The 142,690-nt window shown below is 45.7% G+C and overlaps 6 protein-coding genes across 9 annotated transcripts; 2 read left to right on the top strand and 4 right to left on the bottom strand.

Annotated features, from left to right (window-relative positions):
• Positions 1–49,970: 49,970 nt before the first annotated feature.
• On the top strand, positions 49,971–55,662 carry rxfp3.3b (relaxin family peptide receptor 3.3b). Its single transcript, XM_063477528.1, has one exon. It carries the CDS (start codon positions 50,058–50,060, stop codon positions 51,213–51,215), a length of 1,158 nt encoding a protein of 385 aa, XP_063333598.1. The 5' UTR covers positions 49,971–50,057; the 3' UTR covers positions 51,216–55,662.
• An 11,717-nt stretch (positions 55,663–67,379) lies between these two features.
• On the bottom strand, positions 67,380–75,348 carry calml4b (calmodulin-like 4b). 2 transcript variants are annotated; one of them, XM_063477527.1, is made up of 5 exons: positions 75,237–75,344; positions 75,118–75,148; positions 73,318–73,458; positions 71,953–72,141; positions 67,381–67,985 (listed from the first exon to the last, which is right to left on the bottom strand). In XM_063477527.1, exons 1-5 carry the CDS (start codon positions 75,237–75,239, stop codon positions 67,888–67,890), a joined length of 462 nt encoding a protein of 153 aa, XP_063333597.1. In that variant the 5' UTR covers positions 75,240–75,344; the 3' UTR covers positions 67,381–67,887. The 2 variants fall into 2 exon arrangements, with proteins under 2 accessions (XP_063333596.1, XP_063333597.1); XM_063477526.1 differs by having other exon boundaries at positions 67,380–67,985; positions 75,118–75,348.
• A 305-nt stretch (positions 75,349–75,653) lies between these two features.
• Positions 75,654–85,165, bottom strand: cln6b (CLN6 transmembrane ER protein b). Of its 3 annotated transcripts, none has more exons than XM_063477524.1 (9): positions 84,896–85,165; positions 83,808–83,965; positions 82,463–82,583; positions 82,121–82,219; positions 81,844–82,032; positions 81,208–81,263; positions 80,836–80,958; positions 78,131–78,259; positions 75,654–77,128 (listed from the first exon to the last, which is right to left on the bottom strand). In XM_063477524.1, the coding sequence occupies exons 1-9, from the start codon at positions 85,163–85,165 to the stop codon at positions 76,981–76,983; spliced, it is 1,293 nt and encodes a 430-aa protein (XP_063333594.1). In that variant the 3' UTR covers positions 75,654–76,980. The 3 variants fall into 3 exon arrangements, with proteins under 3 accessions (XP_063333594.1, XP_063333593.1, XP_063333595.1); XM_063477523.1 differs by having other exon boundaries at positions 75,654–77,117; XM_063477525.1 differs by lacking the exons at positions 75,654–77,128; positions 78,131–78,259 and adding an exon at positions 78,286–78,430.
• A 301-nt stretch (positions 85,166–85,466) lies between these two features.
• On the top strand, positions 85,467–91,422 carry fem1b (fem-1 homolog b). Its single transcript, XM_063477522.1, has 2 exons — positions 85,467–85,715; positions 87,318–91,422. Exons 1-2 carry the CDS (start codon positions 85,468–85,470, stop codon positions 88,951–88,953), a joined length of 1,884 nt encoding a protein of 627 aa, XP_063333592.1. The 5' UTR covers position 85,467; the 3' UTR covers positions 88,954–91,422.
• A 1,867-nt stretch (positions 91,423–93,289) lies between these two features.
• On the bottom strand, positions 93,290–114,000 carry itga11b (integrin, alpha 11b). Its single transcript, XM_063477428.2, has 28 exons — positions 113,907–114,000; positions 113,468–113,559; positions 112,841–112,955; positions 112,639–112,766; positions 112,118–112,266; positions 111,378–111,522; positions 111,099–111,264; positions 110,844–110,914; positions 108,689–108,833; positions 108,064–108,212; positions 107,792–107,935; positions 106,942–107,145; positions 106,714–106,844; positions 105,904–106,076; positions 100,853–100,992; positions 100,656–100,766; positions 100,135–100,220; positions 99,838–100,042; positions 99,662–99,760; positions 98,931–99,007; positions 96,341–96,424; positions 96,124–96,220; positions 95,928–96,041; positions 95,470–95,556; positions 95,271–95,381; positions 95,012–95,107; positions 94,075–94,188; positions 93,290–93,932 (listed from the first exon to the last, which is right to left on the bottom strand). Exons 2-28 carry the CDS (start codon positions 113,516–113,518, stop codon positions 93,852–93,854), a joined length of 3,273 nt encoding a protein of 1,090 aa, XP_063333498.2. The 5' UTR covers positions 113,519–113,559; positions 113,907–114,000; the 3' UTR covers positions 93,290–93,851.
• A 20,839-nt stretch (positions 114,001–134,839) lies between these two features.
• On the bottom strand, positions 134,840–141,370 carry si:ch211-284k5.2 (uncharacterized protein CFAP97D2). Its single transcript, XM_063477427.1, has 5 exons — positions 141,278–141,370; positions 135,639–135,719; positions 135,393–135,511; positions 135,108–135,291; positions 134,840–134,929 (listed from the first exon to the last, which is right to left on the bottom strand). The coding sequence occupies exons 1-5, from the start codon at positions 141,368–141,370 to the stop codon at positions 134,840–134,842; spliced, it is 567 nt and encodes a 188-aa protein (XP_063333497.1).
• Between the last annotated feature and the right edge of the window lie 1,320 nt (positions 141,371–142,690).

Raw genomic sequence — 142,690 nt, 5'->3', positions numbered from 1 at the left:
TTTGTACACGCATACATAACACAATTACCAGTAACCTGTAAATGTGCAATTTTTGTCTGTCTACATGTACACCTTGACATTGCACTCTCTGCATATATTATCACTGTGACAGTGTTGAAACTACTTGCACACATAAGCTTCAAGATCTACAAAGCACTGTTTTACTCAGGATTACTTTTTTAGTCGTGTGAAGGGAATATGCAAAGGAAGGAATTTCGTTTCTCTGCGTAACCATTTGAATATGACAAACTTCTTGAAACACGAAAATAGATGAATCAATATCCCTTCCGTTTAAGTGGGAAGCAGATTTATCGATCAGCATAGACCAAAGCTTCTAGTCTCAGGTATGCTTTGTCCCGCCTTTGCTATTGTGGTTGATGTGGGGGTAGAGACGGGCTTAGGGCGTGTGGGAATTCCCTAGGGATGTTTTCCCTTGAGGACTCAACCCAGGTGTCGTGGTCATGACCTGGTTGGGGCTCTCGGGTGGTGTTTTCCTGGTGGCTGCGTACAGCAGGGCTGGGCTGCCTCGGGTATCTGTGGGGCTTGGCAATGCTGCTGCCGTGGGCCCCGGTCCAGATGGGCCTCGGCCCCCTGGCCTTGGTGGATTCCAGAGAACAGAGATGCCTACTGGGGTCAGCGGGGGAGCTGTACAGCGTCCAGAGGACGTTCTGTGCATTCAACCCCACCTCTGGTGCCGGTGCCCACCTCTCAGTTTTAAATGCATGTAGACATTGAGGGTTCTTGGCAGGGGCCGTGCTGACAGGTGTGAGTGGCTGTGAGTTACATTCAGAAGTCTGAAGGTTGAACCTCCTCAGTATAATCCTGTGTGAATTAAAAACGCTTTCTCTTGAATTACTCTTTCCAGAAGAGGTTTAGGGTTGTGTATGATAAGAGGCTGTGGGTCCGAGTGGCAGTGGGAAGACTTTTGTAAAAACGTGACAGAGCCAGAAACATAGCTGCGGATAAAGTCAAATACTCGTGTAACTAACTTCTCTTTATTTGTGCCAATAAACAAAAGCAGCTTGTACAACAAATGCAGTACTTTTCACAAACACTTCTTCTGCTGTGCCAAGAGAAGTAGTCCTTCAAGTAAAAAGCATCAAGATCAAAACTCCTAAAAGACCAAAAGACTAATACTGTCACGGCGAGTGAGAGGAGCCGTGTGAAAATTAGAGGATCCAAACGCAGGCACTTGTACAGGTGAGAGGGTGGTTTAATAAACACAAAAGAAATGGACAAAACAGCAAACGGAGAACTGAACTATACTGGGTTAACTAAACTACGGAGCCTGAACAAGAGCACAAACCTGAACACGAATAACAGCGAGCAGAAGACGGAATGATGGTTGGCGGCAGGGAAACACACAGAATGAAACAGGGTGGATACGCAGACGGACCAGCAACAACAATGACTAAAGACGTGACTTAAATACGCACAGAGAAACACAGGGAGATTACACACAGGTGGTGGACACAGCTGGGAGTAATTAACAAGACGAGACAGAGGTAAAACTGAACACACTCACAAGAGACGCAGACCTTCACAATAAAACAGGAAACAAGAACACTACACCAAGACGCAGACCTGACACTGAGGGACAGACAGAGAATAGCACATGGAACCTGAACTAAACATGAGATGCAACCGAGAACTATTCCTTAACACAAATAAACAGAAACATGAAACTCTAATAATAGACATCATCATAATAAGAGAACAAGAAAACAATCCCAGATGCAAAAGTAAACAAAAACATAATAAACTCAAAATACTGGGTCCACCAGACCCAGAACCGTGACAAATACTGATATTTCAGTTACATCCTGGTGCTGATATTTTGAGTATTTTGGTCCTTGGTTACTTCATTTCTGGAAATGTTCAAAAAGATGATGTTGTAAATGATGCCACGGCAGATCTGTTACTTTATATAATTGACCAGGTAATGGATTAAATGACAATGATAGCGATTGGGAATCATGCTACAGACTTAACAACACTCCACTGCATGGATGAAGTCAGAGTCCCAGTGTAAAAGGAAAAGCTGGCTGAAGACCGTCTTTGTTATTGTTAATAAAAACTGCAAGACTCAAACACATTTGAATTATTGCTCACCAGTGATAAAAGCATCAGAACGGAAAGTTACCAGTGGAGTTTATACTAGTTTCCTTTCATAATCATGGGAAAACCATGACATTTAAACGAAGTGTTTTATCGGTCGTCTCAGATAAAAAAAAAAAAAAACTTTTAAAGACTTTTAGTCGAACGACTAAAGAATGAGCGATTCATCTTTGCGGAGCTTTGCAGTATAAACAGCTGAGACACAACTAACTCCTGTAACAGTGTGAGACGTTTCTGCTTCTTCACTCATGTCAGTTTATGACTGAACTAGTCAAAAAGAAATAAAAGCAGAAGCATATACTTGGACTCTTACGTTCCATAGGAATGTTTCTGTGTAATGCTTCTATGGACAGTTCCCATTTTTAATATTCACTAATCTGGTGGACACTTTCTGGCTCTTTGTGCCAAACATCAGTTCCAGGACCTTTCTGACCAGCAGACCTGCTTTCAGGCTGGGTTTAGTCACAGCCCATCACAGCTGATAAGGCTGAAACCATTCTGTACAGAGTCACCAGTTACAGGGGTTTTATAGTCTGTTTCTGGTCATTTCAGTTCAATTAAAGTATTTTCTAGTTGATTTTTCAACTCCAAGGTTGTGCAAAGTGTCCCCTGCCAGCTGATGATCACTAAGAATGAGGAATATTGGGATCAATTTGAAGTCTCTCCAGCTGTGACCCTCAGCTGATTCAAATCAAATCTGTAACCTCAAACCATCCATGTAACATCCCTGATGCTTTGTGCTGTGTTACAGCTGGAGGGAAAACCTGCAAACAGATTCCATTAACAAAAACTAAACAATTCAACTCGAATTAGAGCCAGGTTGGGGTTTGATGGCTCAGTTTATCGTCCTTCCTGAAATCGACTCATTCCTAAAATTAAGACGAGCTGAAAAGCAGCAGCTCTGTGGACACGTAGCAGTCTGTCAGGAGTCTCCATAAATATAATCTTGACTGACACAACAGGGGCAAGGATTTCTCATTTGGCTGATTCGGTTGTTCTGTCCTTACATCAGGAGACGAGACAAGAATTACACCAGTGAAGGAAACAAGCAGACATGTAAGTTTCGCCCTGCCTTGCTTAAATTGCTTCTCCAGGTATTAGACCAACGTTTATCATCTAATTCCTGATTTTGGACTTGTTTCTCTCTCCCCCCCATTTGTGCTTTGACTTCAGAGCAGGTTTGCATGATTGATAGTTTAAAATAAATGTTTGAGCTCCTCTTCCGTCAAGATTTTGACCAACTCAAACTGAAGGTTAGAGCAGCAGATCTATTATTAGTTTTTATGAATGTTCTGACATCAGAGCAAAGGCGGGTGGGGAACCTAATGAAATGCGTTTAGAGCCGTGTGCAGCCTGAGCTTCAGGGTCACACTCCGATTCTGACATGACCATCTGCCACTGGAAGATGCCATGTGACAAAATGTGTTCTCCTCCCCCCCTTTTGCACAAGTCAAGGAGCGTGTCAGGTTACACTTCACTGTGTGTTATACTTGTATAACTATGCATGTGACGAATAAAGAACCTTGAAAATAAGGCCCCTTTCAGTTTATGGGAGCAAATTGCAAAGTTTGTGCATAATTTTCTTTAGCTCGGAGGAACATGATCTGCTTTCTCAGCATTAAGATTTCATTTTCACATTTCCTGTAAACCTGCAACAGGAAGCATTAACCGTCCAGCATGTCGGATCATGAATTTGATCTGAGGTTCTAGCCAAACTGAATGTAAGCTAGTGTGAAGTGGGGTTCCCCCCCATCTGCATGCACAAATTGTCTTTCGCTTAGTTATCAGTTTATTTTGTTAGAAAGAAACAAATTGCCTAGAATTGCAAACTAAACCAACTGAGTTGCAAACTGATTGCAGTGTTTTATCTTTAGAGCAACCATTCAACAAGATCAAGAGCTCATTGCATGGTTTTGCTGCAGTCTTGATGGTTTTCCTGTAATGTTTGAAGTTCTAGTAAACCCATCTTGACGGATCTTGAAAAGCAGGTGACCATGCAAAACACTGCAGCATGCATAGCTCCAAGATTATTCACCCCTAGCTAGGCCTGTGATGGGAGACAAAGCCTGAGTATTGAAATGAGGCACTGACAAGGCCCTAGAGCAGAGTCAGACATAACCGTGAGAAGGACCAACTGAAGCACTCCCAAAGGACAGACTTATAAACCATCAGTGAACCAGCCGGGAACAGGTGAAGGCAATCACACATGTGATGCTAATGAGGGCGGGGCAAGCACTAACCTTCAAAATAAGATGTGAAGTAGCTACAATAGAAAAAACTCAGTCGAAACAAAAGGAAAAATAAATAAATACAGAAATATTAAAAGGACATTTTATTGTCCAGCAGAACATTAAGAATATTCAACAGAAACTAAAGTATTGAAGCTCCAGACCTGAAAATCTGCCCACTGATCACTTCAGGCTCTCAGATTTTGACCCACTAATAAAAGATGTGAAGAGAAACAAACTCCAACACTCAGTTTTCATGTACACACAATGAAAAAGCAGCAGAAATCATTTATTAATACATTTTTTATGAATTGATTCTGAACCCTGCATGTTTTCCCTCTTTTTTCTTTTTTATCTTGAAGTGGCTTTTTGGACTTTCCCTCCTCTGTTCCTTTTCCCTCCTCGTTACTGTCTTGTCAGAGCCACCTGAGCCTTGTTAATCCTCAGTGTGAGTCAAAAACATAAGATTATGATAGCAAGGATAAAGACTTGTGGATGTTTTGCATCTATGTTGTAACTTGCTGTGATGTATCTACACCAGGTAGCCAGCGTTTCCCCTCGCAGCATCTTCCTCTTCTTTGTTCGTTTCTTTCAGATTTCCTTTCTGTTTAGTTTTGTTGGGTTTTTTCCAAGGTGAGTTTCTCGTGTGGCTTTCTGTGATTTTTACTGTCCTGTTTTGCAGGGAGGCCCTCGTTATTGCTTTGGTTGGGTTCACCTGTGCGTTGTTATCCTGCCTCCTGGAGCCAGTGTATTTAGTGTGGCTTCTCTCTCTCTTAGTCTTCAGTAGGTTGTTGTGCCTGCTGGGTCTTGCTGTTGCTTTGGGTCTTTTAGTCAGTATATAAGTTGGTGTTTTCAGTGTCTATATAGAGATTTTAATTTCTAAAGGCTTACTCCCTTCCCATCTGCAAGCTGACAGCTGTCTTTCTCCCAAACAAAATAAATCCGCCCGTCCATAATTAGCAGAGACATAACTACTCGCACGGCTTCCAGCATCAGAGTGAATCAAGACTACTTTACAATACACTATGCAGTAAAAGACAAAACACACATGTGATGTACTGAGATATTAGCCTTAAAGATAAAAATAATCCCAACACTAACTCTGCCACTATACAACATTAAAACAAGCTGCATGTTTTACTAGTGACTCCCATTTTTGATAAAATTTAAAGCTGATGGCATCTACTCCAGATCTTCCATCAAACACTGCTAACTTGGCGTCTGCGCTCCATGCAGGGCCACAAACTCTGGTGCTTTCCTCTCAAATACAAGCATTTCAAAGCCAGTGCAATGGTAGACCCTTCCCTCTACTTCGAGGGCCAGTGTCCTGAAACTTTTACATGTGTCGCTGCTGCAACGCCTGAATTTAAACTTTAGTAGCTCATCAGCCAGACTCTAGACTTTGACTGCATGTTGAGGCGGCAGTTCAGCATGTGGCAAATCTAAGGCGTGCCAGAAGGCCTCATCTCGTTGGTGTCACTGGTTCCTAATCGCCCCACGTGCGACATGGATCACAGATGACGTACACCTGCCAGTGACACTGCGTCATCACTCCAGGGTTCTGGTGGTCATGGCTGCAGCAGAACCACAAGAAACTTGTTTAAAGCGGTTCTTGTTCATTAACTAGTTTAAAAACTACCATCTGCATAACTGACAAAGGCTAACAAAGCCAGGGGAAGGACTATATACACAGACTAAAAATGTATCTAAAGTCAGTTATTTTATTTCATTATTTGTGCTCTTGCCTCTACCAATGAGGACACTTTTTGCCCAGTAAAGGGAAGAGCTACCTCGATTTTAAACTAAGTTTTGTCATTTTGCTCAAAGATCGTGACACTCGCTCTGAACAATCAGCTCATGTGGAGTTGGCACATATCTGTCTCACTTTGAGATTTTCCTTTTTCAGATTAAACACATTTTAACGTGGTATGCAGTGTAATAGACTACACTATTAACAATACGATATGTTAAGATATAAGGAATGACACAATATATGTGATTTACCAAATAATAAATATCCAGGGTTGGCAGACGTGATTATAAATGTCACGACAATAGACAGCAACATTACAGAGTTTGTGCAAAAGGGTGCAACTATTGCAGTGTTTACAGTGTATTGATGAGTTGTATACGATAATGGCCACGGGCAGGAATGATTTCTTGTGTCATTCAGTGGTGCATTATGGGTAATCTCAGTCTCTCACTGAACGTGCTCCTGTGGCGAGCCTGCATGTCATGGAGTGGGTCGGAGGAATTATCTTTATCCTGGACAACATTCGCCTCTGACACCACCTTAAGAGTCCAGCTTCATCCCCACAACATTGCTGGACTTGTGGATCAGTTTGAGTCTGTTGGCATTAGCAACACTCAACCTGCTGCATTTCTAGGAGTCTGGCCACAACAATACAATACAATACAATTTTATTTATATAGCACATTTAAAAACCTGAAGGCACACCAAAGTGCTTCACAGTAACATGGAGAGTCAACATAAGTCAATAACAGGGTACAAATCGGGCACCAGCACAGACAGGATAGAGGCACTAACAGACCAGGAGAATTGGATAAATACAAAATCTGCTGAGAAGACAAAAACAGCAGTAAAATTAATAAAAAATAATAAATTTAATAAAATCTAATAAAAGATTTAAAAGTTTAAAAGATTTAAAGGGTATTAACTGGTCGGGAAAGCCAAGTCAAATAGATATGCTTTTAATCTTGATTTAAAGGATTGGATAGAGTCCAAGGCACTAATAGAAGCAGGGAGGCTGTTCCAAAGGTTGGGTGCAGCTGAAGCAAAGACACGATCGCCTCTGGTCTTCAGTCTAAACTTAGGTTGGGCCAGGAGTAATTGACCTGATGATCTTAATGCACGACAAGGAGTGTACAGATTGAGGAGGTCAGTGAGGTAGCTGGGTGCAATGTTATTCAGGATTTTAAAAGTGAGTAGCAAGATTTTAAACTCAATGCGATATTTGATTGGTAACCAGTGTAGATCAACAAGAGCCGGAGTAATAGGGTCAAATTTTCTAGTTCCAGTAAGAAGGCGAGCCGCAGCATTCTGAACGAGTTGCAGCCTTCGAAGAGAGAAGGCTTGGAGACCACAGTAGAGAGAATTACAATAGTCTAACCTGGAGGTCACAAAGGCGTGGATGAGTTTTTCCAGGTCCCTGTGTGGTATATAATGCTTAGCTTTAGAAATCTGGCGCAGTTGAGGGAAAAAAAACCAGATTTAAGTACAGATGATACTTGCTTATCGAGCTTAAAGGAGCTATCCAAATAGACACCCAGGTTACACATAGAATCAGAGAGAGAGTTAGCTAGGGGCCCCAGCAAGGCAACAAGCTGGTCTCGAGGAATATGGCTGTCGAACACCATAACTTCAGTTTTTTTTTTTTGTTTTTTTTTTTTTCTCATTTAAAACGAGAGAATTTTCTGACAGCCAATCTTTATATCGTAATCTCATATAGTAGTCAAAGATGGCGCCAGTGTGTATGGCAGGCTGTCCTCGTCTCTGCTGTCGATCTCTTTTCCTTGATATTTGTTTATTATTTGTTATCTTTCTGGCACTATGCCCCTCACATGGTTATGCATTAATCACCTATGACCGGGATACTCTGTTAAATCTTCGTTTCCCCCTCCTATGCTGGGTTGGATCAAGGCTGGAATTTGGGAGACGCTACCTTTCCACGTATCATCTCTTCCACTGGTTCATACGGTTCCCCTCTCTGCTCCCCGCCTAAGCGCTATAGGAAGCGGGGCAAACGGAGTGGGTTTCAGGTTCACTTAAAGGCTTACCTTAAAGCCTTTGGGCCTTGCATCTTATTCTTAATGAATTTATCATTGTTAGTGGGCTGTGTCCCGACTGCCTTTAAACATGCGGTAGTGCACCCCGTTCTTAAAAGTAATTTCAATCAGAAAGATCCTGCCAATTATAGGCCAATCTCGAAGCTTCCGTTTTTATCAAATTTTAGAGAAAGCAGTCTTTCTCCAAATACAAGCTTACTTAGTTGCAAATAATATCGCTAACAAATACCAGTCTGGCTTTAAGCCACACCATAGCACTGAAACGGCCCTGCTAAGAGTCTATAATGATCTTCTTGTATTTGCGGACTCTGGTCGCCCTGCCGTTTTTAGTTTTATTGGATCTGTCTTCAGCCTTTGACATGGTTGATCATAATATACTCTTGAGGAGGCTAGAGCATGTTGTAGGCATCAAGGGTTCTGCCCTTAACTGGCTTAATTCTTACCTCACTGATAGATCCTTCTCTGTTGTGATGGGAGGATACTCTTCCTGTTGCCCCTCTCTGCTGTGGTGTGCCCCAGAGGGTCTGTATTGGGCCCTTTATTATTCTCTTTGTATATGCTACCCTTGGGCTCCATATTTGAAAAATACAATATTTCTTATCACTTTTACGCTGATGACATTCAAATCTATTTGAATGTCAGACCCATAGACCATCCTGAACATTGTCTGACAGATGTTGAAGGACTGCAGGGACGACTCTGGCCCTTCCTGTAAAGTGCCATGGTGTTTTTAACCCAGTCCTGTTTGTCTGTGTACTCAAAGGTCTACATTGACCCTGTGGCTTGAAACGGGGGTCAAGGGTTTCCTGGTCTTCCTTAAATCCAGTCAGTTCATTGGTCTTTGTCACGTGGTGTGAGCAGAATCATCTGCAGCTCAACGTGGCAAAGGAGTCGACTCATCACCCCTGCTGATGCATCCAACCACCGCAGAGTCGTCAGAAAACTTCTGCAGATGGAGGTCTGTGCAGTGGCTGAAGTCTGGTGTGGGGGGGGGGACAATCCCCTGTGGTGCTCCTGTGTTGCTGATTAACATTGTTTCTGACAAGGTGAAGACATACATTGTGGTCCTCCTGTCAGGTAATCAACAATCCAGGACACCAGAGAAGCATCCACCTGCATCGCTGTTAGCGTATCACCCAGGAGAGTCGGCCTGATGGTGTTGAAAGCACTGGAAAAGTCAAAGAGCATGACCCTCACAGTGCTCGCCGGCTGGTCCAGATGGGCGTAGACACGATTGAGCAGATAGATGATGGCGTCCTCAGCTCCAAGACGGGGCTGATAGGCAAATTGAAGGGGATCCTGATGTGGTCTGACTATGGGTTGGAGCTGGTCCAGGATGGGTCTCTCCAGGGTCTTCATGATGTGGGAGGTTAGTGCCACGGGCACAATCCTGGGGGCCACTGGGACGTGGCATCTTTGGTACAGGGACGAGGCATGATGTCTTCCACAGCACTGGGACCCTCTGCAGACTCAGCATGAACAGTTTATGGAAGACTCCACACAGCTGGGGGGCACAGGACTTGAGGACACAGGGACTCACTCCGTCTGGTCCAGCAGACTTGCCTGAGTGGAGTCTCCTCATTTGCATCTGAACCTGGTCTTAAGTAAAAGTGATGGGTGGGGGAGGGGTGTCAGGACTCTCACCGGCGGCAACAGCGCCATGTGGAGAGAGAGGCTGGCACAGTGGTGTGGCTCTGGATTCCAGGCTCACTACAGGTGGGGGTGTGAGCAGACACTGCAGTGTCGAATTTATTGCAAATGGTGGTTGGTACCCCCATGATGAACTGCCAACTTATCTTGGGTGTATCTTGAGTCTTACCGGTAGTCAGCTAGGATAGGCTACCTGATAAAGGATGGACAAAGATATCTCCTCAGCAGGTGTTCATAAAGTTTCCTCATATTCATGAGGATCTCATGCGCAGCATCTTCCACTGGCTTGATGTGGGTGATCAGGTCTCCTACAATATGACCCTTACAGTTATTCTGGCCAAGAAAGAGAATAGGCTGGTAGCCCAGAGAATGTAGTTTTGAAACCAGCAAGAACAACAAGGAAATCTATGCAGCCAGTCTGGTTTGAGGAAAAAGGAATCTGATTCAAGACTAATATGTACGGTGCTTATCTTGGTTGTAATGATGCCATGGTTTGCCATTTTGTTAACAAAATAAGGCCTTGTGGTGTGATAAAGACACGGTGGGTCCAGAGATCGTTGTTTTGAGACATTTTATTTACCGCGGCTGCAGCTCACAAGCTGCCAGCCGTACATGCATCACACCACAATACAACTACTCGCAACTCCAATTCCCCGTGTTTTCACACGGCGGGCATGATTGCAGATGTTATCCAGGTGCCTCCGCACAGCACCGCAGTCCACGCCCCACCACAGGCCTGTTTCTGTATGTTTTGAAAATAACTTGGTGTACACCTGATACTGATTTTATGTAAACAATGATGACAAAAGAACATAACTTCATTTAATATTTCATCCCTTAGTAAAAACATTATGCAACAACACAAAGTAGTTATCTCAAACATCCACAGTAACAAACTTTTAAACATTAGTGTGAAACTGTCATGTTTAACAAAACCAATATTCACATAAATTCAACTAGTGAGGACTAGAACTAGTCAGTTCAGACTAAAATGGGTATTTATCTTTAGACTATTTTTAAAGGCTTATCAAACATTTATCCAACTGTCTGCACTGTTTTTGTTTTGTTTTGGGTTTTTTGTGTGTGGTAAATGTGATCACTCAGAACATTTCCTGTCTGTCTTCTGCAGATCACTGTGTCCCATAAAACCTGTTTCAACACTCGAGTCACGACTGTCTTTATACTGACCAATAGTCCAACACCTGAATGTTAGGAAAGACGAACACACGACTTTATTAAAAAGGTTGTCCATCCTGCGGGCAATGAAACATCAGTTGTTTTGTGTCTCTGTTGTGCTTTTGACCAAATCATAGACATGCAAACCTCTGATTCGTTGCCAATAATAACCTCGCCCCTATCATTCCATGAAACAGCCGATGCACAGGTGAGGGTTGTTAAAATAAGCTCTGCATATTATTTATTTATATTTTATTTATTTATTTCTGCTCCTTTAAGGCATATATGACACACTCTTCCACAAGCGTGTCCTTGTCTGTCATCACCATCCCCGACATCAGATTGATAGTGAGATGTATCCCGAATAGTGTCAGCGGGTAAAGAGTCGCTACACTGCTTCCTCACATCTGCTTCATGAATATGAAGGGTTGTAGTGGGAGAAGGTGGTCTGGGGTGAGGAGGGGGGTGCAGGGTGAAGTTGATGGCGGTGATGGCTCTGTGGTGGGGGAGGTGGGGGGGATGAGTGTCCAAAGTGTCTTTTGTGTGAAGGCTGCTTGATGGCTCATCAAAACAGCAGTTAAAGTCGCTGAGGGCGTTGGCGAAGAGCAAGACATCAGTGGAGGGTTGAAGGCTGGTAGTTGATCTTCCTAAAACGTTTCCACACATAGGCTGAGATCTGCTGTTGCATCTTAGAGTGCTGGTGTTTAGCAATGTCCACTTCTTTCCTGGACCTGTACTTGGTCTCTCTGTAGCAGTCCCTGTCTCCGCTTCTGAACACATTTCTCTTTTCCAGCCACAGCTGTTTGAGTTTAGGAGTAAACCAGGGTTTGTCATTATAACTCACCCTGGTGCTTGATGGCACAATGCTGTCCTCGCAGAAGTGGCTATAGGAGGTGACAGTGTCTGTAAACTCATCCAAGCTGTTAGAAGCAGCCCTCATTGTGTCCCAGTCTGTAGAATCCATACACGTGCGAAGCTCCTCCACAGCCTTGTTGCTCCAGTTTCTTTAGTCTTCACAACAGTCTTCAGCCTCTGTCTGTATGCAGGGATCCGGTGGATCATGATGTGGTCAGAAAGTCTGAGTACAGTGCGGGGCACCGCATGATATGCCCCGCTAATCGTGCTGGAACAGTGGTCCAATGTCCTCTCCTCTCTGGTCGGGCATTTAATGTACTGTTTATATTTGGGAAGTTCCTGGCTCAGATTGGCTTTGTTAAAGTCCCCACAAGCAATGAGTGTTTCCGGGATGTCCTCACATAGCCACGACTGTAAAACATCAGACACAGGAAGAGGCAAGGTCTCTGTTCATGCTTCTCATCAGGGCCAGCTCATCCATTTTGTTCCGGAGTGAGCGTACACTGGAAAGGAAGAGCAGTTCATAGTGTTCATCTCATGAGCTCAGCTCACTTTCCTGATCAAAGTTTATAATAAATCCGCCGCAGACGCGACAAATACTGGAAATCCACCAGTGTTGTAGTCCTGTAGTTAAGAATCTCTTCTCTGGTGCAAAAAGGTCCAGACACAAATTACTCACAAAAACAAGACACAAATGGCGCACTGAAGTACCAGAGCATCCATTCGAGGCACCGTCTTTGAATGTGTCCACCTGCTGCTGTGGAACCAAAAACATTCTGCGTGTGCTGCATTTCACCTATTTGCTATAAGACTGATGAAGAGTATGGCAACACAAGTCCTCCAGATTGGTTGATGGATCTTCTTTTTCAGAACTTGCAGACAAAGGTCAGATTACGTCTTTTTTTTAGTTTGTCTGTACTGTTGATCAGACAGTAGGATGTTTCCTTTCAAAACATTGAGAGCTATCTCACACAGCGCACTAATAAAATCTGTTCACATTACTAATAATATTCAAATTCAACTCTCACACACAATCATACACAGTCCGACATGCAGTGAGATGCTTGTTGCTGTGCAATGCCCGACCATAAAACTACAGTAAAAGAAAATTTACAGAAAAACGGAAATAAAAGTTACTCAGTAGTTTGTTAAATCTATGTATAGAATGAATTAAGAATTTAACCTAAATAGTAAAGTCTGAACTAAGAATTAGAGTTGAATGAATTTTAAAATAAAATATGCAACAAGTTTAAGAAATTTGTAAAAAGTGTGCAAATAGTCAGTGTGCTAAGTAACAGTTTAAAATGGAATAATGAGTTACTGAGGTATAGTAATGAGGTACATTGTTATTAGAGTGCATGTGCAGTGATGTATGAGATTCCAGTCCTGCACCTGGTTCAGGGCCTGAATAGCCTGGGGGAAGAAGCTCCTCATTCTCTCTGTTTTGGCCTTAAGGGAGCGGAAGTGCTTCCCAAACTTCAACAGTGAGAAGAGTCCATTGTTGGGATAGGAGAGGTCCATGATCTTCCTGGCTTTGGTCTTGCACGGCTTGGTGTAGACGGACAGCAGGTCAGGAAGCTCTGGATGATGCGTTCCGCTGAGCGCGCCACTCTTTGCAGATCTCGTCTGTCCTGCTTGGTGCTGTCCCCAAACCAGGTGCAGATGTTTCCCGTCAGGATGCTCTCGATGGTGCAGGAGTAGAAGTTAAGCACCTTCAGTGGAAGATAGAAGTGTAAGTCTTCTAAGGAAGAAGAGACACTGGCGGGCTTTCTTAACCAGGGTGTTAATGTGACAGGACCATAACAGGTCCTGAGTGATGTGGACACCTGGGTACCAGCAGTGTTGGGTAAGTTACTTTAAATTAGTAACTTAGTTACATTACTAGTTACTTCTATCAAAAGTAACTCAGTTACTTCAAGTTACCCGTTACTTTCAAAGTAACTAGTTACTAGGGAAAGTAACTTTGGTTTTACTCAGAATTCTCTTGTTAATGTGTTGCTTCCCTAACTGGATACCCAGCAAGATTGCCAGTCTTCTAGCTCCCTTACATGTTAGCACTGTCCTGCCACAGTGCACTGTGCCACCTACCAACAGAAAGGAAAAGATAATGTGCATATTTCCACGAGAAATCCCACGCCTGGACCGCCGTTGATCGCCGCCATGATTCTAGCCTACGTCACAGCATCATGTGTGCTTTTTACATCCAACACAAAAACTGCAGTCGTGGTGCTTTTGATTGTACTCAGAACTTGGAAATTCTGCCTTCTGAATAGGAAGATGTAGGTAACACCAGACTGCAGATGAGCTGCATACAGGGCTGGACTGGGACAAAAAATCGTCCCGGGCATTTTGACTAGAGACCGGCCCACCATTATAGGAAAAATCATAAAGCCTTTGAATGAAAACAAACGCTGTTGTGACAGTGATGTACACTGTTCTGATGGTATATATGTATCAATCTATCAATCGTTTGTTGTAAGACTCAGATAATTATTTTTTTAAAAGCTAGATATTTTAAATGAGAATAAGAAAGTATTTCTTTGTCCCCCCCCTTTCCCTGTTAATTCCCTACCTGGCCCCCTGGCAAAACTTTGCTAGACCCGCCCCTGCACAGTTACCAGCTGTCAGCTACTTAGAAAAGGATCCTGGTGTTATTTGTCTCTCAGAAACAGTTCATAACTTCAACTCATTCATGTCACCTAAAAGGTAAACCTGTTTCTCCATCACCTGTTCAGCTCTGACGATTCAGTAAGGACATCTCCTGGTTTCATCTTCATGTTTCCCTCTCACCACATATCCAAACCGACATCATGACCAGCAGCTTTACAGCTGTGGCTCCAGCAAACATCAGCTGATACTAGAAATTAATATTAAATAAATTCTAACAACAGCTGATCAAGCTTAAACGTGCTGCTGTTGTTTAGCGCGACATCTGCTGGTTTCCTCTTTGAGGCACAAAGTGGGCGATAAACAAACAAGAGAGAAAAGCCGATCAGCTGATCATTGATCAGTTTCATGATTGAAGTAGAAACAGGAGAGGGAGGGGGAGAGGATGAGAGAAGAAGAGGCAGCTGTGCAGCGTAACGACAGAATAACTCCAGCTTTGTGTCTTTTTCATTCTAGCTGAAGTCCGGGACAAACTGTGTTCCTTCTCAGCTCAATACGAAACACGCGTAATATTTTCTCTGAATACGAGACGATTCCGTTTTTTAGGGGACGGTTGGCAACTCTATTTTATTCATAAGGTTAATTATTAAAGTTCAACATCCGTAACATCATAGCACCCACCCAGCTGTATAGAAACTTGGTTTATATCTGACCCAGATAGACTGCAGGTCTATCTGGGTCAGAGGCGGCCGCCTCGGGTCTCTGCTCCTCCTGCTTCCCCTTTCTCTCATCCACCTGCTGGCCTCCACCACTTGCTAATGTTACTGAATCTGTGGAAGCTCCGCGATATCCACCACACGAAGTAACGAATAACGACCCTATCTAAATCCCAGTAACGAGTAACGCGTTCCTGATTTTGGCATAATAACTAGTTACCGTGCTCGTTATCACAATAATAACAGTTACTGTAACACGTTACTTAATAACGCGTTAGTCCCAACACTGGGTACCAGAAGCTGTCCACTCTCTCTCCACTGGCGTGCCATTGATGAGCAGGGGCTCGAAATTCCTCGCCTGCTTTGTAGTGAAGTCCACGATCAGCTCCTTAGGCTTGTTGATGTTTAGGAGGAGGACACAACAGTGTCGTCAGAAAACTTGACAATGAAGGTGGTGTCCGATGTGGCTGCAGTCGTAAGTGTAGAGTGAGTACAGCAGGGGGCTTAAAACACAGCCCTGAGGCACTCTAGTGCTGAGTGAGATGGAGGGGGAGACTTGTTTCCCACTCTCACTGAATGGAGTCTGTCTGTGAGGAAGTTGAGGATCCACTGACACAGTGATGAGCTGAGTCCTAGATCCTTCAACTTGGTAAAAAGCTGAAGTCTACTCTCCACTGCTGTGTAATCAATCATTGTAAATGTAAATGTTATCAGGAAATGATCAGACAGCAGAGGGTTTTCAGGAAACACTGTTAAATGTTCAGTTTCTATGTCATATGTTAAAACAAGATCTAGAGTGTGATTAAAGTGGTGGGTGGGTTCTTTTACATTTTGAGAGAAGCCAATTGAGTCTAATAACAGATTAAATGCCGTGTTGAGGCTGTCATTGTTAGCATCTACATGGATGTTAAAATCACCCACAATAATTATTTTATCTGAGCTGAGCACTAAATCAGATAAAAAGTCTGAGAAATCAGAGAGAAACTCTGTGTAAGGCCCAGGTGGACGATAGATGATAACAAGTAAGACTGGTTTCTGAGTTTTACAGCTGGGGTGGACAAGGCTAAAAAATTGCTGCCACACCGCCCCCTCGGCCTGTGCTTCGAGGTTTCTGGTAGTTAGAATGACTCGGGGGTGTTGATTCATTTAAACTAACATAATCATCCTGCTTCAACCAGGTTTCTGTAAGGCAGAGTAAATCGATTTGTTGATCAATTATTAAGTCATGTACTAACAGAGACTTGGAGGAGAGAGACCTAATATTTAATAATCCACATTTCACTGTTTTACTCTTTGGTTCAGATGTGGATTCTGTATTGTTCTTTCTTTGATATATTTTTTTTTTTTTTTTTTTTTTTTTTTTGGGGGGGGGCGGGGTTAAATGTTTAAGTTGTTTTTTGCTGGTTTGGATGTATGCTGTCTCTCCTAACAAGACCAGGTTTCCTCCAGAAGGTTTACCAATTATCTATGAAGCCCACATCGTTTCTGGGACACCACTCAGACAGCCAGCAATTTAAGGAGAACATGCGGCTAAACATGTCACTCCTGGTCTGATTGGGGAGGGGACCAGAGCAAACTACAGAGTCCCACATTGTTTTGGCAAAGTTACACACCGATTCAATATTGATTTTAGTGACCTCCGATTGGCGTAACCGGGTGTCATTACTGCCGACGTGAATTATGATCTTACTGTATTTACGTTTACCCTTAGCCAGCAGTTTTAAATTTCCTTCAATGTCGCCTGCTCTGGCCCCTGGAAGACAATTGACTATGGCTGCTGGTGTCTCTAGCTTCACGTGTCTGGGAACAGAATCACCAATTACCAGAGTTTGACCCCCGGCGGGTGTGTCGCCGAGTGGGGAAAAACGGTTAGACACATGAACAGGTTGGTGGTGTACCTGGGGCTTCTGTTTAAGACTATGCTTCCTCCTCACCGTCACCCAGCCGCCCTCTTTCCCCAGCTGCTTGGGGTCTGCCGGGGAACAGCTAGCGGGGCCTACGCTATCTTCGGCTGCACCAGCTACAGGGGCCTGGCTAGCTACGGGTGAATGAAGGGTGCGAAGCAGAGTCTCCAATTCAGTAATCCTGGCTGTAATGGCAACCTCGGTCCTTCTTGGCCGCTTCTGCGGGATGTAAAGTTTCTGACTCGTGCTCTTTTCGAATTGCTTGTATGGCTTTTGGTAGCAAAAATGAGGCGAATGTTTAAAAAAAAAAAAAAAAACATTTATTTGTTCCATACAAACCGAAAAATACAAAACAAAGGCCTCTGGTGGGAGCTCTGTTTACATTCCTTTTATGTTACAACGAAACCACAATAAACCGGTCAGAAAACTGTTGCTCCAGGTCCTGCTTACTTCCCCCCCACATGTGGGCAAATACACACCCCCTTTACGACATCTACCAACACTTTACAACAACACAAAAGACTAACAAATCAGGATCAATTTATGGAGCACAGCATATTACATTATAACATAAAATAATGAAGATTATAACTAGAAACTCAAATTAAAGATCACAGCAAAATGTTGGTCTAAACTGTCTAAGTTCCACCACTGGCCTCCAGAGCTGCAAATATGCTACATTTGTTACAGGTATCATTACTGCTAAAGGAGGCCAAGGAGTAACTAAACATCTGACACAATGAGCAGGAAAGTGCAGGAGGGACAGGTGAAGAGGCCATGCTGCTAGCGAGTTGGCTATGAGCTAAGCTAAGCTAGCGAAACAGTAAAGATACAGTGAGTGAATACTTTGGCTATAAGCTAGGTAGTGAGTACACAGAAAGTGTGCTTCGGATGAAGCATGTGACGATTATACTATGAAAACAAAAGTTATGTAAAAGTTTTTTTAATTAGGCTTTGGAGCGTGATGTCACGGGGGTGGGCGTGGAAAGGATTTTGGCCTGATCCGCCATTTTCGGGGTCAAAACAAAGCGCAAGCGAAAAAGGAGCGAAAGCACAGCCATGGTTCGTACTTGCTGTGTGGTCGGCTGCAATGTTCGATCGTACGACCGGCACGGGAATAAGCTTGGGTTGTCTTTTTATGCTTTCCCAACCCGGAAGCAACATGAAGGAGCTCATGTATCGGATGTTACCAAACGAAGGCGTCTAGCCTGGATAGCAGCCGTGAGACGAGCTGATATCAAGTTCTGTTCCATCTCCAGATATCAGTTGGTGTGCTCCAGACATTTTCATTCCGGTAAGTGCTAAATATGTTCATATCACACTTTATAGCTGAATAATATTGTCGTTGGTGGTCTCGGAAGTTATAGAAATTGCCATCAAACATCGAATGGAGTGACTTTGCAGACATGTGCTATGTAAAGATTCGCTAATTCTTTCGCACAACTGTAGGGAAGCCTGCCTATGAAATGGATCAAACAAATCCAGACTGGGTACCGACGCTACACATGGGGCACTCCGAAATCCGAACATCACATTCAGACCGTCACAGGAGGCGAACACAACGGCAACAAAAAAAGCACTAGTAGGAAGTAAACAACAACCGCACCCCCAACCACAATCTCTTATTTTAAAATTTGATCTTAGTGTCCGTCAACACATACATTTTTGAGTATTCATACGGCCTTTATGTATAAACCACTTAAAAATTCCCTTGTGTATTTGCAGTCTTTGTATTGGACAGGCTTTCACAATGGAGCAGCAGAGTGTGAAGGTGAAGCCTCAGCAGAAGTTACCACAGAAGAGCAGCCAGAGATGGACACGACAGAAGAGCAACACCATAACAACCTTGTTATTTTTGCTGAGGGCCAGATTTGTGTTGGACAAGTAGAAGCAGCGGTAACAGGTGCAGATGCAGAAAACGGTGATCTCAGAGAGAGACAGACGGAAGAGCAAAGACCGACAAATGATTGTGTGCGCTGTGTGCAGAGCAGAGCAGAAATAAACCGGCTGCTGGAGGAGAACAGAAAGCTTAAATCACAGTTGGACAAGACAGAGCTGAATGAAAACTTTTTACAGGGTGACTCGGAAAAAGTGAAATATTACACAGGTCTTACTTGTTTTGCTATTTTTATGTCTGTGCTAGACAATGTAAAAGCTTTCCTACCAACATCAAAGAAACTGTCGCATTTCCAAATGCTTTTACTCACACTTATGCGACTTAGACTTGATCTTCCTGTTCAGCATCTTAGTTATCTATTCAATGTCTCCCACAAAACTCTGTCTTCTGTCTTTGCTGATACAATGCCTCCACAATTTACGGAAACTTTTGGAAATCGGGTAGCCATCATTGTTGACTGTTTTGAAATTCGTACAGAACGACCATCTAATTTAAAGGCTCGTGCTCAAACGTACTCGCACTACAAGGGTACACACACCATGAAATACCTGATCGGGATTATTCCACAAGGTGCAATTTCATTCATTTCTAAGGGGTGGGGGGGCCGTGCATCAGATAAACACATCCAGAGCAATGTGGCATACTTAACAGCTGTTACCAGGGGATGTAGTTTTGGCTGACAGAGGCTTTGACATCAGAGATGCAGTGGGAATGATGTGTGCGGAGGTTAAGATCCCAGCATTTACAAGGGGCTTCTGTCAACTAGATGCCAAGGACATTGAAAATACATGAGCCATTGCACACCTAAGAATCCATATCGAGCGCGTAATTGGTTGTTTGCGCAACAAGTTCAAAATGCTACATACCACCATGCCGATCCGTTCTCTTCTTCCATGTGAGGGTGAAGACGTTCCCTTTCTTGATAAAATTGTGCGGGTGTGTTGTGTTTTGGTTAACATGTGCCCCAGTGTGGTAGTGAAACCAGACACACATGAGACTTGTTCTTGTTAATTAATGATTGTGAAAACTTTGAGTATGTCTCTGAAGACATAGTACTAGGAAAACCTTTTTTTATGTGTAATTGTATGAACACACTGACATTATGTAACCATTTCTGTATCTGTATACTATAACCGACAGTTTATCATCGCTTTGAACTCTTTGTTTCACTAAAATGACGATATAATAAAAGTCAGATAATGACAAATAACTGCATTTGACTCTTTATTTTACACTTTGACAATTGTTACATGGTAAGTGCTGCAGTGTTAAAATCAAGTTATACATATTTCAATGCACTTCTGACAAAAAACTAGACACCAGAAAAAAAACGTTGTGACCACTCGGGGCTGCATTTCGCATAGAGAAATGTTTTCCTACTAGTTCAGGAAGGCACACCTTCTGAAAGAACTCCTGAGCTTTCTTTAAACGCGATTCCCAGAAGTGCACATCAGGGAAGATGCGTGCAACTGCCATGTCTTTTTGTGTCCATACCACGAGGTCGCAGTGCTTTGCGTTGGCCACAAAGACCTGTGTTTGCACTTGTGAGTAAAACTGGTGTGTCTTCTTCAAGTTAAGTCCATTTGCTGTCAACTCGAGGCAGAAGTCTTTGTCATGCGCATCCAATGCTTGCTGAATGCTGTCAGATCTGTATTTAAATGGACATTTAATTTCCAGGCACCCCGTCCCACAACATGCACACGTGGTTAGACCGTCAGGAGATGCACCTACTTCAGGAAAAGCCGTGTTAACAAGAAAACCACACATACGGACCTGTAGGCTTTTGTGACATGCTGACATCTTTTGGGTGTAGGCGTGTCGAGCGTCCGGTTCATGCTCCAGTCCCCAAGTTGTTTGCACATTATAGACAGAGTTAACAGGGTAGCAAACACGATTAACCACAGTAATGATGGGTTTTTCTACAGTGGTGGCAAACACAGCGTGCATCATTGAAGCTGTGATTCTCCCAGCACGCCAAACATACCATTCTGAGCTCTTGTGTTGTAGTCTTGTGCGTACCTCAATAGCTTCTGCCTGTTCTTCAGTAACTTTTGCTGCGTTTACGTACTTTACACAGTGCAGTTGTAGCTCGGTAAGGCCAAGGGACTGTGCACCTGTGTTGTGCAAACACGCCAGAGACAGTGGTAATGTGGATGACTGTACAGTGTGTGATGTGTAGTATTTCTCCAATCCAGACAAACACACTGCTTTACTGTGTTTTTGAAGTGTATCTAACAATGGTGACAACTCCTCAAACGTAGAAGAAGGAATCTTTCTTTTTGAAGGACGGCTTCTTCTGCCTTTCACCACAGACCAACCTCTGGCTGTATCTTGGTTGTGTTCCCCGGCAAAACCCAGTAGGCTGGTTCATCTGTGACAGTCTTTGTGCCACGGATCCGCACTGTTGCCTCCACTTTAAACAGAAGTGCAGCGACATGGGTGCAGGTCTCCGCAGCGCCGGCCATACAGGTGCAGTGTGCGGCTTCGACCTTCCCCGTGGTGCTTACAATTACCCATGGCCGTAATGCAGGTTCATTCAATCTTTGGGAGTGCAGTACCTGGAACATACAAGGACAAGGTTGATGTAAAGACAATAAATGAAATGAGACAGGGAGGACACAAATTGGCATTAAGTAATAATTTGCCCGATTATCAATGTGTTAGTTTGCATCTACTTTACAATTATGGGCACATAATATGATAACGATATTTTAGCAGTTCAATGATAAATGTATAATATTAATAATGGTGGGGGGTGGACAATGGCTATTTCACTCGATGCACTCCAGCCGACTTACCTTGGTATGAATGACTACGTACTCGCAGTTTGGCGGCTTGAAAATAGCCAAATCTTGCACCCAGCCGTTTGTAAATTGCATGTGCGCCTCCAGCGACTTGTAATTACGAAACTGGTTCGCAGTGTAAGCGCTTACTCCACAAACAAGATATGTGAAGATATCAGGGTAGGACAGTGGCGGTAAGTCGTCTGGGTCTTTACTCCACTGTCGTATTTCATACGGGTCCACATTTGCGATCCACTCTATTTTTTTCCAAGTACCGCTGCTTCGCCTCTGGATGCAATCGGTCTCTATACCGTCCGTTTTCTTTTGAGCTGCTTTTAAGCATGTTTCTTGTTGTCGTCGTTCCAACACAGTGTGTTTGTTTTGATTCGTAGACCCCGAAAATGGCGCAGCGCTCCCACAATGCATTGCAGTGTGACATCAACTCCAAAGCCCTATTAAATTGCTATGCAGATAAGCTACTCAAAAACAGCACTGTGTATTGGAACAGGAAGTAATACTCTACTGCAGAGAGATGTGTTTGTGGTTGAAAGTGAAAGGGGGGGGACAAGGAGAAGGGTGAGCTGAAAGAGAAAACTGAGATGGGGGGGGGGGGGGAATAAAAATGTAAAAAAATAAACTGGAAATATTGTAGTTAACGTTTTAGTGGAGAGCGATGGTGTTTTAGCTGTTATGGCATCACATTGCATTGCAAGTTGACATAATCTGTTGTTAATCAATTGCAAATGTTAATGCGAGAGAAAGTAGAGCCGATGGTGATGACAGCGCGGGAGCCCTTCTGGATGAAGCTACGTCGGATTGGGAACAGGACCTTGTGTCGTTCCGGGATATCTTGGGGGAACTGGTCGTTCACGCTGAAGTGCTTTTAGCTCCCTGCCGTGACTCCTTACCTGTTCCTTCAGTTTGAAGTGGCTGAATTTGGCCACAATTGGACGTGGTCTCCCGGTCGCTGACCTTACAGCCCCTGACCTCACAGCCCCCATACGATGTGTGGCAGCACGAGGTGGAAATAAAGTAATTACTCTTCACAGTTTTAAAAAGACAACGCCACCCTGGGAATTTCACCCAGAGAATACTGGAGGTAACACTAATCACTACGAAGGCAGTTAGGTTTGTTATACTCAATACAGAGACGAGGTTCAATGATAAAATAAATTGACAATTTATTAATTAAAACAACATTTAAAAGCACAGTGATAAATATCAGTGTAAAAGTATGCAAAAAAAGGTATTCAGAGCTGAGGCTTACCAGTGGAGGGCAGGGATGCCACACACAAACTCAAAAAAAGAAAATACCCCAAGACACCAGTGCAGCACACTATCACACACTCACACTAATAAATTAAACAAGGCAGGTGTATACACTCAGAGGATCCCACCACCAAGGCACCCTGGTCTCCTCCACGTCGGCACTCCGCATCTGAATAAAAGAAACAAAAGAAAATTTTAATATATTACAACAAACTAATGTGTAGCGCTGGGGGATAACCCAACTGCAGGACCACACTGGTGATCTACAGCTAGAAAAAGGGCCTCCCACCAGTGGCGTAACAAAAATCCAAACTACAAATCAAACAGTGAAACAACATACAGTCTGGGTAAAACTCTAAAATATGGAGCAAACGGAATCGCCGTAGTGCTCCGACTTGCCGTCTGCACGGCTATAAGTTAATTATCCAGTCAGTTAATCAATATGCGCGCCGGCCGACCCGCGTGGCATGCATATGGCCGTTGTCCACGCCGACGTCCACTTTAAAGGCTGGCAGCAGCAAAGAAACTTCGCAGCCGGAACAGACAGTAAAAGTAAAGTAAAACAAAGCAAAGGATCACAGCAAAGCAAAGCAGCAGCACAGCAAAGCAGCAGCCCTTCAGTTTGCGTAGCTTGGCGCAAAACTAAGGCCCACACTTCCAAGTAAGCCGTGTCATAAAACGTAAGCAGAATGGCTCAGAGGAGGCTTCCACAGCTACGACCAGCTGCGATGGAGGCTTCAGAAGAGCAACCCGCAACTAATCTCAGCAACACCAACAGGAAGTCAGGTGACCAAAAAGGAGATCACAGGTAAGCGATCCAGGGACACTCAAATGGCCACTATTTATACTAGCGCCCCCTAATGCGCCAGGCTGAAAGTGGGTTGGACCGAGGGATAACATTCATCCTGCCACAATCTACCCCTCCTTTTTGCATCGTCGCCCCGACGATGGATTACAAAGACACCCAGGTTAATCCCAAGGCCTAAAAAATGCAGAGACAGCATGTATTCTAAGCTCAGAAATAGAGTTTGCAGCCCCTTGTGCCACCTCCCCTGTTGGTCTTGGGAGATGATGGATGTTTGAATGCTGGCCGGCCGTGGACCGTGTGGTTCTTCGCACAACAATATTTCTTGTATCAGAGCTCGTAGTGGGAACAGGAAGAGAGCTAGATGGAACTGGTGCTGCACTCGGAGTAACTGTACAAGTGGCTGGAACATCGGAAGTTCGGTCTTCTGGCGGGAGCAACAGCTCAGAGCTACTTGGAATCACTGCCACTGGGCTGTAAGATGGTGAAACATTTACTTGAGGAGCTCCTATGCTCAGGAATAACAGGTCACTGTTGCTGACACTTGATGAGTCATGTTCTGGCTCTGCGGATGATATTTCTGGTCCATGTGGGCTACCGCACGGAGCAGGCCCTTCTGATGGTGTAGGTGCCATTACCACAGCCTTCAGCAAGGTACGATGAACATGCTTCACACTGCTAGGATCATCTGCAGGTGCAATGGTATATACTGCCCCACCTCCTTTAGGTGCCTTCAGGATTCTATATACCGCTGGTTTCCATCGATCTTGGATTTTACATCTCCCTCTTCCACTCAAATTGCGCAGGAACACCAACTGCCCGTCGTTCAATGGCGCCTCTTTCACATTTTTATCATGGTGCCTCTTTCTGCGGTCGGCAGCCAATTGCAGTCGTTCCTTGGCTCCTTCATGTACAACCTGTAGCCGGGCTTGATGCTCCTGAATCCACTCGTGCACATCTCCACTGATGGGGTCCGGTACTCTGCCCAACAGAAAGTCCACTGGCAACCTGGGTTCTTGCCCAAACATCAATAAGAATGGAGTTTCCCCAGTAGCCTGATGGGGAGTGGTATTATAACAGTAGAGTAACTGGGGCAAACATACATTCCAGTCTCTTTTTCTGGATACTGGCAGGGTCCGCAACAAATTGTGCAAAGTCCTATTAAAACGTTCGCACTGACCATTTCCAGCCGGATGATAAGGAGTAGTATGAGACTTCTCAATACCATAAAACTTGCAGAGCTGCTGGATCAGGGAGCTTTCAAAGTTACGACCCTGATCGGAATGAATACGGGCAGGTACACCAAACTTCGAAAACCACTCAGTTACAAGAACCTGGGCCACTGTAGCAGCACATTGGTCACGAGTGGGGACAGCCAATGTATACTTGCTGAAAACATCAGTCATTACCAAGACGTTCTCCAGCCCATTCCGGGAGGGTTCAAGCAGGATGTAATCAATGGCCAAGATTTCATTTGGTCGAGAGGCCAACAAATGTCCCATGAAACTTTGAGCTGCTGGTTGGGTGTCTTTTGCAACTTGGCAACGTTCACATCTCTGACACCAGCGAGCTACCTCAGCGGACATACCTGGCCAGTAGCACCGCGAGCGGAGAAGCGCTAGAGTCCTTTCCACACCTTGATGGCCGTGCTCCTGATGAACATGAGTCAGCACCTGCTCAATTAGTGCACTAGGCAGCAAAAGCTGAAGTACCACCTCGGCACCATCAGGGCGATGAACCTGACGATGCAGAACTCCATCCCTTTCAATCAGACGATCCCATTGTCGTAGCAGCACCAGAGCAGGTGGGGAAAGCTGCTGTCGCTCCTCAAAGCTGGGTCGCTGCTTCCGTCTCCAGAACACCAGGATCTCCTTTATCACTGGGTCGACCTGTTGGAGGGTATGAAGATCAGGAGTAGTGAGATGGGGCAAAACTGTAATGGCAGCTTGGGATACCTCAGCTGGTCCCAGCCGCAAGGCTTGTTGAAGAGGTTCAGGCAAGGCTGTACCAGGAACCATGGCTTTAATTTCCTGAAGATCGGGTGGATGCTGGCGAGATAAAGCGTCTGCATTCGTATTACTCCTTCCTGACCTGTACTTTAAGTCGAAGTCAAACGAAGCGAGCTGAGCTGCCCAGCGCTGTTCAGTAGCCCCAAGTTTAGCAGAAGACAAGTGACTAAGAGGATTGTTGTCGGTGTAAACAATACACTTGTGGCCCAACAAGTACTCTCTAAACTTCTCAGTCATGGCCCACTTAAGTGCCAAAAACTCCAGCTTCATTGAGCTATAATTTAGCATATTGCGCTCAGTAGGCCTCAAACCCCGACTGGCATAGGCTATTGGCCTCACCTTACCTCCCTGCTCCTGGGAGAGCACTGCCCCTAGGCCGCCATGGCTGGCATCCACTTCTAAAATAAAAGGCAAAGAGAAATCTGCATAAGCAAGCACTGGTGCTGTTGTCAGTTTAGTCTTTAATGCCTCAAAACTTTGAGCACACGCTGCAGTCCAGTTCTCTGCTACACCATGCTCTGACCTCTTCTTTGATTTTCTGCCTCCCCACTCTGCCACCAGTCTGTGCAGAGGTGCTGCCAACTTGGCAAAACCCTCTACAAAACGGCGATAATAGCTGGCAAACCCAAGAAAGGAGCGTAGTTCCGAAACAGTTTTAGGAGGCTGCCAGTTAGCCACAACTTCCACCTTACTAGGGTCCGTGGAGACGCCCTGATCGGAGATGACGTGGCCCAAGTAGCGAACCTCCCGCTGGAAAAAGGCACATTTGGCAAGCTTTGCTTTCAAACCCTCCTGCTGAAGCCGACCTAGCACCACATCCAGCCGCTCAAGATGTTGCTGTACTGTTGATGAGAAGATTACAATGTCATCAAGATAGAGAAGCAGAGACTGGCACTGTTGATCACCGAAAAGGCGTTGCATTAGTCTCTGGAAGGTGCTAGGGGCATTACAGAGCCCAAATGGCATTCGGTTCCACTCAAATAGGCCGAAAGGAGTACAGAAGGCAGTCTTGGGCCTATCCTCTTCCGTAACTGGGACCTGATTATAGCCACTTGCTAAATCCATGGTGGAAAACCAACGGGCACCAGTCAGCGCATCTAGGGACTCTTCAATGCGCGGCAGGGGGAATGCATCTTTCCTTGTCTTGTTGTTCAATTGCCGATAATCAACACACATGCGTGGGCTGCCATCCTTTTTCTTAACGAGCACGATGGGAGAAGCATAGGGGCTGCTACTCTCTCTAATCACCTTGGCCCCTAGTAACTGATTAATATGCTCTTTCACAACCTCATACTCTGAAGGGGGGATGCGCCTATAACGCTGCCGCACGGGGATATCATCTAAGAGCGGAATGTCATGGGAGATCAAGTTAGTGCAACCCAAATCAGTGTCATGAGCCGAAAAGACCGAGCTGTATTTCTTAAGGAGAGACCTCACCTGTCCCTGTTCCTCTGCTGACAGTTTAGACAAATCAATTCCTGCCATCTGATCCTGCACAGTAGGAGTTGCGGTGTGAGAGGCCATTGTTGCTACGTTCGGGGGTATTTCTGTCACACCAGCAGGCAAACTGACCACGTAAACATCCTCCAGGGTCCCTATAACAGTCCTGGGATGAAGCAAGACCGCTGTGGTCCCTACATTAACAACTGGTATGTATGCAGTACCTCTAACCACTCGGACCAATGCAGGGGACGCTAAAAGTCCAGCAGGCAAGTTAACATCATTGGGTTCAAATAACACGGTGGCACCTGAATATTGCTCAGAACAGGTGGCAGCCACTATTTTCATTACACCACCTGGAATGCAACATGCTCGCTTACCTCTCACTCTCACATGGCCAGACAAATCCAGTGGGGCTCTTATACTAACATCATGGCACTTTTGCAGCGCATGCACAAGGGGTTTAGGGGCCTCTGTGACAGAGCCCAAACTAAACAATGCTTCACCATGTTGCCCAAAAAGCTCGTGGTAACACTTCCGAATTACATTCATCCCCAATACACCCGGAACCGTGGAAGGTCCTGCACCTGGAGGATCTTTAACGATCAGCACGCCACACTGTGGAAGAAACTTACCACAGAGCTCTACACTTAGCTCGATATAGCCAAGGTAGGGAATGGACAAACCATTAGCCGCTTTAAGCTGCAACCAATGACAAGCTTGGAGACGCTCTTGACCCCAGGACTCAAAATGCTGGCGGAAAAAGCTTTCAGTAATGGTGGAGACCATGGACCCTGTATCAACCAAACAAGGTACCTTTATACCGCCCATGTCCACATCTATATGCGGACAGGATGAAATTAATTTGGAGACTGCCTCTGGACCATTAGAAACAACCCTTGAGCCAATAGACACCCCACCCGAACTGTGGCTCGGCAATACGGAGGGTGCTAGTTTTCCGAAGCAGTATTTAAAGGAGAGTGCCTGCGATTATGCAGAGGGGCCTGCGAAGGAGGCCGGGAACGAGGAACGCGTTCCCCATCACACTCCCGAGCAAAATGTCCAGGTTGCTGACAACGTCGGCATATAATGGAATCGCTCTGTCCTGAGCGAGACATTCGATGGGGGCCCTGCAATCGAGCAATGCTCTGAGTGAGCTGATTAAGTTGCTCCTGCTGGTGCTTTAACAATTCCTTCATCTCACTCATCTCAGACAGATGGGTGGACTGGGCTATTCCTGAAGGACCGCTATGGACCCCATACTGAATGCCATAGACAGAAGGAACAGAACTGCTTCTATGTCTAACACCACTAGGCAACCCTTCGCGTTCCCACCTAATAGCTTCCCCTCTAATCTCCAGCAATGTCAGGGTTGGCCGCCTCCGTACTAGCTGCTTTAACTCACGCCGCAACGTACTGTCTAAGACCTGTTCAACAAATTGATCTCTTAATAAAACATCAGCATTGGGCATGCCATTAGGGGCACTCGATTTAACTTTTTCCATAAGACCCAAGAGGGCGAGGGAAAACTCTTGCAGTGTCTCACCTTCCTGCTGTTTTCTAGAGAAGAAAGCTTCCTGCAATGCTACATAGGAGTCTGAACAGCCATAAAGTTCTTGCAATATAGTGATGATCTTAGCGGGATCAGTCCTCTCTGCACTAGAGCGATATTTAATCTCCTCACGTGCTTCCCCTTCCAGGTGGTCAAACAGGAAAAATGCTTTATCAGCCAAAGACAAATGACGTGCTCTAGCACAACCTTCTATTTCCTCCAACCATTCATTCAACCCTATACCTGATTTTCCTCTAAACATAGGGCATTTTCTGTCACGGGGCACAAAAACTAGTCTCTCTGCTACAGAGACACTAGCAGTTGGGGGGTTAACAGATGATGCAGTTGAAGTAGAAGGTGTAGCACTAGTACCTGACCCAACAGACCTCTCCTGACACAGCCTCTCATTGTCTGCTTTCAGCTGCGCGATCAAGTCCCTGAGTTCCTGTAACTCTTCCTCCATCTCTGTAACACAGCTGTGGAATCCCACACCAAAGTAGCTGCTGCTTTGCTTTTATCCTGTACAAAATAAATTTTAAAAAAACAGTTTACGTTACACCAGAAAATAAAAAAGAACACACGTCTCTGTTTTTAAAGAGTATATCCTGTCGACCAACGCCAAGTTTGTGGCAGCACGAGGTGGAAATAAAGTAATTACTCTTCACAGTTTTAAAAAGACAACGCCACCCTGGGAATTTCACCCAGAGAATACTGGAGGTAACACTAATCACTACGAAGGCAGTTAGGTTTGTTATACTCAATACAGAGACGAGGTTCAATGATAAAATAAATTGACAATTTATTAATTAAAACAACATTTAAAAGCACAGTGATAAATATCAGTGTAAAAGTATGCAAAAAAAGGTATTCAGAGCTGAGGCTTACCAGTGGAGGGCAGGGATGCCACACACAAACTCAAAAAAAGAAAATACCCCAAGACACCAGTGCAGCACACTATCACACACTCACACTAATAAATTAAACAAGGCAGGTGTATACACTCAGAGGATCCCACCACCAAGGCACCCTGGTCTCCTCCACGTCGGCACTCCGCATCTGAATAAAAGAAACAAAAGAAAATTTTAATATATTACAACAAACTAATGTGTAGCGCTGGGGGATAACCCAACTGCAGGACCACACTGGTGATCTACAGCTAGAAAAAGGGCCTCCCACCAGTGGCGTAACAAAAATCCAAACTACAAATCAAACAGTGAAACAACATACAGTCTGGGTAAAACTCTAAAATATGGAGCAAACGGAATCGCCGTAGTGCTCCGACTTGCCGTCTGCACGGCTATAAGTTAATTATCCAGTCAGTTAATCAATATGCGCGCCGGCCGACCCGCGTGGCATGCATATGGCCGTTGTCCACGCCGACGTCCACTTTAAAGGCTGGCAGCAGCAAAGAAACTTCGCAGCCGGAACAGACAGTAAAAGTAAAGTAAAACAAAGCAAAGGATCACAGCAAAGCAAAGCAGCAGCACAGCAAAGCAGCAGCCCTTCAGTTTGCGTAGCTTGGCGCAAAACTAAGGCCCACACTTCCAAGTAAGCCGTGTCATAAAACGTAAGCAGAATGGCTCAGAGGAGGCTTCCACAGCTACGACCAGCTGCGATGGAGGCTTCAGAAGAGCAACCCGCAACTAATCTCAGCAACACCAACAGGAAGTCAGGTGACCAAAAAGGAGATCACAGGTAAGCGATCCAGGGACACTCAAATGGCCACTATTTATACTAGCGCCCCCTAATGCGCCAGGCTGAAAGTGGGTTGGACCGAGGGATAACATTCATCCTGCCACAGATGCACTCTTTCAAAGACGATGTTCTTCACGGTGTCCTCCAGCAGCTTCAGATGTGTTTTAATAAAGCCTATCACCGTTGTTTCCGCATCCTCTCCAAAGCACAAGGTTATCTCGCATGCTACGGGCTTGTAGATCGACAACAGTCTCCTGACATAATGATCATCGTGTAAATACAGGTATATTGTTTGAGTGTGGGGGGTGTCACATGTTCTGAAACACTGTAGACGTTTATGCCCTGCATTGTGCTGAAATTTGACAATTTTAACATTTAGTAGTGTGGTGTGGATGAGGCACTGCAAGTCCACATATCGGATTTCAGAGCTATTTTATTTGACGAGGCAGCAGCTCACAAGCTACCAGCCACACATACTTCACACCACAAACCCTGATTCCCCTTATTTAAGTCGGCGGGCGTAAGTTGCGTCCGCCTTCCCTGCACGGCACCGCAAACCACGCCTCACCACAAGTAGTTTTTCAGAACTGGTGCCATTAACCAATGACACCTGCTGTGTGGGGTCGAGCCCTATGTTGCTGTGTAGCTGTTTTGCATAAAGTAATTGTTCTTCCTCAGATACGCTACCATTGACAGAGTGCACAAGACAAAAGCACAAGTTATTGTTATTTTGGGAATTATATAAATGTCTCTTTTCTGGGCAATGTGGTGTATACTGACCCTTTGTCAAATCTCAAATGAATGCCTCTACTCCTGTGATGAGCGACTGACAATAAAACTAATCTGATCCATCATTACTTTAAAGCACTTGCATGATTTCCTCAAGGAATAAATCTGTATTATAATCATTGTCATCTTGTAACACGCACTGTATATGGCTGGCTAGGGATGTGTCCTTTTAGCATAACATTCAACATGCTACCGGTTGGAGCTGTCACGGTTCTGGGTCCGTCGGACCCAGTATTTTGAGTTTATGATGTTTTGGTTTACTTTTGCATCATGGATTATTCTTTATGTTTCTCTGGTACTGTGTTTCAGTTATCTTGGTGTTTTGGTGATGATGATTATTGTTATTAGAGTTCCATGTTTCTGTTTATTTATATTTAGGATTTGTGTTCTCATGTTTGTGTGAGTTCAGGTTCCATGTGTCATTCTGTCTGTCTCTCAGTGTCAAGTCTGCGTGCTTGTTTGGTAATTCATGTTTCCTGTTTTATTGTGAAAGTCTTTGTCTTATGTTAGTGTGTGAAGCTTGGTTCCCCAGTCTCGTCAGCCCTGATCTCTCCCAGCTGTGTCTCCCTTCTGTTGCCCATTCCCTCATTACTACCCTGTGTATTTAAGCCCTGTGTTTTCCTCAACCCAGCGTCGCGTCGTACCATCAGATCATGCCTGTGTGTTCCCGGTTCTCCATGTTCAGTGTTCACTTCATGTTTTGTTTTTGTACCAGCAATAAAGCTGAGGTTTTTGAGTTTAAAGTTAGTGTCTGAGTCCTGCGCTTGGATCCTCCTCTCCGCCTGCCCGCACACAGAGCCCTGACAGAACGACGCGACCAGTATGGATCCAGCGGACTCACATTTTGCCTCCAAGGGAGAGAATCTCGCACACCTATGGGATTACTGTTGGAGGATAGCCCACGCAGCGAGCCCCGAGAAGAGGCTGTTGGAGGTAGTATTTTTTGATAATTTTTTGTCGTCCACTGCCTCGACTATCAGTTTTCTGAATATAAATGGACTCAAACACATAATAACAGCTCTAAGAGCGAGGCTAAATTTCAAACTGTTTGGCATGGGCGGCCCAGGGAAAGAGGATTCAGTTGTTCTCCTGGAGGCCCTCGCAACTTGGTGCTCTCAACAACAGCAGCATTTTTTGCCAAGGTTTATCGCCAAATCGTTTGATCCGTCCTTAAAGAAGAAATGCAACCCTCACCATCATCACCCAACCACACTTACATTCTCTCCTGTAGTACGGACTGGTGTAGCTTTCATTTCCACACCTTCAGCTCAGCTAGCTGATCAGCAGTCACCTGTAGCTCAGTGTCCAGTGCTCCCTGCTCAGCAGTCACCTGTAGCTCAGTGTCCAGTGCTCCCTGCTCAGCAGTCACCTGTAGCTCAGTGTCCAGTGCTCCCTGCTCAGCAGTCACCTGTAGCTCAGTGTCCAGTGCTCCCTGCTCAGCAGTCACCTGTAGCCCAGTGTCCAGTGTTCCCTGCTCAGCAGTCACCTGTAGCTCAGTGTCCAGTGTTCCCTGCTCAGCAGTCACCTGTAGCTCAGTGTCCAGTGTTCCCTGCTCAGCAGTCACCTGTAGCTCAGTGTCCAGTGTCCCCTGCTCAGCAGCCACCTGTAGCTCAGTGTCCAGTGTCCCCTGCTCAGCAGCCACCTGTAGCTCAGTGTCCAGTGTCCCCTGCTCAGCAGCCACCTGTAGCTCAGTGTCCAGTGTCCCCTGCTCAGCAGTCACCTGTAGCTCAGTGTCCAGTGTCCCCTGCTCAGCAGTCACCTGTAGCTCAGTGTCCAGTGTCCCCTGCTCAGCAGTCACCTGTAGCTCAGTGTCCAGTGTCCCCTGCTCAGCAGTCACCTGTAGCTCAGTGTCCAGTGTCCCCTGCTCAGCAGTCACCTGTAGCTCAGTGTCTAGTGTCCCCTGCTCAGCAGTCACCTGTAGCTCAGTGTCCAGTGTCCCCTGCTCAGCAGTCACCTGTAGCTCAGTGTCCAGTGTTCCCTGCTCAGCAGTCACCCGTAGCTCGGTCTCCACCTCCACCACATTCAGCTCCGCTACCCATAGCTCAGTCATTTCCACAATCAGACTTACTACAAACTTTGTTACAGTCCATAACCCAGTCAGTAGCGCAGTTAGTAAAGGAATCATTAGCTTTGTCAACTGCTCGGTCAGCCACTCATCTTCACCCTCAGCCAGGGGTCCCAATTGCCTCTGGCCCTGCATCTGCTCCAGCTGGAGGGCCCGAGGAGCCCGTCCAGCCTCAAGTGTCGTCAGCTGGGGGTTCGGGAGAACCCGGCCAGCCTCAAGTGTCGTCAGCTGGGGGTTCGGGAGAACCCGGCCAGCCTCAAGTGTCGTCAGCTGGGGGTTCAGGTGAACCCAGACAGCATCCTGCCTCGTCGGCTGGAGGGCCTGAGGAGCCCAGCCGGCCTCAAGTGTTGTCAGCTGGGGGTTCGGGAGAACCCAGCCAGCCTCAAATGTCGTCAGCTGGAGGGCCGGAGTCGCCCGTCCAGCCTTATGCCACGTCTGCTGGTGGGTCCGAGGAGCCCACCCAGCACCACACCTCTTTAGCTGAGGGTCCTGGAGGACCCAGACAGCACATCCTCCCGTCTGCTGGCGGTCCGGGGAGGGCTGTTCAGCCGTCACCCTCATCATCATCATCGCCGCCTGCAGCATCATCATCATCGCCGCCTGCAGCATCATCATCATCATCATCATCATCATCGCCGCCTGCAGCATCATCATCATCATCGCCGCCTGCAGCAGCATCATCATCGCCGCCTGCAGCATCATCATCGCCGCCTGCAGCCGCAGCTTCATCGCCGCCTGCAGCATCATCATCGCCGCCTGCAGCCGCAGCTTCATCCACGCCTGCAGCAGCCGCAGCTTCATCCACGCCTGCAGCAGCCGCAGCTTCATCCACGCCTGCAGCAGCCGCAGCTTCATCCACGCCTGCAGCAGCCGCAGCTTCATCCACGCCTGCAGCAGCCGCAGCTTCATCCACGCCTGCAGCAGCCGCAGCTTCATCCACGCCTGCAGCAGCCGCAGCTTCATCCACGCCTGCAGCAGCCGCAGCTTCATCCACGCCTGCAGCAGCCTCGCTGCCGTCAGGTTCCGCAGCCGCTCCGCCTTCGTCCACGCCTGGCCCGGCCTCTGCTCTGCCATCGTCTGGCCCTGCGGTTGCCGCACCGTCATGGGACCCGGTCCGTCCTGTTCCGCCACCGCTCTGCCGGCCGTTTTCCAGGCCTCTAAGTTGGCATCATGGCCGTCGAGGACGGCCTCCAGAAAGAGTTCGTCGCCGCCGCTGGCATCGCGGCCGACCTCCGGATCTGCTCAGTGGCCGCCACTGCCTTCCACGTGGCCGGCCACCAGAACTGTCTGCCCGTCGCCGCCGTTGCCGTGTGCACGGTCGGCCACCAGAACTGTCTGCCCGTCGCCGCCGTTGCCGTGTGCACGGTCGGCCACCAGAACTGTCTGCCCGTCGCCGCCGTTGCCGTGTGCACGGTCGGCCCCCTGAACTGTTTGCCCGTTGCCGTGTGCGTGGCCGGCCCCCTGACCTGTTTTTGTTCCTGTATGGCCGACCTCCGGGTCGACCCCCTGAACTGTCTTGGCCCTTGTGTTGTCGACCTCCGGGTCGCCCCCCTGACTTTACTGTGGACTCATGAATAGCCTTGTTTTGTGTTGACCTGTGTTCTTGTGTTTTTTGGTCTGTTCGTGGACTCTTGTTGAGCTTTAGTTTGGTTTCCTTTCTTGATGTGTTTTCCTGTGTTCTGGACTCTTCTGCTCCTTGGTTTTTTGTTTCGGACCCTCCGTCCTTGGCCCCCTCCACCCGCCCTGGTCTGGTGCTCTGTTGTGCTTTTTGTTTGGGGCTGTCGGGAGCCAGCCCTTGGAGGGGGGGTACTGTCACGGTTCTGGGTCCGTCGGACCCAGTATTTTGAGTTTATGATGTTTTGGTTTACTTTTGCATCATGGATTATTCTTTATGTTTCTCTGGTACTGTGTTTCAGTTATCTTGGTGTTTTGGTGATGATGATTATTGTTATTAGAGTTCCATGTTTCTGTTTATTTATATTTAGGATTTGTGTTCTCATGTTTGTGTGAGTTCAGGTTCCATGTGTCATTCTGTCTGTCTCTCAGTGTCAAGTCTGCGTGCTTGTTTGGTAATTCATGTTTCCTGTTTTATTGTGAAAGTCTTTGTCTTATGTTAGTGTGTGAAGCTTGGTTCCCCAGTCTCGTCAGCCCTGATCTCTCCCAGCTGTGTCTCCCTTCTGTTGCCCATTCCCTCATTACTACCCTGTGTATTTAAGCCCTGTGTTTTCCTCAACCCAGCGTCGCGTCGTACCATCAGATCATGCCTGTGTGTTCCCGGTTCTCCATGTTCAGTGTTCACTTCATGTTTTGTTTTTGTACCAGCAATAAAGCTGAGGTTTTTGAGTTTAAAGTTAGTGTCTGAGTCCTGCGCTTGGATCCTCCTCTCCGCCTGCCCGCACACAGAGCCCTGACAGGAGCATCAAATCAACTATTGTCATATTGCATTAATGGTACGCTAGTACAGCACATGTGAGTGAAATTGTGTGCAAGCTTCACAAGCAACAGTGGTGTACAAAATATGAGAAATGAAAAAAATTAAATTTAAGAAAATATGCATGCACATTACTAAATATACATGTGTCATAAACAGGCACCGCTTCCTGTAGATGTCCTGAAGGGAGGGAAGCTCACCTCCAAGTACCCTTTTGGCTCATGCTGAATCTTTTCAGTCTCCTGAGAAAGAAGAGGCGCTGCTGCACCTTCTTCTTTGTTTGTGTGTACTGACCATGTGAGATCCTCCAGATGTACACCTAGGAAACGGAAGCTGCTCACTCTCTCCACAGCAGCTCCGTTGATGGTGATGGGGGTGTGTACTTCTCTGCACCTCTGGAAGTCCACTGTCAACTTCTTTGTCTTTGCGATGTTGAGGGTGAGATGGTTGTCTTGACACCAGTGGGTCAGGGCGCTGACCTCCTCCCTGTAAGCCGTCTCATCACCTTTGGTGAGAAGACCCACCACTGTAGTGTCGTCTGCATGCTTCACAATGATGTTGGAGTTGTTAGTGGCCGTGCAGTCGTAGGTGTAGAGTGAGTACAGGAGAGGGCTCAGTACACACCCCTGTGGAGCACCAATGTTCAGTGTGATGGGGGATGAGGTGATGCTCAGTCCTAGATCCTGCAGTTTCCTGTCCAGCTTCGAGGGAACGATGGTGTTGAATGCTGAGCTGTAATCTACAAACAGCATTCTCACATACGTGTCTCTCTTCTCCAGGTGTGACAGGGCAGTATGATAGTGTGAGGGCTATGCCATCATCAGTGGACCTGTTGTGGCCGTATGCGAATTGTAGAGGGTCCAGTGAGTCGGGTAGTGCAGAGCAGATGAAGTCCCTGAGCAGCCTCTCGAAACATTTGCTCACGATGGGGGTCAGGGCTACCGGTCGCCAGTCGTTCAGTAATGAGATGGTGGCGGATTTGGGTACAGGGACGATGGTTGCCATTTTGACTTTTTGTTTTTTGAATTTTTGTTATCCGTGCATGTGTGAGTTCAGGGTGGTTATGGCCTTTGGGAAGAAACTGTTCTTGAGTCTGTGGGGTTTTGTGCTGATGCACCTGTAGCGCTTCCTTGTGGGAAGCGGGCTGAACAGGTTAAAACCAGGGTGGGAACTGTCTTTGATGTTTGGCGTGCCGCTGAGGCAGCGGGAGGAATAAATGTCCATCAGGGAGGGGAGAGGGCAGCCAATGATCTTCTGTGCTGCCTTGATTACACTCTGAAGTCTCGCTCTGTCCAACAGTATGGTATGGCAGCTGCACTATGTTAGCAGGCTCTCGATGGAGGAGCGGTAGGTCAGCAGCAGGTTGGAGTTCAGCTTGTACTTCCTGAGGACCCTCAGGAAGTGCAGCCGCTGTTGGGCCTTCTTGACGACCGTGGAGATGTTGTCTGTCCAGGAGATGTCAGCAGAGATGAGGACACCAAGGAACCAGAAGGTGTGGACCCTCTCCACACGCTCCCCGTTGATGTAAAGGGGGGCTAAGTCAGTGCTGTGCCTCCTGAAGTCCACAATGACCTCTTTGGTTTTCTTAGTGTTCAGTGTCAGGTTGTTCTCTGAACGCCATGTTGCCAGCTTCAGGACTTCCTCTCTGTAGGCTGCCTCTTCTCACTTTGAGATGAGTCCGACTACCGTGGTAGCAAACTTGATGATGAGATTGTTGTTGTGGGTCAAACTGCAGTCGTGGGTGTAGAGAGAATACAGGAGGGGGCTCAGCACACAGCCCTGTGGGGAGCCGGTGCTCAGTGTGCAAGTGGAGGAGAGATGAGGCGGAGTCTTACAGTCTGGGGCCAGTTTGTGAGAAAGTCCATTATCCAGGCACATGTGAGTGGGGGGAGGCCAAGAGTGACCAGTTTGGTGATGAGGATGTCCGGGATGATTGTATTGAAGGCTGAGCTGTAGTCTACGAAGAGCATTCGGACGTAGCTCTGCCGCTGCTCTAGGTGACTCAGGAGAGTGGAGGGCCATGGCGATGGCGTCATCTGTGGATCTGTTCGTGCAGTATGCAAACTGGTGGGGGTCGAATTCTGGGGGGAGGTAATCCTTGATGTGCTGAAGGATCAGTCTCTCCAAGCATTTCATGATTACCAGCGTGAGGGCCACAGGGCGGTAATTGTTTAGGCTGGTGATGGGAGACGTCTTCGGCACTGGGATGATTGTGGCTGATTTTAGACAGGATGGGATGGCTGCCTGATCCAGTGAGAGGTTGAAGAGTCTGGTGAAGATGAGGGTGAGCTGGTGGGCACATGCTCTTAGCACCTTGCCAGGTACTCTGTCTGGACTGGCCGCCTTCCTGGGGTTCACTGCTAGGAGCACACGTCTGACATCGTGCTCTGTTACAGTGAATGGAGCGGTGCAGGAACCAGATGAGGATGGGAGCAGGGCTGAAGCAGATGAGTGCTGCTGTGGTGTTTCAAAGTGGGTGAAGAAGCTGTTTATTTCCTCTGCCAGCTGCACACTCAGGTTTCCTGTTTTCACAGTGCTGCCTCTGTGGTTGATGATGTGACAGAGCTCTGTCACCTGACCTGAAGGCGGCATCGCGGGCGTTGAGGAGTGATCGGACCTCGCTGGTCATCCAGGGTTTTTGGTTTGGGAAAACCTGAATGCTTTTGTCCACAGTCACATTTCCAATACAGAACTTGATGTAGTCCAGTACTGATCCTGTGAAAGTTTCTGGTCCTGGTGTTCAAATATGTCCCAGTCTGTCTGTGTGAAGCAGTCCTGTAGTTTGGAGAGAGCATTTTCAGGCCAGGCTGTAACAGTCTTTGTGGTGGGCCTGGCACTGCGTCTGAGGGGGTGTAGGCTGGGGAGAGCAGGAGGGAGAGGTGGTTGGACTGGCCGAGGTGGGGGAAGGGGTATGGCTCTATGCATGCTTAATGTTGGAGTAAACATGGTCTAGAGTTTTCTCTCCCCTGGTGGGACATTTCACATGGTGATAGAACTTTGGGAGCACAGTCTTTGTGTCGGCCTTATTAAAGTCACCTGCAATTATGTGAACACCGTCGGGGTGGGCCCGCTGCTGCTGGTTAATGGTGTTCAGCAGGATAGAGAGCGCCGTGTTTACATTGGCGTCAGGTGGAATGTACACAGCCGTGATGATCACTGCTGTTAGCTCTTTCGGGGAACAATCCACGGGGAGCCTGGTGGATGCTACCACAGTAGAATGTCCATAAGAGTCCTGATATATACACATAGAAAATGTAAAAACAAACAAAGCGCAGGAACCAGGCAGGATGTCTTCCAGAGTGATGGGACCCTCTGCAGTTTCAGACTCATGTTAAGGATCTGATGTAGAGCTCCAGACAGCTGGAGCAGACACCATCAGGGCCAGCAGCTTTACTGGAGTGGAGTCTGCACAGATTCCTTTTGATGTCATCTGCTGATAGGGACAAAGAGAGACAGATCTTCCCATATTCTCCATTTTGTTCCCCCTTTCCTGCTCCCTCAGCCTGAGTGTGGGGACAGGAGACGCAGGGCAGTCAAACCTATTGAACTCCAGATTTAGGTTGTTTGCAGATTCAACATCCATCCCAACGCCTCTTTTGTCTCAGGCCAGTAAAAGCCCACACTCCCTTCCACACCTCCCTGGTATTGTTTTCTTGAAGTTTGCTTTCCAGCTTCCTTCTGTACGACTCTTTCCCCTCTGCAATCTAGGCTTTAAGCTCCTCCTGCGCCCATTTCAACTTCTCTTGAAATGGGCGCAGTTTCTGAAAGCTCTTTTTGTTGTTCAGTGTAGCTTTGATGGCTTTGGTTACCCAGGGTTTATTGTTGGGGGAGAAGTCAATGGTTTTTTGGGGGAACCAGTGTCCACACACAAAATCACTAATCTGTAATGCATCCAGTCAGTCTATTTTCTCCCCTTGAGAATAAGACAACATCCCACTCCGTTGCCTCAAAGCATCCCTGCAGAGTATTTTCCGACTCGCTTGTCCATCTTGTAACAGTTTTTGTGACTGCAGGTTGTCTCTGGACAGCAGGTTTGTGAAAGGGCTGGAGGTGGACAAGGTTGTGATCAGCCCTGCCTAGAGGAGGAAGAGGGATGGAGGTGTATGCCTCAGTAGCATTGGCATAGAACAGGTCCAGTGTTTGAATATCTCTCGTTTTATTGCTTGAACATAGGTAAAACAGTAGATTTGTGTGGTTACAATCGCACATTACACCCACAAACATAGACGGGCTTTGATTCAGGTCTGCTGTCACAGAGCTGATGATGTCATTCACCTTGGGCAATTTAAACAATGATAATTATGACAAGGGAAACCTCTCGCAGTAAATAATACAGTTCAAGACTCACTGCTAACAGTTCAATGTGTGTATTGCACACATCCGGGGTCCCAGTCTGCTCTCGCACACCTGGTCCGGGAACTTTTTTTATGCAGTGTTTCATGTCTCCATGACACTGCATTCTCGGAAAACTTTGTCCTTGTTGGCGTCGCAAGCTCGTCCATCTTATTCACCAGCAATCTGACGTTACCAGTCACTACTGACAGGAGAGCAGGACGAAATCTTTTCCTCTCCAGTCATCGTGCTTTCCCGGCTCTGCAGCTGAGGTAGTTCCTCTTGATCACCGTGGGGATGTCGTGCTGAACGCCAGCGCGGCTATGCCATCTGAGTCCCAGCAGCTGTAGCCAAAGGAGCAGAATGGCGTCGCGGTCATCGCAAAGCAGTTGTAGTTTTAGGAGAACTGCGTTTCCAAGTGAATAAAAGATTACTTGACTGTGCAAGAAGTATGAACTAAGTAGTGGAAAACAAAGAATAAATAAAAGGAACAAAAAGAGAGTGAAGTAGCTTTAAAAAGCAGAGAGCATGCCAGACAGGCTGCCGTCCGAGACGAGTGAAATTCTGTTCAGTGCTCTGTTTCATGTGGAGCTGCAAAATGCAGTCGAAGCCTAGCCTGTCATCTGTCATCATGGAAAATGGTAAATGGCTATATAGCGCTTTTCTACTCTCCCGGAGTACTCAAAGCGCTGTATACAACATGTCACATTCACACCCATTCTCGCAAGCACTTTCTCTATACTTAGTGCTTTCTAAGTACATTCACACTCCGATGGATGCATCGGAGAGCAACTTGGGGTTAGTATCTTGCCCAAGGATACTTGGCATGCAGACTGGAGGAGCCAAGGATCGAGCTACAAAACTTCCGATCAGTAGGTGACCTGCTCTACCTCCTGAGCTACAGCCACCCCAGTGGGGTAGACACAGTGAACAGTGTGCTGTGGAGCGGGCCACACACTCGGACATATTATTAGATCTGGCTGTGTAAGCTGTCCAATCCAGCCAAGTATTCTTGTCTGTGTCTTCTGGTGAGGTAATACTCAGGTGCTTTACTAAAGGGTCATTAGGTAATTTGAGCGGTTGTTCAGGTGTAATGGAAGTGGGAGTGGCCTCGGTTGTGTTAACATGGGTCATGTTGTGGTTTGAAGTTGACACATGGTGCAGTTTGACCTTTATTGTACCCACTGTGTCTGTTCCTGTCTGATCGACTCCTATGATGAAATAAAAGGAGTCTTCTGTAGAGTTGCAGCATTGCTTGGTCTGCTGAAGAATGGGTTTTGAATTTTAATAGTCAGTAGTAATGAGTTCAGACTGGTACCAGTCCCCAACTGGGCCCTAATAAAAGAAACTATTATTAATCTTTACCTTACCAGCTGTTGGTTTTGTTTGTGGGTCCCACTACCCCAGTTCGAAATGACCAAAAGTGATGAGTTGCTGCCCTACGTTGAGGAGGGTCTTGTTCACAAGTGAGCAAGAGGGGAACGAGAGATCGTGGGATGGATTGGGACTGCAGCTGCAGTGATGAGCCACTGTACCAGTCCGTCATGGTGAAGTCATTCAAGAGGGGCTCAGAGTAGAATTGCTACTCGTCCACGTCAAAAGGAGCCAGAGGAGCTGGTTCGGGCATCTCAGAAGGATGCCTCCTGGGTGAGGTGTTGCGGGCATGTCCCAGGACCAGGACACACTGGAATTCCCCTGGATAAGCTGGAAGAGTGAGGTCTGGGGTTCTCTGTTCAGGCTGGCAGCCTCCACGACCCAGCTGCAGATAAGTGGGAGAAAATGGATGGTATAATTGTTTATATCAAATTTACAGTATTGTTTTGGTAATAGTGCAATAATGCAGCTCGATTGTCTAACTTGAGGTCTGTTCTGTAGCAAATCCAGAAAAAATATGCTGTGGAAAGGAAATTGTTTGCTTGGAGGACAACAGGAGTTCAGTGAAGATGGTCACCTGCAGGTTCAAGCTCATTGCATCTCCAACCCACATCCACTGCCCCTGTACTGAAGGGAAGTTAAAGACTTTCTTCTGCACTTACATTTGGATCACAAAAATCGCTTTGCTGACCGCCAGACCATCCTGGGTGGGCTGTGTGCTTCACAATTGGAAAGTTAAGGGGGTGCACAGTCCGGTCTCCCAAAGGCAAAACAAGGCGTCCCCACTACTAAAATTGATACTGCAACCGATGGAAAACTGTATAGATTTATAATTTTAAAGAGGAGACTGAGATCAAATCAGGTGGGGAGACGGGAATCTCAAGCCCCCCCCCCCCCCCCCCCCCCCCCCACACACACACACACACACACACACACACACACACACACACACACCAGCTCCTGGTGCTGATGTAATTTTAATCCCAGCCTGCATCTAACTGCAGGCTGTCGCACCATGATGTAAATATTGTCTTTGCCGTCTCCTCCGTCCAGTGAATTCCATCGGCTGCAGTATGGAAATGTTGCGGATGAATACAGGAAAAGTGATTATAGTGACTGTCTATGAAATTACTAATTATTGTCAAATTCTGTTTCTGGAGTACAGTGAGTGAGTCCGCAAGATGTATTTTTGCCACAAAAATGTCTGCATTTGGGAACACGGACTGCGCACCCCGAACCACCATGCGTAGTTGCTTGATTGACGTTTTATATGGATCCTGGTCCCTGTTGTTCAAACCTAATGCGAGCACGACCAGTCCTGTTTCCCCAAAAGTCGGCGTCATCTCAAAAAGCTTAAAGAAATGATAAAAAAAAATTAGCTCCCGGGTAGCTGTCTATCTGTACGTGTGGGTTTTTGAATGACGGTATCCTGCTTAAATTGGAGTCGCCCAGAAAGAGCGCCGGTTTAACAGCCCGGATTTTCCAATTCTGTAGCTTCCTGCTCCTCCGAGCCCGGTGGGTCTGTGGTGTGTTCCACGCATCTAAACCGCCACCCACCCTGGCACGACCCTCCTTCGGTCGCACGCCCGACCCTGCGGCCTGCGATCCTTCATTTGCGACTGCACGGATGTCATCATCACTGTTGCTGTCGCTCAGATCAAAGTTACAACTGAAATTAAGTCATTATGTCAATGAAGGTCCTCACTAAGATAGCTGAACGTGTGTGTGTGTGTGTGTGTGTGTGTGTGTGTGTGTGTGTGTGTGTGTAAAAATATATAAATTAAAAAAAAAAATAACAGTATAAGTAGATCGTGATCTGTGAGTAACTGAACAAACTGTAAGCGGCCTGAGAGATAAGAGGTAAACCAGGCGAGTGCTGTACCACTGATGCCAATAGATCCTAATCTGTGAAGAAGGATGCGGTGGGAGCTGCTGTGAGGTAGAGGAGAATGAGGATGGAGATGAGTCCAGAGTCAGCTGCAAGCAGAAGATCATTGGTGATTTTTACTAGAGTTGTTTCTGTACTGTGACATGAACGGAAGCCGAACTGAAACTGTCCGTACAAGTTATTTCCAGTGAGATGACGATGAACCTGTGCAGCCACTATCTTTTCCAGAACTTTGGCTAAGAAAGGCACATTTGAAATTGTCCTGAAATTGTTTAGATTGGAAGGGTGTGAACCATTCTTTTTCAGTATTGGGGTTATTATAGCAGTTTTAAGAGAAGATGGAACAGAACCAGATATAAGAGAGGAGTGTATGATGTTAGCAATCAGTGGGCCAAGAGAGGAGAGTGAGAGTTTAACAAGATTAGTCGGCAGTGGATCAAGTTTTCACGATGACTTTAACTTAGCTGAATTATTGTAGGAAGTTCAAATTTGTATAGAGAGGATGACAGTTGAGTAGGACAAAAAATACAGAACAATTGTTCATATCACAGGACGACGGCAATTGTTGGTGAAGAATCTCAGAAGTTGCAGTGGCAATATTTGTTTGTTGTTCAGCAGAACAGTGTCCAGTATGTTGGCTGATAGACTTTTTGTATTTGCAAATAAAAGTTGGGCTGTTTTTAACTCAGTTACAGGATTTGTTGTTAATTTTTCTGTTTGAATCATACCTACATAGTGTTTCTATGAAGGGTTGTACCAGAAATATAAGAAAAATCATAATGTGATTTTAGTTGCATTTATTTTGTGTGTAAGCAAAATTAAAAACTGTAATTTACCGCAAATTGGTAGTAAAATATGAAATGTTTATCAGTGGGTAAACAATTAGTATTGCACCCCAGAAAAATCAAGTTATTCTTAGTAGTTTGTACTTGCAGTGAATAAGTTGTCCGAACTTGAACATAAGTTAACTTTACTTCGTTTTTCTTTTTGTTTTGTTTTGTTGGGGGGTTTTGGAGGGGGGGTGGGGTGTGAGGCACCGAGTTTGCATAATCACCTTCAATAGCCCGATCATCAGGAGAGTTCACTCGTCACATAAACAAGTCTAACACAGAGCAGGCTTAATGGCTCCGCTGTCACTGAAATGAAGTTCATGACTCCAAATTTGAACAACTGGAACTATTTAAAGTGGCCCTCAAAGTCCAAGCTGTGCATTTCTGAACTAAGGCTGTGGAAGATGAAGCAGAGACTTTGGGCCCTGCTGTCAGTAACTTCCCATTTTGACAAATGCTTGTTGGATCCAGGAAAAACAATTCCGATGGATCAAACTTTCACACAAGCTTTAAGAAATAAAACTTGCTTTAAGGGTCTCTGTCTGCAGAAGTTCTTGCTTTGATAGAAAAAAAACTCAAGCTTTTGCATACAATTGATTTCACTTCACTTTGGTTGTATTACCTCTAACGTACCCTGTATTAGTCTTTTATGAGACTTTGTGCACGGAATGGTTTCTTTATTCGGCTGCTCTTGCAGAGCCACACTGACCAGCAGTTTGAGATGATGGGAATATAAACTAAAGTCAAAGGCTGTTGAAATGAGCCTGACATGTGTTCATGGTAAAGGCTTGTTTTTGCTCACATGTTCAGAAACCCACTTTCTCTGTAGTGTTTGCAGCATTCTTGCCCTCTGAATGTTCACGCCTAACACCCCAGAAAGTGTTAGTGGCTGGTGTCTAATCTCACTGCATGTTCCCTTGCTCCGCGCCACCAAACAACCACGCAGCCAAGTAACTGAGAGTGTGCTCTGTAAATTGCATTGTTCTGAGGGGGAGTGCCCTTTCTATCAGCACAGGAGCTCCATAGCAGACTAAATAAAAGTCAACAGCCATAAGAAGACACTTTAAAACTCCAACACAGGCTGCAGGCTTTGAAAACACTCCCTTCCTCATTTGTAATTCAGCAGCAGACTAATGAGCCGAAATACATCCAGTTAGATTCCCTCCTGGAGCAGCAGACCGCCTTTTAAAACCTCTGCTTTAGTGGCCTGATCTCCCCACAGCGATCATTAAAGTTGCACTTATCCCGGATCAGAGTCTTCGACGACGCCTCGGGCGTCTTTCGGGATAAGACGTGTTTTATTAACCTGCGCCTCATTTAAAGGAGCCAGCGCTGAGTGCCTGCAGGCAGAGCAGAACCCAGGTTTAGAGATGTCCCTCACCTGCACTACATGCAGGTAGCTGTACTGGGTGTTTGAAGAAGGCTAAGCATGCTAAAAATGTGGTTGTGCTGAACAGACTGTAGAAAAGCTGCTGGGTCAGGACTTAAGCCCCGCCCCCAAGGTGATTTACTCATCACATGCGACCTCACCTTTGGGAAGGCTCTCTGTAAACCTCGTTCTAGTTCATCCCAAAGCTGTTGTGAGGTCATGTACAGATTTATACTGTAAGGAAAACATCCAAAAGTGGAACTTCCACCATAAATGTGGAAATTAGGTTTTTTTTTTTTATAAAAGGGCTCAAGACAAAGTAACCAGATTGTTCTCCACATAAGGACTGAGAGGAAATCTCCTCGTGTCCTACTGCAAAATCAGCCTGAGTCAGTATTTATTCCAGAGGTTTAAGAGCGGGACAGGAGGCGTCTGACACTCACTGAACACGTTTTGCGTGTCGGTGTTAAACTCTTCCTGTTCAGCAGACGAGTGGGCAGCAAAGGAAGTGGAAACTACATCACAGACTTTTAGAATTATGTGAAATTTTGATCTAATATTTATTCACTTTAAGGAGATGATATAAAAAAAATAGTTAATTACATTCTAACAAATATCAAGTGAGCTTGATGAGCCTGATATTTAAGTGTAAATCAAAGTTAGAGTCAGGGTACGAATCACAGTTTGGACATGTTGTTAAATGCACATATTTCCCATTACATATGAATATCTAAAGATTAATATTTGTTAAAATTTCTAAATGTTACTTGAGGCCAGTTTATGTTTTTCTACCTGCAACTGTTTCCTGCGATCGGAATATCTTCGTTTTGAGTAAACTGAATTGAACTTCCATGACTGACCAACAGGTGGCAGTCAGCTTTTGAATAACTGCATGAAAGAGCTGGAGTCACATGAGGCCGTCTAGCTAAAACGTCTGCACAGTGAGGTGAGAAACCCAACGTCACACAGAAACATCACTGTGGTCTGTGAAGGTTCTCAGTCATCCACGTCATTGTAGGAAGGAGCTTGGAAAGGAAAGCGTCTGGACTTCTTTAAGTTTCCTTGAAAACGTTTCATCCGAGAAGCTTCTTCAGTTCTCAGAGGTGTGCAGCCGGTGGTGGAGGGTCCCAGATTTAAACACTGTGGGAGTATCCCCCCCAAGTGGGTCACAATCAGGTTTCAGGTGAACCCACTCTGAAGCCTAGCCCCACCCTATCATGTGATTTCCTGAGGTCAAATGACCCAGGATGTGAGTGACCTTTAGCTGCAGATGGACAGCCGAGTTTTGTCCCATTGTGACAAAGGACCCTCTTTGAGGATGCCAGTGTTCACATTGTGGACAGAGATGGTTTGAAAGTGGAGCCATCTGTGTCCACTGTGAACGACCATCTTTGAACAGAGGGCGGGGCTTACGACACCAGCCGTCTGCCATCTATAATCCAGTTTTGAGATCCTTCCCAGATGCCTTAACGCCCACTCACATCCTGGACCAAAGGAAGTCGAGACGCTTTTCTTTCCAAGCTCCTCAGATCACCGCAGCTTATTGCTGCTGAAGAAGGTTCTAGAAGCTTCTGAATGGACTCTGTTATTCACGAACTTTCTCGTGAAAAACTCGAAGCTCCGCCCCTTCTATAAAAGCTCTACAGAGCTCATATTTCACAGTAAACGGAAACAGGTCCAGGTTCTCACGGCTGCACACCTCAGTTGATTACTTGCATATTTACAGGCTCTGCGGTCGGGATAAACGTCATCCTCGGCTGCGTCAGACCCTCCCCGAGGAGACGATCCTCCTGAACTGGTGCCTGGATGCTTCCACACAGAAACATGAAATGTGCATGTTGAGTCAAATTGTTGAATGTGTCATTGTGTTTCTTAAATTTGTGAAGTCTTAGTTCAAACTATAGGATCAAAGCCATTCCTTTCCTGACCACCTCTCCAGCCACTCTGTGCTGGGGGAGGTTTCATTGCAGATACATCCTATCTGACAGATCTGATTCTTGTGTTGTAAGCTTCCTGCTTTTATGACCCTTTTGGTGAGCAGGAGGACACACAAACACAGTGCCTTGTCTGTTAGAACCATTGGGGGGTTTTACGGTGGGAGGTGTTGTGTTGTATTGTGTAAACTATAACTATCATGGGAATAAATAGCTGCGAGGAGAGCTGCTCTTTGAAGGAGTTGGGATAGAGACAGGTGAAGAGCATTAAGCTCCACCGCCTGGTTCTGACCAAGGCTTCCCTCGTTAGCGAGTAAAAGAACGGTTGAAGATGTTCTGTCTTGTTTTTCGTTCTTCATGAGGAATAAGTCTCTAAACTAGCGGGGCCTGTGGAAACAGACTCAACAGTGCATAAACTACGTACGGTAGGACGTTTGGCCAAAAGTAGGATTGTTTGTCAGAACACCGGGCTTTCTGCATGATATGAATAACGAAACGATCACATGTACATGTAACGGTGAACGTTCAATGAACAGGCTCACTGTGGGGCGAGGGTGTAAACACGGGATTCAACTCTGGAGTCAGAAGTTAGTCTCAAGTCTTAACTTATTACAGCTGCTTTTCTTTTAACATGAGGTATATTATGGAATAATGGAGAATCAGATCAATGCCATCTTTGTTGTGGCTGTCTGTTGCATTATCATTTCTCTTGATTTTTCACTGGAATAAAGCTGCAGCAGAGCTGGTGCCGTTCCTCTGAGTGTTTGTGCCTTGCTGTTAAATCCTCCTGTGTGGGGGGAAAAAGCAAAGCTCCCACATTCTGGGGTGAAATCGATGAAGCCTGCTGGCACCGAGCAGCTGCATCACAGGAGCATGATGGGAAAATGTTGCTGTGTGCCAGCTGGCTCGCTGGACCTTCATCTTATCTATGCGTGGATTCATTAACTGATGAACATGTGTCAGGTAAGTAAGCCACTTAACCGCATGTAAGCCAGGAAGTGGTTTATTTATGGCAGCTTTTATTGGCTGCTGAGCACGTCCTGCATCATCCCGTTACAATAACCATCGGACCCGGAACGGGCAGGTTTGGAAGGACTTGGAGCGCAGAGCACATGGACAGACAGGATGACATCGAGTCATTCAGTAACACAAATTTACACAAAGATTTACACATCGAACACGCCGTCTCCTTCATCTTACACAACAACGTTTCAAATAATTATTCCAATCAATTCAGGCTGAATAATGAATGAATTTCGAGTTTGTACAACTCTGCCGACAAAGTTTGGAAGCTGAGAAATTTAAATTAGAACAGAATGCAGTGATTTGTAAATTATCTGAAATTATCTGACTTTAATTAAAAACCATAAACATGAAATGCTGAAAGGCAGAAAATGTGATATTTATGAAGATGTTACTGGGATGAGTGTCTGGAAAACTTTCTCATAAATCATCAGGACTGACTTCTAAAGAACCAGCGGAGGAACCACGTCTGTCCGTTGAAAGGTTACAGAGACATATTTGAGAGCTGTTATCCACACATGGAGAAAACACGTGCTCAACCTTCCCAGGACCGACCAGCCAACAGCAAAGACCTGCAGGCCGTTTGAGTCTCGTTACATCTGCATCAGACGAACAGCGTTTCATAAAGAGAGCGTCCCAGCAGCAGCCACGGCGGTGGTGCTGTGATGGTCTGGGCTGCTCTGCTGCTTTTAATGAATTAAATCTGATTCATAAGAAGTGTCGGCTGAGAGACGGCGACAGCTGCGCATTTCATGTTCGTCCTAGAAGACGCGCTGGAGAGGAAGTCAGTGTCTCTGCTCGGAGACTGGATGGACTTTTTTCCTCTCACTGAGCTTTTTAACCTTTTCTCTTTTCTTTCTTTCTTTAACCTCAGTGAAACTTCGCCTCATCTTAGCTTAAAACAAGAATAACTCAGGATGTTTCATTGCATTGCTGCTTAAAACATTGGCTGCTGTAGCAGGAGTTTAAAGTAATTTTCATCTCGAGGTTTTACTGTCATAATGCATTCAGAATAAGAACTAATAACTCAGGACAATGAAAATAATATACTGCCAATAGAGAGAGAGAGTGTGTGTGTGTGTGTGTGTGTGTGTGTGTGTGTGCGTGCGCGTGTGTGTGCGTGTGTGCGTGTCACCCCGCCGTGAGCCTCGTGCACCTGCTGACAGCTAACAGCGCATCAGTTTTTGGTTTTTTTTAGTTGTTTTTGTTGCTCGGGAGGAAACTAAAAAAAACTAAAAAAAAAAAACTTTAAAAAAACTAAAAAAAATAAAAAATAAAAAAAACACTGAGCGCCTCTCTCTCTCTCTCTCTCTCTCTCTCTCCCTGTCTAATCCCCTCTCTCCCCCATCAGGAACGCGCCTCCGCGGGCACCAGCAGCATTTAAAGCGCGTTGCGCGCACACGGCCCGCCAGTCTACCCTCGGCGGCGGTCGGGACCATGCGCACGAGGAGCTCCGGGCAGCTCGGCGCGCCGGCACCCCGTCTTGTGCCCTCGCGCGGGACGTGACACTCATGGCGGAGCCGTGGAACCAGAGCGCGGCGTGGAACCGCTCCTCGGCGGGTACGACCCGTTTCAGCAGCCTGGACGACATCGACGTGCCCGCGGACGGCTCCCCGGCGCTGCGCATCCTCATCTCGGCCGTGTACTCGCTGGTGTGCGCCGCGGGGCTGTTGGGAAACTTGCTCGTCTTCTTCCTGATGAAGGCGCGCGGCGGCCGGAAGAAGCGCTCCAGCATCAACCTGTTCATCCTCAACCTGGCTGTCACGGACTTCCAGTTCGTGCTCACGCTGCCGTTCTGGGCCGTGGACACTGCGCTGGACTTCAGCTGGCCGTTCGGCAGCGCCATGTGTAAGATAGTGCTGACCGTCACCGTCATGAACATGTACGCGAGCGTCTTTTTCCTCACGGCTATGAGCGTCACGCGCTACTGGTCGGTGGCCTCGGCGCTGAAGGACCGGACTCGGCGGCGTGTGTGCCCGGTGCGGTGGGTTATCGCCGCGCTATGGCTGTCCGCGGTGCTCGCGTCCCTGCCCACGGCGATCTTCTCCACGGTGAAGAGCGTTGCCGGCGAGCGCCTGTGCCTGCTCGCCTTCCCGGATGGCCAGGCGTGGCTCGCGTTGCACCACCTGCAGAAGATCCTCGTGGCCTTTGTGTTCCCTATGCTCATCGTCAGCGCGTGCTACCTGCTGCTGTTGCGCTTCGTGCGTCTGCGCAGCATGAACAACAACCAGGTGAAGCGCAGGTCCAGGGTCACGCGGTCCGTCACCATCGTGGTCCTGTCGTTCTTCGTGTGCTGGATGCCGAACCACGCCATCACCTTCTGGGGCGTGCTGGTAAAGTTCAACGTGGTCAACTGGGACAAGACCTTCTACATGGTGCATACCTACGTGCACCCGGTGACCGTGTGCCTCGCGCACACCAACAGCTGCCTGAACCCGGTGCTGTACTGCCTCATGCGCCGGGAGTTCCGGAAGAAAATGAAGGACCTCTTCTGGAGGATCTCCTCTCCCTCGGGGCCGAGCACGTGCCACCTGCGGCCGTTCTCGGGGACGGTAAGGGCGGAGCCGGATGACACGCAGGTGGCCATCCCGCTGAACAACGTGGAGACGGAGAACTGCCGCCTGTCGGTGCTCACGGACCAGTGCGCCACGGACGCGATGCGCAGGTGAAGAGATGGACGGACCGCGCCGAGTTGCAGAGCCGTGGACATGACGTGTTTTGCTCGACGGGCGGCTCGGGACTTTTGTGACTTTGCATCAAAGGGATTTATAAACGCTCACAGTCTGAAGCTGTGGCGTGGACAGAGAGCGGGACCGTGCGTAAATACGCTGCGGTGCGTAAAAGCGCACAGAACCATCTCTGTCCTGTGACGTGTTCAGAATCAGTTCTCTGTGCAGACTTGATGCTGGGGGGTGTCGGGTGAGGGTCATGCTGCTTCTGCTGCTTCACGCGTTCTTCTGTGGAGTGTTTTTGGCGCTCGTGGCTGCTGAGTGTTCTGTAACTACATGAATGTAAAAAATCTAAAGAAACCTTAAAAACATGTTTCAGAATAAAAGCATTAGTGTTGGCATCAGTGTCGCTGCTGTTTGGTGACCGCGGACAGGCAGGGGAGGGGTCCGGTCCACTGACTGCTTGCTCGCTCACATGACTCACAGGCGCGCGCTTGCGGTTCCTCTCTCTCCATCTCAGCAGTGTGCATGGAGAGGAACCGGGGAAACGTCAGAAACGCTGATAAATGACCGCGCTGTGGTCACTGATTCCCGCTGAATGTCCGCAGGTGGACTTTCTGTGACCCCGCATATGTTTTAGAGTGTGGATAGTTTCCTTTGCCGGTGACGGCAGCAGTAATTAAAACCTGTGACAAGCAGAAGAATTTTCCGCGTTCGTGTCTGAATCCATCAGCGCGCACAGCCTCTGCTCTCCACACGGAAAAGTACTCAGGATGTTTTCCTCTCAGAACCCACGGGAGCTGGGAGGTACTGGATCCTGAGTTTAGAAGTGTGAAATTTTCTGCTGAACCGGGGATCATGCTCTCTGTCCGTGTTTCCGCTCCGTCCGGTCCTAGAAGTCCTCGTTCGCTGTGAATGCGCGGAAGGTTTTGGACCTGAGCAGAAAATACTGAAGCGCATCTGTGAGACATTAAAATCTGGATCTTGATTTCAGGTAACAGACACACAAAAGGCACAGACGTGACATGAATTTAACTGTGTAGATCACAGCCAGCAGGGACGGCGCTAGAAAGAGAAGATCTGGTCGTAAATATGGAAAATCATATTCACATGTACACATGAGTCTCAAATAAATGATTTTCATCATAATTGACCATAAAAATGAAGCGTGTGACGTTCAATATTTCATGCAGATCAAACCTAAAAAGTCCAAATGTGCTTGTTTACAGGCTCTAATGTAACATTTACTCCTGTTGGGCTCTTTGCTCTGTCTCGGCCCCTCTGCTCACTGAGATGATGCTCAGTGTTACTGACAACCTCTGCTGCCTCATTTAACCTGTTGTTAGTGAACTCTTCTCTTTCTGGTGAAGCAGTAAGCATGTGAAAGCTTCAGAATCAAACGCAAGGTGTCTGCTTGGGATCATTGATGTTGCCGATCAAAACATGAGCATTTCTAAAGCCGGGCTGAGTCTCACACTTTGTTTCAGGCATTTAACCCCCGATGTCTGAACTCTAATGCAGTGAAGCTCTCAGACTTTACTACAGACAAAAACACACCGCCTGGTTTCAGATGCGAGTCAAACCTGATATGGGCCTGACTGTGGATCTTTAGTTTAAACGTGTGTTTGAATGATCACTCCTGAACTTTACCCACTCAGATGTGTTTCGGGTAGATTTCTGCTCGTGTCCACACACACCTGTTCTTCAAAGATGCTTTCTGTCACTTCCTTTAAAAGACGTTTAAAGCTGTGAACAGAACCTGAAAAACGACTGCTGTGACTTTTGAGCTCATATCTCAGATTTGAACAGAGTTTCTCTTCAGAGCAGCGAGGTGAGCGGATCGATCCAAATATCTATAGTACTAATACCAACGCTGGTACTGGTATCAGATCAGTATTTGTTATTTAAACACTGCCCACTTGATGTTCATTTGATTTTAAATGCAAAACTATCACCAAGCCTGCGGTATGAAACACATCTGAAGCTTTCTAAAGGCCTGTTTTATTGTGTGAACTCATACTGTGTTACGAATTTTCAGACTCATGACAATCCAGCTCATAAATCATGACTCTGCCTTATGAAGGCAGCTGTAGGGAGAGCACTGAGTTACTGGGATCTGTCATACTGGCCCTGTGTGTCGCATCAAAGCCAGAATTTGCAGTAGCACACAGCCTGCAGGTTCCAACAGAGGAAATGTGTGAAATGTGGACAGGGACGTGAAAATTGGATTTCTGACGATGTAAGTTTCTGATCGTTCATTGTTTTGTGCTCTGAGAGCGATCTTGAGAGAAAGCTACTCTCATACTTTCTCTTTTAGTCAAGCAAACTTTGTTCTTTTTCTCTCTTTCTTTTTTGTTCGTGTTCAAAGTACAGCTGATATCTCTTCATAAGACGGCACACGTGTTTGGAGGTAAAGTCACAGCCGTTAGTTCTTCACGTTCTGCCGACACATTAAAACCTTCCAAAAGTAACTGAAGCTCTTCTCAAACAGGAACCATGACGAGTATGTCTGGGGTTTTATACTTCCTCAGCTATAAACTGAGATCAGAACACTCTGAGAGAGATTCAGTAGTGGGATGAAATTCATGTATTGGGACGAACAAAGAAGACCCGATGAAGCAAGCGGTCCACCACAAAGATCCAAAGCATGGAGGAGGTTTTAAAAAAGGAACGCATGCAGTAAATGTATTCCTACAGATAGAAACTGGGGTCGTGTCATAATTTAAAAAGAAGAAAAACTCGTGCTTAAACTTCTCAGCATATTGAAACATTGCCGTCTGAGCCGCCTCCACCTGCTCTGTGCTCTGATTTCAGGCCAGTCTCCCAGGAGGCCGGCACGTAGTGTAGTGCTGATCTGTGTTAAATATTCTTCATTTTAACACCCAAAAATGTGGATTTCTATCCAAACTGTTGGCATTACTGAAGGTGCTGCTCTGCTAATCATTAACAGTGGTGGTTAAACAGTGAGTAGTTTGGGTGCTGAGATCAGAAGTCGTGACTGAAGGTGTTAAACTTTGCCTTTACTTGAACTTCTCCTCTCACACGGACAGTTTATTTTGCCAGCAACATTTGAATCTCAAGAACAAGAATTTCTTTTGCAAGTGTCCTGATGACAACTGGCAGAGCTCCATTAGGTTAGTGATTACATAAGCTAACCAGTGAGATAAATAATCTGGATGCTTTCTCATTCTGAGTCTGGTCTCGGTGGTCTCAGGCTTCACCTGCGGACAAGTCACTTAAAATCACCTTAAACTGGTTTGGCCTGAGAGTTCTCTGATTCCAGCCAGAAGGAGCTTTGAACTTTGAACGACCGTTTCAAAGATGATCACGAGCTTTAGTGACAGCTAGAAGAAATAAGTCTCAGAGCTGAAGAAGGTAACTTCCCACAGTTTTCTGACGGATGGAGATCAGCGTGGAGTGAGAATAGCTTTGTAAATAAGAACACAGCAGTCTTTGCAGCCTTCAGGGCGTTAAGGTTTACGATGATCCAACGTAATGAAGACGCACATGCACACAAATAACATTGCCTCAGAAGAAAGGCAGGACCTGATTCTACAATAGCTTCGGTTCGTTCATTACTTTCTGAATGTGAGTTGTAAGATCGACGGGCTCATTGATGTAGGCGTGCTGAGATGTCATAGGTTAGTAGTTTTCAAATGTTTTGTATCCAAGGTCAAAAGTTTAGTTATATCTGCAGAAAACTGACTTTTTTCCTCTGAACCGTTGTAAATTCTGATTATCTCATCAAATGAAGGCACGTTTGGTGCAACTTTAGCTGATTGTATTTTAACGATTAGTTTGAACCTCACGATTGTCAGTCGCCATCGTCCATGCTATCAATCAGACCCTTTCATGTGTACTAACACAGTGCTTCTGTAGCACTTTTGCATAGTCCAGCTGATATAAAGCAAAAAGTGAAACAATGTGGAAGTGCCTTAAACCTGCATTCTTTCTAACGGCCAGCAGGGGGCGACTCCTTTGGTTTGCAAAATTACTTCCAGTTGTAAAAAAAAAAAAAAAGTCTACCATTTTTTAAAAAGGCTGTCAGCTCACTTTATCTTTGACGTCAGTAAACACGTCTCTGAGTCGTTTGAAGTCTTGCTGAATGCAATATTTAGTTCATTGTGTAAGTTTTGGTGATTATTAAAGATCAGGACGACCCGGGTATCCTCATTGGCTAATGACTTGTCAATCACAAGGAGCTGGTGGCTACACCCATCTTTGAACGGATTTAAAATGACCACATGCGTCTATAATTCGTAGCGGTCCTAGGATGGATCCCTGGGGTACGCCCAGCTGAAAGTTCTTTCTTCTGCCTGATAAATCATTTTGAAACCATTCAACAGCTTTTTTTCTAAAAACCCTGTAAACAGCTGTTTGCTTTAATATTGTATGATGTACTGTGTTGAAAGCCTTGGACAGATCAATAAAAGGGCTGCACAATGTTTGTTGTTGTCTCTGGCGTCTATAAAAAATCGCAGACTGCTCCGGTCCTTCTGTTTCTCCCTGAATCCTGAGTGGAAATGAGTTAAAATGTCATAAAAGTGATGGAAACTTCTGCAGTTCTTCATTAACGTGGGTAAGCCACATAAACAAACAAACAAAGAATTAAATAAATAAACAGACGGGAAAAAAGCTGTTCAGGTGGGGGCAACGATCAGCACAGCAGCGGTTAAGCCATCGAGCTGGACTTTGCTCGTCGGTTTGAGCTGCGAAGGCGACTTCGTCAGTGTTTCATCACATGAAGCAAAGCAAGGGAGCGAGTGGTGTGTGAAAGCACAGCTGCACATTATCAGAGGCGATGAAAACACACACAGAGTGCAGCGCTGTGAGTTTAATGAGGTCAGCCTGTGGAGGTTTCTGTGTGTTTGGATTGAACGCAGAGGCGAGCAGGACGTGTCAGCGCGAGTTACGCTCAGTTTACTACTTTCATTTTTCCGCCTGGTGTCATGAAACGTTTGAAGGAAAACACAGCGAGTTATTTTAGGTCATTGCAAAACATTACTGGTGATGTTAGGTAACAGCCTCACCTACCTGTGACCTTCCTATGCATACTTCATCCCATAATAGCAAACAGCAGACAAACACTGATCTCTCTCTCTCGCAAAGAGGTTTTTGATGCAGCTTTCATACTTCTTTGTGACAGAGGTCATCAGGGGTCACAGACCCCCCTGTGAGGCCTTAAATTTCAGCAGCAGTTATGGAAACGGCACATTAATCAGCATTTCTCTGACAATCTGTCCCTCACTGAGTCAATTCAGATATACTGCTCTCCATCCAGTCACTGATTTGACTGTAACCCTCAGACGAAGGTGGGTTTGTCCCATCATCATCAGCATTAATGAGGTGCAGAAATCAAACACCTGCTGACGCCGTGAGCTGACATCATTCAGCTCAATACTGGGAAAAAAAAGAGCACGTGAACAGCTGATGATAACGCACGCAGCCAAGCGCTCGCTTCACAGGATGGATGCTAACACGGAAAAAGTAAACAGGATGCCATCAAAGCAGAAAGGTGGAGGAACAGGTGGAGTCCCTCTGAGGTGTCCGTGACTAAAGAGCTGAGAAGATTACAGGACATGAAAGGAGAGACATGAGAAAAGCACTTTAATTGTGAGTAACGAGCTCACTTATTCCAGATGACTGAACATTCGTCTCTTTCATGTGTTTGTGATGCCCGTGTGTAGTCGTCTCCACTTATTACCTCAAACAAAAGGCTCTTCATCTGTTGTTTGTGTGAAATGCAGGGAATCCAGACAGTTTTCACAGACTTTCCTTTGGTGCATCCTGTTTCCACTGATCATCTGTCGGATGTTTCTAAATCTGGCTGATTGGACAGATTTAGGAAGCCACAGGCTTGTCTGTATAAGGTCCCATAGCTGCATGTTGGAGCACAAACCAAGCCATGAAGTCCAAGGAGCTGTCTGTAGACCTCTGACACAGGATTGTATCGAGCACAGATTTGGGGACGAGTACAGAAAACATCCCAGTGAGCACAGCGGCCTCCGTCATCCAGAATGGAAGAAGTTTGGAATTACCAGGACTCTTCCTAGATCTGACCGCCGGGGATAAGGGCTTTAATCAGGGAGGTGAGCAAGAACCCAATGGCCACTCTGACCGAGCTCCAGCATTGCTCCTTAGAAAGAGGAGAACCTTCTTGAAGAACAAACATTTCTGCAGTACTCCACCAATCAGGCCTGTCTGGTAGGGTGGTCAGATGGAAGTCACTCCTCAGTAAAAAAAACACATGACAGCTCACCTGGAGCTTACCAAGAGACACCTGAAGGACTCTCGGAGCACGAGAAACAAAATTCTGGTGTGACGAGACTGAGATTGAATGCCGAGCATCATGTCTGAAGGAAACCAGGCAGAGCTCATCACGGGGCCAACAGGGAAGCATGGTGGTGGCAGCATCATGCTGCGGGGATGTTTTTCTGCAGTAAGAACAAAGAGACTCGTCAGGGTCGAGGGAAAGATGAACACAGTAATCTGCAGAGATGTGCTTTCACCGTTCACCTGACTTTACCTGAGTAAACTAAAGAAACTCTTAAATACCCTGGAGACAATTTCCTGCATTATCAGGTGACGCATTTTCACAGGCGAGCAGCCTAAAGTAGTGTGATAACTGTCACGGCTGAGCAGCCGGTGTGGACCCGAGGGTGATGAGGGAAGTGGAAACACCTGGGAAACACAGCTGACACAAATGCACCTGAACGCCGCAGGGGAAGTACAACTAAACACACTGAACATGGACACACAAGACTTTCAAAATAAAACAGGAAATATAGTGGGACGTAGACATGACGACACATGACAGACTGCACAGAGGACAGGGAAAGACTCATAAATGAGGAGACAAAGAAGAAACAGAAACTAGACTAAAGCTCAACTAAACTCTTTAACCTTAAATGAGTAAGCTTCAGTACTTTTCACTTTACCCTGTGACTGCTGCTGCTGCTCGTCTCTGTCGTAATCCCTCCTACAGACTTTCTAAATAACTTGTTTGTTCTTAATGTAAAACCTCATAAATGATGGATTGGTATTTCTAAATAAAGTCTAAAAATGTCGTAAAATCTCTGTGTCAGTAATAAAGTGCAGATGATGAAACAGATATTTGAATATTTGTTTTATGGTTGAGACGTGCAGCGTTAGGATGTCAGCTGATTGGCTCACTGTGCTGTTACATAATGATGGTGATGACGTTTGTGCAGCGAGCTCCAGAACGTTACTGTTTCTATGTTTCTATGTGAGCTCCGCCCACCCCGCCCAAAGTCGTTTGCTAACTTCACCCCAACACATGTCACGTTACCCTCGAGCCTTTGTGCAAACTGAACCCCGCCCCCTCTCGGTGACCTTGGCGATCCGAACCCTCCACGGGGCGTCTCAATGCTTTTATATTCACAACACGGCGCGAGGAGAAGCTCTTTCATCAGAGTGATGCACAAACACCAGCGCTTCGTTAACGCCGCACTGATGCATGAAGCTCGCACTCTCATCCATCTCCATCTGCTGTGCTTCAGCTCATCCCTCACTGCAAAGTGCTTTCAGCTGCTGGATCCTAATCACTTCTGAAGCACCAAATGATTATTAAAACACCATGTTTCATTTCTTTGTAGCCCAGAGGAACGTCTCAGCCTTCACCAGTTATTGATGCTGCTCATCAGGTTGATGTGGTGGCTATCCAGCTAAAGCACTTCAAGAGAGACATAAGAAGTTTTTTTAAGGAAAATGATGAAGGCGTGCGCGTGGGTGAAGAGGAGGCGGAGAAGGAGCCGCTTCCTGTTTCTGCGTGAGATGACTTCACAAAGTCAGGACGCTGAATCAGAGACTGTGAGAGCTTCTAACATGTTCATCGTGACAGATTCACTCCCGCTCGCCACGTTCTCATGAAACTGAAAAATAAACTCATTGTTTTAACGATGTTATAAAAACAGGGGGAAATATCCACAAATCTGTCACGCTGTGGCATAAAACCAGGCTTAAACAGCAGCACGCCGATTGGCTCTCCCTCTCATTGATGTGTATGCTGAGTAATATCCTCATTTACATTTTGTTGTGCTTCCCAGAGACGCGTCTGTCAGCTGGCCATAAAGAAGATGTTTAGAGGCTCGTGCACTTTGTTATGTTCATATTTTACTGCACAGACGGGTTTGTGTGGAAGAAATCCAACGTGGTCAGACACAGAGCAAGGACAACCGCTGTGTGAGCAGAGGGGGATTATTAAAAGACTCAAAGAAAATAATAAGTGAATAACGAAGGAGGTGATGCTGCGAAGGCAGGTGGGAGCAGCTCTGCATCCAGCAGCGACACAGCACAACACCTGTGTCTGCAGGGTGCCAACAGTGACCCATGATGACTGTGTCACGGGCGTCTGTGTGGCGACAGGATGTAGATCCAAACACAAGTAACTCAACACGGAAACAAAATTACAAACAGGAACGGGACCAGGAAAAGCAAATACTGGAAAACATGGAAGAAGGGAACATTTAAACTTTATTAGTTTAAATCAGGGGTAGGCAACTCCAGGCCTCGAGTGCCGGTGTCCTGCAGGTTTTAGATGTCCGTGATCCAACACAGCTGATTCAAATGGCTAAATTACCTCCTCAACATGTCGGGCGTTTCTCAATATGCGTACTTGTGCGTACTTGCGTTCTCGTGTACTCGTGATACGTCATCAGTCGGAGACCAAGTACTGTTCCAATTCGAAGTACGCATCACGCCGAGAACGCGAAAAAGTCCCGGATGTGTTCTCGATCCGCCCGTTTTATCGAGCATGCATCGGTGTGGACTTGGGACAGCTAAATATCCCAGAATGCATTTCGTCCAAAACTCAACAGCGGACTCCCGGCACATCGTTTCCAACCCCCCCCCCCCCAAACCGCTCGCGGACTTCTCACTACTCAGGTTAAAGAAACCCCAGCAGCTGTCTATAGTATTTGAGTGTCCACTAGAATAGAAATAAAAGCGTTCTAACATCTCACCTGCTTGTTTTTATTAAGGTATGTACACGTATGTACATGTACACTATTTTTATTAATAGAGGTTTCACTACTGAGGTTAAAAATGATATATAAGTCACTTAGATCACTTCTAAATGTTAATGTTTGGTTTATTTCAGTGTTTTATTTGTCCCTGAGTAAACCGGTTTGGCTGTGATTAAAGTTAAGCTTCATAACATGTTACTCACAGTTAAATTAAGAGGGGACGGCAGTAAAAACTCCGGACCTGTGACATCATCACGTACGCTGGTGTTCCGACTGTACAAATCACGAGTCCGTGCTCTCGTACTTGAGAATTGAGAAACGGCCCACGAGTCCGTGCTCGCGTTCTCGGCGGGTACGTACTCACCGAGAACGCGAGTACGTACTCGCGTACTTGGGCATTGATAAACGGCCGTCTTGAAGTTCTCCAGAGGCCTGGTAATGAATTTGATTCAGGTGTGTTGACCCAGGGTGAGATCTAAAACCTGCAGGATACCGGCACTCGAGGCCTGGAGTTGCCTACCCCTGGTTTAAATGAACAGAAAACTGAGGTGATTGTGTTTGGTCCCTGTAACCACTGCAACTTTGGCCCTTTAGAAATGTATTTTCTTTATAAAGTTATTTGTTATTTGTGAGGAACATAGGAGTGATCTCTGACTCTAATCTAACATTTGGCTACTTGCAAAGTGAAACCATTTCTCTGTTTCAGAGACTCTGAGCTGTTCACCCCTCGACTGCTGTAATAGTCTTTACTCTGGTGTCAGTCTGCCATCAGTTAGCCATCTGCAGCTGGTCCAAAACGCTGCAGCACAGTTACTAACTGGTACACGCAAGCAAGAACACATATCTCCCACACTGGCATCATTACACTGGCTGCCAGCTAGTTTTCGATTTGACTTTAAGATTTTATTATTTGTTTTTAAGGCGTTGCACGGGTTAGCACCCTCATACCTTTCTGATGTTTTGAATTGGTGCACTCCTGCAAGATCGCTGAGGTCTGCGGGTCAAAGCTGTCCTGAGGTCCAGATTAAAGCACAGAGTTCGGCTCTTTGCTGGGACTGATCCTAAACTGTGGAACAAACTGCTCCTTCACATCAGGACCTCCCAACATCAGACACTTTCAAAACCCGTCTGAAAACCCACTTTTACTCCTTGGGTTTAAAACAAAATGAGTTTGTACGACTTTTATTTGTCTTACTTCTCACTGACATCTTCTCATTTTATGCTCCTTTTCCTACTTTGATCAACAGAGAATAATTCATCATAATCCAGACCCGTGACATTACCTCTCACAACACGAGACAGCGCATTAATATTTTGTTTTTCTGATCGCTGATATGTATTGATAAAGTATTATTAAATAAATGGATGAATAACTTAATAATCACATGAAAAATGAGAGATCTGGAGGTAATTTGATTGACACACGTAGATTATATTATGTTAACAAGACAGGAGGGAGGAGAGGAGGAGAGGTGAAGCAGAGGTGAGCATTTCACAGAAGGAGAGTTTCCATCCATCCATCGTCTTCAGCCCGTGCAGGTGGCCAGTCCCACAGAAGCTGAAGCTCTGAGAGCAGAAAAGGTCAAACACGCAACTGAATATTGGAAACATGCAGTCTCACATATGACTAATGCAAAAACACGAAGGTCTGAATTTTCCTCAGATTGATCATTCTGGTCAAAAACAGCCGAAAGACGGACTGATTTCACATGCAAACGATGAAAACATCAGCTCAGCGGCTGATCCATAAATCAGTGGGAGAAGATTTATTATTATTATGCATCGTACTGCTTTCAGGCCGAAGAGCAAACTGTGCACGACACTGTGAGAGTCCAGCGCTGATGTAAAGCCCGGCGCAGACGCCACAGTTTTAATGCCCTTAGAGCGCATTAACCCTCAGCTTCATCAGCACGCCAGCAGCACTGAGTCCTGCTGCTGAGGCCGCAAAGCTGCTGCAGGCCGATGATGGATGAACAGTCTGAGGTCGGGAACGCATCACGGCACCGGCACACTCAGACCAATCAGAATCACCGAGCCGGAGAGTCTTCCTTCAGCCGCGTCGTCAGCCTCCTGCGTCTGTAGTGAAACACACTCTGCGTGTCGTTCAGATAAACCACATGTGCGCTGGTCAGATCTCGGTGTTGTGACCAGCACACATGGATGATCTGTCTCTACGAATACTCCTGTGGTCAAAAACGCGTCGGCTGCTGAGGCTCATAAAAACATCTGAATGTATTTCCTACAACAGGCTTGTGTCAGAGAAGAGGGAACGCTATCATCGGTGTGACGGTGGCTGGGTGACCTCAGCGAACACAGAACAAGTGTCAACCTCAGTTTGAAGTCGTGGTGACGATCACAGATCTAAGCTCATCGGGTGGAGAAATCTGGACATTTATGAAACAAGTAAAGATAAAGAAACCCTTCAGGGCAGAGATCTGCATGGATTTCATATCTCCAGATGTGATTTATGTGAAGGGACGATGTAGAGACGGAGCTGTCAGCGTTCTGCATGTTTGGGGAAACATTTCAGGTTTAGGAGGACGACTCAAAGCTAAGGACGAGGCAGGAGGAGAAGGGGGGCAATAAGTGAAACACACAAACCTCAGAGGAATCTGACTGTGAGGCTCCACCTTTACCTCCACCACACAACAGAGATGGACAGCCCGCAGCACGCCGACCACCAACCATAGGAGGTTGCCTGATTGTTGGGGTTTCTCAGTATCACTGTAGGGTCTTTACCTTACACATAAAGCACGTGGAGGCAACTGCTGCTGTGACTTGGTGCTATATGAATAAAGTTAAATTGAAATGAACCTGACAGCCAATCAGAGGAGACAGGAGGAAGTAAAGTTCTCCACGCCGCTGAACAATGAGGAGGTGAGGGAGCTGAGGGAGGTGAGGAGGTGAGGGAGGTGAGGGAGGTGAGGGATAGCTCCAAGGGGCGCTGCTCTTGTGGCGACCTGCAGCAGGTGTTTACTGACATTTTCTTTTTCTTTTTAACTCTGTTCTTAACCGTGGTTTTAACTTTTAGTGCAGATCCTTTAACTGGCCTCTGTCAGTGCGCCCCAGGGCAGCTGTGGCTACAATGTAGCTTGCCATTGCCAGTGTGTGAATGTGTGTGTGAATGGGTGGATGACTGAATGTAGTGTAAAGCGCTTTGGGGTCCTTAGGGACTGAGTAAAGCGCTATACAAATGCAGGCCATTTACCATTTTATCATTTTTTAGTGAACGAATTGTTTCCTTGACTCGTTTCTTCTTCTTTGCCGAGATGGAGATCTTTTACAGCTTATTTTTATTGTTGTTGGCGATATTCACCGGGAGTCATTCACTCTCACTGACAATTACTTACACATGCGAGGAACTACTTACAGTGGTCCTGTTTGTCTATGTACGACTTATGTAATGCTCGGACAGATGTAATTCTTGGTGAGGATTTGTTTACTCGGTCAAAGACTAATTTTGGAAAGCCCCGCGGCCCTATGTTTGTATATCAACCAGGGCTGGTGTAATAACTTTACTGTGCGGGAGCAGTTGTGTCTTCCTGACATCGAGCTCCTCTCAGTATCTGTCAGGCCGTTTTACTTACCGAGGGAATTCCCTCAAATTTTTGTCACTGTTGTTTACATTCATCCTAAAGCTGACGTTAAAGTTGCTGCTGACGCCATTTTTAAAGTGGTACACAATCTGCAGACTCTTTCTCCGGATGCTCCTAATTTTTATTCTTGGTGATTTTAACAATTGTAATCTTAAGAAATCACTGAACAAGTTCTTTCAATATGTCACTTGTCCTACAAGGCATAATAAAACGCTGGATTTGTGTTATGGACCAATTAAGGGGGCATATGAGTCTGTGGCCGGACCTGCACTAGGTTCTTCGGATCACAGTGTTGTTCATCTCCTCCCTGCTTACAGATCTGTGATTAGGAGGGAGAAGGCCTGTGTGAAGCAGACTAATGTCTGGACAAAAGACAGTTGTGTTGCCCTTCAGGGGTGTTTTGATTGCACTGACTGGTCCTTGTTTCAAGAGAGCACATCACCGATGTGTACATCTCCTTTTGCAAACCTGATGACCAGCTGCTCCTCTGGGCCTGGCTCCAGTGTGGGACCCTGATCCACAGACTAGTATCACCTTTCATGCGAGCTATGCTTAGGCTAGCCCCTCACCCAGGACTGATTTGGCTTTGTAGACCCAACCAGGGGCAAACGGCCCCGACAGCAAAGCTCCTGGGAAGACTCAGGCACAAACACCTGGAGCAGGTGGATGGAAGACGGACATCTGGGCAGATCTGCTGGGAAAAAGTCCGTCTAATTAACTACAGTAATTTACTTAGGGACCACAAGCAAGAGAAGCCATACTGTCCCTCCCCTCACCTCCATAAATAAACTGAATTGAATCCATTCACACAAATGAAACATGTTCTCACAGCTTTGGCTTTTCAACTCGACTCTAGCTGCTCTGTGATTGATCCACTATTTTAAAATCCTCTCGATTCTACAAACCTGCGTCCTCCGGTGACTGCAGCATGAGCCGAGGTTCGTCACACGATGGGGAGAAATGCAGCGCAGAGAGCGGCTGAGCGTCACGCCTGCACCGACTCTGTGTGGGTGAACTGTCTGATAATCAGTATTAATGAGGGCAGAGACAGCAGGCCGGTGAGGCCTCGAGGTGACCATTAGTGCTGAAAGTTATTCAGACAATTTGTGGGTCAGAGTGAATAATAGCAGGCGTGCAGCACGATGCAGATCCAGCACTTCTGGAGACAGAAGAGTGGAAAGGAAAGTCGAGTGCCGTCATCCAAACATCCGTCACAAACCGGCTCCAAAGGACTCTGACAGAGCAATGCTTTTAAATCTGTGTCCTCCAGCGATTATATAACGCTGTAAGAAATGTCACTGTGAATTACTAGAGGACGGTTACGCAGGTTTGTCTCGACTGCAGCCAAACCTGGCTGATGGGTTTTCCGTACATAAAACTCTGCTAACAGGAAATGACAGGACGGTTTAGTGTGGAATATTCTTATCCTGAGGAAGATGATTGAAGCAGTGTTTGTGGTGCAGATGTGGCGCTCATGTAGAAAGGAGGGATCCTTGCAAAGAGCACCGTGTCTGGGACACAGCTGAATTAGCCTTTGATTACCGAGCACCACAGAAGTAAAGCAGCAAAAGCTGCACTTCCTCCAGTGTTTGAGTTTCACTGCTTTTTTCACAGAAATCTTTCTTTGTCAGGATTTAAATCCCAAAGGACTTCCTGTTCACATGCACACTGTGATGAGGGAAAAAACAAGCAACAATGTCCGGGGTTTAAACCATCAGGACGAAGTACCGAAACCTGCCGTCTGTCTGAGGTCACCGTACGACACTCGGTTTAAATACTGTTTGGTTTATGTTCGAATACTTTGTTATCACGTCTTTATCTTTATGCTGTGTTCTTCTCCTTTAATCATCTCTTCTTATTACCATCTTGCTCAGTCCCTCACTCAGCACCTGACGTCCAATCAGCCTGCAGCCAGTCATACCTGCCCCGGCTTCTCCTCCACTTCGACCAAATAACCAATTAAAGGATCTGTTTGTCTGATTGTAACCCAGACCTGCACCCCTCGACCTCCTTAACACCGATCCTCAGTAATCTGCCTCGCTCATCCATCTTCATCAGCCTGCTGGCATCTGGCAGCCAGACGAGCGGAGCTCAGCTACACCCTGCTCTCTGATCCAAATCGGTTTCTTCTGCCTGTCTCTGATATTCCCTGATTTCTCCCTCTGAGTTTTTTGTCCTTTTCGGCTCGTTGTGCCTGTAAAAGCACTTTATAGTGTCAAAAATATGAGTCGAGACCAATAAGCAGTTATAACATCAGGCAAGTTCACTTTGTGTGCTGGTGTTACAGAAATACTCAAACAGGCAGCCCGAGTAACACCAGCCACTACAAACAGAGGCCCACCTCTGTGACCCCTGCAGAGACGTCCTCCCTGTCAGGCGCTTCCAGGACCTCACATTCTCACATTCAGAGCCGACTTCTGTTCACGTCCCTGTTAGAGATGTTCCTCTGACTATTAAACTCTGGCTGAATCGATGCTGATTAACTGATAAAGTCTTTACAATAAAACAAAATCAGGGGCAGTCCAGGATAGAGACATCAAATGGAATAACTTCCCCTCCTCTGAGCGGAATAATCCTCAAATAATCTCCCAGCTTGACTCCATTTAGTTTTTCTTTTTAAAAATAAATACATGAAAAGATGGAAAGGTTTTCTGTTTCGTGCCTCATCATCCTCTTCATTTGATGCTGACATGAGAAATGATCACACAGCTGACGTTTATCTTCTCTCTTTGATGTAGGCCTATTAAACGTCTCGATATCATTACAAAATATTAATCACAGTCACTCTGCTCAGCAGTACTTCTCCTGACAGCACGAGTGTCACCTGATCACTCACTTTTACATAATCCAGCAGCAGCCATGCTGCTCTCGTTCAGGTCTGGAGCTCTTCCTGAGTTATTCTCAGACTGAAATTTGGGGTTTGGTGCCGTCTCTGCATCAGCCAGCCTCTCCTGACAGATGAAGGCTGTTGACATCAGTGGGTTTTTTAATTTCATTTATATTTATTTTTAGAGTGGATACACTGACAGGTGAAGTGAATCGCACTGATTATCTCTCCATCGTGGCTCCTGTTTGCAGGTGTCAGGGAGCAAGAACCTCAAAGTTGATGTTAGAAGAAGGCGTCCAGATTCCCGGGTCTCAGTCCAATCGTGTATGTGTGAGACGTGCTGGACAAAAACCTCACAGCTTACAGGAGGTAAAGCATCTGTCGGTGCAGATACCAGAGCACGCCCTCAGCGTCCACGCCTCGACAGATCGGTGTATCACCAAAGTGTCATCGTTTATTTTCCAGTTGTCTTGGTTTTTTCTCCCAGGTCCTCTTGGAAAATGTGGAACACACCATCTGTAAGTTTGACGGCATCAGTCTGGCAGCTGACTCGCTCTCTTTTTGTCCCAAACGAATCAACTCTTTGTTTGTTCCAATTATAATCTATTTTGATGTTGTTGTTTTTTCAACTTGTTGTTGATGGGGGTTTTTAAACAAACAAAAAAAATCATAATGAATTGGGAAAACTGATACAAGTGAAATGAATGTCATACAGCTCAGGCAGGTCTGTAGTTAATGGGGCCAGTCAGAGGTGTCAGTTTTACCATCCCATCCCAGTTCCTGCTCCGTTCCTGTGTAAGAGCAGGAACACCCCGAGTGAGGGAACACAGACGGACTCTCCTCTGACTGATGTCAGTTTGTGCAAACACAGTGACCTGAGATGATGATGATGATGATGATGATGGTCTCTACGATGAGACACTTGGCTGCCAGTTCATGTAAAGTTAAAGTAAAGCTTGAAGTATATCAACAATAATCAAAAGAGGCAGTATGTTCTGAACAAAAGGTTTTATTTTTACTGTGTGTTGTACGTCAGATGGTCCCTTTGTTTTGTTTCTCTTGTAATAAAAATAAGGAAAGGCTCCTTCCAGCTGCAAATATTCCTTCTCACCAGTCAAGCCTTTTATTTGTCACATGCAATGTTTGCACCTGCAGTGAAAGACGGACCTGCCTCCAAACGTCTGAGTTTATCTACATTAACTACGTGGAGACGCTTGAGCACAGTGTCGTTGTTTTCGACAGCAGCGATGATGTCAGTTGTGATGTCAGTGCTTTGTGTGGCAGCGCGTCGCCGCTTTAGCGAACTGCTCGCAGTGGACCCGCCCATCTGCTCCAACACCCGCCTCCTGCAGCAGCTCGTCCACTGAAAACACAGACACAGCTGTCAATCACAGTTAACTCATTTGTTCCAGATGTAATAGAAACCTGTAGAAAGTGTGTATCCATTCTTCTTCCTGTCAGCAGCTCCAGTTTTATAAAAGCAAACCAATCATCAGCTTTTCTCTGTAATTAGAAGGAAATTCTGATATTTAGTTTTATATTGTTTCAGGGTCATATGAGCGTGTGTGCATTCATGTCACATGAATGAAGCATATTTATTCTGATCATTTAGGTTGTCCTGAATAAAATGATGTAAATTAGATGCCAATTTCTTTAAATAAAGTTCTCATTAAAACCATTTACAGAGAATTTCACAGGTCCCGCATGATGGCAGGTGACAGGGTATCAGTATAAACTCAGCCTCCTACAACATTTCCAAGAACCTCGCCACCATGCTAGCTCCCCACCAACTCTACCAACAAGTGCCAGAAACTTGCACTGGATCCAGATGAATCCATTGTGTCCCCTGATGTGGTCTCAGTCTTGTATCCCTACAACCGAGGCAGCAGAGACCGTCAGGAAACAACTGCAGACAGACCCCTGCTTAGAAAACAGAACCAGCTTCACCCTGATCCACCCTGCACACTGCTACACCTCTGCCTTACCTCCACAGATTCAATACAACGAGTGTTTAACAGACACAAACATGGATGTGCCATGGGCTCCCTGGTGTGTCCAACCTTTACATGCAGGAAGGGACAGCACCTAGCCGATGATACAGATACATGGATGACACCTGGGTCAAAATCAAAACCCAAGAAGTGGAATCAACTCATTGGATAGAAACATGAAGTACACCAGGGAAGACACAAAGATAACAGTTTGCTGTCTCCGGACTGTGCCATGAACACTGAGGAGAATGGAAACCTCAACACTGACGTTTACGGAAGCCCACACACACGGACCAGTACCTCCTCTCTGACTCCCATCACCCTCTGGAACACAGACTGAGTAACAGGACCCTACATCACCGGGCAGAACATGTTCCCTCTAAGCCTGAAGGGAAAAAGAAGGAGTACACACATGTAAAGGAAGCATGTGTAACATGTGGTTCTCATCAAATCAGCAAAGATGCAGAAAAAAGAAGATCAGACACCAGCTATGGAGGATGAGAAGAACAAACAGAACAACACTTCATCCCTGATGTAGCAGGTTTGTCAGAGAAACTCAGGAGAGTCTCGACATCCCCGTGTACTCCAGACCACGCTACACACTCAGACACAAACTAAACAACGTAGTGTAGCAGTGCAGTCAGGAGTGCTCAGACACTGGAGACACCAAACAGCCTCTCGATAAAGCCGTGGCATTTATGAAGAAGTCTTCACAAACTAAAGGACGTCCCGTTTCCTTCTTTTTTCCAGCTCCAGGACCTGAATGACTGTGAACCTACATGGATGTAAAGACATGAAGAGTGGCTCGAGATTTTTGCACAGTGCTACACAACATATGTTTGACATTGAGTAATAGATCCTGTCATTGAGTTTTCATAGAAAGTCATATCTGTTCATAAATGTTGCCTTACAGCCTGTGTTGGGTTTTTTGGTATCGCAGATGAAACTGATAACAGCCGAGTGCTTGAACACCACCACAGGAGAAACTGTAGCTGCTACTTTATTCAGCAAAAATATGGATTAATGTGATATTCTTGGGTTAAAAAAGTAACAGCACAGCCAGGCATCAGAAATGTTGAAGTTCTCCAAATTCATCAGTTACAAAAAGTATTTGAAGGCTTGCTATGATGTCTTTTTCTTCCCTCGGTGGGACTTTGGGGCTCTTGGCGTTTCATAACCTCCATCTCTTCTTTCTGAGCCATTCCTTGGTGTATTTGTTAGCGTGCTGAGCATCATTATTACTTTCAAACTTGGACTTTTGTTTTAACTTTCGGACAGATAGCCTCACGCTAGCTTCAAGCACTCTTTGATATGAAAGAGCATTTCTTCCATCGGGCTCCACAGTTGTTTCTGGATTTCAGCGCCTTTAGTCTGCACTAAAAACATCTATGGTCTGTTTCAGCCAAACAAGTCTCTTTAATTAGTCGTGCAGAGCGCTTTCTTCCAAAAAGGCGGCTCTTTGAAAGCACAGTGTGCTCAGTGCAAACTAGTTTTGCAGTAATATTCTTCTAAATGAGGACAGGCTTCATTTACTTCTTTTTTATTTGAAGTATCACAAAACATGCTCTCCTCAGTCGGGTCAATGGCCAGTTCTGGACGACTCTGCAGTCATTTCCACATGACTGTTCTTACAGTGGACTCATCAATTTCTAATAATTCGAGCATTTTTAAATCTCTTTCCAGCTTCTCAACCTTCTCTTTAGAGAGCCACTTAGATCAAGACATGATGACATAAAATACTTTAATTACCAATAAGACCGACATGTTTCATGAGCTTTTTGACTGAACTTAAACTAAACCAGACATTTCTGTAGTTTTTATATTAAACATTTCAATAACTATTAGCATTGTTTTTTTAAATTAAATTGCATTTTAGCGTTGCACTTTGACTCTATGGGCCGTCAGTGACTTGGTGGATGTTTTGAAAGTTTAAGGCCTGATCAAACATGGCAGTTCTACTAACAGGCCAATCATTTAAACAGAGACGCAGCCAGTTTGTTTCAGTAATGATGAAAGCAACAGAAACAAAGAAGGATCGATTAGTGTAAGGTGTTCCCTCTCTCTGGAAACGACACAATCATTCGGATGAATTAGACGCGTCCTCGGGGGAATGACATGTTCTGATATGAGCTCCTTAAACGACCTTTTATCAACAGTTAAAGTTTCGAATGGGAACCAGTCAGACGAGTGCAAACCAGAACCCTGCAGGATGTGGAGAAGAACACAAAATATTATGAACCTCCTTATTGCGGCTCCTCCAACCAACGGCCGCGGCAGGCTAAACATGAGGACACGGATGACGCGCAACAGTAAACACATGAGATACACTTCTGTACTATTTGCTCCTTTTATTCCACATGGTACTGTCCACTATACGAATCAGCACATGGGATCAAACTATTAAACAAATGCACAGACTGAACAAAATAACTGCAACTCACAAAGAACTGCACCATTTACTATGCCAAACTACAACATTGGCCTGTGGCATAAATTAGTGCATAAACCGTACTTCAAGTTACAGTCAAAGTGCATCAAAATGACTCAAGCTGCAGTCAACAGAAGGTTTTCCCTCATGCTCACCCTACCTTTCTGCTCATCAACATCAGGTGCGGTGAACAGGTGAGTGCAACCACATTTATCACCTAACACACCCATGAGTCACGCCCCACACCCGTGCACCAGTACAGTGAGTGCATTTAAACCAACCCACTTAATCAAAAAAGGAACAACTCATATGGCTCCTACACTCCTCGTGTTCATGAAGCTATCATTCCACATGCATAACAGCACGCATTGTTCTTGCTATGTGAGGCTTCAGGTATTAAAGTCTACAGAAACAATCTCACTCAGCCATCTGTGAGCAACAAAGAAGCAAAATGCTGAGTTGTTGGTTTGTGATGTTGCAGAGCTCTGTGACACACAGACTTTTACTGTTTTCACTGTGACCAACTTCTGTGTAGAAATGGATTAAAAGTCTGAAATGCTGAAAACTGCAGAGCTCAATGAGCAGTAACTTTGCTGCCTGTAACAACATCGTGCACCAGGATTCGCTTCCACTTTTGATCTCTGCTCATTAGGTTGTCAAAAGCATGTCTTTGTCCTGTCTTCCTTCTCTCACAGCAGATGGCCCCGCCCCTCCCTGAGCCTGGTTCTGCTGGAGGTTTCTTCCTGTTAAAAGGGAGTTTTTCCTTCCCACTGTCACCAAAGTGCTCGATCATAGGGGGTCGTTGTTGGGTTTTTCTCTCTATGTATTATTGTAGGGTCTACCTTACAATATAAAGCACCTTGAGGTGACTGGATTAAATGTGAGTGTGAGTGGTTTTAGGAGACGCTCACCCTCTCTGTCTGTCAGTTTCTCTCCCAGCCCAGTGAGTTTGGCTCGCAGCTCAGAGGCCAGGATGAAGCCTTTCTGCTCCTTGTCAGCCATCCTCATGGCCTCCAAAATCTCCTGCTCTGGCGCCTCCTGCTGGAGCTGCCGGTGCATGATGCTCAGGAAGGTGGAGAAGTCCAGCTCTCCTTCCCGGTCTGTGAGCAGAAAGAAAACAGAGATCTGCTTTTACTGGCACAAAGAAATGAGGCCACTGCAGGAGAAGGGAAGGGTGGGGGAGAGAGTACCACACAGTGTATATGAAATGAGCAAACACTAAAGCAATAAAAGCAAATGTAAAGAGTGTGGCTGTGAGGTAGCTGCTGACAGTATGCAGTTAATTAACCAGAACACACACAGCTTCCTCCAGGCTGATCTCAGTGTGTATGAGAGAAACAAAGAAAAACAAATATCACCTCCTTTATGGAAACAGACACAAATATCAAAACTACAGCAAATTTAAAATTACTCATCAAACTTTTGCAGCTTTCCAGGAAATCTAAGCTGTCTGTTCAGGGGCGCTGACATGGAAACAGGAGCTTCGTTCAGGTTTGCTGTCTTCTTACAACAATGACTGAATAACTTTTTCTTGATCTCAGGATATTAAAATCTTTATCTTCAGGTAAATCCATTAATCTGTCCGCATTGGATCATTTATCTCAGCCCCTTCTGTCAAACATGATGGAAATATCAGCCCAATCTTGCACATCAGGGTCTCATTCCTCTGCCACGTCCTCCACCCAACCCAGCTGAGAGACCTGATCTCAGGGATCTGCCCCGGGGTCTCCAGTCTTTGGAAAATAAGGTGAACATTATCCAAACAGTAACACTCTCCTCCAGGACCTCCACAGCCTCTCGTGAGCATACAGGGGAAAGTGGAGGCCGAGAGAATCGATCATCTGCGTCTCCGACAACTTTTCACATGTTTTTGACTCCGTTGGTGCGGTGAGGAAGATGAAGACAACACAGAGGACAAAGCAAGCAGGTCAGGTTTGATAAACACACATGGATCCATTAAGAACATAATAATAATAATAATAATAATAATAATGGATTGGATTTATATAGCGCTTTTCAAGGCACCCAAAGCGCTTTACAATGCCACTATTCATTCACTCTCACATTCACACACTGGTGGAGGCAGCTACAGTTGTAGCCACAGCTGCCCTGGGGCATATGAGGTGATAAATGCTTGGTTTGCTCACTAAAATAGCTGCGCTGCTCGTGGGCTACATGAGCTGAACTGTTTCATTTTAGCACTTTCCCTGATTTGAGTTATTACTGCGTCACCTCAGAAATAAGAAGTCAGAAGGATGATTTCAGGAATACTCTACCCATGTTGTGGCTCAGGAGGTGGCGCTGGACCTCGGAGGGGGTGGGGCTCGACCCCAGGCATCGCATCACTGTTATCAGCTCCTTGGTTTCGATCTTGCCTTTCCGCTGGCGGTCGTACAGCGAGAAACACTCCTTAAACTCTGCGGACACATGAACACGTTACACACATGTGCAGGAGTCCACATTGTTGCTTTGTTTCTGCATCAGTCATGTGGACAGAGCGGGATCAGTGATGTCAGCAGGCCTCAGCCTGAGTGCGTCACCTGCTGGGAGAAGGTGGATGATGCTAACAAGGTGCAAAGGAAACTAAAGAGCAACTTCAGCCTTCACTCCTGAGACAAACGTGTTAAACTTCACTAACAGCTCCTCCAGAGGCAGCGAGACCGATCGGACATGCGTGCACGTCCCATCTGCTGCAAATGAGCCTCAAAGGCACCTTTATCTTTCTGTACCAAGGTTACATCTGTTCACGCACTACAGTGGCTTGCAAAAGTATTCGGCCCCCTTGAACTTTCCCACATTTTGTCACATTACAGCCACAAACATGAATCTATTTTATTGGAATTCAACGTGAAAGACCAACACAAAGTGGTGTACACGTGAGAAGTGGAACGAAAATCAGACATGATTCCAGACATTTTTTACAAATAAATAACTGCAAAGTTTGAAGCCTAATCTTAAAAGTAGAGATAGTGTCTGTCTCCTGAATCCAAACTGGAAGCTGGTTCCACAGAAGAGGGGCCTGAAAACTGAAGGCTCTGCCTCCCATTCTACTTTTAAATACTCTAGGAACAACAAGTAAGCCTGCAGTGTGAGAGCGAAGTGCTCTAATAGGGTGATATGGCACTACAAGGTCATTAAGATAAGATGGGACCTGATTATTTAAGACATTGTATGTGAGGAGCAGGATTTTAGGCTTTGAAAAACTAAAACGTGCTGCCTTGTTCTTTTTAGAGAGACGAGTCTTGTTTGTTCAGTCTGTTTCTATCTGCACTGTCACAGATTTTAACCTTTAACCTGCTAACTAAGGTCTGCAGAGTCTGAGATGGAGCTCTTGGGACTTTTGGTGTTTCACAGGCTGGACGCACATCGAGAATACATCCTGTGACCTCAGCTGAGATATTTCCAGTCAACTCTTCCATCCTGTCAAACTGTTTGACACTTAAGGCCATTTTAATGATTTTAACAACAAGAAAAGCCACTTCTTCCCTTTGTGTTTGGAACATCAGGGAAATCTCACGATCTTCATCTTTTAATGACTCATCCCAGCTGATTCGACTGTCATCCACGCAGACACTAAGTTTGCTGAAAACACTAAACTGAGCCGTGGGGAAGAAACGAGTGTAAAATAAGCGAATAAAAGCTGTGCGTGTTCGCCTGTGTCAGAATAAACTTGTGTCCCGTGGGAAGCCCTGACGGCAGTTTAACAGACTGGAAGATGAGAAACAGAGCGACGGCTCAAAATACCACCAAACACAAGCAGACTGAAAATCAGTGTTTGGATGCGATGGCTCCTCATTAGCAAACACTGCGCTCGGACCCTCGCTGTCTGATCGCGTTAGCGGGTCAGGGAGGTCAGCTGAACTGGAACAAGCGCTGCTTTGTGCCGCAGCAGCCACACAAAACTCTTCTGTCTGATTAAAGTCGTGCTCTGCTGCCTGTGGCTGAAATAATAACCTGTCCTCCCTGCTGCACAGAGACCATCACAGTCAACGCTTCGTCATCTGAATGCATCAGTTTAAGTTCCAGCAGTAAGCAGCTGTGTCAGGACAGCAAGGGCACACGTGTCAGCGTCTTACCGTTAATCTGATCCTGAGTCAGGAACTTTGCCTGGAATGAAAGCAGGAACAGCATTAACAGACGGCAGAAGGCGAAATCTGGACGACAGCGTGAAGCTTCAGAGGGGACGTTATCTCACCATTGTGTCTGCTGGTGTGACGAAGCAGCCGGCTGTCAGCGCTCAGGAAAACTGATCCACGCTCTGAAAGATGAGGAATGTAACGGGAGCGGACGGCGGATGCTGGCTGGGACAGTCAGGCTCATCCCTCTGCTACTGAGGTGTCGCGTTTGAAAGCACATATATTAAATATCACACATGCTGCACGTACGGGCAGCTGAAAGCCTCCTACACACCTCTGTTCACCTCTGACCCTGATGACCAGGGTCAGAGGTGAACAGGACAACACTGGAGGACTCCTGAACGCCTAAAAACTGCTGCAAAATCAGCAATTACTCAAAACAAAATTCAGTTTTCATTAGAAGGAGCAGAAACTCTCAGAGAGTCGACGCACAGGCGCAGAAAAGGATTAAAGGTTAATATTATTTCTAGATCCACACACATTTTTTTTTAACTTAAATCTGTAAAATGCTGTTTAGTTGGAAACCTGTGAATTCTTCTAAATGTCTAAAGACAGACTCAGTGAATCGCTCACTGTAGGTTATTTAAAAGTAGAATGGGAGGCAGAGCCTTCAGTTTTCAGGCCCCTCTTCTGTGGAACCAGCTTCCAGTTTGGATTCAGGAGACAGACACTATCTCTACTTTTAAGATTAGGCTTCAAACTTTCCTTTTTGCTAAAGCATATAGTTAGGGCTGGACCAGGTGACCCTGAATCCTCCCTTAGTTATGCTGCAATAGACGTAGGCTGCCGGGGGATTCCCATGATGCACTGGGTGTTTCGTCTTCACTCACTATGTGTTAATAGACCTCTCTGCTGAATCATACCTGTTATTAATCTCTGTCTCTCTTCCACAGCATGTCTTTATCCTGTCTTCCTTCTCTCACCCCAACCAATCACAGCAGATGGCCCCGCCCCTCCCTGAGCCTGGTTCTGCCGGAGGTTTCTTCCTGTTAAAAGGGAGTTTTTCCTTCCCGCTGTCACCAAAGTGCTTGTTCATGGGGGGTCATATGATTGTTGGGTTTTTCTCTGTATGTATTATTGTAGGGTCTACCTTACAATATAAAGCGCCTTGAGGCGACTGTTGTTGTGATTTGTATAAATATAACTGAACTGAATGAGAAATATGATTTAACAAGAAATAACTCAGATACAACACATCACTGTGATGTTGTTCTTCATCTTGATCGGAGCTCTCTGAGCCTGAAGCCTCTCTCTACATGAACTGAGGTTGTATTAGAGCGCGCCGCTGAATTTAATACATTTTGAGGATGTTTTCGACTCCTCGAGAAGGTTAAATTAAAGGATCTGAGAACTGAGACTTTGGGTATTCAGATACATTTACTTGGTTCAGTTTTATCCACATATATATCCACACATATTTAAACAAATAAACATTTGATTTTATATACTTCAGCTGCATTTTTCTCAACATCATTCTTCATGTTTCTGAGGGAAAATCATTTTTGAGCATGAGCTGAGGAGAATGAATATTTTTGATGGTTTTTGAGCTGCTTTCAGTTTTTGTATCCCCGTAATAAACAGGTGGAAAAGTCGTGTGGATGCTGTGAGGCTGTGTTTCTAATAACCAGTGAAAACCATAAACAGTTTCATCATGGCGTTCCTGTGATTCTGCGACAGATCCTCATTCTTCTCTTTCTAACCGCAGCCTCTGGTTCCTCAGACGTTTTGTCGGATTAGCGGTGCAGTAAGTCGCTCTGGCTGTGAACACGGCTGGAGGACGTGGTTATTAAACGAGTCGCTCTGTCATATGTGGCTCATCTGGTGGAGGTGGAGCGCGTAGACGGTGCAGGGCCGTGGGATGTAGATCAGTCCGGGGACTTTCGTTCTCAGGATGCTGTCGTTCCACAGACAGGCCACCCAGATCGCCACCAGGATTAGAGCTGCAGAGAAACTATCAGCACAGAGTCATACAAAGGACGTCTTATGTAGGAGTTTGCAGGAATGGCCCTGCCTGTATTTGTATAGCGCTCTACTTAATCCCTAAGGACCCCAAAGCGCTTTACTGTACAGGGTGGGCCATTTATATGGATACACCGTAATAACATGGGAATGGTTGGTGATATTAAAGTCCTGTTTGTGGCACATTAGTATATGTGAGGGGGCAAACTCCTCAAGATGGGTGGTGACCATGGTGGCCATTTAGAAGTCGGCCATCTTGGATACAACGTTTGTTTTTCAATAGGAAGAGGGCCATGTGACACATCAAACTTATTGGTAATGTCACAAGAAAAACAATGGTGTGCTTGGTTTCAACGTAACTTTATTCTATCACCAACCATTCCCATGTTATTACGGTGTATCCATATAAATGGCCCACCCTGTACATCCACCCATTCACACACTGGTGATGGCAAGCTACACTGTAGCCACAGCTGCCCTGGGGCGCACTGACAGAGGCGAGGCTGCTGGACACTGGTGCCACCGGGCCCTCTGACCACTACCAGTAGGCAACGGGTGAAGTGTCTTGCCCAAGGACACAACGACCGAGACTGTCCGAGCCGGGGCTCGAACCGGCAACCTTCCGATTACAAGACGAACTGCCAACTCTTGAGCCACGATCGCAAAGGAACCACTCAACAAGCGGTTGGGAAATGCTCATATTTCCCCAGCGTGTCACCAAACAGTCACCGCCTGTGTGAGCGGAGTTTTGGGCCCACTGATGGAAAAGAAAAGGGTGGAGGACGGCTGCAGTGAAAACGAGCCGTCTGCATTAATGATGTGAAATGTTGTTTTAACTATGAATTATTGATCCTGAGAGTCTGAATGTGTCAATGTATTACCAACTTAATCTTGAACCTTTAATGTTGGTCGACTAAAAACCTAAAAAGATCATTATTTGTGCTTCCCAGTTTGCTCATTCGCTGCGTTTTCTCATTAAACTTTTTTTTTTTACCTGTAGAACATGAAAAGCCCGTCACTGTTGAGAAACAAGCCCCGCCTCCTCTGATGCATCACTGTAGTGGTCATGGCGAAGAAGGTGAAGGTGAAGAGGATGAAGGTCTGTCCTTCTGTGATTAAATACCTGTCGCCAGGGGCAAAGAGAAGCATAACCAATCAGCTCAGTGGCTCCATCAGGTGGCCGGTGGGTGAAATTGCCCTGCAAACGTCCACTGGTGTAAGCAGACCAGGCAGCTTCAGGGATGATTTCAGGGGAGGAGCCAGTCGGTTCGTTTTGAAGCTGTTTTTCTGGTAGCTGAGTGTGAGGAAACTTCCTGTCACTGACATGTTAAAAATGTGTTTTCCACTCAGTTTCAGTGTAATTCTAACTGACCGGAGTGCGACATAAGTGCACATCGGGCAGTTTTCCACCGTGAGTGTTTCAGTAGGGTGACCGGATTTTGATTTCAAAAAATAGGACACTTGGCCCAGTCATGAAGAACTTTAATAACACTGTTTGCTTAAAGAAAACTTTAACATATTTAAACAATGCTTTCTCTGTACGGTTAATGAATGGTGACATAAAAAAGGTCATATATACTTTTACAAGTCAACAAGTGCAAAAAAAGAGGACGGTTGGTCACTGTAGTTTCAGAGAATCACAATCGTTAAAACTTCCTGCAGCAACCTTTTGCTATCCAGCTGCAGAACGCACTTTGTTCTTGTGAGCGACGGCTGCTGACGGTCTCTGTCACACAGGCTGCTCAGAGGTCTGAGGCAGATTGGCGTCTTAAACTAAAAATAATAACGTGCTTTTCTATTTTATTTTATACACACTTATTAGCTTAAATAAGTAAACAAGTCATCTCAGATATGCAAAATTATCTGTGTACATCTGCTTTTTAAAATATCGTTAGACTGTTGACATTTAAAAGTATAATGTGCACTAGTCAAAATTCATTCTGTATATTTTTCACTTCCACGTGTCTAAACTGTATGTATATATGTGTGTGCCGCTGTGATTGTATACAGGGAGAATATTTCATGCTCTGTAACTTCAAAGCTTCTCCGTTGTGTTCGTTGTTTATGCTGCTGTCGTCCCTGCTGGGAGCCACCTGACCCCTGAGCTCTTTAGATTTTCTTAATTATGAATGAATTTAATTTTGTTCTGCCTGGCTGGCTGTGTGAGTGAGAGTGTCTCAAAAATATGGAAATGTCCTGAAGTAAAGTCGAGAATGAGCCTCTGCACATCTGACTCTCACACTGTACGCAAACCTCTCACTACAGACTAAATGCAGATTCATGTACCTGCTGCTGGATTTTTTTAATTACTACTTCCAGCCAACACAGGTTTCACTCAGTGACTCCATCTGTTAGCTACTTTGGGTTTAATTAGAAAGCTCTGTGGTTAATTTTCCTCTGAGATGAAAATAACAGCTTACTTGATGCTCAATCATCCAGGTAAGGAAATCCCAGAAAGCCCACTGAAGACACTACGTCCAGTTTTCAGTGGGAGAAACGTTCCGTCACTCATCCAGGTGACCTCTTGGTGGTGAAACATGTACCTGCAGACTCTGCAGTCGAGTCACACCTACAGGCCAGTGGCCACGCCTCCAATGATGAGGATGTACACATCCTGGACAGGGAAGAACGCTGGTTTGAGCGCGGAGTCAAGGAGGCCATTTATGTGAAAAGGGAAAGACCATCTCTGAATCGAGGAGGGGGCCTAAGGGTACATCTGTCACCATCTTACAATGCTGTGATTGCAGCCATTCCCCAACTCTCTGTGGATGGTACTCATGGCCATTGATCAGTGGTTGTTGATCAGTGGTTGTTGATCAATGGTCATGAGAATTTGCATATTAATAATCAACGATCTGACCTCACAGTCCATTGTTCATTCACTGGGCTGGTTTCAGTCATTATGTAAATGTCCTGTTTATAAGGTTGGAAACCTGCAGTCAGCTGAGACTGAAGACGTCACCTGGATGAGAGACGAAACGTTTCTCCCACTGAAAACATCCAGATGAACAGAATCAACTGGGTGTAACTGAGATAGATCACTTAAAAAACCGCTAAGTGAGCACAGTTTTAATGATGTAGCATCGTTCGTTAAAGCAAGTTTGGAAGGATGAGTTTGAGCTGCTTCAGAGTCCACAGACCTCACAGTTCCTGGGAGCCTAAAGAAAACTAAAACTACTAAACGTGACTTTCATATTTAAATTCTAACTATGATAAAAGACTTTATGACAATGAATGCATTTCTAGCATGAGTGGTGTTTTTGACACATACTTTATAGCTGTGTTAAAAGTTGCATTAAAATGCAATAAACTGCATTAAAAATGGTTTAAAATCAGATGATGTGTTTTCGATGTCTTGGCTCTCACAGGGCAGACGGACACATTTCATCAAAACTGGCGATTATTATTCCAAGTTGTTCTTTTTCTCTAAAACTCTGGATTAACGTTGCTGCACATCTGCAAGCTGCTTTGCAACCCACCTCCAGCCCTTCACATGCTGTTTATGAGCTAAATTAATGTCACGAGTGTTGTGAATGATGTCTGTTCTGCTCAGAGCTATGACTCCTTTCATGATGGCAGCCCTGGCTGAAATCCAGGAGCACGATGTAAATGTGAACTAAAACCTAAAAGTAAGTTTTGTTCTTGGACTGAACTTTAAGCAGAGCATGTGCAAAGGATGTTGTAGTAAAGCAGACTGACCAGTAGTAGGCAGCATTTGGAGCGAGTAGCATCCACGCTGACGGTGGCATCCTCTCCTCCTGCTCCCTGCGACTGAAACAACCATTGAAGAAGAGCACGAGGACGAGGAAGAAAGGGACGTACCTAAAGAGGAAAACGATCCTCGTTACAAGAATAAAAGTCAAACACTCGACGTTATCGACATCGTCTGCTCTTCTGTTTACCACTTTAAAAATTGCTTTTCCTTTGAATTTAGAGCTGCATTAGTATTTGTCTGTTTTGCAACATTTTCCTGTACATATTTTCTGTACTTGTGCTTAATTATAATTATACATATTTGTCCGCATGTGGAGTCATTGCTAACACAACACAACAGCTTTCTTCTCTTCTTACCACATCATGTGACCAACAGTGTCGTCGTAGTAAAACAGCAGCTCAAAGAAGTCGACCTGAAAAACACAAAAACTTTATGAACACGAATCTTTACAATTTTATTCATTTATTTGTTTTATTTCTCAAATAGCAGATGATGCATCAGTCATTCAACTGTTTCCCCAAGTTCAGATTCACATGTGTGTCCTCGGGTCTGCGGCGCTGTTCGTCCATCTGGAAGGTTTTGGTGTGAGCTGTCAGATTTCTGCTGCCTTCTCTTCAGTGTTGGAGATCAGTGGTGGTTTCTTACATTATACTTTCTCTGAAACACACTTCACTCACCAGCTTAGACTGAAGGATCAGAATCAATGTGTTAAAAACAGACCTGGTGAAAGAGTCCTTTAAATTCTCACTGTGTTGTTGTGCATTCAGTTCAGATTGTAATGGGGACGAGCTGAACTCTGTATCAGGAGAACAACTGTTCAGCTTCAGTTTCACTAAATCTGACCGAGGGAGGAGGAGGAGGAGCGGTTCGGTTCTTACAGAAGAATCTCAGCTCAAGGACCCCCTCCTGAGCTCAGATGTATATTGTCCCACCGTTCACGGTCCGGGGTCCTCTCACTTTTTGTTATTCAGTCTTTCGAGTGCAGCACCTACCAGGGCCGAAGGTTTGAGGTTCCTCATTATTGGATTCTCTCTAACAGGCAGGTGCAGCTGGTAACCAATCAGCAGCAGGCGTCTCGTGATGGAGTCTGCCACCAAGTGAAGGGTGGTTCCCATGGAAACGGCGATGATGCCGAGGCGGACGGCGAGGCCCGGGAGCATCCAGGGGCTGCGTTCAAGCATCTGAGACGGAGCAACGTCAATTAAAACTCAGAAAATCAACACCAAAGGAGCTCGTTGTGTGGGATAGCCTGAGGCGCGTCACAGTTACTTTGAGAAGTATGAGCGGAGACGTGACGTTGTACAGGAAGTGGAGATAGTCCGCAACCCCAGGATGCTGCAGAGGGAGCCAATCAGCAGGGAGGACGAGCTGCCAAAAACAAGACACTTCATGGTTAGGTTTTCCCAACATTATTCCACTAATGCTTTATTATTATTATAATAATTATTATTATTCCAATGCAGATGAGTGAGGTGGCGTCTTAATGAAAATATAGTGACGACTGAAAGCGATCACGCTAAAGCAACAGAACAGACGCTGAATGTCCTGTTAGGCTCCCTCTGGGTGAAAATAGGAAGTCTCAAGATTAAGCGCTAGTCATCGTTTTGTTACCATGACGACGGGACGACCCACATCCAGGATCCAATTCTGCAAGGTGAAGCTGAGCCAGAGGTCTAGGTGGAAGCGAGGCCTCGGCCGAACCGCCTCCACCTGCGTGGAACCAGCCGAGCGGCTGCAGGACACAGAGACGAGCGCAGGAACGTAAACGCACCGTTAACACAGAAAAGACATCGAAGCAGCTGGAACAGGAAGACGGGAAAATGGGAGCTCGGGGTGATTGCTAAAGGTGAAAAATGTCTCCAGCCTTCACAGGTTACGGACGTCAGGAGGTCTGAAACAACAGCACAGAGCCTGTTTGAAGGGAGGCTGCAGTGGACTCTGTCTTACAGAATAAAGCCACTGACTCTCAGACTTATACGAGCTTATACTGACTAATTTAAGAGAATGGGTCGCATGAATAAAAAGAGCTCGTCTTCCATTGAAGTTAAATCGATATTCAGACCTGTCTGAAATCTTACAGCCAGCTCTCCCAGTCGCTGGACTGATCTCAGGAGCTGTGTTATGGATGCGGAGCGGGCTCCTGAGGTAAACTGGTCCTGGATGAGGGCCCAGAGGGCCACACAGAAGAAATCAAGTGCCCTCACCCTGGAGTCAGGACTGGGGAGGAGGGGCCACCTTTCTCTGGGCCAGGGGTGTCAAACAAAAGGTCTGGGGGCCAGAAGTGGCTCGACAAAGACCCAAATCTGGCCAAATGAACAGCTTTGGATATGTTAAAACAGACGTAAGTGTTGGTTTTAAACATTTTTTATAAGTTTTACAGAAACAGACGATCAACTAACAGAAGTTCCTGTTTTTTCACAATCGAAGAAGTTTATTAGTTTCATCATGAGGCACAGTTAAAAATTTAGTTTATTTCTTACACATTTTAGAGTCGTGCTGAGAGATATTTCTGATATTTCTTTCATTTACTACAGCAGCGTTTCTTTATCATGTAAAACAAACTGCATTTCTCTTTCTTACATTAAGATTTCTCAGGGATTAAATGTGCAGCCTGCTGTGGGCCCACCACATTCCAGATGCATCCTGGACGCCTCCCAGGTGAGGTGTTTTCAGGAAAGTCTGACTAACAGGAGGCCCTGAGCTGAATCTGGAATACTTTTATGTGCCCTGAGGAGAACTCAAGGACATGGACGAATGGATGGATGTGAAGGATGGACGGCACAGTTTAGAGGTTAAAATTTAATCTCATGAATAAATTATTAAATAAATAAATTAGATTTTTCTGTAGAGACGTCTGTAGATGTCTTTTAATCATCAGTCCAAAGCTGTGACATTAATTAAAGGTGAATAACTGATTATGGGTGGGACGAATCATGAGAAATTGAACTGCACAAACCTGCACATAAAAGCTGCTGCACGCAGAGCTGGGTTCTCTCTCTTCCTCGTGGACGTCTTCGTGTCTGTCTGTAAAGTCATATTCTCTGCGTTATTGTCCTTTTCATTCATGTCAGTCCCACAGCGAGCACCGGTGCTCCAGAAACAGTTTCTCTTCATCTGAAATAAATCAAAGCAAATGATTTCACCAGCACAAACACAGACCTTCTACAGGAAGTCCATCCAGCAGGTTAATCTGTCAGCAGATTAGCATTAATCTGCACAAACCCCCCTCCCAGTTTTTATTAGATTAATCTGGTTTAGATGAGCTGATCTCAGAGCTTATGCTCCTGGAGTTCAGTGTAAAGAGATAAAAACCTCAAAAACATGTTTTCATTTTACTGAAAAGGAAAAAATGAACCTGCAGCATCTGACTGAGCAGAGCTCAGACTGAGCCTGCTCTGCTGAAAATCAGCTAGTTTGAACTACTTTCTCAAAGTCAGGTGACATCAGGCTGACTGGGACAGTACAGCTATAGTTAATCTTTTCACCTGCTGAGTGAAAGTAAAAAACCCAAACTTTGAAACCACATAATCACAACTACATTTTTTAAGCAGTCAAACAAACTCAAAAAGAATCTGCCTTAAATGCAGCATAAAATCAGGGAATGTACAGAACATAACACATTAATGGCCTCTCAAGAAAAACACCACACTCACACTTTAATAAGTGTTAGAGAAAAAAAACTGTATGGCAATTAATAAGAAAACAATTGAAAGCTCACAGGAAAAAAATTGATTAATGAAACATATCAAAAATTAATAATATAAAAATTGAAATTTACCACAACTTGACACAAAAATTCAAAATAAGGAAAAGAAAAACTGGAAAGTTTTCTTTTTAAAAATGTAAAAAAAAATAAAAAATAATAATAATAACAAAAAATTATAGGCAATTTTTTAAAAAAAACTGCCAAATTTATGAAATATTTAGAAAAATTTCAAAATAATCTGAAGCTTGGGAAATTAATAGCAAAATAATCTATATATTTTATTTTTATTTTTTATCTTAATTTAAAATTCAAGTTAAAGTCATTATTTTATACTAAACCAATTCAAATGGATATCTCGTGATTATCCTGACGGTTTTTGTTTTGATGAGCAGATGCAGTAATCGGCCCGGACCAGAGGGTGGCGCTGCAGCGCCGGCCCTCTCGCGATGAGCAGCAGAAGAAGAGGCGGGAACAGAAGTTGCTGGAGAACGTTCCTGTCGGAGGTGTTTTGAAGCGGAAACTTCCGTGAACGCTGAAATCAGTTGTTTTGTTTCTGAGTGTTTGACGCTCCGGACGTCGTTTTTATTTTCAGCAACAGAAGGTGTCATTTATCTGACCTTTGACCTCAGACACGCTTTGGAAGCCGCTCGCTGACGTTAGCAGTTAGCCGTCGGAGCTAACCGGTCCACTCGCTCTGCTGCTGCCCGGAGACGCACACCCTGGTCCGGTGCTTATAGTCAAACCAGCCGGGACCTCTGAACGTTTCCTCCGGGGCCGTAGGTAGGAGAGAGCCGTTTCATGTCACCCCCGGGGCCGGTGTGGACTCTTTAATGGGAGGCGGGTCGCTCAGGTGGAGTGGACGCTGTCAGTTTGGAAGAACGCGGAGCTCCTGGCTTCCTCTCGGGCTCTCATGGAGTCTCTGGCCGGGTATGTGTACAAGGCTGCCAGCGAGGGCCGAGTCCTGACCCTGGCCGCGCTGCTGCTGAACCACTCCGAGGCGGAGACGCAGTTCCTGCTGAGCTACGTGACCCACCTGAGCGGCCAGAGGTCCACCCCGCTGATCATCGCGGCGCGGAACGGCCACGACAAGGTGGTCCGGCTCCTCCTGGACCACTACAAGGTGGACACCGAGCAGACCGGCACGGTTCGGTTTGACGGGTACGAGCTCACCCGAGGCTACCTGCGCTCCACAGCCAGGTTTATTACTCAGATATCACCAGTTTCATGAAGTCAGGCAGGACAGAGGTCACGCAAAACTCAGTGTTTGTTAGAAGAAAAACCGAGTTTACAGAAATTCATCTGATGTAGTTTGACTGGTCCTCACCTGCTAACCTGCTGCACCAGCCTATGTCTACAGCATTTTTCATGTAGTGCCCTAAATAAGTGTCAATCAAACTAATCTTGGGAAATGAATAAACTTAACAGAAGTTAACAGAAAAAAACTGGTACATTTCTGAAAAACGGGTCAGAGGTTAAAAATGGAAAAAAGTCTGACATGATGATGGAGAACTAATAAGACATTTTTGTTGGAAACAGTTTTAGAGGATGTTTAAAAAGGACAATTATGACACTTTACAGCTGTTAGCTGCTGTTAGTCGGCATTAGTGAAACTCTGTTTGAAATGGATCTATCGTTGTTGGACTCCATAGTGTTGGAGGAGGAGGAGAGAAGGATGATGAAGGCGTACATGTGTAAAAGTCATAGTATGGTCTGACAGAGCGGTCTGTGGTGTTTGGGTATAAGTCGTACTCTGTGCGGGCCGTCTCTGATCACATACAGAAAATGTGATCAGGTGAAATGACGATTTCCATCTCGGCCACTGTATTCCACTTCCACACACTGCGAACCATTGTATATTTTAATGAATTAATTCTAAGTTGATGCAAACACATCAAGAGGATATATATGAATACCATAATCTGGTTTCTATTAAATAAACTAAAAAAATGACGTACTGTATGTTTAACGTTACATAAGTGATCTGTTTTATTGCAGCGAGTTCTGCCTGTAAACGTGCTGTTAAATGTTCTTCAGTGCTTTATGTGACGTGGCTGAAGGCTCGATTAGATAATCAGAGCACCTTTGAAGTGATAAGAGAATCCGGATCACGGGGAAAGATCAGGTTTCTGTTTCATTTTAAAAGCATTGAAACCAAAAGCTTCATTCAGCGGCTCTTTACCTCAGCAGGTGTTTGCTTTTTAAATTATTCCTCGTTTAATGAGCAGTTTGCCAGGAAACAGATGAGCAGCCTGAGGGGTCGACGTGCTGCAGGTCTGCTGCCGCTATCCAAACATGACGGTTCAGAGTCTCCGTGAAACGGCACAAAGACCGCGGCGTTTTATCTCTGAGGTTCAAACATCTCGTGGAGGTCGACAAATGTATTCAAAGCATGTCTGTGTCCTCTGGTCCTCAGTCATCCACATCACAGTCAGTCCCACTGTGTGCTCTCTGCAGTAAAGGAAGAGGGCGCGCTTGATTCATAACACCAGACAAAACGGAGAGCTTGAATTTTACTGAGATTGTTCTGTTTTCATGAGTGTTGGTAAACTGACACTGAGACCTGCTCTACATAGACGGCTTTCATTTAGAAAACACTGAACACACAGATGGGTGAAGGACAGAAATCCTGAAATTACAATTCAGCCAGCAGTTGAATCTGTTTTTATTGTTCTTGTAGTCGTTATTATCGTTGGTGTTTAAATCGTGACCATTTAACGGGAGGATGATGACACGTTAACGTTTGTTGTCTCTGGCCTGCAGCTACGTCATCGACGGTGCCACGGCGCTGTGGTGCGCAGCCGGCGCAGGACACTTCGAGGTGGTGCGTCTTCTGGTGAGTCACCACGCCAACGTCAACCACACCACCATCACAAACTCCACCCCCCTGCGAGCCGCCTGCTTCGACGGGCGCCTGGACATCGTTCGCTACCTGGTGGAGCACAACGCCGACATCAGCATCACCAACAAGTTCAACAACACCTGTCTGATGATTGCCGCCTACAAAGGCCACACGGAGGTGGTGAGGTTCCTGTTGGAGAAGGGGGCGGACCCCAATGCCAAGGCCCACTGCGGGGCCACCGCGCTGCACTTTGCGGCCGAGGCGGGACATCTGGACATTGTCAAAGAGCTGATGCAATGCCAGGCGTCCATGGTGGTGAACGGGCACGGCATGACGCCGCTGAAAGTGGCGGCGGAGAGCTGCAAGGCTGACGTGGTGGAGCTGCTGCTGGCGCACGCCGACTGCGACCCTCACAGCCGCATCGAGGCCCTGGAACTGCTGGGCGCCTCGTTCGCCAACGACAGGGAGAACTACGACATACAGAGGACGTACCACTACCTCCACGCGGCCATGATGGAGCGCTACCGCGACCCAGACAACATCATCACCAAGGAACTGTTCCCGGCCGTCGAGGCTTACGGAGGGCGCCGCGAGTGTCAGACGCTGCAGGACCTGGAGGCCATCAGGGTGGACCGCGACGCCCTGCACATGGAGGGACTGATGATCCGAGAGCGGATCCTGGGCTCGGACAATATCGACGTGTCGCATCCGATAATCTACCGTGGCGCCGTCTACGCCGACAACATGGAGTTTGAACAGTGCATCAAGCTGTGGCTGCACGCCCTCCGCCTGCGGCAGAAAGGAAACCGCAACACGCACAAGGACCTGCTGCGCTTTGCCCAGGTGTTCTCGCAGATGGTCCACCTGAAGGAGCACGTGTCAGCCGCCGCGGTCGAGCAGGTGCTAGGTTGCAGCGTTCTGGAGATTCAGCGCAGCATGGCTCGCGTGGAGGCCGCCGCCGAGTCCGAGCTGCCACAGGCCATGGAGAATTACGAGTCCAACGTCTTCACCTTCCTGTACCTGTCGTGCATCTCCACTAAAACCACCTGCAGCGACGCGGAGCGCGCCGCCATCAACAAGCACATCTACGACCTGATCCAGCTAGATCCGCGGTCACGCGAGGGCTCCTCGCTGCTCCACCTCGCCATCAGTTCCACCACGCCGGTGGACGACTTCCACACCAACGACGTGTGCAGCTTCCCCAACGCGCAGGTCACCAAGCTGCTGATCGACTGCGGCGCACAGGTAAACGCCATCGACAACGAGGGCAACACGCCGCTGCACGTCATCGTCCAGTACAACCGGCCCATCAGCGACTTCCTCACACTGCACGCCATCATCATCAACCTAGTGGAGGCCGGCGCGCACACGGACATGACCAACAAGCAGAACAAGACGCCACTGGACAAGAGCACGACGGGCGTGTCCGAGATCCTGCTGAAGACGCAGATGAAGATGAGCCTCAAGTGCCTGGCGGCGCGCGCCGTCCGGCAGCACCAGATCACGTATCGCAACCAGATCCCCAAAACGCTCGAAGAGTTCGTGGAGTTCCACTGACGCCGGACGCTTTTTAAAAATGTTTTTCTAACAGTTCACACGGTGCTGAGGTTGACAGTTCAGATCATTTTTTGAGCATTTTTATATTAAAAAAAATATTTTTTTTCTTTTTGGCGGCGCCAGACAGCTTCCTGTTTTGCCTTACCTCTCTGCCGGGAAGCTGCCGCATACGCCGCCATGTCGCCGCGATCGCGTAAGAAGAAATGATCGGACCGAAGGAACGAGTGCCTGAAGAGACGCCGCCAGACGACCGAGCTCAACCAATCAGCCGCCAGGCAGAGGATTATTTTTTAATTGGAGAGAAGTTTTTATAGGGGTTGTTCCTGACTGTGGGCGGGTCAAGGCTGAACTCAAACGTCTGCTTTCTGCTTCATCACATTTGAGTTCAACTTTTTCTTCTGGCTCTAAAGAAACTGTGCGGACGCTCCTGCTCTGAATCCTTCCACGCCCTTTTATTTATAGTTGTGGGTATTTATTTGGGCAGAGTTCAGCGTTTTTCTCATCAGCTGTGTCGAGTTTTGTTTTTTTTAATGAGATTTCTGATAAAATAACTGAAAATGAGCTGCTTTGACTTTCTCTCCCTCTCTGAGAAATTCTAAGAAAGAAACAGCATTAAAAAAAAATGTCAAAGTTTAGTGTTGAAATCGAGGGATAGAAAGAAAACAGCCGACCTTTACACGGAGTTTCATCAGATTTGTCTGAATGCAGATTTTATGTCCCAATAAAGTTAAAGGTTTTTTTTAGTTAATGGATAAATAAGTGCCAAAAAGCCTCCACTGAGGGTCAAACAGAGTCTTGAAGCCCAGATTTAGCTGAAGTGTTCAAACCGACGTCTTTCCTGCTGTGTTGTAGAAATCAGCAGGAGTTACATTTTGATGCCATAACGTGACATTATTATCTAACAGTTGAGGCAAAGTTTTATTTTATTCTAACTTTTGACACCAGGATGTGAAAAATGAGCCAACAAAAGGCTCGTCAGTCGGTCTCTTACGGTTTAGATAATGAGCACATTTCGAACTCGCCGTGATGGATGTTTCTCCACGCTGACTCTTGGGAAGCTGCGAGCGTTTTGGGGGCGGGCCACTCGACTGTAAGCGGCCTTCCGACTGACACGTGGGGAGCTGGTGCGGCGTCGCCTGGGCGTTAATGACCATATCTGCGTCACCCTTGCACACTCGCAGACTTGAAAATTGACCGAGGCGTTGGGGATCTACAGAATCGCCCGTGGCATTTACTGTAATGTTTTGGCGTTTGTTGAAAGCCTCTCGTGTTGGTGAACGCCCCGCTGCAAGAATCAAAGATTTTAAAAGTTAATCTGAAACCAAACAAGGAAAAGAAATCAGTTTTGAGTGCAGGTTTCAGATTTCTGCATCGCAGCGCGGCCGTCACCTCACCGGGATCAGCAGTGTCTTTAAGTAAAACGTCCGGATAGTCCCGACTCCCATCCATCTCATGGGCCATTTCTGGGTTTAAGTTTTAATATAAGCTTCGTTAAAGTGAATAGTTGAAAAATAAATGATAATCTTACTTGGTGCTATCGTTTAGCGGTGTGAGACAGGAGTCGGCGGGTTAATTTTCCAGATCTGGAGCAGGATCCTCCAGGAGGGACGTTAGAGGATGAAGGTTTTGATCGATGCTCTGCGGGTGTTTTTTGCATTCCTGCTGGATGTTGAATATCGAAGCCGCTGCGTTTTATTTATCTGGGAGCAGGTCCGACTCTTCTCACATCCCTCCCGTACTGAAGCTGCCTGTCACTTTATAAACACCTTTAACCCAAACGGCACGTTCGTTAACATTTGTGCTCAGGTCATTGAGGTTTAGATGCTCGCTAAGGCCCAGCCTGTTTGGTCCAAAGTGAGGATTTGCAGCCAGATGAGACGTTTGTGGATGTTCCAGCAGAGGCCCGCTCTTATTTTCCACACAGGTGCCAAATTTCACCTGCTCTCATGTTTATTGCAATAATTGAGGTTTAAAAAAGTGTTGGCGGAGATGCAAATCTTCATGTCTAAGGATCGAATCCTCCTGTTACCTGCTGATGTTTCCTGGTCCGAGCGCCTCCTGTGTTTAACATCAGGCTTTATTGTAACAGCTGGGAGGACGGCCAAGCATTCGGGCTGTTTTACTCTGTCTGTTTGGGAGCGCTCGGACCTCCAAATGACCGTTAACAAGCCAATCAGGTGTTGGAGAGCGTTTGCTCTCCTAAGCTCCAGCTTTTATTACCCATGTGCTGACAGGGCATTAGTCTGTGCCATCCACAGAGCTCGTTCTGTTTAATTCATAAGGTTTGTTTTTTTTAATGTATCACTGCAGGAGTGTTTGTGTCCTGGTGGGACCTTTTTTTTTTCATTAAAAGCAGGTTTCTGTGGCTGAAATGAAGCCAAAGATTCTCAGTGTGCCGGGAAACTTTAAGAGATGTCAGCTGATGGGTACTTCCTGCAGGGTGAATGCTGTTAAATTAAAGTCTTCTGTCTGAGCTCAGCTGCTGCGTCCTGTCATTGATTTCCTGCCATCTTTGAAATGGTTGGAGGAAAAACACTGCCAACACTGCCTTCAGGACTGAGGGGTTCCCAGCAACCACCTCAACGTAAGGAGGAAGAGCGGCTCGACTCCGAGCTCTTCAGCCTGTCTAAGGGGGAGCCCGGCCGCCTTTCAGAGGAAGCTCGTGTCTGCGATGGCCGCCTTATTTCTGCCACTGGGCGGGAAAATGCAAAGCACAGGTAAGTCCAAATTTCTGAAAAAGGTTATTCTAAGTTGGAAAAGATTTTGCAATAATTCAGACGTCGGGCGTTTCAAACTTTCAAGCTGCTTCTTTATGGCTACGTTCACACTGCAGGCGAAAGCGCATCAAATCCGATTTTTTTTTGACCCTATGCGACCCGTATCCGATCATGGTCTGACAGTGTGAACGGCACAAATCCGATATTTTCAAATCCGACCTGGGTCACTTTTGTATGTGGTACTGAATCCGATACATATCCGATGTTTTAGAAAGCGACTGCTGTTTGATGGTCATGTCGCATTAAATCCGTCTTTCACGTCACTGACACAAGACAGACGCCAATTATCAGCTCCGGAGAAGACATGGTGAACGCTTCCTGGCCATCCAGTGAAACTGTTGGGAAGACAACGTTGGAGAAACGTGAACATTTTATTTGTACTGTATAATCTGCAGATTCTGACAGAAATCTGCAACTATCCTTTGAAGCACCGCTCCTCTAAAACAGCAATAAGGATCATTATTAAGTTATTTACATTATTATGTAAATAACAAAATAACTTAAAGCAAAAATTGGGAAACGTAAAGTCCGAAGTCTTTATATTAAGGCCATCAGTCAAACAATACTGTTTGGTTTGGGTCTAAACAGAGCGCGTTGTGTGTGACGTCTTCTTTTGCGCATGCGGGCCGCTTTGAGCGTTCACACTAGAGCGCGTTTGCTGTCGCATTTTATTTGTAGCGTGAACAAGCAGACAAAAAAATCGGATTTGATCAAAAAATCGGAATTGAGCATTAAGACCTGCAGTGTGAACGTAGCCTATGAGATTTCCAAATGTTTACGTCAGAACTTCATTGCACATCGACGTGCGGTAGAAGACACGAAATCCCAAATTTCAAGGATCAGAACCTCCAGATGGGTGGGTGTGTTTTGTGAAAAAAATGTATTAAAAAAACTGATCCCGGAGTCAAAGCTTTGGTCCATGTTTCAGGACTCAGTCGAGCACTGAGAGGCGGGACCACACCTGAGGATGCAGACCGACCTGGAGCAGCAGCCAGCGGTGTGTCGGACGTCACACACGACTGTTTTACTAGTTTTATATTCAGTAGCGGCGTGCGTTTGAGCTACAGGTAAGAAAACGGAGTGATCTGATTGGTCAGATCTGAAAAACTGAGCTTGGTTAAAAAAAAATTATTATTATTATTGCCATAAATTTGTCTGGTCAAGTTACACGTCCCTGTGAAGGCCGTTACTTTTTAAAGTTGAGCGTCTCAAAAATTCAATTTTCGTCTAAAGTCAAAATTTGAGATGCTGAATTTGGAATTTCAAGTTATCTCAAAGTGACAAGAAAACGGATGGATGTGTATAACAAACAGACTCAGAAGGAACTTGAAATTTCAGGATCTCTGATTCAAACTTTTAAAATAATTAAACTTTTGAGGTTTATCCAGAAAGTTTTTGAATGATCTCAAATCTCTGGATTATCTTAACATTTCAGGTTATTAAAGAGTCCAAATTTCAAAGAAGGTAAACGTGAGCGAACAGAAGGACACGACGAGCCTTTTATATTTCTCATCTTTATTCTGACATTAACTCAACAGGCAGAGCGGAAACAGCTTCGTATGAGACGGTAACGCCTCGGTCCTCATTCATCATACATGTGAATATTTACACAAGTTCAAGTTTGACTTTTAAACAAAAGTGCATCAGCTACAATATATAAGAATTAATAGGATGTATTTACAATTTAAGAGGATGAAATCAGACGAATGTTAGGTAGTTTTCTTTCTGCCCCGTCAGCCTCCGGTTAAATATTTACTCCATCGCTCTCCTTTATCACGAGGCCTCCGTCACACCTGTGAAGTTCTCACATGAAAGGCAGACGTCGGCGACGCTGAAGAATCCTAAACCTTCAATATTTCTAATGCTGACTCCGTCTTTTATATACAGTCTGTGGAGAGGATCAAGGAGAGTAGCTTCAATCGCACATCGCGTGGACGAAGAGGCGGGTTTAAGGTGAGGGTCGCAGTCCCTGAGTGACAGGTGGAGGCACGTGATGTGTTCAGGTGACCTGTGTGAGGTCGTCGGATTTTCTCAGTGTCTTTCAGGTTAAATTTCATCGTGAACATCAATTTAAGACTTTGCAGGCCGGCGAGGAATGATGCGGCGGTGATGTCAGCCACGTTATAGCTCCTGTGCCGTCTTCCCATTGGCCACAGGCTGCTCCTCTTCCTCCTTTCTTCTCTGTCTGTTAAAGAAGCCGAGCTGAAGAGAAAACAAAGATTTATGGTTTGTGACGGACAGAAGAGCCGTTTCTTCCAGACGTCCACTGCAGAGCTCAGAATGATTCATCACTATGAACAGAGAAGTAATCTGATGATGTTCGAGGCTCCGTGGGTGTTTTTACCTTCCACAGAGCGAGGACCAGTAAGGCCAGCAGCAGCAAACCTCCCAGTGAGCTTCCCACTATGATCCAGATGGGGATGGAGTGATCCTCCTCCTTCCTCAGGTCCAGAATGATCTGCAGTTACAGCACAAAACACCTGAGTGTGTGTGAAACCAGTGTTTGACAGATTTCTTTGTTTTTATGTCAGGCCGTCTAGTAAAGTCCTTAAACCCTGAGTATAATTTAACATAGAAATATGGAGTCAAAATTAAATAATGTTGATGACTGAAAATGAAGAGTTCAGGTGTTTCTGGGGTTTTCTTCACTTTTCCACCATTTTTAAATGTAAACTCACTCAGAGACGCGATCGTTGCTTCATGTGTAACAAAGAACAAAGAAATGTTTGAAGAAATGAAACGAGATACAATAAAGAAAATACATAGAAAAAATATGCAGAAATAATAAATAAATGTAAAATCGCCAAATTAATAAAAATAGAAAATTAAAGAGACATACATAATTGGAGAAATTACACAGGATGTAAATAGAGGAACCAATTAAAAGGAAATAACATCAGAAATAAGGTTTTATCTTTCATATAGATTCCGACATAATTAAGGACTAGGTTTATTTTCATATTTTATTTGTTGCATTTTGGCACCTTTGGTCCTCCGTACTCCACGTGGTTCATTAATGGTTAAATATTTTTGCAGAAATGTGTTTTTAATGTGAAGCAAAAGGGTGTAATCATCGTTCTTAACAGCAGGTGGCAGCACAGCTCTGATTATGTCAGTGAGTCTGAAGCGCTGATGATCAGGTGATTTAAAACGTTGGCGTGAACGTTGAGGTCAGCTGATAGAAGTCCACTCGGTTCAGTCACAAAGAGTTGGGAGTTTAAACCTGTTCATCCCAGAGTGACCTCTGTCCTCCAATGGGAGAGCGATGCTGATGCTCTCACCTGTCTGACAGGTCGGTCCTCCTGGAGGAAAACGGGACTGGACGCTTCCAGCTGGATGGAGGCGGCAGTCAGCAGCTCCAGAGATCTGAACTTCACCTGAAAGAGTTAAACAGGTAGTGAGCGCCACCTGTGGTTTCTCCTACGGCTAATCTGAGTTTCACTAAACTGAGCCTGTTTCTGGTTAGTCGGGAATTTGATGGACTTCCTGTTTCCTGAGCTTTGTCTCGCTTTATGAAAACGGCAGATGAGAGGAACTCACGGCGAGCAGAGCGGCGAGCTGAAGGCTTCCTGTGAGCGTCACCTTCACCTCACGGGAGGGCGGGAGGTTTAGTTGGCACCGCACCTCCATGTTCACGCTGTTACTGTGGTTCTGCGAACACACACACACACACACACTGTGAAACACTGTTGTTTAACTCCACTGTTACCCTGAATCTAACAGGCTCCTTCAGCCTTACCAGCTGTGACAGGTGAGTCAGATCCTCAGGTGTGACAGGACTGCTCATTCTAACGTGAGGCAGCATGCAGTGGGATCCCGCTGCGTGCTGGGAGGAAGAGGAGGACTCCGTTATAGTTTTAATTGCTGCTTCGCCAATCTGGGCCAAAACATTAAAAAAGCAGCTCAGCACAGTAAGTCAGAAACACGGCGACGGGACAGAAGAAGAGAAAACCCTCCGTGACAGGCAGGTGGCGCTGCTGTCACTCACGCTCCTCACAATTTAGTGAAAACGTGATGCCTGTACAGTGAAAGCTGAGGGCTTTGCAGCAACAAAGGCGGGCCTTTCATTTTAAATCGATTTAATCCTTCATTAAGGTAAAACCTGAAAGTACGGGGAAGGCTCATTCAAGCGAGCCATCTGTTTCTGCAGCGGTCGGTGAACAGAGATTCTCACAGCATAACGATTTCCAGCATCACCTGTTCGATGCTGAAGTCTGTAATGTTCAGCAGCTGGTTTCCTCTCATGGTCACAGCCCAGATATCGGCCCTGAACAGGACGTCCTGCACCGAGAACAGGCCCAGGTTCTGAATCTGCACACACGAGAGAACCGCATCAGAATGTCTTTATGAGAGCTGACGTTCTGCACACATGCACACTGTTTGTTTCACTCACGTAATAGGAGAGGTTGAAGGTGTGAGAGCTGCTGTCTGATTGGTCCCAGGAGGAGGGGGAGTCAGCTTTGATTACAAAACGAGGAGGGTAGGGGTCTCTGTCCAGAGAAGGAAGAAAGCTTGGATAAACCATTCGCAGACACACGTGAACTCTTCTGAAAGCGCACATGCAACTTTTTATACTTTCAAATCACAAAAAGCTCAAAAGCTTCACCCACCTGGTGAAGAGGAGCTCAGTTTGGTATTTCAGGGGGAGGAAGATGTCATTGGTGTTGTCGTCCGGGTAACCCTCATCCCCCTCACTGAGTAACACACAGATAAGCACGCTTAAAAGGACGAAAGTTTGAAAGTTCAATGGTAACACTTTACAATACAGCCCACGACTAAGGGCATAATTAATCTGTAATTACAAATAATTCAAAGTATTTTATTTGACATTATAGTTTAATTATATTTACCTACAAATACTCAACCAAACACTCCAGGCTGTGTTATAAAGTGATACCACCAAAATAAATGAAAGGTTTAAACTTTGTCCAAGATGAGCTCGTCCCACCACGTGTCCATAAATTATGACATGCATCTGTCTCCATCTGACCAATCAGACGCATCCAAGTGTTTCTTTGGTCGCACCAATCATCAAGCCTTCGCCATCACAGTCAAACCTCCCACAGGAAGCGATTCTTTTATTTGGAGCAAACTTCCTCTTTCCGGCTTTAAACAAAACATTTAGAAACCAAACCTGTATGCACTGGATTTCTTAAAGTTTTTATCGTCTGTTTAATGTTTTACTGTTTTCGTCTTTAAATCATCTCGTCTGTTTTCTTGTTATTTCTTCTGCTTTATGAAGCTGAACAGCGATACCTGAGTCCCTGGATCTGGATTCATCTGTGAGTAATCACCAAAACGCCATCACACACGTTCAGGTAGGAATTCACCTGGTCTCCTGTGGAAATTTCTAATGTTCTCCTGTCTCGCAGCCATAAATGATCCTTCTGGAAATTCCTGGATCCAGATCCAGATGTTAATCGACTCCAAAAGTTAATCACTTCGCTACCTCTGGGAACACTTTCATGCAAATCCATCCATAACTTTTAGTCTAATCCTGCAGCAATCAGGGCAGAAAACTCACATAACCTCATTCTTTCCTCTTTAATAAACACGGCGCAGATTTTATGAAACCGGATCAGGGATTAAATAATTATTTGTCATTGACCACGAAGAACTAGATAGTTACTTACATCTCTGTGCTAAGGTTAAAATACGACCTAATAGTATAGTAATAGAATAATAGAATAGTATTAATATAATAAAATATTATATGAAATATCATATAATAAATGTTACAATAAATAAAATAAAGACTCATTACAATAACCCTGATCCTACCCCGATCGCCCTGATCCTACCCCGATCACCCTGATCCTACCCCGATCACCCTGATCCTACCCAGATAACCCTGATCCTACCCCGATCGCCCTGATCCTACCCCCGATCGCCCTGATCCTACCCCCGATCGCCCTGATCCTACCCAGATAACCTTGATCCTACCCCCGATCACCCTCATCCTACCCCGATCACCCTCATCCTACCCCGATCACCCTCATCCTACCCAGATAACCTTGATCCTACCCCCGATCGCCCTGATCCTACCCAGATCGCCCTCATCCTACCCCGATCGCCCTCATCCTACCCCGATCGCCCTCATCCTACCCAGATAACCTTGATCCTACCCCGATCGCCCTGATCCTACCCCGATCGCCCTCATCCTACCCCGATCGCCCTCATCCTACCCCGATCGCCCTGATCCTACCCAGATAACCTTGATCCTACCCCCGATCGCCCTCATCCTACCCCGATCGCCCTCATCCTACCCCGATCGCCCTCATCCTACCCCGATCGCCCTGATCCTACCCAGATAACCTTGATCCTACCCCCGATCGCCCTGATCCTACCCAGATCACCTTGATCCTACCCAGATCACCCTGATCCTACCCAGATCACCCTGATCCTACCCAGATCACCTTGATCCTACCCCGATCACCCTCATCCTACCCCGATCACCCTCATCCTACCCAGATCACCCTGATCCTACCCAGATAACCCTGATCCTAACCCGATCACCCTCATCCTACCCAGATCACCCTCATCCTACCCAGATAACCCTGATCCTAACCCGATAACCCTGATCCTACCCCAATAACCCTGATCCTACCCCGATCGCCCTCATCCTACCCCGATCGCCCTCATCCTACCCCGATCGCCCTGATCCTACCCAGATAACCTTGATCCTACCCCCGATCGCCCTGATCCTACCCAGATCGCCTTGATCCTACCCAGATCGCCCTGATCCTACCCAGATCACCCTGATCCTACCCAGATAACCTTGATCCTACCCCGATCACCCTCATCCTACCCCGATCACCCTCATCCTACCCAGATCACCCTCATCCTACCCAGATAACCCTGATCCTAACCCGATCACCCTCATCCTACCCAGATAACCCTGATCCTAACCCGATAACCCTGATCCTAACCCGATAACCCTGATCCTACCCAGATAACCTTGATCCTACCCCGATCACCCTGATCCTACCCAGATAACCCTGATCCTAACCCGATCACCCTGATCCTACCCCCGATCACCCTGATCCTACCCAGATCACCCTGATCCTACCCTGTGAATCACAGGATGGAGTTTTTGTTCTCCTTAACATTGTTGTATAAAATCTCGTCAGTCAGAGGACAGAAAATAATAATCCTAACTTACTTCTGTGACATCACATTACACATGTTCAGTTGTCTTACCTGGTAGTTACCATGACGACATGTACGTGATCCAGGAAGATGTAGCGGCTGAACTCAAACTCCACATTGAACGTTACCTGGACAGGAAAGGAGCAGGTGCAAATTCATCCTCTCAGGATCAAAAAACATTTAATCGTCTCCTTCTCCTGGCCTAACATCCTTAATTAGAACATTTTAGTCAGAACGTTAAATGTCTGCTCCATCACATCATCGTGTGAAGCTTCTTTGTTTTGTGTTTTTTATTTATTTTATTTTCCACTGCAGCCTGTCGTCGTCTGCGGCTGAACCCGTTCTCCCTCCGGCTGTGTTCTCCCCCCAACCAGCAGCCGGAGCCTTTTTAAGAGGAAGCTGGAAATAATCTCCAGCACAGTCTTATTCACACAGCAGCCCTGAGGGGCCTCACAGTGAGGGGTGGGGATCACGGTCATGTTTACAGGGACACTCGTTAAGGTAATGAAGGATTTTAGTCAGCAGCTATCATTGGCAGCATATTTCTGCCCAGTTTAATCACTGTTATTAGTCTGGCTGTATAACAGCGGTATGATGAGCTAATAACCTGTTTATCTGTGATGTTCAAACCTGTCCACATATTTAGGAGGAAGAGGCTCCATCACCCTAAACAAAGGGCTGTTGTATCAGAGCAACAATAATAACCAATGAGGAAACTGCAGGTGGTCAATCCTTTTTTCATCCCAAAAATCATCATTTGAATGAAAATAGCTCTGCCCTACCTGAGACAGCGACTTCATGAATGGCGCGCTGATGTTGCAGATCCTCTGGGTCGCCAGTCTGTCCTCAGAAGAGCACTCAATCTGGATATCTGATTGGTCCTGAGGGAAGAGGCGGCATAACATGAATGCAGCATGCACTTTGACCTTTTTAGGATGAGGACAGAAAGTTTGAGTACCTTCACTAAGAGGCTGGAGAAGATTAGGTTGGAGGAGGTGGAGATGTGGATGGCAGCTCTGTATGCGTTCTCTCCCTGGTTCTCCAGTTGGGCAAACACCACCATCCTCCTTCGCCCGGACTCCACGACAAACGGCTTCTTCTCAGACGCCCCCTGGTAGCTGCAGATGGAGCTGGCAGCCCGTCCGATCGACCTGCAGAACTGCCTACAGGTGAAGCACAGAAATAATTACCAGTCTCTTAATAATTTACATGGATACACGTGAGGGATTAGTTTAGTGGAGACCGGGTTACTCACTGAGCACTCATCAGGTCCGTGTGACTGTGGAGGATGAGGTCAGGAACGCAGGTGTCTTCCTGCTCACATCCGTTCCAGAAGTGAAGCTACAGGGAAAAAGAGAAAAGAGATAAGTAGCAATTCTAAGTTTACCCCGACCTCCAGGGAAGAGCCTGATTAGTTGCCCAAAGTCCCTGAACTGGCTCCTCTTGACACAAAGGAGGAGCCAACTTCGAGCTCCGTCAGGATGTCTGAGCTCTTCACCTTTCAGAGGAAACTCAGAGGAGCTGACCTCATACTTCAGGCTGTTACCCAGATCATGACCACAAGGGAGGGTTAAAGATTGACCAGTAAATCCAAAGCTTTCAGATTATCATCTTCCCATCAGAAAAATGCATCTCAGAGAAGCTGACTCTGATCTGCTCTGAACATGAAGAACTTATTTCGTACCTTTTTTCACTTTATAAAAAGTGTTCTGTGAAAAAAGATTTCCCTGCTCTGAAGCTAATCAGGCAGTTCAAACCCGTGTTTGAAGCTCTCACCTCGGTTCTTTGGGTGCTCTGCCAGTCCGGGTCCAACACCGGCCCCTCGTCTGGCTTCTGCAATCCCGTCTCCAGGACAACAACTATGGGACGCCCGTAATCTGTCGTCTCCTGTTTGTCGTATTACATTTTCGTGTTTAAGGACTCGCACATAATGGAAATCATTTGACCGTGATTGTGTCCGGGCTGTTTCTGACCTGGACGGAGAAGCCAAGGTGTTCGCATCTCTGACCTCCTGTCTCCAGAAACAAACTTCGGGGCTGCTGTCGATCCGATTCGTCCAGCACTGCCCGGGGAGGGAAACGCCTCTCATCCAACAGCAGACTGTACCAGACCGCTGAAGAGGAGGAGGAGAAGGAAAATGTGAGCTGAAACAGAGGCTTAAATGTGGCACAATGAGACTGTAAATACAGAGAGAGCAGACTTTTACAGGTCCTTCAGAGGATATGAAAGGAAGTGATGTCATCTTTTGTAGTCGTTAGTCCGAACTGCTCCATTTATGCTTCCAAAAATGTTTTAGGAGCATTTCTAGGAATGAATTAGAAACAAGTCCACCGACTATTGTTTCACAACATAATCAAGCACCAACTTTACAGCTCACTGTAAAGAGGGAATTGTACACTGTAATATTCATTCATCTCAGTTTTTATATATCAGCAGTCGCCTCAAAGGTACTTTATATGACAAAGTAAAGAATCTACAGTATTAGGGAGAAAACCACAACAGTCAGATGCTTATCAATGGTCACCACTTAGCAACACTGGGGAGGGAGAACTCAAGATTAGGGAGGGGCAGAAGACAACACATAGTGACCATGAAAAATAAAAGAAATTGTGTAATATAAACACGTTGGGAGGTACAAGAGGGGATCACCCGGTCCAGCCCTAACTACATGCTTTAGCAAAAAGGAAAGTTTGAAGCTGAATCTTAAAAGTAGAGATAGTGTCTGTCTCCTGAATCCAAACTGGAAGCTGGTTCCACAGAAGAGGGGCCTGAAAACTGAAGGCTCTGCCTCCCATTCTACTTTTAAATACTCTAGGAACAACAAGTAAGCCTGCAGTGTGAGAGCGAAGTGCTCTAATAGGGTGATATGGTACTACAAGGTCATTAAGATAAGATGGGGCCTGATTATTTAAGACCTTGTATGTGAGGAGCAGGATTTTGAATTCTGGATTTAACAGGAAGCCAATGAAGGGAAGCCAATACAGGAGAAATCTGCTCTCTCTTTCTAGTCCCTGTCAGGACTCTTGCTGCAGCATTTTGGATTAACTGAAGGCTTTTCAGGGAGTTTTTAGGACTTCCTGATAATAATGAATTACAGTCGTCCAGCCTGGAAGTAATAAATGCATGAACTAGTTTTTCAGCATCACTCTGAGACAGGATATTTCTAACTTTAGAGATGTTGCACAAATGGAAGAAAGCAGTCTTACATATTTGTTTAATATGTGCATTGAAGGACATGTCCTGGTCAAAAATGACTCCAAGGTTCCTCACAGTGTTACTGGAGGCCAAGGTAATGCCATCCAGAGTAAGAATCTGGATCCTGCAAACTGGCAGGTAGCTGCCTCTCCCTGATCCTGGGTCTGATTCAGGTTCTTCATTAAGTCATCAAAACAATACCTGTGAAGGTTGAACTCAGATGTGGTTGTATTACTGCCTTCATAGCTTTTCATGAAGTTTCAGTGTTGTGCTGATGTTTGTGTTTATGTCCGGGACTCGTCGTGCTTTCAGGCAAAACTAAAGCAGATCCTAATAAATAAATATGTTTACAATGCAGCTGGTGTCAGTCCGTTATCTGGACCTTCGTGAGCTTTCACAAACACGTTGCCGATGTGTGTTCTTCATCTCCGCGTGCAGCAAATGTCTGAAACTGCATGCAGCCAAACTGTTCTTCAGTCTGAGAGCCTTTAGAAACTTTCATAATAGCAACGCACGCGTAAAATACAGCAACTACTTCTTAGTGCTTGATCTACAGTAATGAAGTGACGCATTTCCTGCTTCCTTATTAGTTGCTGGATGCAGCAACTTACAGTGTAACTGCAGAGCTCGTGTTCATCTGTTTAACAACTGAGTTTGATTTATGAGAGCGCGGAGAGCCGAGGTAAGCTGCTGCTCAGCTCGTGTCAGAAACGCCACGTCCACACTGACAAAAAACGGGTCGATATTTAGTCCAATCAAACAGAGGTTCAGACTGTGGCTCAGATCTGCGATCTGCTGAGCCACGCTCGTGATTGTGTTTCTCTACACGTCCAGTCCAGGCTAGACGCTTAGGGAGGTGGGTGGGCGATAAGGAGCTCGAGGAGAGGGAGACGTGAAGAAGGTCTGAGGTGACGGAGAGAGAAGCAGCGACACAGTTAAACAGCTGGCCGGCGTTAGCATGTCAGGGAGGTTTCCATGCAGCCGGCCCAAACATCTGGAGCTGGTTACACACAGAGACACGACAACAGCACGGGCCTCTGCGACCACGACAAGCTTCCCTCCACACAGACAGAAAACAGCTGCGTCCACACAGCTGCAACACTGCACAGCTGTTAGAAGAAGAATTCAGATTTCTCTTCTTTTCCTTGAAAATAGAAGCTGGGAGCTGAATGACACGTGAACTCGGCCGGTTCAGAGAGAGACTGGATGAACGAAGCTATTCCAGGATGATCTCATACTGTGACATCACAACAGCAGATTAGCTGCTACCTTTTTTCCTTGGACACAAATTTGGCTTTTGTTAGCGGCCGACCTCATTTCCAGAAAAGTGTGAATGCTGCCAGATGTAAAAACAGAAGGAAGCGATTTGTAACTCATAACAAACACTAAAGACAGAATCACGCCAACCTCCCGTTCAAAGTCATCTTCTCCTTCACCCCTGGACCTCGTCCAGCTTTGCTGCTAGGCTTAGGTCTCTAGGCACAAGTCCTAGGATGTACATTTCCCTCTCAGATGGGTGCTGCGTCTCCTCTGGGCCAGATTCCAGAGATAAGATGATGCACCATAGTTACCTCCGGTGAGGGAGCTAGTGGTGTCGAGGTGTAGGGCGGGGTGATGTCAACAATCCATTAAAATTTGACTTCCATCCACCGAGATCTTCAAGGTCGCCTTCACGATTTGTCAGTGGAAAGTTAACAAAAATCCTCAGAACTTAGAAACTATAATCATTACAACTCACGGCTCTAGACTAACTTTTTAAAGTTAGGCGCACTCAAATTTTTCAACCGCATTACTTAACACCGCAGTTTTACATGTGCACTTTCTTTGGGGGGGAAGTCCATACAGACAATATTCATTTCTAAATTATTAACTAACAAACTTGTGCTTAAAGTGCTTTGTCAATATTGTAGAAAATGTTAAACTTAATCATCATCTTGGCCTGACGACCTGTTTGCTGTTGCATGCTGCTGAAAGGCAGTGGGGAGAGGGGACACTTGGGCAGTGCATTTATTGCAGCATATAATGTGTTTTCTGGATACACTGCTGCTTTTTCAGCATTCAGAGGTTGATGGCACCGTGTCAGAGCTGGCTATGAATTTCAGACGGATCAGGCCTTAACTTAACAAAAAAGTTATCAATAGTTCTTTCCTTTTTTTCTTATTACCCACAGCTACATCCACTTCTGTCAGGCCTAGGCTGCTCACTAGGGCTGGGTATCATCACTGATTTCTATAATCCATTCGATTCCGGTTCTCAAAGTCCTGATTCGATTCAGTTTAGCCTCAGACAGTCAGAAATATTATAATTCTGATCATTTATCAGCACTGATACATGTGAGACTTCATCAGAATTGTGAACATCACAGCAGATGCCTTTGTGTGAAAGTAACTGAGAATAAAACACAGAAAAACATGAAGGAGATTTTCCTGGCCTGGCTTTTTATAGCAGATAACCTTAAAAATATTCTGCAATATTCTGCAATTTTGCATAATTTTAAAAAGTTTAAATTTCTTCAGTATTGAACAGCAGAAACTAGGCTTTCTTGTCCGAGGTCATTTAAGTGAAAAAAGAAAAAGAAAAGAAAAAGACAGCGGCCGACAGCGCTGTAAACAACGGTAGACTGGTGGGTAATAAGCGAATGAATAATGCAGAAAACAGAGATTTGAGACGGGAAACTGTTCTTGAAGTACAGAGAGAGAGAGAGAGAGAGAGAGAGAGAGCTGTGCATGAAGTGTGATTTTTATCGTGATGGAAGCAAAACAGCAAAACTCATGACGACATTGATCAAATGTGAAGCGTAGTTTGCTGCTTCTTTTGCTGCTGGCTCGGCGAATTTTGGTCTGAGAGAGACAAAACCTGCAGCTCAGAATCAGCGCAAAAAAGACGTAAACACAGCGCGGACCCGACGCATCAGAATCGCTGAGCTCCGACAGCGTGTCCGTCTGCGGGCCGTGGGGTGAGAAAGCCGAGAAAGAAAAAGCTGATTCTGATGCGTCGGGTCCGCTCTCTGTTTACGTCTTTGTGTGGAATCCGTGTAGCTGCTCTCATTTGCTGTTTGGTGGTTGTTGAAATAGTTTTGTGAGCTTTAATTTGAGAATCTGGCGTTTCTGGCAAAACACGGTTATATTTAAAAGTTGATTCAGGATTTAATGAATCGATATCGCTTTATTCAAGCTACTCAACCTCTGTTTGATTGGACCAAATATCGACCCGTTTTTTGTCAGTGTGGACGTGGCGTTTCTGACACGAGCTGAGCAGCAGCTTACCTCAGCTCTCCGCGCTCTCTCTTCCACCTGCACTTTCAACTGGACCACGGCCAATCAGAGAGGTCCCGCCCCTGACTATCTCTGATTGGTTTAGTCCACGATAGGGGCATAATGTGTGTCTGTTGTTGACCACACGGAGAGTTGCAGAGATTATTTGTTTTTTTTGTTACCTTTTGTTATTTGGCCGCACTGGTGCGACCAAATATTTTTTTTAGTCGCACCATTGAAAAATTTGGTCGCATTTGCGACCAAATTGGTCGCACTCTAGAGCCCTGCAACTGTGCTGTGTGTTGTCAACATATAGAACGTACCATTGCATTTGAAATATGTCACATTTGACCTCTGACCTCTCCTTCAATCAGAGGATCAAAGTGATAATAATGTTTCTGGATCTTTGAACTCTATGTGTGGATCCAGTTTTTTGATTTGATTCAAAAACTCATTTGAGATTGATTTAAATGTCCTTTCTGAGGAAAACATGCCTGAACCTGAGGCAGGACCTTTTCAGTGTGGTGATCAAATCCCACACGGGTGAATAAGCGGACATGTTTGTGTACTCCTACCAACATCTTTCCTGGTCTTCGTCCTGGTCTTTGTCCTGAAGCCCAGACTCAGACAGACGGTCACGGACATGCAGGTGACCTCCTTCCCTCCTCGCTGGCAGTCCTTGTTAAAGATGTTGACCTTCTCGGGTTCAAAGGTTAGTTTAGCCTGAATCTGCACCACACCACGAGACCTGCAGGGATGAAGCATGCTTATTATGAGTGTTTCTGCTTATCGATTAGGAGTTCCAAAACTGTGGAGAGTCAGGTACCGCATAACTCGGTTTTACTGGATGTACTTAAACTAGGGTTTGGTTTCACAAAGACTCCTCAGTGAGTGCAATGCCCTCCAATCTGATAGGAAGAGTCTGTCTGTCTATAGTTTCCTATGGACCACATTGATCCCTCATAGGTGGTGGTGACTCATCGTGAGTCTGGTTGCTGTAACTTTGCAACAACCTCATACAGGCTCAATCTGAGGGCCTGAGTTTGTCAGAAGGAAAAAACACCTATTGGGAGGTGACTTGTCAAACACAAGTTAGCCACGCCCTAAATCATCCCCTGCTTTCTCATCTTTCTGACCCTTGTTTAGTGAATAGACATCATGTTGTGTTGAAGATGCTTTGAACAGTCATTAAAGCTTAAACTCATCACAAGTGTTTAGTAAAGGTCAGTATTTAAGTGAGCTGTAGGCTCATTTTCTCATAAACTTCTACAGCCAGACTTCAGAGGAGCCGCCCCCTGCTGGCCTTTAGAAAGAATGCAGATTTGATTCATTTTTCCAGCCTTACAGTGTCAAATCATCTGTCAGTTTATGAATGAGGCTCTGACCAGACAATGACAGCAGCTCCCAGCGCTCCCACTGCGAGGTCAACGAGTCCATCTGCATTGATGTCCAAGACGCCATGAAGGCTTTGGCCAAAATACTGAAGACCTGCAGAAAAACCAGCCGCAGACAGACGCTGGAGAAGCAAAACGAGAGAAGATTAACACTCTCTGGGCTCTCTGATGCTGCATTATCTCTTCCAGCTAAGGTGCCTTAGCATCCGGACTGGTTACCTGTCTGTACTGAAGCTGGATGGTTTTGTCTTTGCCATGGAAGACATAGACTGCCCCCTGGTGGTCATCCTCCAGTGGTGCTCCCACAACAAGCTCTTTGAACCCGTCTCCATTCATGTCAGGTACCTGAGCCAACGCTGAGCCCAGACGGGAGTTTTGGGAGTGGTCAGACACTTCCAGCACCCCCTGCAGGACAAACGACGTCTGGACAGAAATAAAAAAAATTTTGTTTCAGGTTTTGTTCTTTATTAATCAAGGTTTCATTTAAAAAAGTAATTTCAATCCAGTCATGGACAGATTACTGAACAGGCCTAACAGCACACAGCTGGGGCATGAACAAGGCTTTGTTTGAAGTCATAGTTCACATTTGTTGTTGGAAGGTCAGTCCAACAAACAATCACAAAGAGACAGATAATTCTGCAACTCTTTTTCACCGTTTTAAAACAGGTGAAAAACAATCAAAAGGACACAGAAACCAATCAGGAGAAGAAAGAAACTCAAAATAATCACAAAAACCAGCAAACTGACCACCGGTTGAACCTGTGTGGCTCTCAGTCATCCAGGACATGGTAGTTTTAAGAGCTTGAAAAAGGAGACAGCTGGACTTCTTTAGGTTTGAGCCTAAAGAAGTCCAGCTGTCTTCTTTTTTGAGAACCTGAAGAGATAAAACTAGATAAAGCTCAGTCAGTGGGGGTTGAGGTACTTTTACCAATCTGTGCACAGGACCTTTTGTCTCATAATTTGTCCATGACTCTTGCGTGGGGTTATCATCTTGTGACAACTTCTTCTGCTATAATGACAGTTACAGAGAAATTGGTTGCTCCTTTGCAGCAGTGCGTGGTTTTTATACCTGCGGTGTAACAGAGTAGATGTAAACCTTGCCTCTCTCCCAGCCATGGCTGTAGTACATGGGTGCTGCCACCAGGAGGACATCAGTCTGTCCGTCACTGTCAACGTCCATCGATAGCAACTCACTGCCAAAGTATGACCCAATCTAGACAAAAACACCAATAAACCATAGAAAAGAAACAAGATATTACACCAAGGAAGAGAGATCTGAACGTCCACCAGGTTTAATTCATTCAAATATGGTCACAGTGGTTTCTAATGATTAAAACACACCTGCTCTCCCAGCAGTGCATGCCAGATGGTCAGGTCTCCACTGTTCTTCAGGGTGAAAATGATCACCTTTCCAGTGTGGTTGAATCTTGGAGCTCCAGCTACATAAAGCTGAGAGCCGCGGGATGAAATGAGTGAACCCACCGAGTACCCTGAAAGAAGATGAAAAACAGAAACTGATTAGTTTGACTTGCACATATGGACCGTTCCATTTTGTTAGACCTATTTCCTTTGGTTCTTCCAAGGTAAGAAAGCTTAAAGTAGACCGACTCTGCATTTTCTTATTTCCTGTCATATGTTTCCTGTTCCAAAGGGGGATGTTCCCATTAAACCTGACTAAAGTTTCTAGTAATGTGACCAGAATGGGCCAAACACACACTTCAGACTGCTCTAAACAGTCAGTTTATCATGTTTTATTTCTACTACTGAATCTGTATGACATCATAGAGGGCACAGCCTTAGAGTGATCTCATGTATCGCAGCTATACAACCCCTGTGCTCACCATTCCTTCTGAAGACCCACAGACCAGATTCAGGACAATTAGTTTGAACTGAGCTACTCTACTGGAGTCCAGGACTACAGGCTGGTATATCACATATCATATTGTACGCGTTATATTGATATTACCCAGATAGGCTGCATGGTTCTTCAGCTCCTCTGGAAACTCGTCCTGGTAGGATGATTTCGGTGGAACAACTTTCCCGTGTTTGCTTTCTTTCAGCACGGCACCGTTCCAGTCATAGGCGCCCACCGCTCCGAGAAGAACACCATCCTAAAGAAAACATGGATTTAAAGGGAAGGCACTGCTAAACCACCCACTATGTTTGAGGACTCCCACTACCCCCTCTGAGGTTTAGGGGCGACCCTAGAAACTCTAGGTACCCACTCTAACCCTGACTGTATGTCCAGATATTAAAGTTGTTACTGAGTCATCGGACAGCAATGGTTTGGTCACCTTTGGGGAAAGCACACAGAGTCCCATCTGCGAGGTCTGAGTTGGCCCTGACTGATTTTGGCACTGCAAAGTCCCCATTAAAGGACCTTTAGTCACTCGTGACTCCATTTGAGTACTGTACTCGAGTACTTTTGATAGGACAGTAACATCATCAGGTGGCTGGTGAAACACCTGGGTTAGTTAGGTTGTATTTTAGCCACATTAAACAACTGTTATTTGAAAAGAAAAATCTGGGAAATGTTGCTTTCTAAATGAAACCTTGCAGTTTTATATGACTTCCATCTTGAGGAAGAACTGGATAGAAAGACCATATAAGGGGGTGTATGAGGACGTAGGCCCTAAACAGTTCACAAGTGACAAGATGTTACACAGGGAATACCAGTATAATCAGTTTCATTCTCTCAGCACCAGTTTGGCTCAGTCTGGTTCTTAATGACAAACTTATTGAGCTCTGAGCTGCAAACCTGAAGACCCCACGATGAAAAAACCTGCTGGCAATGTTGGAATTGAAACGTCCTTAAACTCAGTTGAACTGTCTCAAAACACGTGTGAGCAGCCAGGCCGTCGTAAAGTCCAGATATGAAAGTTGTTAAATCTTTGAGTCATCGTCTCTCCGGGCCTTAAAGTCGAGGACGGCAGTGAGTGACCAAATTTTTGGCGGTGCCAGCGCCACAAAGTGTCCCGCCTGCAGGACCTGAGCTGCTGAGCCCTGCATGAGTAAACCTGCAGGAAGGAGCTGAGGATGGTTTTCCTGCAGGCAGAGATGATGCTATGATGCCTGCTTTCCTCATCAGTCTGCCTCATTTTACCTTTTTAATCCCAAAACTTAAGAGCAGAAACACTTTGCATATTTGTCTGTGTACAGTCAGTGTGTGTGTGTGTGTGTGCAGATTTGCATCTATTCTCCAATGAGTTCGTGCCTGAATGAATATTTCGTTGGCAGCTTTACGTTCAGGAAAACCATCTGCTCTCTGTTACACACACACAGTTTCCACCTCACATTTTCACTCCCTGACGCTGGGATACGATTTTCCCTGGATGAGAAACAACAGAAATATTTCTCGAAGCTTCTCATCCTGCAGCTTTAGATATTTGTCAGGACCAGAACCAGGCTGGTGATGGATGTTCGGGGATGATACTGATACCAGCATTTAAGTTTCTGTTGGCAAAACCGCCGCTCTGCTCCTGTCTTCTTTCTGGATTCAGCTTTAGTGAAGAAAACTTGAGGAAATTGAATAATTGATACTTTGCCAAGTCCCTATTTTATGCAGAAAAGTAGATGAAGATGTTCTTCAGCAGTAATTTAATGGAAGTTATTATTTTTTCTATCCAGAGTGGACAGATCTTTGAAATCTAATCCTAAAATGGAAAATCAAGAGATCTTCTTTTCCATTTTGCTTCACAAATTCTTGTATCGCTTTATCCAAGTTAAACTTCTATCACAGTAATACTTGTCCTTTGATTTTCTCAGTCAATAAAAACCATGTGCCGTCCAAATATCCCATCACTAAGTCCTTTGTTACTTAAATGACATTTTTGATGTTTTTCATTTCTTTTAAAATATGAACTCGTCCTCTAAAAACTGTATTTACTCTGGTTATCTGTCTATTGTTAGAATTTGTTTGATGATCTGAAACACATCAGTGTGACAAATATGTACCTGCACCTGTTTCTGCACTCAGAGTGCTCTGCGTGTTGAATTTAACAGACTGGGTCAACAGGAAAACCATTTTTCCTTTCATAGACAGCTTTGTGGAACTTTTTGAAAGCGCTTCATTTATCACACATCACTACCACTGTGTAAGAATGCAGCTGTGAGTCACTCACTTTGACTAAATGTGAGGAGAAACCGGCCTGAGCCATCTGCAGACCGAACCCTCGACCCTGACTGCTGGTTCCTGCAAACCGGACAAACAACAAAGATGACTTAACTTTTCCCTCCAGACACTCCAGTCCTCCTGCTACACTTTAATGAATATCATTAGATAATACTTTTCAGAGTTAATTGTGAAATGCTCGTTAGTACGATGGATTCCGCTTTTCTGTAAATACTACGGTTTAACAGGATAAATGTTAGCTGACCTTCCAGAGAGAAAATCCTCTCTCCCAGAGCGTCCACAATGTCCTTCAGCGCAGATTCATCTGTCACGTTGAAGAAGTGCATCTCATCGGGGTCACTGGCAATAAACTTGATTTCCTTTAGAAAGGCTTCGGGGTTGATGCCCCGGCGGTTGTAATAACCCAGAACCTGCAGGAGATGCAGAGGAAACAGGATGTTAGTCAGAGCTTGGTAAGTCCAGAGACAACCAATAGAAACAGAGCTCGATGGGTGGGGGTGGGGGGTCTGGGGCTAAGACTCACAGCGATGGCATACATGGTGATGTTGTCTCTCTCGCTGTCTGTGACGGCCTGCACCAGGTGAGGACTGTCATGTGATTCACCGTCTGTAATCACAATCATCACCTTCTGAGCTCCCGGCCGGCCGCCGCGCTGGAACGCCTCGGATCTGCACAGGAACATCGGATGAAGTTCAGAAGATTCAAAGCTCTGAACGCTTGTTCTGGCTAATCTTAGCTAGCTGCTTAATGTACCTGCTGGTGTAGCTTGGTTGCTAACATTATCTAAATCCTCTGTGAAGGCACTTTGTTAGTTTTCATCCTTTTGTAGAGCTTGCTTTGGACTTTTCTTGGTAGTCGTCTCGGAGAGACTCAAACATGCAGTCTTTTGGAAATCCTTGGCCTTTAGCTACGAGGCCAAGAAAAAGAAACAGGAGCTACGACCTCCAGAAGCTGATGAGGAAAGAAAAACTTGCTTTGGCTGAAAAATGCTGGAGATGCTTCATCTGTGGGTTCATGTTTGATAACTTTTATACTTTGCCATATGGAAGTAATTAGTGTTCTGACTGGTTTAATTTTGGTAGGTTTAGTAAATTATACACTAGGAAACTTTGGTTCAATCCATTTTCCCAACATGAGTAAATGACTGAAACTCTCAGGGTTGCTCAGAGTAGGTGGGTAATGGTATCAGACCAGTAACTATTTAAGGGTAAGTTTGTGTGGGCCCAGCCCATTTCTGTTTGGGGTCATAATTTGGTGTCGTACCGGGCCACGTTGATTCCCAATGCCGTCCTCGTTTCCTCACCACCTCTTTGGTCGATGCGCCTGGCAGCGTCCACTACGTCCTCCACCGTCTGATACTCATCCAGTGTAAACTCGTGGACGACCGAAGAGCCGTACTGAATGACTCCCACCTGCAGCCAAAATACAGCTCTGTCCACATGAACAATAAACCACTCATGCAGCACCTGTCACCTTCAAACTATGAACAGATGAACTCTCTGAGATCTAAGTCGCCATCAGTGGTAACCCAACATTTTGGAGAAGGTCAAAATTGAGTTTTTGGGGAAAATGTGAATAGTTTTGGTGTTCCTTGTTCCCAGACTGGAAAAACCTGGCATGACAATATAATAAAAACAAGAATTGCATATTCTGGCTGTGTGGGGTTTAGAGTCGGTCATTGATGATGACTCAGACCTCAGAGGGTTAAAGGCACCACAGTCTTTGTGTGCAGATAGGTCAGGAAACGCTCACTTTATCTGGTTCTGATCAAGAGATAAACTAACCTGTGTCTGACCTGGTCCGATGTAGAACTTGTGCAGGATGTTTATGAGGAAGTCTTGAACTTCATACCAGGGGTAGATGGAGTTAGAACCATCCAGAACAATCACAATGTCCATGAACGTCTCACACCCTACAAGATTGTAAAAGAAAGTTAGAAACTGGATGGACAGATGGATGCATAGGTGATGGAAGTGTGCTGATTACTCTGCAGGGCAGGTGCGATGGTGTTGGACAGCTTGAAGTTTCGACCGACTCTGGAGCAGATCCCAGTGCTGTACAGGGAACTCCCACATTCGTGAGACCAGAGCGGACCGCAGGTCTGAGGCAGCACACACACCGAGCGGACAAACACAAGAGGAAGGAAGAAAATCAAAGCTTAATGACTTGGTGTGAAGTGCAGAAACACATGAAATAAAACAAAACCAGTGACAACAGCAGAAGCTCTGGACGGTGTTTGTGCTGTTGGTGCTTTTTAGTGGCTCAGGAGGTAGAGCGGGTTGTCTACTAATCAGAAGGTTATGGGTTCGATCCTCAGCTCCTCTAGCCTGCATGTTAAAGTTTCCTTGACTGTAAATGTTAGGTGAAAAGCACTTTAGGGAAAGGTTGACTAAGCTTTGGAGTAAGAGAGTACTAAGTACTCAAAGTTCTATATAAATATGAGTCGTTTACCATTTTTAATACAAGTATGTTGTAAAAACTATAAGTGCTGAGCTGTTAAAACAATGGTGACTGTTTGGTTTCACTTCCCTCTGCTCTGTTCTTTAAGGCCTCTACCTTAGCTTTGATTCTGGCCGTGACTTCATCGTGATGAACTCTTTCAGTGGGACTCACCACAAAGCTGCTGTCTTTGGGGTTGGAGGTCAGCGTCATTCCCAGCCTCATCTTGTCCTTCCTCTCAGACACGTTGTTCAGAGTGAGTCTCCCTGATCACAGCCAGAGTAGATGCTTTGTGAGTTTAAGTTGAATGTTTTAGTGTGTTTTCCTGTGAAAGTCCTGAAGCTTCCTTCCTGTAGCAGTTCCTGCTGTCTGAAACATCTAATGGAAGCATTCCTACATGCAGCAGCATTTCCACTTTAAAGGGCCGACAAAGCAGCGAGCCGGAGGTGGCAACAAACCGACATGAAACCTGAGGCCAAGGTGATGACACCATGGTGAAAATGTCTTCACCATGAGGTCCACGACCTTCCCCCTGCAGGTTTTACTCTGACCTCTGTGACAGTTTACACACCTGAGAGCACCTGTTCATCAATATTCATGCACTGCTGCTCACCCAGGTTGAGTCGGCTGCAGTTTGCAGAGTTCCTGCCGTCCAGCGGGCATCGGTACACATCGCCAGTCTGCTTCTTCCCCGTGGACTCAAAGGGAGCTCCAACCAGCAACCTGCAACCACGCACACAGTTTGAATCACAAACTTTATTTCTAATGCAAAAGTCACGAATTCTAGAAAAAGAACATATAGACGAACGCCGGTATCAGACTGGTTTTATATGGTTAGATATCCAAAGCCGAGCTGTTGGACTGCCGCACGTACACTTTATAACACAGCTCACAAAGCTCATGACTTTTAATATTTGTAGGTAAATATAATGACCTTATAATTATAAATAAAATTAATTATTACACCCTTAGTTGCGAGCTGTACTATGTTACCAACTGAACTTGAGAAATCTGATTACTTTGCTCTTTAAGTGTGTGTAACCTGAAGCATTATGTCATTGTCTTTGTCCAGGCTCAAAGCAAAGAGGGGGTGGGTGCTAGGATTAGCCCGAGCGTTCAGGAGCTGTGAAAGACAGAACAGGAGGTTTCTGCACCATCACTCACAGCCTCCACTCCACTCAGAGCTATAACAGCCTACAGTGTGTGTCTGATATGAAAACGTTATGTTTTGTGGTCTGTTAATCCTTTAATTGCTCTTGCTTGGGTTTTGGCCCAGTATGAGCTGCTTTTAAATCACAGACCTTCTTGGTATTTTTCTCCACGTACAGAAACTTTTTCACTTCCCCTCCTCAGAGGTCAGTCCTCGTGGCAGCGGTCATGTTAGACACAGATCCTGCTGCCACAGTTACACTCAGCAGGCGGGTCATTAGTGTTAACCGGCGTAAACGCCACCACATGTGGCCTTAGTGGCGGTTCTGGGAAGAGGGCTGACTCACATACCAGAGGAGCTGCTGCGGCAGAGCGCTAACCCTCAATCTGCTAAAGTGTCTCCTGTCCACATCAAACGGCGGAAAAGCAGCGCTGACAAACCACATCCCAGAACGCAGGCGGCCCGGGTTCACATCCTGCAGACAGAAGCACGCCTCCGAGCCGCTGACATCATCCCGCCATGCTGATCACTTCCTGAGCAGGTGATGTTATTTAGCTTTCGGTGAAACTTCAAACTGCACGGGCTCTTCTGCTGCTGCTTTACGGGACTCTTTGTCATTTCATTGATGATCTCCGGGATGTTTTCCCAGAAACCAACAGCTCGAAGGTGAAGCCTGATAAATCTACCAGCGTAGACGCTGCTGGAGTTAAAAGTGGTGATCTTCTATCAGACAATTACAGTGTTGCAGACTTTCTGGAGTAATCCGATTACAAGTCAACCCAAGCTTTCCTCTCACAGGTTTGATTGCTTTTATGACCTCTTCGTCTTTGTCTTCGGCCGCCCTGCTCACTCCACGTGGAGTGAGCAGGGCGGCCGAAGTTTTGGAGCTTTGCTTTGGATCATTGTCATGTTGGAGAAAAGAAACAGGCTCTGGCCTTGTTCCTGCACAAACATCCCAGCTGACCACCACCGAAGAGCCCAAACCAGCCTGTGTGGAAGACAGCCTCAGCCATGATGCCACTCGTTCCCCCATCGTGAACATAAGAGACGATGACCTCACGTCACAGCTTTTATGATCACTTTATATGAAAACAAGTGTTCATTTATTCCAAGATCTTTACTTGGTGATGCCAAACTTTTAGGCCATCGCTTGTCTTTCTCTTCATCTCTCCTCGAGTTCTCCATCCGTCACTTCCTGTTTTATTTTGGTAACAGCCTGTGCTTTCCCCTGCGTACATCCTGTCCTGCCCAACATAGATAATTTAATTACATGTAAATTTTGTTCAAAGTAACAAACTTTCACTGTTTAAAACATTGAATTTAATCGAGTGTGGTCAAATAAAATGTAGGTGGCATGGTAGAGATTCATACTAAGCACATTTTCCTTAATAATTAATTATTTAAATACAAATAAATAATAATCAGTTCCTGTGATTTTATTTTGGATTTGTGATGAACTTGTTTTTATTTTTGCCTGCATCTGCTCTCCTGCAGCACCTTTTGTTGCTCTTTCACATTTAGCTTCATTAGAGTAGATGTCTTGCAGCTGGCTGTTACTGAAGGAATGCAAGTCGGAGCCTCTGGTAGCAGCTCGGCCTCTGATGGCACACACACACACACACACACACACACGCACGGACAACAGCTTGAATCCTGGCTGAGGAAACGCACACACAGCGGGAGGTTTGACCTCAGATGTAACTGAGGTCACCACAGGTCTGACAGTGTGTCCTTCGGTGTCGACTCTGAGCCGTCGCTCTCACACATGTAAACGAGGCAGATGTTTGCTCTCTGTTACTTTCAACCACCTGATGAGCAACACGTCTGCTGTCTAAGTGGAGCGACACTCGAGTGTGTTGCAGTTTTGTTGTTATTTTATGAATTTTGATGAAATTTTGAAATGTGAGCAGACGAATGGAGACGCACCTGAACCAATCGGTGAGTGAGTAATCAGTCCTCACTCGTCCTTCGAGGGAATCACAGACAGCAGATCAGATTAATGCAGAACAAAGAAGGGAAAACGAGGATGACTAATCTCTGATTACGCTGCTTTTACACTGTAATTTTTGCGCTTTGGGACTATGATGAGGAAAAAGTGAAACTCATGTTGCACACGGTTAAACAAAACCAGATAAATATCCAAACCAGGACACGCAGGACAAATAGAGTCGATAAGAGATGCATGAGGACATTTCCTCTAATGTTACAGACTCAGGTGACCTTTTTCAGCAAACAGTTTCCAGTTTTTGCTTCAACATATTTGAAAGGTTTCACACAATCCACCGTAATGCACGCGAGCTATCAGCACATTTTCTGAAATCGATATCAGGGATCATTTGTCTTAGAGACGTTTAAAGGAAGAATCAAACTAATGAAGCCACTTTAAAACGATGAAAACAGCTTCCTGGTCAAAGCGGGCTCGTCCTCACTCTCATGGCAGCGTCGGCGTCTCTACGCAGTGAGCGAGGCACTGAGGAACATGGAGCTGCCAGTGAGGAGACCACAGCTTCTCTTCATGCTCTCAACCCTGCATGTGGACAGTTCACTCCTGTGAGTACCCGCTGCATTAAAATGCGACCTAACAGAATTGCGACCAACCCACGCTGAGCTTCGAGAGCGCTCCAGCTGAGCCGTCCACAGAGGAGAGGAACGCTCCGGGGCTCCTACAGCCTTTTCTCCCAAAATAATCTGACGTGTCCTGAATGTTTATGCTGCTACACAAATACGTTCAAAGGACAACTTCTGACCAAAGCCTCGCTCTTGTGTGACCGACCTCCAGCAGAGAAAGTGAAATCTCCGGCTGATGGTCAGCACTCAGGTCAGAGCAGCATCCCTGAGATCTATCCCTACAACATCTGTTTGACAGAAAGTCTTTCCTATTTCTCTTATATTGGGCTGCCTGTAGATCAGGAAGCAGACCAGATGATCATCTGTTAACCTGAAGGTTGACGGTTCGATCCCTGGCTGCTCCAGTCTGCATGCTAATGTGTCTGTGAAGCCCAGGTACTCCCGATGAGTCCACTGGAGTGTGAGTGTTAGATAGAAAGTACGCAGGTGTAGAGGAAGTGCTTGTGTGAATGAGACATGTAGTATAAAGCGTCCATTCACTATTTCAGTGGACCGCGTCCAGCTGCAGACCGCCACCCACTGAAAACATCTGGAGCTTCATGAAACCAAAATAATAAATGTCATTTCTATGAAAAGGAGTACTCTGACCTGAACCACAATCTTTTTATTAACCTGAACAAACAGGACTTTAAACCTCATCAATATACAGAGCAGGAAAAATGACTGATCACGGCCGAAACAGGTAACAGGCGGCAGTCACAGAGCCTGACGGTTTATTGGTACAAAGAATTCTCCCATGAACTGAGGAATATTGAGGACAACTGGGAAGACAGAAGGCGAGGATTATGCCTCTGTGCCCAGTGTCTGCTTAGAAGCCAATCACCTGAAATGCAGATATCACCATGCAGAAAAACAATGCTGCTGAATTACCATGTCAGATCCCCTTTACAACACACACACACACACGGAGGCGAGCGGCGTGATGGGCTTCACAGAGGGAGGCTGGGGAATAACAAACCACAACACATAGTTTCCAGATCCGGCGCTCCGCCTCCAGATGCAGGAGAGACTGCTCGCAAGACAAATGCAAATACTTTCCACTTGTTTACCTGAGACTTCAAAAGGAAGAGCGATTCTGTAATCCTGGAGGATCGCGAGGTATGCGTCACGGCTGAAAGAGTTTCCAGATAACAAATAAACTGTTGGACAATCTCACCTGCAACCGCAGACAGACGCTGAGAGGAAAACAACAGCGTGACCTTCTGATAATTAACGAAGTGCTCGCAGGTTTCTGCTGTTTCATTTTCTGCAGCGGGCCCTTCTGATTCCCAGGTGCCGAACAAACACTCGCTTACGCTGCCAATCGTTTCATTCTTTCCACTGATTCTGAACTTTATTCAAAAGATTTCAAACAGCAGCACATCATGCCAAGATCTAAAGAACCAAAGTCAGTGACGTGATCAGTCTGAAAGGTTGCAGGCTTTGGGAGTGCAGTGAACCACAGTGAGAGCCGTTGCGGAGCTGAACCTTCACAGGAGCGGCTTCGACGGCTCATCCAGGAGGTCGCAGAACAATATCGACTCTGCTCAGTTAAGGTCAGAGGTCATGATTCAACAATGAGAAAGAGACGGGGCAAAAATGACCTCCATGAGAGTTCAAGGAGAAAACCACTGCTGCCCAAGGCTCATCTCACATCTGCCAGAAAACATCTGGATGATCCCAGAGGGGGTTTGAGCCCCGTCACATCCGATGAGACACCATCACAGCAGCAGCAGACACGGTGGTCGTGTGATGGTCTGGGCTGCTCTGCTGCTCCAGGACGACTCACTGTTGCCATCCTGAAGGAGGATGTCCTCCCATCAGTTCATGCCATGAAGCTCAAGAGCACTCAGGCAGCAGGACAATGATCCAAATGAAGGTCTCGGGGTGGTCAGAATCAGCATGACCTTAAACAACCGTTCATCCTGGAAAAACCTCCAACATGTCTGAATTCAAACAATCCTCCAAAGATGAGTCAACCAAATTTCCTCCACAGTGACGTGAAAGACTCACAAAGGCATCACAAACACAGCACTGCTGTTCCTGCTGGTGGAACAACCAGTTACCAGGTGTAGGGGGCAGTTACTTTTGCACACAGGGCAGGTAGGTTTGATCACTTTGTTCCCTTAATGAATGAAATCATTTGAAAAGTGGTTTTGTGGTTTCCTTTGTCTAATATCAGATACTTTCCCACAGCTCTGTGCAGAGTTTTAGTCACCAAGACTTGATCCGTTTCTCAGTGTTCCTAATATCTCATTTTTATTCCGTGTTTATCTGAAGCTTCTTTGTATTTTCATATTTCTTTCTAAAGTCGTCTTCTTTCATCCCACTTTAACACACCTCATCTCCTCTGAAGGCCCGCTGAGAGTCCACGAAGGCTGAAAATATAAAGATGAAGGATGGGAGAGCAGACTGAGCGGGGAGCCAAGGACAAACTGTACAGGAACGAGTGTTTGCACGAGAACGCGAGAGTGACGACCTGCGTTATGAAATCTGGATTTTCAGCAGTAAGAACTATAAATAATGTCCACATGCTCTGCAGAAAAATGTTCCACGTTTCAGTCTCGTTGGTGGAAAATGTGTCATCCTAACATGATCTCGACATAATTCACGGCCACGGTGCAGAGGGAGGACGGAAACAGACGAGCGGCGTTCCAAGTCAAAGGTATTTCAGCTCCATGGCCCAGAACATACAAACCTGCTGCCTTCAGACGGGCCGCAGCCTCCAGTAAATCCCAGCACCCAGCCATTATCTTTCATCCTCAACCAGACACGCAGACATGCAGACACCATCTATTCTGTCCTCACCTGGAGGAGATGTTCAGCTTGAGCTGAGCCTCCCCGAGGAGACGAGAACACTTTCTTAAAACTCTGTCCAGCAAACGTGTTTGAAGCCTCGCGATGGAGCGCTTCGACATCGCCGGCCGGACACGACGAGCAAGAAACCGAGAGATGGACATCACGTTTAATTCAGGCCTGAAACTCACGAGGGAAGACTTCACTGAGCTCTGCAGGCGCATCTTCACATAAACCTCCTTCAGTCAGACTTTACAGGTGTCGCCCCCTGCTGGCGAGGCAGCAGGCAGGGGGCCTGCTGCCTCGCCAGCAGGCCCCCTGCCTGCAGGAACGTGTGTTCCTGCCTTGTTACAATGAGCAGGTTTAAAGCTTGGTTTTCACACCTGTAAGCTGCTGCCATCTTTTTACTTCAGTCTACACCTGACTGCACCTGTCAGCGGTGTGCCGTCCTGCTAACGCCAGCGGGTTAAACTTTACTGTAACCGTTGGAAGAGCAGCCACGCCGACTCTCAGTGGAGTCTCGGAGCTACTTGGACCCTGAAACAGTTCATGAACAGGTGGATTAAAGTAAACGAAGGAATCTATAAGAACGGGTTCCGGATGCGACGCCGGGATTCTCACCACTGCTGTCCTCCCGCCTCGTGCTGCTGCACCGTGTACCCGAACTGAGCTTCTTTAGACCCAGCGAAGATCTTGAAGTTCTTCGTGTCAAAGTTGAAACAGAGCTGAAGATCTGAAAGACAGAAAAAGGTTTGTTTTTATTCACCACCGGAGCGTTTTATTGTGATGTTATTTTAGTTTCGTCTCCCTCTGTCGTCTCTATTTGTCATTTTGTCTTCCTGTTTTATTTTGGTAGTCTCTTTTCTTTGTGTGCCTTTTACTTCCTGATTGTGTCCTGTTGCCTGCTCAGACCCCAGTGTGTGCATACAGTTGGTCCTGTCCTGTTAATCTGATCTAATCCCATAACTCATCCATGTCCTGGTGGATCTGATGTAATCACTGGTTGGTTTCCTCCTGCTCAGCTGACTTAATCAGCTCTCAGCTAAACTTTCTCACTGAGAGTGTTTCTGGTTACGGGATCATCTGATTGGCTGATATGTCATTCAAGCTAAAATTACCAGGTTTAAAATGCATACGGCATTCATTCACAACCTTTTGATCTCAGTGTGACCTTTTGACCGTTTGCTTTTTGTCCGTATGCTGCTGAAGTATTTCCTGCTTCTCCCAGCTGTGTAAATGAGCGGAGCGATTGGAAAACTGGGCACGCTGCCGGGATCGTTGGCCAGCAGTGGTGATGAGTTTGGCTGCTGAGGACAAAAGTGAAAGACGCTGGAAGCCAGAAGAGTCATGTTTGTTTCCTCGTGGCTGAGAGGAATCTGCGCCTGTTTGAGCCGGGCCAAGAATCCGAGCAGGGATCGATCCGGGTCTGACGGTCGCTGATGTGGACGATCCTCCCGATCTGTGTTCAGTGACAGGGTTTTCTATGTGCGTCTCATAATTGAAGGCAGATTAGAATCCAGATTGAGTATCAGCTGTGAGATTAGTTTTGTTCCTGTTTCCACAGAAATCTCCACTTTTTTTAGAACAGTTCAAAGACGGGAGCGTTTCATGATCGGTGCTCGACGAGCTGCCAAAGACCGTCTGTGCCGCTTCCTGCAGCCGGCAGGCAGACGGCCCGGCCTCGGCGCTGACTGCACAATGCTAACTCTTTAGCCACATATGAATCAGCAGAGGTCAGAGGTCACAGCCCCTAACTCTGCAGATTTTAGCACTTCAAACCCCGAGGTCTCCATCACAGCACTCCACACATGAAAAGGACACATGTGGGTGAGCCGAGGCCAGAGAACAGCAGATGGGCCACATTTCTATCACATGCTGTCCTGCATTAGAGAATCATCTCTTTACAGTGATGCTCTGTGATGAGCTTCAGCCTGTAAACGTGGCTTTGGGTTTATAATAACTGGATCAGTCGTTGATCAGATCCCGACTAAATAAACTGGATCTGTTCAACATGCCGAATGGCCTGAATTATTTTGTGTTTTCTGTGCCGTGTGTTGGCAGCAGCTGGTAGTTCTTCGCATGTCTGCAAACTGCGGTCAAAGCGAGCTGGCAGACCCGCAGAGCTCAAACATGACGATGTTCAGTCAGAGAGACGTCGGGTGGAAGCTGGAGGAATGCTGCTTTGGTTGAACACAAACTGGGAAGATTTTACTGTGTTATGTTGTGTGAGGAGCAACTGACAGCAGGACTGTCAGACTAATAAAGGACTTCATGAAGCGACGGTGAGGAACAGGACTCGACGCCAAAACATGAGGAATTGGAAAAAGTTGGATTTGTGCATCCTGAGTTCATGAAGTTAAAAACTGTGTTGTTTCACCTGCCAACAAAAATCTGGATGATCCCTGAGTCTCCATGAAAATCTTCTGTGGACTGATGAGACAAAAGCTGAACTTTCTGAAAGGTCTGAGTCGCGTCACATCTGCATCAAACTAACAGCGTTTCATAAAGAGAATGTCACAGCAGCAGCAGACAGGGTGGAGGTGTGATGGTCTGGGCTGCTCTGCTGCTTCAGGACGACTCGCTGGAACTGAGGAAACCGTGAGTTCTGCTCTCTACCAGAAAACCCTGAAGACAGCAGGACAATGATCAGAAACACAGCAGCATGTCCACCTCTGATTGGCTCAAACAACAAAATGAAGTTTTGGAGCAGCCAGTATTAAATGAGCGTTCATGATGGAAAACCCTCCATTGGTCCGAATTCAAATAATCCTCCACAGTGACGTGAAAGACCCACTGAAGGCATCGCAAACACTGGACTGCAGTTCTCACTGCTGAGGCTGGAACAATGAGTTACCAGGTTTCGGGGGCAGTTACTTTTGCACACAGGGCAGGTAGGTTTGATCACTTTGTTCCCTTGATGAATGAAATCATCATTTAAAAAGTGCACTTTGAGTTTACTCTACAGATATCTCCAAAATACACAAACAGCACCACAAGCTGGAGGTCAGTGTTACACATAACACTGACCTCTGACCTCTGACCTCACAAACACGTCACCATCTTCGTCTGGTCCTTGAGACGTTCTATCAGACCTTTGTCTGTTTTTAAATATCTTCAAAAACATCACTTTTTCCAGTTTGCTTCAAAGTTTCTGCTTACATAAGACGACACGTATCAAAGATCATGCTGATCATCATCCAGAGCAGGCCGAGCTGCTCCCAGAGCTGGCTGCGCCGTTAATCACTCTGCTTTCTTTAGTTATATAAAAGTTTTCTATGTATCAGAAGAGTTTCAGGCTGTTCTGTGCCTGAAGCAGACAAAATCACAGCAGCACGCTGCATGTCTGTGGTTTCTGTAAAACGCCAAAACCAGCAGAAACACGAGAAGCTTTTCAACTTTCAGTTTGTTTGGTTACTGTGGCTGGAGGTGGGTGTAGAGCAACGTTCCCTCTAAGCTGCGCGCGTGTGCAACTGCGCACTGCTGGCACGGTCTCTGCGCACAGAAAATCTGCATTGCGCACAAAAAAAAATCTAACCTGAATTGAAATTAAAATTAATACTTTAACAATTCTGTTTTGCAGTGTTCGTCAGTAAGTGACTGGCTGCTCCTGTATGGGATTAGAACGATGCCACCTTATCCCATAGTCCAGCCAATGATGCGATTCACATTCGTATATACGCAGCTAATCAACGTGGTTGACAGGCTATGACAGCGTCCTTATGTGCCGACACCGGTGTTTTAGCTAGCAAAGCGGCGTGGCTGATGTGGAGTGAAGCCACGTTAATGACAACGTGTACAACCATTGGAGATGTGAGCAGGACAGACGGAACAACTGACGGGAAAAGTGTGGACTTTATACCAGTTTTTAAATTGTGTTGATCGGCCACGTAAAACCAGAGTTATGATAAAAATATCTGCAATGTTTGGTTTTCTTCCTGAATACTGTCGTTGTTTATATTTACTGCGGAAAAACGGTAAAAATGGCGTTTTATAAGGAAAACGCTCAAAAGCGCTCTCCACCTGTGAGCAAAGATGAAACCAAAAAAAAAACCCCACCCTTTCCTATTGGTGGAAAAATGCACCATGTCGACCAATCAAAAAATGATATGGCAACATGGCATTTAGTTGTTTAGGAAGGGGGAAGTTTTAGGAGTGACGTTTAGCACAAATCTTGTGTAGTTAGTGTGTAGTTAGTGTGTAGTTAGTGTGTAGTGTAGTCAGTAGTTTTGTTGTGTGTGTCAGAACAATGAGGCGACTGCTGAATGTTACAGGTGTTACAGGAGTGATACATCTCCTGTTGTCAGGCCTGCAGGTATCAGGCTGTTGTTCTCCTTTATCTCATAGTGGACAGAAATTATTTTTTGGAGTGGCACAAATAATTTGTGTGGCATCAAATTTGATGCAGAACAGCTGATTGTTCTGTAAATAGTTTGAAATGTTTATTTAAAAAAACGCCTTGGCTGCATTTTTAGGTAAACAGCTGCAAAAAACTTTGTTGTTTGCAAAACTCAGTTACTTTTTTGAAGAAGTAACTATATAATTAATTGCCCAACATTGGTCTTTATTTACTGTATTTTGCAGACAGAGTTACAGGACTCTCTCCCAGACCACAGACTCAGACTCATAGTACAAGTCAGAGCTTTATAAAAAGAAGAAGAAGAAGAAAGAAAGTTGTGTTTTCAAATTTGGAGTTCAAGTTATTTTTTTTACTTCCAATAGTGTTAACATGCTACACAGGTCATGAACAAGATTTTTTTACATTTTCATTGTAAGTGGGCTAAAGCAGTTAATTAAAAGTAGTCTAACATAAATGTCAATGCTCACAGTGGTCCAAGGGACCGCTCATGGGGGTTGGGGGGGTTCACTCAGACACATGAAAAATTAGAGGGAACATTGAGGCAGCTCTGAGCGGCAGGTTAATCGGTTTGCAGATGAGGTGAAATCAGATTCAAGCAGCACAGGAACGAGTTCTCAGAGCACCTGTCGAGGAGGGCGTGAAAACTAATGACTTCCTGCTTGGTGCGACCAACCACAAACTGAAGAGCAGCAACAACAGTGAGCGTAACGATCTGCCTAAAAGCCACGGTGCGCCATTAAATCGTTTTATCCTCTGACATCCTGCAGAAAGCCTCATCACCCTGCAGACCGCCGAACCTCCGGGGAAACATCCTGACCCTCCAGCCATCACACCAAACTGCACTAATGCAATAAAGAGAGGGGAGGGACGGCTTCAGTGTGAGGAAACACAGTTTAATCAGAAGAAATCAGGAAAAATGGTTCCTGCGACCGTCCGCTGGGACTGAGGAGGGCCAGTCTGTAATCCTACACCGCAGTGCTGCACAGGATGGAGACATCAGCAGCGCCAACACGCCCTCGCATGCTTTCCAACAGATATCACAAAATCAAATGATGTTCCTGTTATTTCCTGTTTTATTTTGAAGTTACTCCATTTACATCTTACTGCGCTCAGCTTCCTGCCTTTGTTGTTTTCCCACACAGGCGGTCAGGTGATCACTCTGTACAGCAGGGATGCTGCTTCCTGCTCGCTCCGTTTTCTTTTCCTACTTTGTACGTTTGTTTCCCCGCACTCCTGCTTTCCCTGATGGACCGCTCAGCCTGGACTGAAACACCTGGGTTTCATTTAGGTCTTTTTACCGGGGAATTCTTGCCTTGTAGTACCATCAGGTCATTTTTTAACGTGATAAATAAGCATGGCACCTTTTTAATGGATTTTGGAATATTCCAGTTTAGTCTGAAAGTTGTTGGTGAAGCTTCAGCGCTCCCTGTCTTCATCAAGTTAAATGCAAAACCAACATAAACCTCTTGAACATCCTCTCTGAGGCCTTGATCTTTAAAGACTCTGCAGTTCCTCTGACGTCCAGCAGAGGCAGCAGTGAGTCAGTCCCCATAGACTTCTATGTTAAAACTTTACAGCAGAAATAAACATGTTTACAGCCTGACACACAAACTTCACACCAACTCTATTAAAGTTTGAAGTTTGCATTAAGGAGCTTGAGCCAGAAACCACAGTCGGCTGGCTACATCCACTTTTGCACACTGCTCTCCACACACCTGAGTGTCAGAAGCAGCCATTACTCCGATTTAAAATCTTCCTTCTCATCTGCGAACTCTCTGCTGCGCCTCAGCAGCAAAACACAAGCCTGCCTTCGGAGAGCTGCACGTGACGTCCTTGTTTTGCCTCATCTGCGCATGCGGATCTCTTCAGGACCGCAGAAGGCTTCATGTTAAACTAATCTGAACACCTGCACTAAACAAAAAGGATCTGAGTGCACTCATGCTCATGACGGCTCACTGTGTCTCGAAAATGTTAGAAAGTCTCACAGAGGCTGATAAATGTCAGAATCTAAGAATTTTTAACAAACCAGAGCGAAATGAATTTTGGGTAGAGAAAGAAAAGTCCAGATGTTGAAGGAGCTGCAGCCAGTCTGCAGTTTCAAAGAGGAAACAGTCCACGTCCAAAAGCTTTCTGTCCAGATTTTGGACCTGGACTCAAAGTCCTCATCTTGCTGGTGGACCATCAGCAGCACCTGTCTGATGTGACCTCTCTGACCTGCTCTGTGTTACCTGTTGCGTCACTCACCTGGCAGGAAGCTGTAGGTCCACAGCAGCAGAAGGTGGTGATAATCCATGAGTGCGTCTGAGAGAGAACTGAAATAAACAGAGTGTGAGTGAGTGAGTCCCAGCTCTGCTGCTCTGATGTGTGAGGAAGAGAGGAGGAGGAGGAGGAGTAAATGCACCTCCTCCTGCCTCATGTGTCTGATTTTTTAAAGAGCCTCTTAAAGGTCACCTTTTCTTTTCACAGCAGGAGCTTTAATGTCTCAGTCGCTGCACAAACAGGAAATGCCTCCATGTGAGTCTGTGATTCCACACGGTGCTGAAGCCCAGATGTGAACATCTGCCCAAAACTCCCCGGGAGCACCGGGATAATGGATAAACAGTCAGGAATCCAACCACAGTGCTGTGCAGTTTTAAATACATATGAAAATATATGAGTCCATAAGCACACTTGATCATTTTTAATTGTTTTGTTTCAAACCTGCTAACAAAAAAAAGCTACACAAAACCTGCAGTTCCTCTCACGTCCACTTGAGGCTCCAAAAACTGTATATAAAAGATGGACATAGTCACCATGACGTCGCCTGTTTGTTTCTGTTTGTTTTCTGCTGTAAAGTTCCTGCTTGCTCACAGGGGGTCGTGTGATTGTTGAGTTTCCTCTGTATGTGTTATTGTAGGGTCTACCTTACAACACAAAGCACCTTGAGGTGATGTTGTTGTGATCTGACGCTGTATAAATAAAATTGAAGTTTATTTCTCGTCTTTATGCTAAGCTAATCACCTGCCCTGACGTGTGGGAGGAATTATTCATCTGGACCGTGACAGGAAGTTTACTTCCACATGTTGAACTTGAAGCTGAGCTTATTGTCCTTGGATGGGACGAAACTCCACAGTGTGACTGTGTCAGCACACTTTCCACTCTGTTAATCATACACGCTCACACTCACAAACGTTCCCTCCCGTCAATAAAAAGATGCTGGCACGCAGCGAGCTGGACGGCGGTGTGCTGCTGTCACTCTGACTGAAAAAACAAGTGGAAACTGGGAGTGAAAGCAGCAGAATTAAAGCGAAACAGATGGAAGAGCAGCCGAGGGTCGGTCAGTGAGCCCGGCTCCCTGCGTGACACCGATTATGTCCTGGTTCACTTTCACTCAGCCTCTGTTAGTTTCAGCTCTCGCTGCAGGAAAAGCAAACACGTCTTTAAACAGCTTATATTTATATTTCCCTGAGGATCGTACAATTATTTCTATCACACAGCAGGAATCAAATATGAGGTGAAAGATGGAGAATTTTCAGTTCTTTTTGTGTTAGTGTCCTGCATTGTTTTTATTTTTTTATAACCCATCATAATTTATGTGACATGAGGCAGCAGAGAGGAAGATTTTAAGCTTTTAGCTCAGGTAGAGAGCAGCAGGTAGAGGTGGATGTCTGTTACAAAAAGGACCGAGTGACTCTTTAACCGTGCCCCGGTCCAAACGCATTTCCTAAAAACACCTGAACATCCACACTGAAATCTGAGCCGGCCTGAGAGCGATTCTTTCCTGGGGCATTCAGACAGCTCGTGTCGGAGCCCCCGTGAGCCGGTGGGCTGCAGTTACACCCTGAGCTGCACATCGACGGTGCTCATTCAAAGCTGCAGAGGCCAAGAGTGAAGAAGAGGGCGCATCCAGTGCAGGAAATGGTTGGAAGCACATGAATCAGAAAAACGGTCGTTATATCAGATATCAGACACCAACATGCTGTTTTCAGGGTCCTGAGTCTCAGAGACAGAGACCTGCAGCCTGTGACATGTCTGTCAGAAGACTCATTTCTGGGTAAAACAGTCTGCTGGACAGCTGTCATGTTGTGTTTGTGTCCTCTGTTATGGACGTGTTGTACAAAGTTGTATTTTTCCAGTACTTAGCTGAGCTTACTGGGTGTCAGGAAATTAAAGAGCTCTGTTTAAAGGCTCGGTTCAGAGTTATGAGTCTGCTCTGTGGTTATTTCTGTGGATGAAATGATCTCAGAGCGCTTTGTCTTCTTGGCTGTGGTGTTTTCAGTCTGTATTTGTCACCCTGTTGGCAGTTCTGTGTCAGAGCTTCATGTTAATTCTGGTCTGTTTTGACCTCTCTGGTTACACTTGTGTCCCCGTCTGTGGTTTTCTGCTTCCCTATGAGCGCGCCATGAATCAAACACCTGCTTGAATGTTTGATGGACCTTCACCAACCTGTTTTTGATCATCAGGTTTTTCTCTCTTCAGTAATCAGACAGGAATGTGTACTTACGGAGAATACTTTGAAATGGAGATCAGTGTACCTTACTGAATGCTACCCATCACAGTTCAACGTCACTAAAAGCTCTTAAGCATCTTACATTAAATGGAAGTATGTTGTTTTTTTTGTTTATTAATTAGAATAAAATGATAGATTTTGTTCCAATAGAATAAAGTAGTCTGTATTTTAACAGTCTAATTCCAGACTAACTTGGTCATGATTGGCTCCTCTTACTGAAATTTACTGACAGCCATCCAATCAGGTCAGACTGCAACTTTAGCAAAATAAGTCATACTTGACATCGGGGGGAAAATGGAAGAAGGTTAACACTGTGATCTGACTCCATGGAGCAGACGTGACGATTGTCAATCTGCTGTTCTCACGCGTGATGAAGGTGCTGGGAGTGTTGGGCCCTCCTCAGGTCACAGGTGAGACCGTCTCTTGATCCTCGGGAGTGTGAATCCACACCAAAGCTGGGAGTGGATGGTGCTGTAACAGCTGCACACTCGCCTCCTCTCATTGCTCAGGTGCATTTAACACAATGTCATGTCATGATTTAGTGTAGATGTAGGTGGGTGTAAAACAGGAAACTAACTTTATTAAAGGCAAAGAAAAGTCCACAAGGAGGAAATTAAAAAACAGACGTCCAACAAGAGAGCTGTGACCTGATTTTAAACACATGGAGACAAAGAACAGAAGGAAGACGGCACAGGACTAACGAGGGGATGGGACACAGCTGATCACACAAGGGAAGTCACAATAAATGCAAAACAACAGTGACAAGTAACTATCAAAATAAAACAGGAAGTGAGAACCATAACTAAACTGGTGAACAGACATATGGATGAACTTAACCTGAGGGAGCTGACACAGAAGGATGGAACAGGAAACACAGAGGAAACGCTGATGTGGAACCTCGGCCTCCGTGGAACCTCGGCCTCCGTGGAACCTCGGCCTCCGTGGAACCTCGGCCTCCGTGGAACAGGCAATCTATGGAGACCGCACATGATTTATATGTAAGTTACAGTTTTTCTCAGTCGCTTTGGTGCTTTTTTCAGATCAGAATGAAAATTCTCAAAACCATTAGTGCAACCTCCACAACATTTAGTCATTTGTGCACATCACAGTAGCAGTGTCTCCTTCCTCTGAACAAATTGCAAATGCTCTTGGACATGTATCAGTTGCTTTCATACAATTCTCTGCCGTCGACAACATTATCATTTGCTTATGTCATGTCAGTCAAAATGAACTCTACTTTTGGATGCTGACTAGTCGTTCCCAATAAAACTAATAGTCTTCATTGCTTGAGTCATTACATACAAAACTGGTGAATTCGTTTTTCAAATGCTGTAAAGATCAAAGCAAATTTTATACCTTTTTTATTATTTTTCCTGGAAATGTCCCTGAAATTGAACAATTTCTCTCAGGTGAACTTCAGCTTTCACTGACGAGGAGGTGTGTGACATATTAGTTGTAACCAATGACAGGCCACTTGTTCACAGTCACTCATGGATCAATCTCATGAACCCTCAGTTGGCAAGCATATATGAACCGAGCAGGACATGGTGTGTACCATTTCTACAATTCTGTGACACAGAAATGGAAGGTCAGCATCGTGGAAGAGGGGTGAGGATGCGGGGGGGACAAAACAGGGGAAGAGGGAGAAGACGCCAAACACATACGCAGATCCCTAATGAAAGTAGGGCAACACTTGTTGATCATGTTGTCAATCACGGCCTCACAATGGATGAGGCTGGTCGGAGGGTGCGACCAAATGTTGGAAGAACCACTGTGAACTCAATCGTTCAAACATTTCGTAGGGAGAACAGGTATGTATAGTACTGGACAGTAATCCAACATCTCATAATATCTCATGTTTGGTGTAAATTACTGTAATTTTACTGTAATCTGCACCACAAAGGACTGAAAGACAGCCTCGCAGAGGTGGAAGAGGGCCCCCTTTTACCCCGCAGCAAGAGGAAGCCATTTGTGCAATGGTGATTGCAAACAATGCAAGAAAGTTGAAAGAAATTCAAAGCGCTGTCATAGAGGATAACAATGTATTTGGCAATATTGGATCTGTGTCAACTGCAACAACTGACAGCGTGCTCAAGAGAAAAGAAATGTGCATGAAACAATTGTACAAAGTGCCATTTGTTGGAATGATCTTACCTGAAGTGCTTTATTACTGTGCCTTATATTAATCTCATATTAATCAAAACTGCCATATAATCATATAGAAGTAGTGTTAAGTGGACACAGCCCTGAATAATAAAGGATTAGAATAGGTGTCCTTCAGTCGTAGACTCTCGCCCACTGTACTGATTCGTTTGGATGGCAACAAAGAACAGTGAAAATATCAGGATTTTATCTTTCTGAGACATTTTAATGTGGCCTGAAAGTCAGTTGGACAGTCCTTCTTTTATTAAAATAAATAAATGTAAAAAATCATTATATGTGTTCAAACTTTGTACCATAAAATCTGCATGTAAATTGTCCTGTGTTGACCTGTGATGGAATGACCCTGTTAGTAATATCTCATCATTATCACGTCGACTGCTGTAACAGAAGAAGAGCGGTCCAGTGTCTCGGTGCACTTTTGTAACCCAGGGTCCTCCTGATACTCCTTCTGTGGGCTCCTTAAACACTGCTGGCTGCTGGTTGGAGGCCCGGCTGCTCTGCATTAAGATTCAAGGCAGCGTTCCCGACAATCTGCCAATTTTGATAAACGGCTCAACATTTTCTCCAAATCCAGGACCGCTGAAGTCTACCCTCTCTTCCAGAGAGGATGAATCCGAAATGCTGACGATCTGAATGTTTTTTGTTTTTGTCAGAGATGAAAGTGAAAAGTAGGGAAATTTTGGAAATTTTCACCCTTTTTGTAGCTCAAGAAGGAAAGACGCTGAATTCAGAGCATGCAGTTAATAATAATAATAACTTTATTTATAAAGCGCTTTCAAACAAAGTGCTGTACAACTATTTGAAACTAAAAAGATAAAATAAAAGCGATACATGGCAATACAGGTTAGACGTTAAACTGTCATTATGTTGTTGTTGTTATTATTATGTTACTATGTAGATTATAAATTAAAATAACACTGCAATTAAAACTGTTGAAACAGAATCAGAAACATGTCTGGGAGATGTTTCTGATTTCACACGGACCCCCTTATCCCTACCTCCACCCACGACCGGTTCTAGGTTCCCTCCTGCACGCCCCACCACTCTAAAAATCCTATTAACGGCCCTGCAAAGGCCAGGACGTGGACAGAGAGCAGCTTCCCACGCGAAAGGCCAATTTTTAACGTTTTTATGGTCGTGGTTTCACGCTGTCAGCCGTGGTTAACGTCAGGGAAAGACTGTGGTCCGATTTAATCCAGAAGAATGGGACTTTATCAACATTTAGACAAAACCGCCTTCTTTCCATAACTTTACTTAAAGTGCTTTCATTTCCTAACCGCAGATCAGATTGTGGAATATGAATCGTGGTCACAAACATCTCTCTGACCTTTACCCAGCGACTCCTTTTACTGCCTCGGTGTAACCGCGAGAACAGCGACTCTGCTCCTCTGGGGAACATCAGGCCCGAGGTGTGATGAAGCAGGTCTGAGTGCTGCTGCTTCTGATCTTAATAAAGTGAAGTGCTGTAAAACACTGAAGCTACAGCCGCTCTCCAATAAACCAATGCCATGCTGGATTTTCAAGAAAATATGCTGCACATGCACATCTTTAGGCAGGAATATTTCAGCTCAACATTTAAAGGAGAGAGAGTCACTCAATCATTTCTGATCATTTAATGTTGCTTTTGTTGCCGGGAGAGTTGGCCGGACCTGGTTTACGGTTACAGACGCCGTTAACTGTTCCCAGATGGCCCGCAGAGGTTTAGGTCCAGCCCGGGATCGGGACAGGCGCACAGCGTAAAGGGCTTTTCCACAAACAGGTGAAGCTCTCACAGCGGCACAGAGCTTCAGCTTAACCTGGATATCTCTTTCTTATCTGGCTTCGCTCACCCTAAAATCATCGGTGAGGCTGAGACGTCTCATGGAGGTGCTTATCAGCTCGATAAATTAACCCCGGGTTTCCCACTCTGTGTGTGTCTGTGTGTGTGTGTGCGTGCGTGCGTGTGATAAGATGAAGTGTTTTTAGCTGAAAACTGCTACATGGATAACGTCTATTTGAAGCCTGAAAACACAAATCTGTCAGGGGACAGAGGTCCAGCTCATCATCCTGCATTCCTTTACAGTAAAGTGCAGACGTGTGTGCGAGACCATTTTACCCAGCTGACGTGTCTGACCGCAAATACAGAGCAAATAAATATTTTATAATAAGTCAACAAATACGAGGCTTAGGCGCCCTGGTTTGCATTATATCACTGTGTGAGCTCAGTGCGGCTCCAGCATGAGTCTGTAATCTTTTCCAGAGACGAGCTTTCTGAAATTTCCATCGCTGCTCATCGCTGAGCAGAGACGAGTGTCTGCTGCCTCCTAGTGGAGAAACCAGGGGACAAGCTGAGACGTTGTCCGGTCCATACATGACTGTCATGTATTGATATTTGACTATGTCTTAAGGTGATGACCTTTGAACCAGATGTTGTTGTCCGAGGGCGGCCCCGTTAGGTGGCTAGTTGTCAGATCGACGGTGTTCAATAAAGCCAGATAAAGACCGTGCTTTATGTCCTGATTTAATTCAGAGTGCTCTGCCTAATTTAGTAATAAGGTGGGTACACAACAATGACCTCAGCAGATATGTGCCATAATGTATAATTAATTACTCCAGGGCTGTGTTCGTGGGCTCATACACAGGTGTGGAAAAGTCGAACCCCTTCACTCCACGAGAGTGACGGTGTTAATAACAGAAGGATACCCAAAGTTCAGGATCTTTCATTTACAGTCAGCGACTCCTTCAGTTAAATATGAAAATATTTCATTCAAGTCCACCTTGGGCAGAAACTAGCAGCTAGTTAACAGTGAAGGTCAGCAGGCTGACTAAACTAACCTTCCCACCTTCACCCCTTGAAGTCCAATATCATTGCTAAATTAGTTTAAAACTAAATGATCTACTCATTAGTGAGTGAAGCCCCAAAAGCTGACTTAATAACTGAAGCTCCTTTTAACTCTGCTAGTTAGGCTCAAAATGGTTACTACTTAACTAACTCATTAATTAGGCAGAACCAAAGTATCCACTAGTTACGAGTTTTGACTTTAAAGGTGAGAGTTTAGTTCATTACAGCAAAACAAATCCAAGTAAGTAACTACTTGGAGCAATTAAGGAGCAATTAACTAGTTAAACTCTTTTTTCACTTACCAGTAAAGTAGCAAGAAAAGTAAGGCTCACTAGTTAATTAGTGAAGATCCCTAAGCTGATTGGTTAACTTGTTAGAGACTCTTTTAGTTTGATCTTTTAGATTACATACTAGTTAACCTACAGTTAACTAGTATCTTTAGTACAACTTTGAGACAAATTGTGACTTTGCTCATTAACTTGTCAAAATGCAGATCAGTTAACTGTGAAGGCAGCTATGTTAATTAGTGAGATGTCCACTTGTTGCGCTCGCACATATGAAATCTGTCCCAGGGTGCATTCCCCGTCCTTGGCTCCTTCCTTTGCTCCGTTTTGCGATTTTGTTGAACTGGTTGAAGACAGAAATCTTACTCGTCCTGTGTCTGCAGCACGTTTTCCTCATTTAAAATGTTGTGCGAGCGTGCAAAGACATTTGGACCATCTATGCTCAGCATTGCTCTCTATCAAAGCTGAAATGGCCAATCAGACACGCAGCATGTTTCTCCTCCTGACTGCTCACAGCTGCATGTGTCACATCTGCAGCTGACATAGAATCAGCACATGCTTGAAACCAGAGCAGGAAACTCCCACCAGGAACAGGGTTTTTCATACTTTGTACCATCTAGACGTTTACTTTTTAGTGCAGCTCAGAGAACATTGATGAACCTGTTTGGTGCTCAAACGGGTGCACAGCGCCACCTGCAGGTACCGTCACTAACCCTTTGGGGTAGAGTGGTAGGAAGGATGTGCAGGTACAGAAATGGACTTTTGTGTGGAACAAAGTGACCAAGCACAGTTTGTGAAGAGAGGCAGAAACGTGATCACGCTCTAACCCTTTTATTATGGGACAGGACAGATGGTTGTGTTTGTGTTTCAGGAGGTTTCTCAGTCGGTGCTGTCAGTGTTGGAGTCTCTGCAGCTCGCAGATGGCTCGCTGCTCTCCACGGCGGCAAACTTCACCTTTCTGCTCGGCCTCTGTGGACACAGAGACACCAGTGATCATCATCATCATCTACAGGGTTCCAGTATCCAGGGAACCTTGGAGTGCTGAGTGTGCACTGAAGAGGATTTTCTAAAGATTTCTTACATTCAGCATCCTTGAATGTCATGATGTATCACTACAAGGACACCTGAGCTCCCTCTGTGGACTCACCTGTTTGTCTGCTGGCCTTCTCGGGTAACGAGAAATGTTGTCCAGACGACGCTCCGTCCTCTCCCAATCATCCAACCACAGCTGGCGGTGATACTCTGACTGGCGAGATGTGATTCGCTGGTAGATGGCTTGATTCTGATGGGTGACCAACAGAAGCTCCTGCTTCCTCTTGTTCGCATTCAGACTGGAAAAGATGAGAAATCAAAAGAGAAAACATGACACAGAGGACGCTGCTGTACGGAAACCCAGATACCTGTGAACGACTTCATCATGAACACACCTTACCTCCTCAGGTGATACTGGTTCCTGTGGTCCACGAGGCCTTTGGAGGAAAAGATGTCGGCTAGTTTGGAGGCCAGGAGGTGATTGTCTCTGTCGATGACTGACAGACGCTCATCCTGCAGCTGAAGCACAAAAACAGATCTCAGTCCCTCACGAACACAAGGTTTGAGGAGATGACCATATTAGAGATATCCCCTCCCTGTGTGTGTGTGTGTGTGTGTGTGTGTGTGTGTGCGTGTGTGTGGCGACCTGCAGTTTCTTCAGCTTGATCTGGATGTGAGCTGGTGTCCTGTTGCCCTTGGTGTCCACTGCAGGCAGGGCGGAGTTCACCTGCAAAGGTAAACCCAGGTCACTGTGACTCACCGGTTTATAGTTTTGTTTTCTGTATTTATTGTGAAGGATAATAAAACCAGTTTTATTGGCACATCATCCTGGGGAGATGTAGGTGTATATTTCCCTATACTGGGTTTTGTGTTTTCCTTTTTTCTTTAGAGTCTTTAATTCTGTCATCGTTCTGGTTTTCCTTGTTTAGACTTGTTATCAGAGTCCTCTCTTCTTGCTCACGACCTGGTTTCTCTTCATAGTCATTCATATTTAATTCCTGCCTCCTGTGACTCGTTGTTAAGTCTCCGTCTCTGTGGTTGATGTTCTTGTGTTTTGGTTGTCAGTAGGTCCTTTATCTTGTACTCTGTGTTTAGTTTTACTTCCCGCTCGTCTCGTTGTTCTCTCTCCCTGGTTACCTCACGCGTGTTTAACCCCTCGGCCTGCTGTGTTCTGTTTCTCCGTGTTACTGGAGTTTTGTCTGCTTCTGTTCAGAGATGTCTTCTATCATTTCTATAATCTAACACATTAGTGTTAACTTTTGTCAGAAGCCTCTGCATCATCTCTCAGATTGAAGCTCTGTAAAATAAAAGCTGTGGCCTGTGGCCCCACCTCCTCCATCCAAGTTTCTGATTAATGTGTCATCTACATTTTAGCTGTTTTTGGTTGAAAATGTGAAGGTCAGTTTTTTTTTGTTTTTTTTTTTTTGTTTTTTTAAACCTGTCCCGTTTGGTTCTTTTGCCATCAGAATTATTGTCTAAAGGCGAAGAAAGATGCCCAACGGATTTACTTTACCAAATGGACCATCCCAGCCTTGCCGTAATGGTCCATTTGATTTACCTTTTATTGTTTATTTTATTTTTTTTTTTTTACTTGCTAGATACGGGACAGGGGAAAAGAAAAGGGAGAAAGAAAGAGGGGGGAAAAAACAAAACAAAACAACAACAAAAAAAAAACAGCTGAGAAGAGGGACGGGGATAAAGGGCAAAAAACAAAAACCAACAAAATAAGCAGACAAAAAATACATATATCGATCACCTGGATCACCTGTTGAGAAAGAAAAAAGAAAACAAGCAGAAGAAAACGAGAGTAATAGAATAAACAACATCACAATGATATATGGGAATATAACACTACATACTTAATATTAAACATTATTGTGCAGCACGTAAGATCGACAGCGCACAGTGTGCTTTGAGGTAGGAGCCAAAAAGGGTGTAGTTTGTGTGTGTGATCACCTGTGTGTACACCTGTGAGCATGAACGCGCTTGTATTTAAAAGGTTCCTTAATGTAATGATCTGCTAGAGGGTGTGGGGGGCCACAGTCCCATCCTCCAGGGCATGAAGCAGGTATGGAGGAGATCAAAACTCCAGACATCCAGAGGCCCCCAGAACACAAGAGACCAAGGAAGACCAACAGAGGGGCAGCCGCGCCACTGTCCCAGAAAGAGCTGAGGAGAGTCCCAGATGAGGGATCACTCAGCAGCCGCGGAGCAGAAGCCAGGGGGGGTTGCAGTGACGTGCCCGTGAGCTCCGCCGGCAGCCAGCTGTGCCTGAGTGACCGAGCCCCAGGCCGAGAGGCCGAGGGCACCCCACCCCCGAAGTGGCCCGAGCGAGCCCCAGGTTCCAGGCCCGGATAAGCAGCCACCAAGGAGTGAGCCGGTGTGTACCCGGACGCCCACCCCCGGACACAAAGAACCACCAACGCATCGATGTCTGAGGGCGTCTGCCACCGGCAGGTGAAGTGGTGGGGGGAGATATGCCTCCAAACCTTGGAGGGCCTGAGATGTCCCCAGAGAGGTGGCGTCTGATACCCAACCTGACATATAGACACAGACATACAGGCACACTCAAATACAAACATCCATTCCCACCCTCATACTCTCATAGGCAATTACTCCACACTCAACCAACGTGGAGACAGACATAAAGAGACGCTGTACACACAATCACACTCCCCAAGCGTACTCTAAGAACCGGGTCTAGGTACCCTTGCCCCTGGAGGGGGAAACTGCACCCAGACCCAGGTGGTGTTACCCTTTTCCCTGCAGTGGGGAGAAGCAGACTGCCCCGACTCCGCAGCAGCAGGGAGGCCCCACACACCAGACCCCAGTCGGACGGCCAACTCCTCCTCCTAGCCCCCCCGCTCCAGCAGGCCGCAGAGACCGGGGGTGTAAGAAGACTCCAAACCTCCCTCTACCCGCTCATATGTAGTGTTGATGTATATGTGTTCTAAGGTGCAATTAAAACCCAGGAGGGCATGGAGCTACCTGCCAGAGAGCAGCAGGTAAGCGCATAGCCCCTCCTGATAGCCCTCAATGTCTACGTGTATTTAAAATTGAGAGGTAGGCAACGACGCCAGGGGTGAGGTGTACACCCTGATGGTAATTTGGAGTCCGTGTTGTGAGCCCACCCCCAAGATCCTATATGTATGTGTTATGAGAGTGTGAGTAATGTGAATGTCTAAGTTGTGAGATAAAATTGAGGCAGAGGCAGCCAGAAGGGGACAGAGGGGGGGGGATGCCTCCTCTGCACCCTGGTGACACACCCCTACCCCAAGGCCCTGCATGTGTGGGTGATTGTGGTGGAGCGGGAAGAGGGAGGCAGCTGGAGATGGGGAGGGAAGAAAGGGAGGGGCAAGTGACCCCTCCCTGGGGCCAGCTCCCCCGCTGACCCCAGTAGGCACCCCCATGCTCTGCAACCCGCCAGGGAAAGGGGGCCCAGGCCCATCCGGACCAGGGCCCAGTGCAGCAGCGCCGCCCGGCCCCACAGAACCCGGGACAGCCCACCCGACCCCACTACAGAGAAAACTGCACCCACCCCATCATCCACTCAACTTCCAGACTACACAAAACAATAGACGCCCAGGCTGAGATCTTCCTCCACCTCTCCTATATCTCCCCCTCCTGCAGAGAGAATTCCTGAGGAGAGGAAAGCTCCTGCAAGATGTGACAACCTCCCCCACCAGTTGAAGAGTCCCCCAGGTGGCTCGATGCACCGGCGGCGCCCTGCGCCAGGACTGGGCCCCCATATACCCACCCGCCCACAACCCCAGCAACACACCAACCAGGACCCGAGCCCCCGAGGCCCGGCCAGGGCCCCAGCCCAGAGACGGAGCGCCCCCAGAACCTCACGCCTGTCCCAGACCCACCCAGGGGCAGCCAGGCTACCAGGTCAGTAACCCACGTCCGTCAGCACAGACCCTCCCTTAGCCCGCACGCAGCCACGAGGAAACCGTCACCTAAGAGCCAACAGAGCCCTTAATTGGCCATGACCGCTACCCCGGGTTGAGCCCCCCAAGGAAGATGCTCCTGGGGAACCCCCCGACGCCCTAAGCCTGTCCCTACCCCCACACCAATCACAACAGTGAAGGTGGGACCAAACTATGACCCCCCACCCCCACTAGGTGATGGAGCTGATCAAAGGAGCCCAGAGCAATTGATCTGATGTGGTGGCAGAGGCTGTATCAAGACTAATGTAATCTAATAGATAATTTCTATACTGGTTAGAATTAAGATTATTTTTATTTTTCCAGTTCATGAGGACTGTTTTCTTGGCTATGCATAGGGCAGTGAAAACCATGTGGGCTATATTCTTTTCTGAAGTGACATTATCTAAGCTGCCCAACAAACACACTAAAGGGGAAGTTGGAATGTTACATTTCAGACACTTCGATAAGTCTTCACATATCTCACACCAAAACTTCTGAACTGGTGGACAGAACCAAAGAGCGTGGATATAATTGTCCAGTGAATTGGTTTGGCAGTGTGAGCAGTTGTTGGTAGATGTAAAGCCCATCTTGAACATCCGATGACCTGTATAGTGCACTCTATGTAGTATTTTGTATTGAATTAATTGAAGACTGGGATTTCTAATTAGATGAAAGGTTTTTAAGCAAATCTGAGACCAGAAGTTTTGGTCTAAGTTAACTGATAAATCCGCTTCCCATTTTGCAATAGGAAGTGATATTGATTCATCTATTTTAGAAAGCATTCTGTATATTTTGGATAGTAATTTGGGGGTTTTAAGAGTAAGAAATTGAACCACACTTGGTGGTGTTTGTAGTTCAACTTGACCCGGTTTAAATTTCTTTTTTACTATGGATTTAATTTGTTGATATTCTAAAAATCTTTTCTTGTTGATCCCATATTGTGTAACTAGTCTGTCAAATGAAATAAATTCTGTTCCTTCTAGTATATGTTCTAAATATTTGATTCCTTTACCACTCCAATCTGAAAAGTTTATCATATTATTGTTTTGTAATATGTCAGGGTTGTTCCAGATAGGTGTACGTTTGCATGGGATTAATGAAGACTCTGTCAACTTCAGAAACTCCCACCATGCTGTCAGAGAAGAGCTAATGTTGACGCTTTTGAAGCATTCATGTCGTTAAATGTTTGAGCTGATAAATGGTAGATCTGAAATCTCTAGATTATTGCAAAGTGCTTGTTCTACATCTAGCCAAGGTTCATCTAAGAGGGTATGTTTTAGCCATCCTGAGATAAACTGAAGCCTGTTGGCTAAGAAGTAGTGCTGAAAGTTAGGTAGTTCTAATCCTCCTTTATCCTTGGTCTTTTGTAGTGTTTTTAAGCTTATACGTGGGGGCTTATTTTTCCAAAGGAATTTGGACATATATGAATCTAGAGATCTGAACCAATCTTGTGGCGGTTTAGTTGGGATCATTGAGAATAAATAATTTATTTTTGGTAAGACCATCATTTTTATAGTGGCAACCCTTCCCATGAGTGATATGGGTAGACATTTCCACCTAGCCAGATCGCCTTCTACTTTCTTTAAAAGTGGGATATAGTTTAATTTAGTTAGATCTGCAAGCTTGGGAGAAACATTAATACCTAAATATTTTATATTTCCCGATTGCAGTGGAGTAGAAGAGGAATTATGAAAGGAGCAATTAATCGGAAGGACTGTAGATTTTGACCAGTTAATTGAGTAATCTGATATTCTTGCAAAAGAGTTTATCAATTCAATCACCCCAGAGATATTGGTTTGTGAATTTTGGAGAAAGAGTAGCACATCATCCGCATAAAGGTTGATTTTATGTTCCACGTTCTTGCATTTTATGCCCTTAATTACTGAATTCTGTCTGTGAAGGTCAGTTGATACGAGCTAATATTATGATAGTAACATGTGCAGACATTTAATGTCAATTAGAAAACTATACTAATCAATTTTCACTTTGCACCAAAACCAACTCCGTTAATGAGCAAGCAGTTCCTGCAGTTCCCCTAATGTCCAGCAGGGGCTCCACACTGAGTCAGTCCCCATAGACTTTTATGTTGAAACTTTACAGCAGGAATAAACGTGTTTACAGCCTGATACCGAGCCTTAGCTTGGCCTCTAATCTAAACCAGTTTCCACCCGTCCTTCATTATCACCTCCATCTGTAGCTCCTTCAGTCCCACCTCACCTGAATCCAGCTCTGATGGAAAACCAGCAGCCCTGTGTGTACCAGTGGCACCTTCCACCATTCATTCTCCACCCTCCAGCCTCCACCACCGTTCATCCTCCACCCTTCAGCCTCACCACCGTTCATCCTCCAGGCTTACCTTCCTGCGGTGGTTTTCGTAGTTTATCTGGTCCCATCGCTGCTGCAGGTAACGGTTGGTGACGGGTTTCAGAGGCTGGTATGACTTGTGCATGTTTCTCAACTGGTGATAGCCTGCAGCTCTATTACATCCATCCACCTCAGCAGGAGGTGTGTGTGTGTGTGTGTGTGTGTGTGTGTGTGTGTGTGTGTGTGTGTGTGTGTGTGTGTGTGTGTGTGTGTGTGTGTGTGTGTTTGCAGCCCTTGCAGGTTGTCACCATGGAGATGTACCCCTTTGTGCCATTGCAGCCAGGTACGTTTCCTATTAATTATTACTGAGCTTATTCTTGAAACTATGCTGAGCACACACACACACACACACACACCTGAGATGACCATGTTTACTTACACCAGCTGAGTTGTCTTTTAACTTTGTGTCTGTTGCACATCGTGCACGTGTGTCTGAAAACACATCACGCTTTTGCATTTTGTTTATGCTTCATTTCGTGATTTCTGCTCACTCAGCTCTGGTCCTGACTTTGCCTGGTCTCCCTCCTTTTCTCACCAGTTCTCCAAGTGGTTTCAGTAAGTTTGTTAATGGGGTATCACAAGAAAATGAACCTATCGTAAATAAGAACCAAACAAAGTCAGTCATGGATTAGCTTAAAATTCAGTGAGTTTTTAATGCAGACAGAGCTTCATGTGCAGAGGAGGGAGAAAGGAGGATGAAGATGGGGCTGATAGGCAAGAGGAAAAGAAGAAGATCTCAAGGAGGTTTGTAGATGTAGTGAAGGAGGACTGGCAGCAGGTTGGCTGCTGGGATAGGAGGAGATGGAGGCAGATGATCTCCTGTGGCAACCTCTAAAGAGAGCAGCTGGGAGAAGAAGAAGTGGCTCAAACCACTGTGAGGCATCTTACAGGGGAGTCGGCTTTAATGCCTAAACATGGATTGTTGTTCATATTCATCTAAAATCTGCACAAAAGGTTAGAGCATATGGAACTACATCATGTAACATCCGTCCATTTTAAGTCCCTGATCTGGGTTGTGGAGGCAGCAGGGACGCGCTGAGATACATAACCTCTCCATCATGTCCTGAAACCACCCTGGAGTCTCGTCTGGGTAGGACATGCCCAGAGCACCTCACCTAGCAGGCATCCTGGTCAGCTGACGACAATCAGTAACAAAGAGCAGCAGCTGTGCTCTGAATGACTAAGGTCCTCGCTGACTCCACGACTGCTGAATCCTCTGGAAGAAACCCGTCTATGCTGCTTCCATCCTCCAGACTCACATCGATGCTTCTGTCATGCTCCTGCTCCTCTCTCCCCTAAGTCATGAATAGGACCTGAGATACTTAAACTCCAGGCAGCGGCTCATCCCCAACACAAGCTGCCCATCCTTCTCTCTGAGAACCAAGCATGGCCTCAGAAATGGTGG

This window comes from Pelmatolapia mariae, linkage group LG7, assembly GCF_036321145.2.
Source record: "Pelmatolapia mariae isolate MD_Pm_ZW linkage group LG7, Pm_UMD_F_2, whole genome shotgun sequence".
NCBI lineage: Eukaryota > Metazoa > Chordata > Actinopteri > Cichliformes > Cichlidae > Pelmatolapia > Pelmatolapia mariae.
Note: the sequence above shows the minus strand (reverse complement) of the source record. Positions and strands in the feature narration are given on the sequence as shown.

Excerpts from the sequence above, each read along its gene's own strand:
- calml4b (XM_063477526.1), bottom strand. The coding sequence starts at position 75,172 with ATGCTGTTCCTGCTTTCATTCCAGGCAAAGTTCCTGACTCAGGATCAG. Across the intron at positions 73,459-75,117 it reads GACTCAGGATCAGATTAACG|AGTTTAAGGAGTGTTTCTCG; the intron begins GTAAGACGCTGA and ends ATGTGTCCGCAG. Across the intron at positions 72,142-73,317 it reads CCTCCTGAGCCACAACATGG|ACCGGGAAGGAGAGCTGGAC; the intron begins GTAGAGTATTCC and ends TTCTGCTCACAG.
- rxfp3.3b (XM_063477528.1), top strand. The coding sequence starts at position 50,058 with ATGGCGGAGCCGTGGAACCAGAGCGCGGCGTGGAACCGCTCCTCGGCG.
- fem1b (XM_063477522.1), top strand. The coding sequence starts at position 85,468 with ATGGAGTCTCTGGCCGGGTATGTGTACAAGGCTGCCAGCGAGGGCCGA. Across the intron at positions 85,716-87,317 it reads GGCACGGTTCGGTTTGACGG|CTACGTCATCGACGGTGCCA; the intron begins GTACGAGCTCAC and ends TCTGGCCTGCAG.
- itga11b (XM_063477428.2), bottom strand. The coding sequence starts at position 113,518 with ATGAGGCTGGGAATGACGCTGACCTCCAACCCCAAAGACAGCAGCTTT. Across the intron at positions 112,267-112,638 it reads TCGGACCAGGTCAGACACAG|GTGGGAGTCATTCAGTACGG; the intron begins GTTAGTTTATCT and ends TTTTGGCTGCAG. Across the intron at positions 100,993-105,903 it reads GAAGACCAGGAAAGATGTTG|CGGTCTGGTACAGTCTGCTG; the intron begins GTAGGAGTACAC and ends CCTCCTCTTCAG.
- si:ch211-284k5.2 (XM_063477427.1), bottom strand. The coding sequence starts at position 141,370 with ATGCACAAGTCATACCAGCCTCTGAAACCCGTCACCAACCGTTACCTG. Across the intron at positions 135,720-141,277 it reads ACGAAAACCACCGCAGGAAG|GTGAACTCCGCCCTGCCTGC; the intron begins GTAAGCCTGGAG and ends TTACCTTTGCAG. Across the intron at positions 134,930-135,107 it reads GAAGGCCAGCAGACAAACAG|AGGCCGAGCAGAAAGGTGAA; the intron begins GTGAGTCCACAG and ends CTGTGTCCACAG.
- cln6b (XM_063477523.1), bottom strand. The coding sequence starts at position 85,165 with ATGACACCTTCTGTTGCTGAAAATAAAAACGACGTCCGGAGCGTCAAA. Across the intron at positions 83,966-84,895 it reads CGAGATATCCATTTGAATTG|ATGAAGAGAAACTGTTTCTG; the intron begins GTTTAGTATAAA and ends GATTTATTTCAG. Across the intron at positions 80,959-81,207 it reads ACTGTTGGTCACATGATGTG|GTACGTCCCTTTCTTCCTCG; the intron begins GTAAGAAGAGAA and ends TTTCCTCTTTAG.